We start from the raw sequence: 121,896 nt of genomic DNA on the forward strand, positions 1-121,896 counted from the left end.
GGGCTGCTTTTCTCTTTCTAGCCTGTGCAAGGTCCTTCAGTAGGAAGGGCACTTCAAAAGAGGTGGTAGGTTGCCAGAAAGGCATTTAGCTTATTTCACAACTTTGTCTAAGGCTATCCATGCCAAATTAAATATATCCCCTAATAGTTTGGACACTGACAAGCAATATACTGAAACAAATATTCTTTCAAAAAATAATTTAAAAAAAAACACTGCAATGAGGCAAGCATTATATGAAGACTGTATTAGTCAGGGTTCAGACTAAAAATGTGCCTTTTTTGTATCACTCTGTTTTCAAACTTCTATCTACCTGCCTGCCTACATCAACTGAAAAGTTGGGATGATATCCAATGGCAGCTCACAGAGCATTTCTAAGCATCTCTGGCCACCTCGTCCCTTGTCTACAGTGAAAGATGAGGGATTGTTTGGATTCATGGCTCACTTGAAAATCCAAATCATATTCACTTGCTTTAAGATCATTTCCTTGCTCTTTTATGGATTGGGGAGATCTGGGCAGGTTCCAAACAGGGAAATGGGGAGTATTAGGCAAGTTACCTATCAAGCAGCTATGAGTTTGTGGTCCCTGTGGCAGTTACTGGAGAAACATGGCAAAGTCTGTAAATGTCTTTGGCTACCAAGGTTATGCTTTTTATACAAGTTAATTGACAAATATATATAGCAAAGACACTGCATAACCCAGTTTCATAAAGATCTCACTGCACAAATATTTTATTGGCAGGTCTTTGCAGATCATGGATGAAACCCATATTCTTCTTCATCCCATGACATCAGGTTCAAATGTAACTTACTAAACAATCACAGCAATTTCCTTGATACCAAGTTAAGGAGTTGAGTTTCTGGATGGGGCATAGGGGTGTCTTTCCCTGTTTCCCACTAAGAGTACAATGTATCCCACAGTTGAATGTCAGTTGCTGACCTGTTAGTCTATTAAAAATTTCTTGATTTCTAAGGACTCACTGAATTAGAAATCACACAGAGCATTCTAAAAAATCAAAATAAGTTGAGCAGCTGTTTGCTAATAGACTAACTTATCCATCTAGAGATTGCTCTCTTCCAAATTCCCCATGATTTTGAAGTTTTCATTTATGAGGAGCTGTGCCACTGTGTTTCAGAAATTACCAACCAGTCAGCACTGATGGGTATGCATTTTTCTTGCTCACTCAGTGGCAAGGCATATATAATAAATTCTTCTCGATCCTGCAACCTCTGAGTCCAATCAGCCACGGTGCTGGGAGCCAGCCCTGTAGTCAAATCACATGTCAGCCAAAGATTGCTGCTCCCATGTAAAGAAGCAGTGGTTTCTGCGAGTCCTGGCGTGGCTAAAGGAGATAGGCAGCACTGGCTGAGAGAGGGGAAGTGTAAGGCTCAAGATGGAGTATCATGAGCCAGATACTATCAAGGAAAACTTAACAACTTTGAGTATCATAACCAGAAAAATTAACCAACTTCCAGAAGTAGAAAAAAATCTATTTGAATATGGATCAACATATATTGGACTTAATGCTGCTCTCTGTGGACTAATAGTAAACAGTCTTTTTCGATGTGTCTTAAATGTGACACAGGCTCATATAGTTGCTGGCTTACCAATGGTGGTGATCCCATTTTTGACAGCACATGTATCTTACAGAGGTTTTGTAAGTTTACCTTTAAGTACAGGTGATCTGAATTGTGAGACCTGTATTGTAACATGGGGAGGACTTGGTCTTGTTTTTGGTGGTCTGTACCCTATTTTCTTGGCTATTCCTGTGAATGGTGGCCTAGCTGCCAGATATGTCTCAGCCGTGCTACCAGAGAAAGGGAACATCTTAACCTACTGGATTAGAATTTCAAAGCCTGTCTTTAGAAAGATGTTATTTCCCATTTTGCTCCAGACTGTGTTTGCAGCGTACCTTGGATCTAGACAATATAAACTATTTGTAAAAGCCCTTCAATTACCTGAACCTGGCCTAGAAATTCACTGATTTTAAACAGAGATGTACACAAGAATAAAATGGTAAAAATAACCTGTCTAATGTTAAAAAATAAATAAATAAACAAATAAATTCTTAGAAACTTCACCTCTTTCAGTTAGAGTCAAAATAATGACAAACTCAATGATTTGCCACAATATCTACTCCTGGGTAAAAGGGAGGACCATGCTTTACAGAAAAGTAGTAGTTCAATACTTTAGCATTTCCATCAAGAACAGAACAGTAACAATGAGAAGCAAAATAAGAAACTGTTCTATGGCTGAGAAATTACTTCTAAAAATATTTTATACTATTTTAAATTTGTTCCCAATGAAAAGATAAAGCAACTGATTAATTCCCTACATATCCATTTGATAAAAACTTTTAAAAATAAATTTGTTTTATTTTTTGGCTGTAGATAAGAGTTATTAACCATCAGCATTTATGTTTTTTAAACATTACACAAGGGAACATTATTTTACAACCAGAAAACAGTTATTCATAGACGTATACATTTAGTCTCCAAAAATTCTTCTTTACCAATTTAATGTCTATCATTATTTCAACACTTTTTAAAAGTCACTTCCCACAATACTAAGAAAAACAGAAGATCATACAGAATTTCATTGCCAGTGAAAAAGGCCTTAAAGCCATTTAAAAAAAATTTATTAGCAACATCAATTACCTCCTTTTGAGAAAATAGTTAAGAAGAAAACTGACAACTTCTAACTCATGCTGTTAAAAAAGGAGTAAGGGTAACACAAACTATCAGTTAACAGTTCCAGTAACTAAAGCTTTTACATAGGCAAGTATCCTCTTGTGTAAGGAAAGAAGATGGATAAGTGAATTAACATTTTACTTCTTCACTTCTTCTAAACACAGAAATGAGTATAACTTCAGAATCAGACAAAGACCATTCTTTGCTATATAAGTCAAAGAGAGGGAAAAATACAGAGAAAGGAGGAGGAAAGACAAGGCTTAAGAGCGCCTGAAGAGAGTTTTTTTGGACCCAGGTTTATTAAGATTAGAGAAACACCATAAAGAAGTGCGAGTAAGGCAGTCAGAAGAAAATCTATGTTGAAGGCAAACTCTAATATGTATTCTAAACCAAAATTTTACATGTAACCAAAGACCAATGGATAGTCAGTTTCTAAAATGGCTCCCAGTGATCTCCACTTCCTGTTATTCATGCCCTTGTATAACGTCCTTAGAAAATATTTGAAAGAAAAATTGATAAGAATGGCAAAGTAGAAATAAACAAACCCACAATTATAGTTGGAGATTTAGGAAGAATTTTAAGAGCATCTCTGAAATTCCCACCACTTATTATACAAGTCCTGAATAATCCCTTGCTGGAATTTGTGAATATCATGGGATTTCACTCCCACAATTATGTCATATAGCAAAGGTGAAGGGATATTTTGGATGTGATTAAGGTCACTTATTGGTTAACTTTGAGCTAATTAAATGAGACATTATCCTGGGTAGGTTTGATCTAATCAAGCAGACCCTTTAAATAGGGTCTAGAGGTGAGAGATAAAAGTCAGAGACTCATTGTCCTGAGAGACCCAAAGAAGCAGGCCACCATGAGTTCTGCAGCTGCAGGGAAATGAATTTTTCCATCCACCACGTGAATGTGGAAGAGGATGCCAAGCCTCAGGTGATACCACAGCCCCAGTTGGCACCTTGATTATGGCCTTGTGAGATACTAAAAAAGAGGCCCCAGTAATCCATCCTCAAATTCCTGACCCATAGACTGCAAAATAATAAATGTGTGCATTTTAAGCCACTAAATTTTCAATACTTTGCTAAGTAGCAATAGAAAATGAATACAACCTTTTCTCAATAAGTGACAGAACATGTAAACAGAAAATCAGTAAGAAAATAAATTTGAACAATAATATCAACCAACTTGACCTAGCTGACATTTATGTAATACTCACCCTGAAAACAGCAGAATACACATACTTTTAAAGTACACACAAGGCACTTACCAATACAGACAATATTCTGGGTCATAAAACAACTCTTAATAAATTTAAAAGGATTGAAGATTTAAAAAAATATATATGTCCAATGACCATAATGGAATGGAAGCAAATTAAAAATCAATAACAGAGAAATCTTTAGAAAATACCCAAATGTTGGGAAACTAAATAACCTTCTAAAAAATGCATAGCTCAAAGGAAATTTAACACACTAATCACTAGATTAGAAAAGAAGAAAGGTTTTAAATCAATAACATGAATTTCCATCTTAAGAAACTAGAAAACAAAGAGCAATTTAATTAAAATGTTCAAACAAATCTCCTAAGTCAATTAAAAAATCAAGTCAGTGAACTGAGGGAAGATATAGCAAAAGAGATAAAAGATATAAGGAAGACACTGGATGACCATAAAGAAAAATTCATAAACTTGCAAAAACAAATGGCAGAACTTATGGAAATGAAGAGCATAATGGAGGAGATGAAAGACAAGGGAGATTGAACAGGCAGAAGAAAAAATCAGTGAATTGGAAGACGAAACATTTGAATTCATATACACAAAAGAACAGATGGTGAAAAGAATGAAAAAATATGAGCAGGGTCTTAGGGAGCTGAGTGACAACATGAGGTGCACAAATATATGTGTTATGGGTGCCCCAGAGGGAGAAGAGAGGGGAAAAGGGGGAGAAAGAATAATAGAAGAAATAATCATAGAAAATTTCACAACTCTTATGAAAGACAGAAAATTAAAGATTCAAGAAGTACAGCACACCCCAAACAGAATAGACCCCAATAGACCTATTCCAAGACACTTACTGATCAGATTGTCCAATGTCAAAGACAAAGAGAAAATTCTGAAAGCAGCAAGAGAAAAGCAATACATCACATACAAGGGAAGCTCAATAAGACTATGTACAGATTTCTCCACAGAAACCATGGAGGTGAGAAGACAGTGGTAAGATATATTTAAGATACTAAAAGAGAAGAACTGCCAACCAAGAATTCTATATCTGGCAAAATTGTCCTTCAAAAATGAGGGCGAGATTAAAATATTTTCAGACAGACACTGAGAGAGTTTGTGAATAAGAGATTGGAACTACAAGAAATACAAAATGGAGAGCTACAGGCTGAAAGGAAAAGACAGGAGAAAAAGGTTTGGAGAAGAGTATAGAAATGAAGATTATCAGGAAGGGTAAAAAGAGAGAGAGGGAAAAATAAGACATGACATATAAAATTCAAAAGACAAAATGGTAGAAAAAAGTACTGCTCTTAACAGTAATAACACTAAATGTTAATGGATTAAACTCCCCAATTAAAAGATACAGACTGGCAGAATAGATTAAAAGACAGGACCCATCTATATGCTGTCTATAAGAAACTCACTTTAGACACAAGGACAAAAATCAGCTGAAAGTGAAAGGTTGGAAAAAGATATTTCATGCAAACAGCAACCAGAAAAAAGCAGGAGTAGCTATATTAATATCAGACCAAGTAGGCTTCAAAACTAAAACAATTAAAAGAGACAAAAAAGGACACTATACATTATTAAAAGTGTCAATTCATCAAGAAAACATAACAATCATAAATATTTATGCACCCAGTCAGAGTGCCCAAAATTCATTAGGCAAACACTGAGAACACTGAAAGGAGAAGTAGATAACTCCATAATAACAGCTGGAGACTTTAATTCATCACTCTCACCAATGAGTAGAACATCTAGACAAGGATCAATAAGGAAATGGAGATGTTGAATTATATGATAAATGATCTAGACTTGACAGACATTTATAGAACACTACACCCCAGAACAGCAGGATACATGTTTTTCTCAAGTTCTCATGGAACATTCTCTAGGATACACCACATATTGGGTCACAAAGCAAGTCTCAACAAATTTTAAAATATTGATATTATAAAAAAACACTTTCTGAGATCACAATAAAATGAAGATGGAAATAAATAAAAGGCAGAAGATTGTAAAATTCACAAATATATAGAGACTAAACAACACACTCTTAGAAAACCAGTGGGTAAAGGAAGAAATTACAAGAGAAATTAGTAAATACCTCAAGGCAAATGACAATGAAAACACAACATATCAAAACTTATGGGATGCAGCAAAGGCAGTACTGAGAAGGAAATTTACTGCCCTAAATGCCTATATTAAATGAGAAGAGAGAGCAAAAATTGAGGAATTAACTCTCTACCTGGAGGAACTAGAGAAAGAACAGCAAACTAACCACAAAGCAAACAGAAGGAAAGAAATAACAAAGATTAGAGCAGAAATACATGAAACTGAGAACAGAAAAACAATAGAATCAACAAAACCAGAAGCTAGTTCTTTGAGAAAATCAACAAAATTGATGGACCCCTAGCTAGGCTAACAAAAAAACAAAGACAGAGAGAGAAAGAGAGAGAGAGAGAGAGAGAGAGAGAGAGAGAGAGAGAGAGAGAGAGAGAGAGAGAGAGGATGCAAATAAATGCAATCAGAAATGGGAAAGGCAACATAACTACTGACCCTGCAGAAATAAAGAAGATAATGAGAAGATACTATAAGCAACTATATTCTAATAAACTAGGCAACTTAAATGAAATGGACAACTTCCTAGGAAAGCATAAACAACCAATATTGACCATAGAAGAAATAGATGACTTCAACAAACCAAACATAAGTTAAGAGATTGAGTCAATCCTCAAAAAGCTACCCCAAAAGAAAAGCTCAGGACCAGATGGCTTCACATGTGAATTCTACCAAACATTCAAGAAAGAATTGATACCAATCATGCTCAAACTCTTCAAAATAATTGAAGAGGAGGGAAAGCTACCCAACTCATTCTATGAAGCCAACATCACCCTATTACCAAAATCAGACAAAGATACTACAGAAAAAGAAAATTATAGACCAATCTCTCAAATGAATATAGATGCAAAAATTCTCAACAAAATACTTGCAAATCGAATCCAGTAACACATTAAAAGAATTATACACCACAACTAAGTGCGGTTTATTCCAGGTATGCAAGGCTGGTTCAACACAAGAAAATCAATTAATGTAATACACCACATCAATAAATCAAAGCAAAAGAACCACATGATCATCTCGATCGATGCAGAAAAGGCATTTGACAAAATTCAACATCCTTTCTTGATGAAAACACTTCAAAGGCTAGGAATAGAAGGGAATTTTCTCAATATGATAAAGGCAATATATGAAAAACCCACAGCTAACATCATACTCAATGGGGAGAGACTGAAAGCTTTTCCTCTAAGATCAGGAACAAGACAGGGATGCCCACTATCACCATTGTTATTCAACATTGTGCTGGAAGTTCTAGCTAGAGCAATTAGGTAAGCAAAAGAAATAAAAGGCATTCAAATTGGAGAGGAAGAAGTAAAACTTTCACTGTTTGCAGATTACATGATTCCATATGAAGAAAATCCAGAAAAATCTGTAGCAAAGCTATAGAGCTAATCAATGAATACGGCAAAGTGGCAGGCTACAAGATCAACATGCAAAAATCTGTAGTGTTCTTATATACAAGTAATGTGCAACAAGAGGAAGAAATTTTTTAAAAATCCATTTACAATAGCAACCAAAAGAATCAAGTATTTAGGAATAAATTTAACCAAGGCCACAAAAGACCTATACAAAAAAAACTACAAGAAATTGCTAAAAGAAATCAAACAGGACCTAAAAAAAATGAAAGAACATACCATGTTCATGGATTGGAAGACTAAATATAATTAAGATGTCAACTCTACCTAAACTGAATTATAGATTCAATGCAATACCAATTAAAATCCCAACAACTTACTTTGCAGAAATAGAAAAACCAATAAACCAAATTTATTTGGAAGGACAAGGTACCCCAAATAGCCAAAAATATCTTGAGAAAGAGGAACAAAGTGGGAGGCCTCACAGTATCTGACTTTGAAGCATATTACAAAGTTACAGTGCTCAAAACAGCATGGTACTGGCATAAGGACAGAGATACTGACCAATGGAATCAAATTGAGTGTTCAGAAATAGACTCTCACATCTAGGGACAATTGATCTTTGATAAGGCAGTCAAGCCAAAGCAACTGGGACAGAGGAGCCTCCTCAATAAATGGTGTTTGGAGAACTGGATATCCAATTCCAAAAGAACGAAAGAGGACCCCTATCTCACACCTTATACAAAAATTAACTTGAAGTGGATCAAAAATCTAAACATTAGTGCTAACACCATAAGACTCTTAGAAGAAAATGTAGGGCAATATCTTAAAGATCTAGTGATAGGAGGTGGTTTCCTAGACCCTCCACCAAAAGCACAAGCAGCCAAAGAACAAATAGACAAATGGGATCTCCTCAAAGTCAAACTATTTTGTACATGAAAGGACTTTGTCAGAAAAGTTAAAAGGCAGCCTACACAATGGGAGACAATATTTGGAAACCACATATCAGATAAGGGTTTAAAATCCCGAATATATAAACTGATCCTACAACTCAACAACAGAAAGACAAACTACCCAGTTTGAAAATGGGCAAAAAACATGGACAGACACTTTTCTGAAGAGGAAATACAAATGGTTCAAAAACATACAAGAAAATGCTCAACTTCACTGGCTATTAGGGAAATGCAAATCAAAACCGCAATGAGATATCATCTCACACCTACCAGAATGGTCATTACCCAAAAAACAGAAAATTACAAGTGCTGGAGAGGATGTGGAGAAACAGGCACACTTACTCATTGTTGGTGGGGATGTAGAATGGTGCAAACACTCTGGAAGACAGTGTGGAGCTTCCTCAGGAAGCTAAGTATGGATTTACCCTATGACCCAGCTATTACATTGCTAGGTATATACTCAAAGGAATAGAAAAGTAAGACAAAACAGACATTTGTAAACTGATGTTTATTGTGGCATTATTCATGATTGCTAAGAGATGGAAGCAGCCCAAATGTCCATCAACAGACAAGTGGATAAACAAGCTGTGGTATATACACATGATGGAATATTATGCAGCTGTAAGACAGAACAAAGACATGGAACATACAGTAACGTGGATGAACCTTGAGGACATTATGTTGAGTGAAATTAGCCAGAAACAAAAGGACAAATACTGTTTGGTCTCATTAATATGAACTAACATTAATGAGCAAATTTTGAGAGTTAAAAGCTGATAACACAGGCAACCAGGAGATAGAAAGAGGATAGAGATCAGGCATTTGATGCTAAAAGACTACAGAATGTTCAAAAGGATTGATTATAGATACAGAAATGGATAGCATAATACTGTGTGATAGTAGCACAATACTGTAAGTACACTGAACAAAGATGTCTGTGAGTTAATCTGAAACAGATGGGATAGGGGAATGTATGACACCAGAGGTAAAAATAGATGATAAAGACTGGGACTATATAACTTGGCAAAAACTGGAGTGGCCAATGACTGTTGCTAAATGTACAAATATAAAAATGTTTTTACATGTGGGAGAACAAATGAAGGTCAACCATGCAGAGTGTTGGAAAAGGGATGGTATTTAGGAAAAAAACATAATCAAAACAAACTGGAGTCTATGGTCAACAGTAACATTGTGGCATGCTTCCATTGAATGTAACAAATGCAATATACCAAAGTTAAATGTGTATGAGATGGGGATATGGGGGGAGGGATATGGGATTCTTGGTGGTGCTGTTGTTTTCTGTCCATACTATTATATTGTATTGTATGACATTTTATTTTTCTTTTTATTATCTTTTTTATTATTTGCCAAAAAAAATACTTTTTCATAGTAATCAATATGTTCAAGTGCTGACTGTGGTGATAGATGTGCAACTATATGATGACACCATGAACAACTGACTGTATACTGTGGATAATTGTATGATATGTGAATATATCTCTATAAAATTATAGAAAAAATATAAATGGGGTAAAAGTGCTGGAGAAAACATGGAGAGAGGGATGTACTTATTTACTGTTAATGAGGAAGCAGAATGGTGGTTCCACAAGAAGCTAAGTATGTGGGGGCCACAGATCCTGAAACCTCATTAGGGGGTATGTACTTGGAAGATTGGAAGATCTGAGAGCAGAGACATGAATGGACATTTGCACACTGGTGTTTATGGAGGAAGTATTCATGATTTGCAGTGGGTGGAGGTGGCCTAAGGGTACACTGACTTGAGGAAGAATGGTGAACTATGGTGTATGCATACAATGGAATATTGAGAAACTATGAGAAGGAATGAAGCCTAGAGATGTGCAACGAGGTGAATGGATCCTATAGACAGCATGTTGAGTGAAGTATGCCAGAAACAAAGGCAAACTCTATAATGCCTCACCAATACGGACTAAGTACAATGTATAAACTCAGAATTGAATCTTAGAGCACAGCCTAACAAGGAAACAATTATTGTAATGGTCCCTAGATTGTAAGCTCTTACAGCAGGCAAATCTATTCATGAATTTTATTGGCTGTCTCCAAACTCTGAGATGCTGATTCCTTTGTGTATAACCTGATTGGTCTCTGGAACATTGGGTATCTGTGTGACACCTGAAATTCAGAGCTAGAATTCAGCAGATATGAATGTCAGTATTAGCACATACAGCAAATGTTAAAAAAAAATCTGAAAAAGAGCCCAGACTTCAATTACAGATATGAATGAAGCAGATCCTGTTAAGACTAGGGCAAATTGGGCCAAAGGGTAAAGGTTGAAATTGACTGTGTGTTAAAACTTGAACTTCCATGTGAGACTAAGGGGAGAGATGTTTATTTGGTGCAAGATCTATATTTTCTAAACAATATAACTTCTACAGTCAGTTTGTTCAAACACCACAATTATATGGAACTTTGAATAGGAAGTGAGATATGGTACGTTTGTATAGGTTAGAGTAAAATAGTGACACATCCCAAAGTAATTTGGACAGAGAATAAAAAAATGCATACAGGATCCCCCTGAGGAGCTGGGGGAAAATGCGAAGTGTTGGACTTCCTCACCTGGATTGTTGCTGATGTTCTCACAAATACTGAGGACTGGCAGTTTGGTATGCCAAGCTTTCTATCTTGGGGCTTGCTTTATGAAGCTCGTTACTGCAAAAGAGAGGCTAAACCTGCTTTTAATTGTGCCTAAGAGTCTCCCCCTGAGTGCCTCTTTGTTGCTGCCCTCTCTCTCTAGATAAGCCAACTGGGCAGGTGAATCCACTCTCCTCCCCACTACATGGGACCTGACTCCCAGGGGTGTAAATCTCCCTGGCAATGCAGGATATGGCTCCCAGGGATGAATCTGGACCTGGCATCGTGGGATTGAGAACATCTTCTTGACCAAAAGGGGGATGCGAAATGAAACAAAATAAAGTTTCAGTGACTGAGATTTCAAATGGAGTTGAGAGGTCACTCTGCTGGGCATTCCTATGCACTATATAGATATCACTTTTTAGGTTTTAATGTATTGGAATAGCTAGAAGTAAATACCTGAAACTATAAAACTCCAACCCAATAGCCTTGACTCTTGAAGATGACTGTATAACAATGTAGCTTACAAGGGGTGACAGTGTGATTTTGAAAACCTTGTGGATCACACTCCCTTTAACCAGTGTATGGATGGATGAGTAGAAAAATGGGGACAAAAACTAAATGAAAAATAGGGTGGGATTGGGGGGTTTTTGGGTGTTCTTTTTTACTTTTATTTTTTATTCTTATTCTGATTCTGGTGTAAGGAAAATGTTCAAAAATAGATTGGGGTGATGAATACATAGCTATATGATGGTACTATGAACAGTTGGTTGTACACCAGAGATGATTGTATGGTATGTGACTATATCTCAATAAAACTGAATTTAATAAAAAAAAAAACAGTCAATCTAACTGGTGAGGAAGAATTAACTGTTTTATTCACAGTTGACATGCACATATATGTAGAAAATCTAATGGAATCTACAGAAAAGCTACTAGAACTAATGAGTTCAGCAAAGTTGCAGGATACAAGATCAACATACCAAAAGTAATTATACCACACCACTGCAAGGTGTTAATAATAGGGTGGTATTTGGGAATCCTGTATTTTATGCATGATTTTCTGTAAACTCACAACTTCTCTAATACAAAACTAATTGTATTCTTGTATACTAGCAAAGAACAATCAGAAATTGAAATTTAAAAAGCAATAGAGTTTAAAAGAACATCAAATATGTGAAATACTTAAGTATCATTCTGAAAAAAAAGATGTGAAAAACTGATACACCAAAAACTATAATACATTGCTGAGAGAAATTAAAGAAGACCTGATTAATGGATAAATAAACATTGTTTATGAATGTAAGGACTCTATTATTAAGATGGCAATTCTGCCCAAATTACTCTAAATTCAATACAATCTCAATCAAAATTCCAGCAGTATCTATTATAACCAAAATGACTTTGACACAGGAAAAAAGTTGGAAAACTAACACTGCCTAATTTCAAGGCTTATTATAAAGTTGCAACATACAAAGTAGTGTGGTATTGATATAAAGATAAAAAAGTGACAGAGATCAATGAAACAAGATAGAGAGTCCAGAATTGGACCCATGCATATATACAACTGATTATCAAATAATGTATAACTTTTTATTCTGAAGTTTTTCAAACTTACAAGACAGGTACAAAGATAATACAAACCCCATACAGAGAACTCCAATGTACCCTTACCTGCACCCAGATCCCCAGATCTACAGTTACCATATCATTTTATCATCAATGTAGCAATCCATCTATCTATCCATTTATCTATTTATCAATCCATATTCTGAACATTGGAGTGTAGGTTGTATATATCATGCTCCTTGAACACTAAATACTGCCATGTACATTTTCTAAGAACAAGGATATTCACTTAAGTAACTAGCTTAAGTGCAGTTGTAAGTTTGTGAAATTTAACTTTGATATAAAACTTTAAGTGTAAATTCCAATTTTTTCATATTTTCCAATATGTCCTTTAGAGCCTTCTCTTCTCCCTTGTTAGATCCCATTCAGAGTCATGAATTGCCTTTAATTGTCATTGTCCCTTTAGTTGCTCTTTTTTTGTTTGTTTGTTTTTATTGTAGAAACTTATGTACAACATACTTTCCCAACTCAACCTCTCCCAAGTATACCATTCACTGTTATTAATCACATTCACTATGTTGCAGTATCCTCACCACTTTCATTACCAAAACTTACCTATCTTCTCAAACAGAAATCCTACATCCATTTTGCATTAACTTCCCATTTCCCCAGCCCATGCCCCTAGAAACCTGTATTCTAATCTCTGTCTCTGTGAATTTGCATATTTGCCAGTATTTTCTTTGAGTTACCAAACGGCTTAAATTTAACATCCTAAGTCTGTAACAGTCTCATTTGCTTTGATACCAACTTAAATTCAATAGAATATATAAACTATGTTCCTATACCTCCCCATCTGCACTTTTATGAAGTTATTATCACAAATTACAGGTTTATACATTATGAGTCCAAAACCACTGATTTACTATTACATTTTATGCTTTTTCCTTTTAGGTCCTTCAGGAAGTAAAAAGTGGAGTTACAAACCCAAAACACAGAAATACTGGCATTTATATTTACCCCTGTCATTACCCTTTCAAAGGAGATCTTTATTTTTCTCATGCAGCTTCTATCTATTGTCTATTGTCCTTTCCTTTCAACCTGCAGAATCTCTTTATCATCTCTTGTATGGCTGGTTTAGTAGTGATGAACTCCCTCAACTTTGGCTTATCTGGAAATGTCTTAATATTTCCCTCATTTTTGAAAGACAATTTTTTGGATATAGAATTCTTGGTTGGTTGTGTTATGCTTTCAGCACTTTAAATATGTCATCCCACTGCTTTCTTTCTTCTTTGGTTTCCAGTGAGAAATCAGCACTTAATCTTATTGAGTCTCCCTTACATGTGAAATATTGCTTCACTCTTGTGACTTTCAGAATTCTCTCTTTATCTTTGGCCTTTGACAGCTTGCTCATAATATGCCACAGTGTGGGTCTATTTGGGTTCTTCTTGTTTGGAGTTTATTGCATAACTTTGATGTCCATATTCGTGTCTTTCATTAAATTTGAGATGTTTTCAGTCATTATTTCTTTCAATATTCTGTCTGCCCCTTATTCTCTTTATTCTTCTGGGACTCCCACAATGTATATATTAATATGCTTGATGCAGTTCTACCCACAGGTGCCTCAGGCTCTGTTCACTTTTCTTCATTCTTTCTTCCTTCTTCTCCTAAGACTGGATGATTTCAGTTGTCTTATCTTCAAGTTCACTGATTCTTTCTTCTGCCAGCTACAATCTGTTGTTGAACCATTCTAAGGAATTTTAAATTTCTTTTACTGTGGTCTTTAGATCTGTTTGGCTCCTTTTCATAATTTTCATCTCTCTATTGATAGTTTCTTTGGGTTCATCTATCATTTTCCTGACTTTCTGTAGTCTTTGTTCATGACTCTATTTAGTTCTTCAAGCATCTTTAGAGCCATTTTTAAAAAGTCTTTGTCTGCTTCATGCCAGGTCTTGTACTTCTCATTGATAGTTTCTAATGCTTTAATCTTTTCCTTTGTCTGGGTCATTGCTTCCTGTTTCTTTGTATGTTGTATAATCTTTTGTTGAAACTTGGACACTTTGCTATTTTGATGTTATCACTGGAATTAAGATTCTGAGGTGCCTGTTCCTTAAGCTTGTATCCAGCTGCCGTTAGGACACAGAGCTTTCCTTGAATGCCAGGAGCTAACAAAAAAAAAAAGAAAGAAAGAAAAGAAAAGAAAACCCCTTTCCTGGTCTTTGTAGACTGACCTGTACCAGGGCTTATCCTGAAAGCTTATCCAGAAAATGAGTTTGGAGAATAGCTCCAGGCCAAAGTGTGGGGGTTACCTTAATCCTTTATGCACATGGGTCTTGACTTGGGCATGTGCTTGTGGCCCTAGGTATTCCCTCATTTATATGGTTCCATGTGTCTCATCTTCTCTAGGAAACAGTTTCCTCATGGTCCCAGAAACTGCACAATATGTCTTACAGCCATCAGTCTCTTGCCACAGGCATCCACTTTACTTTTCTCCCACAGAACTCTGCATGAGTATTCTGTGAGCTGCCTTTTATACAGAGGGCAATTTCTGGGATGGCAAGTCCTTTAGACCACCACCAGACATATTGGACCAGACATACATGCTCCCAGTATGTGCACAAGGGTTACTCTGCCTTCTCCAGAAGTGGGACCAGGTATCTGCACTGGGAGTGCAGCCTGGCTCTACACTGAGTCAGTGAGGGGAGAGGGAGAGGTCAGTTAGGACACCAAGAGATCCTACCATTTTTAAATAGATTTTTCATGGCTCAATGCTCACCCTATTACTGTAATCCTCTAAGTGTTCTCTCAATCTTTGAGAAAGATGTTTCTATCAGTTCTTGTTGGTTATTCAAAGCTTCTGTGGGAGGACAGAGCCCTGAAATGTCTCACTCCTCCATCTTGATCTAGGCAACTGAGTTTTGACAAAGGTGGAAAAAGGGTAGTCCTTTCAATAAATGGTCCCAGAACAATTGGATATCCATATGTAAAAACATGAACTTCAATATATACCTCACACTGTCTACAAAAATCAACTCAAAATGGATCATAGACCTAAATGCAAAACCAAAATTATGATTTTTTTAGAAGAAAGCATAGAAGAAAAACTGATGAACTTGGCTTAAGCATAGCTTTCTTAGATATGACACCAAAAGCACAATCAATAAAAGAAAAAATTGATAAACTGTATTTCATTAAAATTACAAACAGGCTCTGCAAAAGACTCTCAAGGGAATGCAAAGACAATCCACAGATTGGAAGAAAATATTTGCAATATTAAACAATTTTGTACTCAATAATAGAGTTTTGCAAAATATTTTCAATCATATATCTAGTAAAGGACTTATATATCCAGAATTTATAAAGAACTTTCAAAACTCAATAATAAAACAGACAACCCAATTTAAAAATGAGCAAAAGACTTGAACAAATATTTCACCAGAGAAGACATATGAATGGCAAATAAACACATGAAAAGACATTTGGATCATGCTTAGAGAAATGCAAATTAAAACCACAATAAAATACCACAAAACAACAATTATAATGGCCAGTTAAAAAAATTCCCACTAAGTGGTAAGCTTCGGAATGGTAGAAATGGGAAAGTTTATGTTGCATATATGTTTCCACAATTAAAAAAAAGTAACAACAACTAGAGACAATGACAATTACATGCAATACATAGCCCTGGATGGGATCTAACAAGAGAGAAGGCTCAAAAGGACATTATTTAAAATCAGAAATGGGAGGGGGACATTTCTATTGAACCCACAGAAATAATGGAGATCATAAAAGAATACTATGAGCAACTATATGCCATGAACTAGACAACTGAGATGAAATGGACAACTTTCTATAAACACATGAACAACCTATACTGAATCTAGAAGAAATAGGAGATCTCAACAATCCAATCACAAGTAAAGAAATTGAATCAGTGATCAAAAACCTCCAACAAAGAAAAGTCCAGGACCAGATGGCTTCACAGTTGAATTCTATCAAGCATTCCAAAAAGAATTAATACTAATCCTGCTCAAACTCTTCAAAAAATTGAAGAGGAGGAAATCCTACCTAACTCATTCTAGAAAGGCAACATCACTCCAATACCAAAGCCAGGCAAAGATAGTATACGAAAAGAAAGTTACAGACCAATCTCTCTAATGAATATAGATGCAAAAGTCCTAAACAAAATACTTGAAAGTCAAATACAGCAGCACATTAAAAGAATTATACACCATGATCAAGTGAGTTTTATCCCAGGTATGCAAGGATGTTTCAACACAAGAAAATCAATTAATGTAATACACCACATTAACAAATCGAAATGGAAAAGCTACACAATCATCTTGATTGATGTAGGAAAGGCATTTGACAAAATCCAACATCATTTCTTGATAAAAGCACATTGAAAGACAGGAATAGAAGGAAACTTCCTCAACAGGATAAAGGGCATATATGAAAAACCCAAACTAAATGGAGAAAGACTGAAAGCCTTCCCTCTAAGAGCTTGAACAAGACAAGGATGCCCACTGTTACCCTTGTTATTCAACATTGTGCTGGAAGTTCTAGCAATTAGATAAGAAAAAGAAATAAAACACATCCAAATTGGAAAGGCAAAAGTAAAACTTTCACTGTTTGCAGATGACATAATCCTTTATGCAGAAAATCCTGAAAAAGATACAACAAATCTACTAGAGCCAATAAACAAGTTCAGGAAAGTGGCAGGATACAAAATCAATGTGCAAAAATCCATAGTGTTTCTATACACTAGCAAGGAGCCTATGAGGAAAACTGAGGGAAAAGTTCCATTTACAATAACAAATGAAAGAATCAAATATCTGGAATAAATATAACCAAGGATGTAAAGGAACTATACACTGAAAACTACAAAAAAAATTGCTAAGAGAAATCAAGAAAGACCTAAAAAGATGGAAGGACATACCATGTTTATGAATTAGAAGACTAAATATGTTGAGATGTCAAGTCTACCTAAAATGATTTACAGATTCAATGCAATACCAATCAAAATCCCAACCACTTACTTTGTAGAAACAGAAAAAATAATAATCAAGTCTATTTGGGGGGAGGGGGTAAATTGCTCTAATAACCAAAAACATCTTGAGAAAGAAAAATGAAGTTGGAGGTCTCATACTTCCTGACTTTAAAGCATATTACAAAGCTACAGTGGTCAAAACAGCATGGTACTTGCATAAAGATACATATACTGACCAATGGAACCAAACTGAGTTCAGAAATAGACCTTCTCATCTATGGCCAATTGATTTTTTGAAAGGCAGCCAAGTCCACTCAACTGGGAAAGAAAAACCTCTTCAATAGTGGTGCTGGGAGAACTGGATATCCATATCCAAAAGAATTAAAGAGGATCCCTATCTCATACTTTATACAAAAATTAACTCAAAATGAATCAGACGCCAAAACATTAGAGCTAAGATTCTAAAACTCTTAGAAGAAAATGTAGGGAAGTATTTTGTGGTAGGAGGTGGTTTTCTAGGCCTTACACTCAAAGCACAAACAATGAAAGAAGAAATAGATAAATGGGATCTCCTCAAAAGCGAATACTTTTTTTTTAATCATTTTATTGAGATATATTCACATACCATGCAGTCATACAAAACAAATTACACTTTCGATTGTTCACAGTACCATTACATAGTTGTACATTCATCACCTAAATCAATCCCTGACACCTTCATTAGCACACACATAAAAATAAGAAGAATAATAATTAGAGTGAAAAAGAGCAACTGAAGTAAAAAAGAACACTGGGTACCTTTGTCTGTTTGTTTCCTTCCCCTATTTTTCTACTCATCCATCCATAAACTAGACAAAGTGGAGTGTGGTCCTTATGGCTTTCCCAATCCCATTGTCACCCCTCATAAGCTACATTTTTATACAATTGTCTTCGAGATTCATGGGCTCTGGGTTGTAGTTTGATAGTTTCAGGTATCCACCACCAGCTACCCCAATTCTTTAGAACCTAAAAAGGGTTGTCTAAAGTGTGCGTGAGAGTGCCCACCAGAGTGACCTCTCGGCTCCTTTTGGAATCTCTCTGCCACGGAAGCTTATTTCATTTCCTTTCACATCCCCCTTTTGGTCAAGAAGATGTTCTCCATCCCACGATGCCAGGTCTACATTCCTCCCCGGGAGTCATATTCCACGTTGCCAGGGAGATTCACTCCCCTGGGTGTCTGATCCCACGTAGGGGGGAGGGCAGTGATTTCACCTTTCAAGTTGGCTTAGCCAGAGAGAAAGGGCCACATCTGAGCAACAAAGAAGCATTCGGGAGGAGGCTCTTAGGCACAACCATAGGGAGGCCTAGCCTCTCCTTTGCAGCAACACTCTTCCCAAGGGTAAAACCTATGGTAGAGGGCTCAACCCATCAAATCACCAGTCCCCTATGTCTGTGGTCTTCTTAGCAACCATTGAGGTGGGGTAGGCGAATACCCCTGCATTCTCCAGAGGCTCCTCAAGGGGGCACTACATCTTTTTTTCCTTGATTTTCTTTTTTTTTTTTTTACTTTCCCTTCTTTTCTAAATCAACTGTATGAAAAAAAATTTAAAAAGAAAACAAACATACAACAAAAGAACATTTCAAAGAGACCATAACAAGGTACTAAGAAAAAGACAACTAACCTAAGATAACTGCTTAACTTCTAACATGTTCCTACTTTACCCCAAGAAAGTTACCTAATATAGCAACATTTCTGTGAACTTGTTCCTACTATATCCATCAGAAATTAACAGACCATAGTCATTCCTGGGCATCCCCAGAACGTTAAATAGCTTATCTGTTCTTCTTGGATTATTGTTCCCCCTTCCTTAATTGCTCTCTACTGCTGGTTCCCCTACATTCTACATTATAAACCATTTGTTTTACATTTTTCAAAGTTCACATTAGTGGTAGCATATAATATTTCTCTTTTTGTGCCTGGCTTATTTCACTCAGCATTATGTCTTCAAGGTTCATCCATGTTGTCATATGTTTCACGAGATCGTTCCTTCTTACTGCCATGTAGTATTCCATCGTGTGTATATACCACATTTTATTTATCCACTCATCTGTTGAAGGACATTTGGGTTGTTTCCATCTCTTGGCAATTGTGAATAATGCTGCTATGAACATTGGCATGCAGATATCTGTTCGTGTCACTGCTTTCCGATCTTCTGGGTATATACCGAGAAGTGCAATCGCTGGATCGAATGGTAACTCTATATCTAGTTTTCTAAGGAACTGCCAGACTGACTTCCAGAGTGGCTGAACCATTATACAGTCCCACCAACAATGAATAAGAGTTCCAATTTCTCCACATCCCCTCCAGCATTTGTAGTTTCCTGTTTGTTTAATGGCAGCCATTCTAACCGGTGTTAGATGGTATCTCATTGTGGTCTTAATTTGCATCTCTCTAATAGCTAGTGAAGCTGAACATTTTTTCATGTGTTTCTTGGCCATTTGCATTTCCTCTTCAGAGAACTGTCTTTTCATATCTTTTGCCCATTTTATAATTGGGCTGACTGTACTATTGTCATTGAGTTGTAGGATTTCTTTATATATGCAAGATATCAGTCTTTTGTCAGATACATGGTTTCCAAAAATTTTTTCCCATTGAGTTGGCTGCCTCTTTACCTTTTTGAGAAATTCCTTTGAGGTGCAGAAACTTCTAAGCTTGAGGAGTTCCCATTTATCTATTTTCTCTTTTGTTGCTTGTGCTTTGGGTGTAAAGTCTAGGAAGTGGCCGCCTAATACAAGGTCTTGAAGATGTTTTCCTACATTATCTTCTAGGAGTTTTATGGTACTTTCTTTTATATTGAGATCTTTGGTCCATTTTGAGTTAATTTTTGTGTAGGGGGTGAGGTAGGGGTCCTCTTTCATTCTTTTGGATATGGATATCCAACTCTCCCAGCCCCATTTGTTGAAAAGACCATTATGACTCAGTTCAGTGACTTTGGGGGCCTTATCAAAGATCAGTCGGCCATAGATCTGAGGGTCTATCTCCGAATTCTCAATTCGATTCCATTGATCTATATGTCTATCTTTGTGCCAGTACCATGCTGTTTTGGCAACTGTGGCTTTATAATAAGCTTCAAAGTCAGGGAGTGTAAGTACTGCCACTTCGTTTTTCTTTTTTAGAGTGTCTTTAGCAATTCGAGGCATCTTCCCTTTCCAAATAAATTTGATAACTAGCTTTTCCAAGTCTGCAAAGTCGGTTGTTGGAATTTTGATTGGGATTGCATTGAATCTGTAGATGAATTTGGGTAGAATTGACATCTTAATGACATTTAGTCTTCCTATGCATGAACATGGAATATTTTTCCATCTTTTAAGGTCCCCTTCTATTTCTTTTAGTAGAGTTATGTAGTTTTCTTTGTATAGTTCTTTTACATCTTTGGTTAAGTTGATTCCTAGGTACTTGATTTTTTTAGTTGCTATTGAAAATGGTATCTTTTTCTTGAGTGTCTCTTCAGTTTGTTCATTTCTAGCATATAGAAACATTACTGACTTATGTGCATTAACCTTGTATCCCGCTACTTTGCTAAATTTGTTTATTAGCTCTAGTAGCTGTATTGTCGATTTCTCAGGGTTTTCTAGATATAAGATCATATCATCTGCAAACAATGACAGTTTTACCTCTTCTTTTCCAATTTGGATGCCTTTTTTTTCTTTGTCTTGCCGGATTGCCCCGGCTAGCACTTCCAGCACAATGTTGAATAACAGTGGTGACAGCGGGCATCCTTGTCTTGTTCCTGATCTTAGAGGGAAGGCTTTCAGTCTCTCACCATTGAGTACTATGCTGGCTGTGGGTTTTTCATATATGCTCTTTATCATGTTGAGGAAGTTTCCTTCAATTCCTACCTTTTGAATTGTTTTTATCAAAAAGGGATGTTGGATTTTGTCAAATGCTTTTTCAGCATCTATTTAGATGATCAATTGATTTTTCCCTTTTGACTTGTTACTGTGTTGTAATACACTGATTGATTTTCTTATGTTGAACCATCCTTGCATGCCTGGAATGAACCCCACTTGGTCATGGTGTATGATTTTTTTAATGTGTCTTTGGATTCGATTTGCAAGTATTTTGTTGAGGATTTTTGCATCTATATTCATTAGGGAGATTGGCCGGTAGTTTTCCTTTTTTGTAGCATCTTTGCCTGGTTTTGGTATTAGATTGATGTTAGCTTCATAAAATGAGTTAGGTAGTGTTCCATTTTCTTCAATGTTTTGAAAGAGTTTGAGTAAGATTGGTGTCAGTTCTTTCTGGAAAGTTTGGTAGAATTCCCCTGTGAAGCCATCTGGCCCTGGGCATTTATTTGTGGGAAGATTTTTGATGACTGATTGGATCTCTTTGCTTGTGATTGGTTGGTTGAGGTCTTCTATTTCTTCTCTGGTCAGTCTAGGTTGTTCATATGTTTCCAGGAAATTGTCCATTTCTTCTACATTACCCAGTTTGTTGCCATACAGTTGTTCATAGTATCCTCTTATAATTTTTTTAATTTCTTCAGGATCTGAAGTTATATCACCTTTTTCATTCATTATTTTGTTTATATGGGTCTTCTCTCTTTTTGATTTTGTCAGTCTAGCTAGGGGCTTGTCAATCTTGTTGATCTTCTCAAAGAACCAACTTTTGGTGATATGTATCCTCTCTATTGTTTTTTTGTTCTCTATGTCATTTATTTCTGCTTTAATCTTTGTTATTTCTTTTCTTGTACTTGGTTTAGGATTGGTTTGCTGTTCATTTTCTAGCTTCTTCAGTTGATCCATTAGTTCTTTGATTTTGGCTCTTTCTTCCTTTTTAATATATGCGTTTAGTGCTATAAATTTCCCCCTTAGCACTGCTTTTGCTGCATCCCATAGGTTTTGGTATGTTGTGTTCTCACTTTCATTCGTCTCTATATATTTAGCAATTTCTCTTGCTATTTCTTCTTTAACCCACTGATTGTTTAGGAGGGTGTTGTTTAACCTCCAGGTATTTGTGAATTTTCTAAGTCTCTGATGGTTATTGACTTCTAATTGTATTCCATTGTGGTCAGAGAATGTGCTTTGAATAATTTCAATCTTTTTAAATTTATTGAGGCTTGTTTTATGTCCCAGCATATGATCTATTCTGGAGAAAGTTCCGTGAGCACTGGAAAAGTATGTGTATCCTGGTGATTTGGGATGTAATGTCCTGTATATGTCTGTTAAATCTAATTCATTTATCAGATTGTTTAGGTTTTCAATTTCCTTATTGGTCTTCTGTCTGGTTGATCTATCTATAGGAGAGAGTGATGTGTTGAAGTCTCCCACAATTATTGTGGAAACATCAATTGCTTCCTTTAGTTTTGCCAGTGTTTCTCTCATGTATTTTGTGGCACCTTGATTGGGTGCATAGACATTTACGATTGTTATTTCTTCTTGCTGTATTGCCCCTTTTATTAGTACATAGTGGCCTTCTTTATCTCTCAAAACATCCCTGCATTTGAAGTCTATTTTATCTGAGATTAATATTGCTACACCTGCTTTCTTTTGGCTGTAGCTTGCATGAAATATTTTTTTCCATCCTTTCACTTTCAGTTTCTTTGTGTCCCTGTGTCTAAGATGAGTCTCTTGTATGCAACATATTGATGGTTCATTTTTTTTTGATCCATTCTGCGAATCTATATCTTTTAATTGGGGAGTTTAATCCATTTACATTCAACGTTATAACCGTGAAGGCATTTCTTGAATCAGCCATCTTATCCTTTGGTTTATGTTTGTCATATTTTTCCCCTCTCTCTATTAATATCCTTTATTGTACCCATACCGAATCTCTTTAGTACTGAACCTTTCTCCAAGTCTCTCTGTCCTTTCTGTGTTTCTCTGTCTGTAGGGCTCCCTTTAGTATCTCCAGTAGGGCAGGTCTCTTGTTAGCAAATTCTCTCAGCATTTGTTTGTCTGTGAAAAATTTAAGCTCTCCCTCAAATTTGAAGGAGAGCTTTCGTGGATAAAGTATTCTTGGCTGGAAATTTTTCTTACTCAGAATTCTAAATATATCGTGCCACTGCCTTCTCGCCTCCATGGTGGCTGCTGAGTAGTCACTACTTAGTCTTATGCTGTTTCCTTTGTATGTGGTGAATTGCTTTTCTCTTGCTGCTTTCAGAACTTGCTCCTTCTCTTCTGTGTTTGACAGTGTGATCAGAATATGTCTTGGAGTGGGTTTATTTGGATTTATTCTATTTGGAGTTCGCTGAGCATTTATGATTTGTGTATTTATGTTGTTTAGAAGATTTGGGAAGTTATCTCCAACAATTTCTTTGAATACTCTTCCTAGACCTTTACCCTTTTCTTCCCCTTCTGGAACACCAATGAGTCTTATATTCGGACGTTTCATATTATCTATCATATCCCTGAGTTCCATTTCGATTTTTTCAATTTTTTTCCCCATTCTTTTATGCTTTCATTTTCCATTCTGTCATCTTCCAGGTCACTGATTCGTTGTTCGGCTTCCTCTAGTCTTGTACTATGAGTGTCCAGAATCTTTTTAATTTGGTCAACAGTTTCTTTAATTTCCATAAGATCATCCATTTTTTTATTTAGTCTTGCAATGTCTTCTTTATGCTCTTCTAGGGTCTTCTTGATCTCCTTTGTATCCCCTACTATGGTCTCATTGTTCATCTTTAGTTCTTTGAGTAGCTGCTCTAGGTGCTGTGTCTCTTTGGATCTTTTGATTTGGGTGCTTGGGCTTGGATTATCCATATCATCTGGTTTTTTCATATGCTTTATAATTTTCTGTTGTTTTTGGCCTCTTGGCATTTGCTGAACTTGATAGGGTTCTTTTAGGATTTGTAGACCAATTGAAGTCCTTATCTCTAATTTATCAGATCTACAGCTTCGTGGAGTACACTTTCTCTAACTAACCAGCAGATGGCGTCCACGAGCCACCTTTTCTCCACAAGCTAGTTCTCCCCTGCTTAGCCTTTTTGGTGAGTGGGGGAGTGAGTCTTGTGGGGTCCAATTGGTGTACCAAGCTTGCGTGTGTAGTTGGTGTTGCCTGCCCTGTATATAGGGCGTGTTTCTGGGCAGTCACAGAGGGGGGTTGGGTCTAACAATCAAATCTCCCTGGTGATCCTAGAGTTTTAAAGCTGCTGCAATAGTCTAATCCTTCAGTTCAGTCCTGCCACAGTTTGTCTCTGCCACTGACCCACAAGTCCTTGGTATTGGCGTATGGCTCCTGAGACTTGCAAGTGGGCCCCTCTTCCAGGCTGTGCACCCCGGGTCCTCTGTTGAGGGATGACTGTGCTATGTCACAGGTGAGTGCCGTCCCCCCAGGGCAGTTCTGGGCTGCTGGGCTGTGTAGGGAGGCTCCCAGTGTGCTGAAATGATGGCTGAATGGGGCTTTGTAAATTCACACTGCTCCACTTTCCCAACTCTGGGACAATCAGCTGAGGTTGCAGGGAAGGCTAATGTCCACACCCAGTTTTGTGGTGTGTGCCTGTTATTTGAAGCGCTTCCGTCCCACTGGGTTGTCTGGGGCAGGTCTGGGCTATGGGGCTGGTGACGGGCAGGAGTGCTTCCTGTCCACCAGGATGATGGCTGTGAGCAGACACCCCCCTTTTCTTGGGAAGTTGTGGTGTTTAGTGAATTTTCTCAGCCACTGGATTATTGCCTTTTGTCTCAGAGCTCTCCTAGTTCTGCTCTTGACTTGACGTGCCCAAATTGCAATTCTTTGAAGCTTTCTGTATTGGGCTTCTTAGAGTAATTGTTTTAGAAAAAGAATAAAGGATTAAAAAAAAGGGCCCTCCTCAGACATCTAATGGGTTATTGAAATGCTAAGAGACAAAGCAACCAGGGCCATTAAGGAAAGGTCCACAGGGCAGAGAGATCAGCTTTTCTTCGGGATTTGCATATGAGCCTCGGCGCCTGATCTCTGCCCTTTCCCTTTCTATGTTCACCAGAACTCCAAAAATCCTCCGCTTTTATTTTGGAGTTTTTCGTGTTGTTTTTTTCTATGCCTGTCTCCTCCCTGCTGGGCTGGCTGCTCTCAGATTCTCTGGTGTCTGGTCACAGTCTGTCTATGGTTGGAGTTTGGATCAGTAGAATGAGTTTCCGATAAGGGCTGCCACTGCAGTTCTCCCTTCTCCTTCCCAGAGCTAACAGCCCCTCCTCCCATGGGACTGAGCCTGGAAGGGAGGGGTGCGTGTCCCCAGGCCACAAAAACTTACAGATTTCACTGATCTCAGCAGTTCCACATTTTCATGAGTGTTGTATGAAGTATGCCCAAAGTCAGATTGCTCTGTGGTGTCCAGTCCACGAAGTTCCTGGCTTTCTACCTACTTTCCTGGAGGAGTAACTAAAACATACAGCTCACCAGTCCGCCATCTTGCCCCACCTCTCCAAAAGCGAATACTTTTGCATGTCAAAGGACTTTGTCAAGAAAGTAAAAAGGCTGCCTACTCAATGGTAGAAAGTATTCGGAAACCACATACCTGATAAGGGTTTAATATCCAGAATATATAAAGAAATCCTACAACTCAACAACAAAAAGACAAACAACCCAATTAAAAAAATGGGGAAAAGACAAGGATAGACACTTTTCCAAAGAGGAAATACAAGTGGCTAAAAAGTCTATAAAAAGATGCTCAAGTTCACTAGCTATTAGGGAAATGCAAATCAAAACCTCAATGAAATACTATTTCACATCTACCAGAATGGCCATTATCAAAATAAAACAAAACAGAAAACTTAAGTGCTGGAGAGGATGTGGAGAAATAGGTACACTTATTCACTATTGGTGGGAATGTAGAATGGTTCAGTCACTCTGGAAGACAGTTTGGTGGTTCCTAAGGAATCTAAGTATAAAATTGCCATATGATCTGGCAATCCAGTTACTAGGTATATACTTGGAAGAACTGAAAGCAGGGGTATAAATACACATTTGCACACCAATGTTTACAGCAGCAGTATTCGTGGTTGCCAATATATGGAAATAGCCCAAATGTCCATCAACTGATGAGTGGATAGACAAACTGTGGTGTAAGAAGGAATGAAGTCATGGTGCGTGCAACAATTTGGATGAACCTTGAGGGCATTATGTTGAGTGAAATAAGTGAAAAACAAAAAGAAATTACTATATGGACTCACTAATATGAACTAACAATAATGAGCAAAAACTGGGAGTTAAATTTGAGAGCACAGGTTATCAGGAGATAGAGAGTATATATTGGACAATTGATGCATAAGGAGTATAAAATGTTTAATAAGCTTGGTTGTAAATGTCCAGAAATGGATAGCAAAATACTGAGTGGGGGTAGCACAATACAGTAAGTGAAATTAACAAAGCTGAGTGTGGTATGAGTATGGTTGAAAGCGGAAGTCTAGGGTCGTGTATGTCACCAGAAGGAAAGCTAGAGGATAACTATATATAACAGTGAAATCTAAAGTGGACAATGATGGTGGTTAATTGTAGAAATATAAGAAAGTTCTTACATGAACTAGAACAAACATATGTCACTATTACAAGGTATAATTAATAGGATGGTGTGCTGGTTTTATTATATTTATGTCCCCCAGAAAAAGCCATATTCTTTAATGCAGTCTTGTGGGGGCAGACGTATTAGTGTGGATTGGGTTGGAACCTATTGGTTCAGTGTCCATGGAGATGTGACCCACCCAACTGTAGGTGATAACTCTCACTGGATAATTTCCATGGAGGCATGGCTCCACCCATTCAGCGTGGGCCTTGTTTAGTTTACTGGAGCACTATATAAGCTCAGACAGAAGGAGCTCATAGTGAGCTAGAACTGAGACATTTTGAAGACGGCCGTTGGAAGCTGATGCAGACCTTTTGGAGAACCCCATTTTGAAACTCAACCTGGGAGCAAGCAGATGCCAGCCACATGCCTTCCTAGCTAACAGAGGTTTTCCAGATGCCAATGGCCTTTCTCTAGTGAAGGTACCCTTTGTAGATGGACACTTTATGGCCTTAAGTCTGTAACTGTGTAACCAAATAAACCCCCTTTTATAAAAGCCAATCCATTTCTGGTGTTTTGCATTCTAGCAGCATTAGCAAACTAGAACAGGTGGTATATGGGAAAAATGCAATTAACACAAACTAAGGTCTATAGTTAACAGTAACACTGTAATAGTCTTTCATTAACTGTAACAAAGGCATGGATACCAAAACTAAATGTCAGTATTAGGGTATATATGGGGTATGGTATTTTTTTTTCCTGGAAGATATAAGAATGTTCTCATATTGATGTGGTGGTGAATGTATAACTATGTGATTATACCAAGAGCCATTGGTTGTACACTTAGGATGGATCATATGGTGTGTGATTAAAACTGTTTTTTTAAAAAAAGATATATAAGACACATTTTTAAAAAGTCCATTATTTGGGCACATAAAAAAATTAGAATATACACTCTGAGCTTTATATCAATGTTAAATTTCTTGAAAGTGATAACTGCACTTAAGGTGTTTACATAAGTGAATCTCCTTATTCTTAGGAAATGTATGTGGCAGTATTAAGTGTTCAAGGAGCATGATGTATACAACCTATATCCAAATATTCAGAAAACGAATTGATAAATAAGACAGATAGACAGACAGACAGATGGGGAGTAGAGGTATGTTGGAGTTCTCTGTATGGGGTTTGTATTATTTTTGTAACTGTCCTATAGTTTGAAATTATTTCAAAATTAAAAATTAAAAAAAATAATAACAACAAAAACCTGACCATACCAATTGTTGGCAAGGTTGAGAAGGAACTGTAAAAGTCTCATACACTGCTGGTAGGAATGTATATGGTTACAACCATTTGTTTGGCAGTTTCTTAAAAAAATTAAAACATATAGCTATGATATAATACAGACATTCCACTTCCTAGGTATTTACCCAGGAGAAATGAAAGTATATGTCCTTACAAAGACTTGTATACAAATGTTCCTACTTTCTTTATGTCTAGTAGCCAGGAACTGAAAATAACCCAAATGCCCATCAATAGGTGAATACAAACTGTGGCATATCCATACAATGCAATACTACCCAACAAGAAAAAGGAATCAACTATTGATACAGGCTACAGCATGGAAAAATCCCAAAATAATTATGCCAAGTGAAAGAAGCTAGGGGAAAAAAAAAAAAAGGAGAACATATGGCATGATTCCATTTATTGAAAATTGTAAAAAAAAAAATTAAGTCTATAGAGACAGAAAGCAGATTAGTAACTATCTGTGTATGAGGATGATGGGAGGGTGGGAAGGGACAGTCCATAGGTAGGATGGATTACAAAGTGGCACCAGGGAATTTGGGGGGATGATAGGTATATACCCATGTCAAATTTATCAAATTGCACACTTTAAATACTTGCAATGCATTACATGTCAATTACAACTCAATAAAGTTGTAAAAAAAAAAAAGAAAAGAAAAGAAAAATACTTTTAGATAAAAGGAAACTAAGAGTTAGTCACCAGCAGATCAGCACTACAAGAAATGCTAAGGAAGTTCTTAAAACTGAAGGAATAATCCAGAGGAACTGAACATCAGCAATGGAAACATATAGATAAATATAAAATAATAAATTTTATCTTAATTTATTTACAATACATACACTGTTTAAAACAAAAATTTTAATATTGTCTTGTGTGGGCTATACTTTATGTAGCTATAATGCATTGGCAACTAAAGTATAACGAACAGTTGAGTGAGGGTGGAATTAATGGAAGTATATCGTTGCAAATTTTCCACATTTTATGTGAAACGATACAATATTAGCTTTAAGTAGACTGTGAAAACTTTAGGATATATATATTGAAATCTTTTTAGCAAAAACTAAAACTAATGCAGAGGTTTGCTAAACAGCCAAAAGATAAATTAAAATAGAATTCTAAAAAATACTCAAATAGTAAAAAAGAGGGCAGGAAATGGAGTAACTGGAGAGGGATAGGAGCTGGAAAATATACCTACAAGAAATAGTTAATAATAATGTGCCAGTGTTAACTTCATAGTTGTAACAAATGTACCATGCTTGGGCAAGATGGTAACATTAGGGAAACTGGGTGGAGTAATTGGGAACTCTTATTATCTTTATATAATTTTTCCACAAATTTAAAATTATTTTAAAATAATGTTTATTGAAAAAAATATAAAGTACTTAAAACAAACCATGTATTTCACCAAGTTAACTGACATTTCTATAAGAATGTTCATCACCAGATAGAACTGTTTCTCATCTTATTGCCCCTCCTCCAAACAATACCACAAGAACACAGTATGACCCTATCAGAATATTGTAAAATGCTACAAAGACTGAGCAATTTATAGCTTCACAAAGTTTTTAAGTAAATGAACAACCCAATGAATACTTAATTTTTGCATTTAAATATTTTAAAATGCAACTACTATTACAGGAGGTAATAGACCTTCTATTACAGGAATACAAGCAGGATTGTTACACTATCAAATGGCTCACCTATAAACCTACATAAAGAAGCTGTATCTTAGCCTGATGGGCAGTAAAAGATGGAAGATGAATCATTGCTTGTGGAAACCAATTTATTTAGTCACTCTAAACTGCCATTATTTATTATGTGTCAGCACATGCTGCTAGTTCAATTAAATATAAAAATCTGATCTTCTCTCTTCTTCCCCACCCCCATCCTTTTTTGAAAAAGAAATGACATAAATTTAAACATTAAAAGAATATTTTTAAGTTTATTGTTTTGATTATTTTAATTGTTTTTATTAAAACAAAGGAAAAATGCAACAAAGGAAATATGATTTATCCTTCTGACTAGATAAGTTTAAATATTTAAGGAACCATTATGAAAATATAATTTGAGAGCTCTCCTTTCAGGAAAACACAGACCCCCAAATTTAAAACTAGCCACACAGAGGGTTGATTGCAATACTGTACTGAATTGTGAAGAAGCCCAAGACAGAGAACTTATGGCTAATAAAGTTTGATTTCTTGACTGTAATATAATTAAACTCTTTCACATACATTATAATTCCATAGCTGTTATTGTTACATACAATGTATACAACATTTCACCTTGACTATTTCAATTTTTTGGTATTTTGAACTAGATATTTATTAGCCCATCTAATAAAAAATTGTTTCTTTGGTTTTGAGATTATAAAATTCTCAATTTATATACTTAAAATATAAAAAACAGACTTTTAAACATAAAGTTTTATGACACCTATTTTTATTTTTTTTAAGTGGGTGGGTTGAAAATACAACAAAGAATAAAAAATAAAATTTTGTCTCAAATAGCGGCCAGTTAACGAAGAAAGCAAGCAAAGGGCAGGAAAATGGTAGAAGAGCAAAAGAAAAGAGTCAACAGTGAGGTGAAAGAGAAAAAGAAAGAATAGTAGACAAAAAAATTTACTTAAAAGATTGGTCAGGTGGGGCTGGCTCAAAGCAGACACATCAACCAAATTAAATATTTGGGTAGCTGTGTCTCTCAACTTCCTATCCAGCTGGTAGTTACATAAGCTTTAACATAAATGTCACTCTCCTACCAAGCAATCAATAATGTATTTCCTGATATCAGTCTAGCTAATAAAGGTAAATAATGTAAAACCAATTCACAATAAAATGTGACTGATGACTTTCAACATTTAAATACTTTCAGGAAGATGTGTAATTTAAGTATTCTTTAATTCCAAATCAATGCACTTAATAAAAGTTCATTTTTGGAATTCAGAAAATAACTATCAGTAAATGCCTATCCTTCACTAAAGGCTAACAAGATTTTTTAAAACTCTATTAACATTAATGAACAATTATTAACAAATAAGTGGAAACATGAAAACTTCTAAGTTCTTTACAGTTGTCACAAATTGATGTAAATATGTTCTATAACTGGGATTGTTTTCATTTACTCCAAATGGAAAGCAACAACTTCTATAAGACTAATTTTTGCCACATAGATTAAAATTTATATTAATAAATTTCTGAGAAGATTTAACAGATTAGGTGGAAAAGATGACCACCTATAGTACATTTTAAAATAGTCAACTGTATGAATATGTATTTAAAACAAAAACAACAGGGATGATTACTTGTCTTCCACAGCTTCATAACCATGAAATATTTACAGTTATGGTATTTGTTTCTTTCCCCTGTGACTACAGCAGCACTTTGATTAACTTGTGGGCAGAGAAACCTTTTTACAGGCTTCAGAATACATAAGTATTCCATTTACATATTTTAATGTTAATGGCAAGAAAGAACTACAAAACACAAAACCAAAAAAAAAATGCATTTTAACATTTAAATTTGGCTGTAAATAAGGTAAACATAATTTTTTTCTCTTTCCACATATTGCAGATTTGACATAGAAATAAACATGAAGGTTTATACAATAATGAATAAGCTATAGGACTTTATAATCAGGTTTTAATTTGCTATCTTAGTGATCTTGTTTTATATTCTCCTGTGTTTACTAATAGAAAAACCCCACAAATAAGTTATTATATAGCTGTTTAATACAGAAACAATTGGTTTATAATTATCAATGACATTGACCTGTCTTTTCAGTAAGGGACATGTTAAGGGGATAACATTTAAAATAAAACTAAGTACAAGATAACCTCAAAACCCTAATATATAGGCAGCAGAGAATAAACCACTAAAATCAGTTCTAAGACCTTCATATCAGTGCTTCTGTGGTGAAAGCAAAGGGAAGCCAATTGGGCATCCACTGGACTTCTTAATAAGTGTGGGCTAATGTGAAACAGCAGCTGAAACTTAGAGGGATTTTGCTCCTAATGATAATAGATGAAAGCAAGGGGTGATAAGGTCTGGAAATAGCTGGAGCAGTCTAGCCCCTACAGACCCCTGAATCTGACTAGCCACGGCTCCCTTCTAAGATGAGACCCAAGGTGAAGAGAAACAACTGGTTGTGGAATCAAAACTGAGCAGAAAGAAAAAATTAACAGGTCAGAAAGAGAAGTCCAGGTAAAAGTGGGGAGGGGAACAGAGCCAGGAAATCTCAAAAATTAAGCCACCATATTTTGGAATACCAGAAAACAGCAAAGGTGTTCTAGCAAGGTAGGTGCTAACCTGATGTGTTTGATAGGTTCATGTGTTAATTTGGCCAGATAATGGTACCCAGTTGTTTTGTCAAGCAAGCAGTGGCCTGTTACTGTGAGGACATTTCGTGGACTTAAATCATCAGTAAGTTGATTGCATCTATGGCTGATTACATCTAGAATCAGTTAAGGAGAGTGTGTTCAGCAATGAGAGACAGTTAATTCAATCAGTTTAAGGCTCTAAAAGAAGAAGTGATGCCTTCAGCAGTCAGAAGAGAGAGCTTCAGCCAGCCAGATTCTCCTGAGGAATTCATCGAAAACCTTCATTGGAGTTGCCAGCTTGTAGCCTGTCCTACAGAATTTGGACTTGTGCATCCCCACAGTTGTGTGACACTTGTATAAAATCACATAATATTTACAGATATCTCCTTCTGGTTCTGTTTCTCTAGAGAACCCTGACTAATACAGCCGGTTCCTCCAAAAGTCCAGGAAAATTAATTTCACATACAAATGAGAAACAAAAGTACCAATGTCAAAACTCATGTCATATTGTTATACATAAAAAAGAGAGTAAAAAGGAGCAGAATAACATCCCTGCAGACAATGAAAGCACACCAGAAAGAAAGACCAACAGAACATCAAAACTGATACCTTCTATTTTGAAATGAGCTAATTCATTAAGAAAATGATACAAGATTGTGCTGGTTTGGATGTACTATGTCCCCCCAAAAGCCATTACCTTTGATGCAATCTTTTGGGGGCCAATGTATTAGTGTTGATTGGGTTGGAAACTTCTGATTGGATGTTTCCATGGAAATACAATCCACCCAACTAGGTGATGACTTTGATTGGATAATTTCCATGGAGGTGTTGCCCCACCCATTCAGGGTAAGTCTTAATTGGATCACTGGAGTACTTAAAAAAGAGCCACACAGCCCAGATGCTAGAGCAGCTGTACGTAACATTTTGGAGAGCAACTGAGAGTGACATTTTGAAGAGAGCTGCAGCAAAGAGAGGACAAAATGCTCCAAGAGCAACATTTTGGAGCATACCATTTTGAAACAACCTAGGAGCAAGCAGATGCCAGCCTAGTACCTTCCAAGCTAACAGAGATTTTCCAGATGCCAATGGTCATCCTTCAGTGAAGGTACCATGTCATTGATGCCTTACGTTGGACAGTTTATGGCCTTAAGACTGTAACTTTATAACCAAATAACCCTTTATAAAAGCCAATCCATTTCTGCTATTTTTGCATAATGGCAGCATTAGCAAACCAGAACAAAGACATAAAAGAACAATACAAATCAGAATTAGATATGGAGCAACAATTCAGGGAAACAGCTAAGCAGTTGTATAGTCTACAATTGTGCCCTAAGAGGGGGAAAGGTAAAAAACCCCAAGCATCACAGAAACTAGGGAGGCAGATGGGAAAACTGCCAAGTGATATCCTCCTGTAAGATAGGGAGCTTCCTGAAATACAGAAAAGCAGGTAAGAAAATGGTTGTTTCACAGCTCCTCACAAAACTATCTTATAATGTTCCTGGGAGCATCACAGGACATTCCCCCAAGACTGAGGTCATCCTGCGGTTCAAGCTCTGCTACATGGCCTCTGTGGGTATGTGCAAGGTCATCAGGGCACCATGGCAGAACCATTCTCCTACAGTAATTTATGGTCAGAATATTAATTTTCAAAGGAAATATTTAGAGAATAAAAAAAACACCTTTATCTTTTTAATAAATAATTATTGGAAGAACTAGAAGAGGAAATATCTGAGAAAGTAGAAGAAAAAGATGGTAAATAGAAATAAGAATCAAAAGATTGGGCCAAGATTGTCAAAATCTGAATAAAATGAGAAATCGATTAGAAAAAAAAACAGAGGGAAGGAACTTATCTCAGAAGCAATATTAGAAAACTTCCCAGAAATGAAGAACATGAATTCCCCATGTCCATCACTGGATGAATAAAGATCCATACACATCATCAAAAAATGTCAGAGGTTACTGAGAATAAAGAAAAGATCCCAAAAGCTTCCACAAAAAAAGAAATAGGACATGCATGTGCCAGTTTGGATGTATTATGTCCCGTAAAATGCCATGTTCTTTAATGTAGTCTTGTGGGGGCAGATGTGTTAGTGTTGATTAGCTTGGAATCCTTTGATTGTTTCCATGGAGATGTGACTCAATCAACTGTGGGTGAGAACTTTGATTAGATAATTTCCATGGACATGTTACCCCACCCATTCAGGTGGGGTCTTAATTAAATCACTGGAGTCCTATAGAAGAGTTCACATACAGAAGGAGCTCAGAGCAGCTGAGAGTGACATTTTGGAGAGCAGATAAGAGAGGCATTTTGGAGACGGTCATTGAAAGCAGACTTTTGCTGACACTTTGGAGATGCTAGCCCAGTGTTTGCTCTGGAGAAGCTAAGAGAGGACAAAATGCCCCAAGAGCAAATCTTGAAGAATATGCAGGAACTGAGAGAGGAGCTGGAACACAATCCAGGATCAACAGATGCCAGCCACATGCCTCCCCAGCTAACAGAGGTTTTCTGGACACTATTGGCCTTTCTTCAGTGAAGGTATACTCATTTTGGTTCCTTAACTTGGATATTTTCATGGCCTTCAGACTGTAAATTTGTAACCAGATAAACCCCCTTTATAAAAGCCAATCCATTTCTGGCATTTTGCATAATGGCAGCATTAGCAAACCAGAACAATGCATAAGAACCAAGAATCAAAATGACAAATGACTTCTCAACAGTTCAATGGAATTTGGGGAAAACTGGTACAATGTTGTAAAATTCTGAAGAACAATCATTTCCAGCCTAGAATCAAACATTTTATATAAAGTATCAATTGAGTATATAAGGTAGAACTGAACCATGTTGAGTTACACCAATGAATCAAAACCATCATTCATGCAGTCTTTCTCAGGAAGCTATTGGAAGACGGATGCCACCAAAATGAAGGAATAAACCAAAAGGGGAAGAAAGAGAATTCAGGACACTAAGGAGAAAGTCATTTTGAAGCCAGAACCCAAGAGCGAAAGACCAGCAGATGCTGCCAGCCACATGCCTTTCCAGCTAACAGAGGTGTTCCAGACACCATCGACCTTTCTTCAGTGAAGGTATCATCTTGTTGATGCCTTAGTCTGGACACTTCTATGGCCTTAGAGCGGTAAACTTTTAACATAATAAATCCCCTTTATAAAAGCCAATCCATTTCTGGTATTTTGCATAATGGAAGCTTTAGCAAACTGGAACAGATTTTGGTACCAAAGGAGTAGGGTGCCACTGAGTTTGTAAATACCAAACATGTTGGAATGGCCTTTTAAATGGATAAGGGGAAGATTCTGGAAGAACTTTGAGGAGCTTGATAGAAAAGGCCTAGATTGCTTTGAAGAGACTGTTGGTAGAAATACAGACTCTAAAGATACTTCTGATGAGGCCTTAAATGTTGCATGCATCATTGCCAACTGGAAGAAAGGTGACCGTTGTTTTAAAGTGGCAGAGAACTTGGCAAAATTGAGTCCTGGTGTAAGATGGAAGGCAGAATTTGAAAGTGACAAGCTAGGATACTTAGGTGAAGAGATCTCTAAACTAAATGTCAAAAACAAAACCTGGCTTCTCCTTGCAGCTTATAGTAAAATGCGAGAGGAAAGGGATAAACTGAGAACTGAACTCTTAGGTATAAAGAAACCAGAAATTGATGGTCTGGAAAACTCTAGGCTTCCAGAAAGTGACAGAGGCTACCGCCCCATGTGAGGATTTCTTGAAACCTGGAACCAGCCAGCCATTTCAGTACAAGCCAGGATTGGAGATGGAATTATCCAGAAAGGGTTTGTGGAAAGTATTACTGTCTGACGGTTTTGACCCCTGCATGCTGCATGCCAAGCCAACAATTTTTTTTGCAAGATCTGCATAGACAGAACCACTGCCAGTTTGGAGTTAAAGGGACAGAAAAGGGACAAATTGAAGGAAAAATTTCTTCAGAGGAGGCAGAACCATGGAAGGTCTGAAGCCAGGATATATCAGGCAAGGAGAGCAGAGCAACCCATCAATGTGGAAAGGGTGATTTTGTCTCGGAGGCAGAGGGCGAGCCTTCCACCTCAATGCTCAAGAAGTGTTACCACCCCAGGCTTTGGAAAGGGTGGAGCACATTCCCCAGGAATTGGGGAGAGCATGGCCACCACCCCACTGGAGAGGACAGAGCCTCTGCCCTGGAGATGCAGAGTCTGATGGCAACCTGATGCTTGAGGAGGGTGGGGCCAAGAAGAAGGTGGTCTCCCCAGTGCGTGGATATGTTGGAGCACTCACCCCAGCATTTGGAGAGAAAAAGGCTGCCATGAAGGCTCTTGGAAAGGGTTGGACTCCTGCTCTCTCAAGCCCCAAGGATAAAACATAAATGACTATAAATGACTCTCAGGCTTTGAAATCTACTGGAAGTTTGCTCTGCAGGTTTTTAGAATCATTTAGGTCCCATGACCCCTGCTTTCCTTTCAGTTTCTCTCTGTGGCGATGGGACTGTTTATCCTATGACTATCCCTCCTTTGTATATTAGCAGCAAATAACTTGTTCTGAGTTTCACAGGTCCCTAGCCAGAGGAGAATGTCTTAGGACAAACTATGCCTGTAACTGATTTTGATAAGACTTTGTACTTATCTATATTGTGATGGAATGAATGTATTTTAGCATTTGGAAAGAGCTTGTCTTTCTGGGGTCCAGAGGGTGGAATGTGCCAGTTTGAAACTGATATGGACCCCAGAAGAGCCATGATCTTTTAACCGTCTTGTTGGGTGGAACATTTTTATTTGTTTCCATGGAGATGTAACTCTCCCAACTGTTGGTGTCACCTCTGATTGGGTTATTTCCATGGAGGTGTGGACCTCACCCATTCAGGGTGGGTCTTGATTTGTTCACTGGAGTACCTAAGAAAGCTCAGGAGCCAACAGAGGTACTGACACCTGGAGATGCTTGGAGATGCAGACAGAAGGACATTAAAGATGCTAAGCTAAGAGATGAAGCCCAGAGTTTGCCCCAGAGAAGTTAAGAGAGAACCCCAGATGCTTAGAGATGAACATTGTGGGATAAAGAAGCAAGGATGCACAGGAGCTGAGAGAGAGAAGACAGAAACTGAGAGACATTTTGGAGAAAGCCATTTTGAAACACAACCCAGGAGCAAAAACGACCAGCAGATGCCAGCCACGTGATTTCCCAGCTAACAGAGGTGTTCCAGATGCCACCAGCCATTCTTCAGTGAAGGTATCTTGTTGATGCCTTAGTATGGACACTTCCATGCCCTTAGAACTGTAAATTTGTAATCCCTTTATAATAAATCCCCTTTATAAAAGCCAATCCATTTCTGGTATTTTGCATAATGGCAGGATTAGCAAACCAGAACATGAGGGATTCAACAAAAAGGAGAAATTAGATTAGCAAAGGAGAGCAGGGAAGTCCACAAGGAATGTCTTCAAATAAAAATGATAGATTATGTAATGTATTTGAACCTATTAAGAAGAGATTTACACTTCGGGAGGGGAGTTTGGGTATACTTAGTTTCTGCTACATAGAAAGCTGAGCAAATGAAATAATAAGGCAATTATACTTTTAGTTCCAAAAAACTTAAAGAAAAAATTAGGCAAAAAAGGAAATATATTCATAGACACGACATGCCTCAGTTGTAAACAATATTTACATACTCAAAATAGTATAAATATTGAATGCCAACTTAACCAAAAATTGTGATGTGACTATATTTTATCAGGAGGATGAGGGAAGAAAGGTTTGTATTTACGGGAGATACAGAGGGAATAGAGCTGAATCTTCATATTCCACACACAAAAAAAAACAGTAGATAAAATCTAAAACTGAAATATCAAGAAATAATACAATAACCATGCTGTTTACAAATACAGAAATAACAGAAAAAACAGCTAAAAGATTTCAAAGTGGTTACTTCCTGGGAGCAAGACGTGGATGTGAAAAGGATAGGGAAGAAGAGTGCTATTTTTCACTATATACTTTGAATAAAAAAAGTTTTGACTTCTAAAATCATTTACTTATTATTTTAAGATAAATATAATAATAAATTAAAAAGAACCTAAGTTTATGGGTCAAAATGAATGATTCTAAGCAGTATATTTATAGGTGATACTGACAATGACGACTATAATAGAAAAAAGGGAAAAAAATAACTTTAAGATTGTTGTTCACAGCCAGCGGCAATGAGAGACGAAGATCAAATAGATTACTTCATTTTAAACAAGGGTGGGGTGAGGGAGACAGGAAATATTGAACATCAAGAGTTCCACAATTTTCCCAAATTTCAAGGTATTCTGTATTGGAGTCACAGATTGTAGATGAAAGAAATCTTATATATTGCCTAAACATTCATTTCCCTCATTTTAGTTACGTAAGTCCAAGTTTACATAGCAGGTTTGGGCAGAACCAGATTCCTCTTTTAATTCTCACATTCTTTTCACTGCATCACAAAGCATTTGTGCTGGTTTGGATATATTATGTTCCTTAAAAGCCATGTTCTTGAAAGCAATCTTGTGAGGGCAGATATTAATCTTTTGATTGACTGTTTCCATGTAGATGACTCAATCAACCGTGGGCATAAAGTTTGATTAAATTATTTCCAGGGAGATATGGACTCTGCCCATTCAGGGTGGGTCTTAATTTAATCACTGGAGTCCTATAAAAGAGCTCACAAACAGGAGGAGCTCACAGCAGCTGAGGGAGACTTTTGGAGAGACTCTTGGGAGCTGATGCTTAGAGATCTTGGAGACGTTTGGAGATGCTAGCCCCGAGTTTGCTCCAGCAAAGCTAAGAGAGACAAGTCCAGAGCCATTTTGAAACACGCCCTGGGAGCAAAGGAACAGCAGACACCAGCCACGTACCTTCCCAGCTGACAGAGGTGTTCCAGACACCATCAACCATTCTTCAGTGAAGATATCCTCTTGTTGATTCCTTAGTTTGGACACTTTTATGGCCTTAGGACTGTAAATTTGTAACCAAATAAACCCCCTTTATAAAAGCCAATCCATTTCTGGTATTTTGCATAATAGCAGCATTAGCAAAGCAGGACAGCATTTAAAAATAATTAAGTATCAAGGAAAATATATTTAAGTTCCTACTGATATATTCCCTAGCATTTTTTTTTTAAAAAAAGGAGGCTACTAAAGATAAAGCAAATGTAAACAAATCTAAAGCAGCTTTAAATTAAACCATATTGGTCTTTTATTTCTTTAAATAGATAATAGCAGGATTCTTTTTTCCTACTTTTTATGGTAGAATTGCAGTGAGCATTTTTAACACATTTAGCCTGTCATCTATATTTGGCTCAAACTGTGCCTTCACTGCTGCTTTATTTGCCTTGAAAATGGCATTTAAAAATGCATATCTTCTTGTAATTTGTATCACTCCTCAAACGATTTGGAATAGCTTACTCAAATGTTTTAATTTGCTAAAGCAAAGCTGCTGGAATGCAATGTACCAGAAATGGGTTGGCTTTTACAATGGGGATTTAAAATTAGTTTACAAATTTACAGTTCTAAGGCCATGAAAATGTCCCAATTAAGTCATCAACAGGACAATACCTCCTCTGAAGAAAGGCTCCTGGCATCTCTTCAGATAGCAAGGCACATGGCTGACAGTCCTTTGCTCCCGGGTTTCGTTGCTTTCCGCTCCCAGTTCCAGCAGCCTCTTGAGCTTCTGTGGAGCTTTTTTCTCTCAACTCTCCCAAAACGTCTCTGGGTGTTTATCTCTAATCTCCCTCTGAGTATTTCTCCCTGAGTTCTCTGGGCTTTTTCTGACTTTTTTTCCTCGTAGAGGACTCCAGTAAAGGAGTAAGACCCACCTTCAATGGGCAGGGTCACATCTCCATGGAAACAACCTAATCAAAAGGTCCAACCCACAATTAGTCTGCACCCACAGGAACAGTCTGAAAGAACATGGCGGAGGCGGGGCACGATGGCAAACTGGTGAGCTGTATGTTTTAGTTACTCCTCCAGGAAAGTAGGCAGAAAGCCAGGAACTGCGTGGACTGGACACCACAGAGCAATCTGACTTTGGGCATACTTCATACAACACTCATGAAAACGTGGAACGGCTGAGATCAGCGAAATCTGTAAGATTTTGCGGCCAGGGGACCCGCGCCCCTCCCTGCCAGGCTCAGTCCCGTGGGAGGAGGGGCTGCCAACTCCGGGAAGGAGAAGGGAGAACTGCAGTGGCAGCCCTTATCGGAAACTCATTCTACTGATCCAAACTCCAACCATAGATAGACTGAGACCAGACACCAGAGAATCTGAGAGCAGCCAGCCCAGCAGAGAGGAGACAGGCATAGAAAAAAACAACACGAAAAACTCCAAAATAAAAGCGGAGGATTTTTGGAGTTCTGGTGAACATAGAAAGGGAAAGGGCAGAGCTCACGCCCGAGCTCAGGCCCTGAGGCGCATATGCAAATCCCAAAGAAAAGCTGATCTCTCTGCCCTGTGGACCTTTCCTTAATGGCCCTGGTTGCTTTGTCTCTTAGCATTTCAATAACCCATTAGATCTCTGAGGAGGGCCCTTTTTTTTTTAATCCTTTTTTCTTTTTCTAAAACAATTACTTTAAGAAGCCCAATACAGAAAGCTTCAAAGACTTGCAATTTGGGCAGGTCAAGTCAAGAGCAGAACTAGGAGAGCTCTGAGACAAAACGCAATAATCCAGTGGCTGAGAAAATTCATTAAACACCACAACTTCCCAAGAAAAGGGGGGTGTCCGCTCACAGCCATCATCCTGGTGGACAGGAAACACTCCTGCCCATCGCCAGCCCCATAGCCCAGAACTGCCCCAGACAACCCAGTGTGACGGAAGTGCTTCAAATAACAGGCACACACAACAAAACTAGGCGTGGACATTAGCCTTCCCTGCAACCTCAGCTGGTTGTCCCAGACTTGAGAAGGTAGAGCAGTGTGAATTAACAAAGCCCCATTCAGCCATCATTTCAGCAGACTGGGAGCCTCCCTACACAGCCCAGCAGCCCAGAACTGTCCTGGGGGGATGGCACTCACCTGTGACATAGCACACACATCCCTCAACAGAGGACCCGGGGTACACGGCCTGGAAGAGGGGCCCACTTGCAAGTCTCAGGAGCCATACGCCAATACCAAGGACTTGTGGGTCAGTGGCAGAGACAAACTGTGGCAGGACAGAACTGAAGGATTAGACTATTGCAGCAGCTTTAAAACTCTAGGATCACCAGGGAGATTTGATTGTTAGAGCCACCCCACCCCCACCTGACTGCCCAGAAACACGCCCCATATACAGGGCAGGCAACACCAACTACACACGCAAGCTTGGTACACCAATTGGACCCCACAAGACTCACTCCCCCACTCACCAAAAAGGCTAAGCAGGGGAGAACTGGCTTGTGGAGAACAGGTGGCTCGTGGATGCCACCTGCTGGTTAGTTAGAGAAAGTGTACTCCACGAAGCTGTAGATCTGATAAATTAGAGATAAGGACTTCAATTGGTCTACAAATCCTAAAAGAACCCTGTCAAGTTCAGCAAATGCCACGAGGCCAAAAACAACAGAAAATTATAAAGCATATGAAAAAAACAGACGATATGGATAACCCAAGCCCAAGCACCCAAATCAAAAGATCAGAAGAGACACAGCACCTAGAGCAGCTACTCAAAGAACTAAAGATGAACAATGAGACCATAGTACGGGATACAAAGGAAATCAAGAAGACCCTAGAAGAGCATAAAGAAGACATTGCAAGACTAAATAAAAAAATGGATGATCTTATGGAAATTAAAGAAACTGTTGACCAAATTAAACAGATTCTGGACACTCATAGTACAAGACTAGAGGAAGTTGAACAACGAATCAGTGACCTGGAAGATGACAGAATGGAAAATGAAACCATAAAAGAAAGAATGGGGAAAAAAATTGAAAAAATCGAAACGGACCTCAGGGATATGATAGATAATATGAAACGTCCAAATACAAGACTCATTGGTGTCCCAGAAGGGGAAGAAAAGGGTAAAGGTCTAGGAAGAGTATTCAAAGAAATTGTTGGAGATAACTTCCCAAATCTTCTAAACAACATAAATACACAAATCATAAATGCTCAGCGAACTCCAAATAGAATAAATCCAAATAAACCCACTCCAAGACATATTCTGATCACACTGTCAAACACAGAAGAGAAGGAGCAAGTTCTGAAAGCAGCAAGAGAAAAGCAATTCACCACATACAAAGGAAACAGCATAAGACTAAGTAGTGACTACTCAGCAGCCACCATGGAGGCGAGAAGGCAGTGGCACGATATATTTAAAATTCTGAGTAAGAAAAATTTCCAGCCAAGAATACTTTATCCAGCAAAGCTCTCCTTCAAATTTGAGGGAGAGCTTAGATTTTTCACAGACAAACAAATGCTGAGAGAATTTGCTAACAAGAGACCTGCCCTACTGGAGATACTAAAAGGAGCCCTACAGACAGAGAAACAAAGAAAGGACAGAGAGACTTGGAGAAAGGTTCAGTACTAAAGAGATTCGGTATGGGTACAATAAAGGATATTAATAGACAGAGGGGAAAAATATGACAAACATAAACCAAAGAATAAGATGGCTGATTCAAGAAATGCCTTCACGGTTATAACGTTGAATGTAAATGGATTAAACTCCCCAATTAAAAGATATAGATTCACAGAGTGGATCAAAAAAAAATGAACCATCAATATGTTGCATACAAGAGACTCATCTTAGACACAGGGACACAAAGAAACTGAAAGTGAAAGGATGGAAAGAAATATTTCATGCAAGCTACAGCCAAAAGAAAGCAGGTGTAGCAATATTAATCTCAGATAAAATAGACTTCAAAGACAGGGATGTTTTGAGAGACAAAGAAGGCCACTACGTACTAATAAAAGGGGCAATTCAGCAAGAAGAAATAACAATCGTAAATGTCTATGCACCCAATCAAGGTGCCACAAAATACATGAGAGAAACACTGGCAAAACTAAAGGAAGCAATTGATGTTTCCACAATAATTGTGGGAGACTTCAACACATCACTCTCTCCTATAGATAGATCAACCAGACAGAAGACCAATAAGGAAATTGAAAACCTAAACAATCTGATAAATGAATTAGATTTAACAGACATATACAGGACATTACATCCCAAATCACCAGGATACACATACTTTTCCAGTGCTCATGGAACTTTCTCCAGAATAGATCATATGCTGGGACATAAAACAAGCCTCAATAAATTTAAAAAGATTGAAATTATTCAAAGCACATTCTCTGACCACAATGGAATACAATTAGAAGTCAATAACCATCAGAGACTTAGAAAATTCACAAATACCTGGAGGTTAAACAACACACTCCTAAACAATCAGTGGGTTAAAGAAGAAATAGCAAGAGAAATTGCTAAATATATAGAGACGAATGAAAGTGAGAACACAACATACCAAAACCTATGGGATGCAGCAAAAGCAGTGCTAAGGGGGAAATTTATAGCACTAAACGCATATATTAAAAAGGAAGAAAGAGCCAAAATCAAAGAACTAATGGATCAACTGAAGAAGCTAGAAAATGAACAGCAAACCAATCCTAAACCAAGTACAAGAAAAGAAATAACAAGGATTAAAGCAGAAATAAATGACATAGAGAACAAAAAAACAATAGAGAGGATAAATATCACCAAAAGTTGGTTCTTTGAGAAGATCAACAAGATTGACAAGCCCCTAGCTAGACTGACAAAATCAAAAAGAGAGAAGACCCATATAAACAAAATAATGAATGAAAAAGGTGACATAACTGCAGATCCTGAAGAAATTAAAAAAATTATAAGAGGATACTATGAACAACTGTATGGCAACAAACTGGATAATGTAGAGGAAATGGACAATTTCCTGGAAACATATGAACAACCTAGACTGACCAGAGAAGAAATAGAAGACCTCAACCAACCCATCACAAGCAAAGAGATCCAATCAGTCATCAAAAATCTTCCCACAAATAAATGCCCAGGGCCAGATGGCTTCACAGGGGAATTCTACCACACTTTCCAGAAAGAACTGACACCAATCTTACTCAAACTCTTTCAAAACATTGAAGAAAATGGAACACTACCTAACTCATTTTATGAAGCTAACATCAATCTAATACCAAAACCAGGCAAAGATGCTACAAAAAAGGAAAGCTACCGGCCAATCTCCCTAATGAATATAGATGCAAAAATCCTCAACAAAATACTTGCAAATCGAATCCAAAGACACATTAAAAAAATCATACACCATGACCAAGTGGGGTTCATTCCAGGCATGCAAGGATGGTTCAACATAAGAAAATCAATCAATGTATTACAACACAGTAACAAGTCAAAAGGGAAAAATCAATTGATCATCTCAATAGATGCTAAAAAAGCATTTGACAAAATCCAACATCCGTTTTTGATAAAAACACTTCAAAAGGTAGGAATTGAAGGAAACTTCCTCAACATGATAAAGAGCATATATGAAAAACCCACAGCCAGCATACTACTCAATGGTGAGAGACTGAAAGCCTTCCCTCTAAGATCAGGAACAAGACAAGGATGCCCGCTGTCACCACTGTTATTCAACATTGTGCTGGAAGTGCTAGCCGGGGCAATCCGGCAAGACAAAGAAATAAAAGGCATCGAAATTGGAAAAGAAGAAGTTAAACTGTCATTGTTTGCAGATGATATGATCTTATATCTAGCAAACCCTGAGAAATCAACGATACAGCTACTAGAGCTAATAAATTTAGCAAAGTAGCGGGATACAAGGTTAATGCACATAAGTCAGTAATGTTTCTATATGCTAGAAATGAACAAACTGAAGAGACACTCAAGAAAAAGATACCATTTTCAATAGCAACTAAAAAAATCAAGTACCTAGGAATCAACTTAACCAAAGATGTAAAAGACCTATACAAAGAAAACTACATAACTCTACTAAAAGAAATAGAAGGGGACCTTAAAAGATGGAAAAATATTCCATGTTCATGCATAGGAAGACTAAATGTCATTAAGATGTCAATTCTACCCAAATTCATCTACAGATTCAATGCAATCACAATCAAAATTCCAACAACCGACTTTGCAGACTTGGAAAAGCTAGTTATCAAATTTATTTGGAAAGGGAAGATGCCTCGAATTGCTAAAGACACTCTAAAAAAGAAAAACGAAGTGGCAGGACTTACACTCCCTGACTTTGAAGCTTATTATAAAGCCACAGTTGCCAAAACAGCATGGTACTGGCACAAAGATAGACATATAGATCAATGGAATCGAATTGAGAATTCGGAGATAGACCCTCAGATCTATGGCCGACTGATCTTTGATAAGGCTCCCAAAGTCACTGAACTGAGTCATAATGGTCTTTTCAACAAATGGGGCTGGGAGAGTTGGATATCCATATCCAAAAGAATGAAAGAGGACCCCTACCTCACCCCCTACACAAAAATTAACTCAAAATGGACCAAAGATCTCAATATAAAAGAAAGTACCATAAAACTCCTAGAAGATAATGTAGGAAAACATCTTCAAGACCTTGTATTAGGCGGCCACTTCCTAGACTTTACACCCAAAGCACAAGCAACAAAAGAGAAAATAGATAAATGGGAACTCCTCAAGCTTAGAAGTTTCTGCACCTCAAAGGAATTTCTCAAAAAGGTAAAGAGGCAGCCAACTCAATGGGAAAAAATTTTTGGAAACCATGTATCTGACAAAAGACTGATATCTTGCATATATAAAGAAATCCTACAACTCAATGACAATAGTACAGTCGGCCCAATTATAAAATGGGCAAAAGATATGAAAAGACAGTTCTCTGAAGAGGAAATACAAATGGCCAAGAAACACATGAAAAAATGTTCAGCTTCACTAGCTATTAGAGAGATGCAAATTAAGACCACAATGAGATACCATCTAACACTGGTTAGAATGGCTGCCATTAAACAAACAGGAAACTACAAATGCTGGAGGGGATGTGGAGAAATTGGAACTCTTATTCATTGTTGGTGGGACTGTATAATGGTTCAGCCACTCTGGAAGTCAGTCTGGCAGTTCCTTAGAAAACTAGATATAGAGTTACCATTCGATCCAGCGATTGCACTTCTCGGTATATACCCGGAAGATCGGAAAGCAGTGACACGAACAGATATCTGCACGCCAATGTTCATAGCAGCATTATTCACAATTGCCAAGAGATGGAAACAACCCAAATGTCCTTCAACAGATGAGTGGATAAATAAAATGTGGTATATACACACGATGGAATACTACATGGCAGTAAGAAGGAACGATCTCGTGAAACATATGACAACATGGATGAACCCTGAAGACATAATGCTGAGTGAAATAAGCCAGGCAGAAAAAGAGAAATATTATATGCTACCACTAATGTGAACTTTGAAAAATGTAAAACAAATGGTTTATAATGTAGAATGTAGGGGAACTAGCAATAGAGAGCAATTAAGGAAGGGGGAACAATAATCCAAGAAGAACAGATAAGCTATTTAACGTTCTGGGGATGCCCAGGAATGACTATGGTCTGTTAATTTCTGATGGATATAGCAGGAGCAGGTTCACAGAAATGTTGCTATATTAGGTAACTTTCTTGGGGTAAAGTAGGAACATGTTGGAAGTTAAGCAGTTATCTTAGGTTAGTTGTCTTTTTCTTACTCCCTTGTTATGGTCTCTTTGAAATGTTCTTTTATTGTATGTTTGTTTTCTTTTTAACTTTTTTTTCATACAGTTGATTTAAAAAAGAAGGGAAAGTCAAAAAAAAAAAAAAAAGAAAAACAAGGAAAAAAAAAAGATGTAGTGCCCCCTTGAGGAGCCTGTGGAGAATGCAGGGGTATTCGCCTACCCCACCTCCATGGTTGCTAACATGACCACAGACATACGGGACTGGTGGTTTGATGGGTTGAGCCCTCTACCACAGGTTTTACCCTTGGGAAGACGGTTGCTGCAAAGGAGAGGCTAGGCCTCCCTATGGTTGTGCCTAAGAGCCTCCTCCCGAATGCCTCTTTGTTGCTCAGATGTGGCCCTGTCTCTCTAGCTAAGCCAACTTAAAAGGTGAAATCACTGCCCTCCCCCCTACGTGGGATCAGACACCCAGGGGAGTGAATCTCCCTGGCAACGTGGAATATGACTCCCGGGGAGGAATGTAGACCTGGCATCGTGGGACAGAGAACATCTTCTTGACCAAAAGGGGGATGTGAAAGGAAATGAAATAAGCTTCAGTGGCAGAGAGAATCCAAAAGGAGCCGAGAGGTCACTCTGGTGGGCACTCTTATGCACACTTTAGACAACCCTGTTTAGGCTCTAAAGAATTGGGGTAGCTGGTGGTGGATACCTGAAACTATCAAACTACAACCCAGAACCCATGAATCTCGAAGACAGTTGTATAAAAATGTAGCTTATGAGGGGTGACAATGGGATTGGGAAAGCCATAAGGACCACACTCCACTTTGTCTAGTTTATGGATGGATGAGTAGAAAAATAGGGGAAGGAAACAAACAGACAAAGGTACCCAGTGTTCTTTTTTACTTCAATTGCTCTTTTTCACTCTAATTATTATTCTTGTTATTTTTGTGTGTGTGCTAATGAAGGTGTCAGGGATTGATTTGGGTGATGAATGTACCACTATGTAATGGTACTGTAAACAATCGAAAGTACGATTTGTTTTGTATGACTGCGTGGTATGTGAATATATCTCAATAAAATGAAGATTAAAAAAAAAAAAAAAAAAAGAAAGAAAGAACATGGCATTTTCTGGGATACACAACAGCTTGAAACCAGCACACTCAGATAACTAACTAAACATGCACAAGCATCTAATATTTTGCTGAAAACAGGTTTTGGCAACAAGATTTATAAGGAAAGGATATACTGGCTGATAGTTTTAAGGAAGTGATGGTGTTCAGTTAAAGTACTGAAGATGGTGTGTGTGTGTGTGTGTGTGTGTGTGACTTTCCATAATGGGACCGTTATGCTAGTAACCTGGATAGGCTTTTAGGACATACCTGAGTGTATGGATTAGTAGGAACATCTAAAAATGGACTAAGGTCTAGAGCTTGGGGCAAGTGCTCACTACGAAGGCAGAGGACCCACTATCAGTTGCCACCTATCATTCAGGGTTTGGGTCACTTTCCTAGTCAAGTACAGGGCTTGGCTTGCTTGAGGTTAAATGGAAAATAAGGTGGTCAACATTTCTCTCTTTTAATTTAGCTAATAAGTATACATTGCCTAAAAATTTTCCTTAGTTTGACAAAAGGGAAGAATTAGGCATAAAAAGTAGCAGCATCCATATCTTTATTAATTAGTCTAGTCCATGCTAAAATGTACCCTGTAGGATTCTTGGGTTTAAGATTACAAACAAGACTGAATGCTAAAGGTATTCAATAAATACTTGTGAGCTGTTGATTTAAATGGTAGCATCAAATCAATAAATGGTATTTTCCCATTACTTAGGCATTTTAAAAACAAACTTATTCCTATTCTCTAACACCATGCATTTTCAAAAAGCTCTCAAGTCTTTCAACGTGAAAAAGAAGGGCAAATAGAGTGAGAAATGCTGATTTTCCAAGGTAGGAATCTAAGTAGCCTCTAATTTGTTCAGCTCATTCTACCTCACACATATCCAGTCCAGTCAAATGTCCTCTCATCCATTCTGCACAATGAATAGAACAGACAGACAATGCTTCATAAAGGTGGTGACTTTAATCAGCTGCAGCACTCAGACCTTTTCCTACTCTTGGTATAAGTTTAATCACACAAATGCCAGCTACTGCATTTTATAATTAGTAAGCAGCAATAGCGTAATCTGCACTTTTCATTATTTTAACTTTTAATTTAAATTGGAATAAAAAAATTTACCATAATCAATGCTTTTTCGTCTTAAAGCAGTAAAAGTGAGAACTCACTATTTAAGTCATTTCCATGTTTATTGGCTTAAAAGGAGCATTTCAAATATAGGTCTCTGTGTTTCATTATAAAGGTTCAAGGAGAAAAAACCTGGAAGGATTATTTTAAAGGTATCATGAGGAAGGGAAAAAAAAATGTATTTGTAACTGCAACTCCAATGTTTAATAAATGCCTTCTATTTCCATAAGAAACTCTCTAATTAACATATAATTAAGCTAGCTAGTAAAACACAATCCCTAGAAGTTTCGTGTATGAGGAAAATTCTCATACAACATCAACTCAGCATGGCTTATAAATAAATTGCCCTATATTTATAATCAAACATAAAAACATTTCCACATTTTTACTCAAAAAGAAAGAAAAAAGAAGATGAAAAATTAATTTGTTTTACATTAAGGGTCCCTACCTAAATTTATTTTGGTGTCAAACAACTGCAACTAGTGAGGGGGGAGGGAAGCATCCCTAATAATGGCAGGATGTTTATTTATAAAAACTATACAAAATTAGATTAGTTATGACATCAACTTACCAAAGTCCCCTGAAAATTAATTTTACCTTTGGAAAAGTATCAAAAGTCTTCAGTTCCAGAATAACAGTCTTTATTATTTTTGATCCATGGAGTTATAGTACACCAGATTTTCAAGCAAAAACATCAGATGAAATGCTGTACAATAAAAGAATCTCTTTTTTCCTGATAGCTTGGAATGTAAATGAAAATACTCCTTTTTTATTGAAGAAAAAAACTTGAAGAAAGTATTCAGTACTATCAAATACCTGTTAGAGTGGTTTGTCTGCTAGAATTAAACGTGGGCAATTGGTTCTACATTGCTAAAATTGCCTTAAATTAAGTCTTTTATTCTTTTACAAAAAAAGTTTCCCTAGGTCATTTCAGATCTCTAAGCCTTATAATAAAAAAAAAAAGTTATTCAGTTTTAACTAGTAAATCCACACCCACAGAAGGCATCTTCAAGACAGTACATATTTTAAAAGTGCATATGAGCAAAACTAAAATTTTTAAATTGTTAAAATCTAGGAACAATAATTTAATATTCTACCGTAAAACATAGTAGCCTTAAGAGCAACATGCTTGGCCAATCTTTCTTAAGCCTTTAGGTTTGGTGCCAAAATATTTCAAAATGAAGGAAAAAATACTGTGACTCTTTGCTAGTGGCTTCCAAGATATTAATTTGCAGACAAAGCTAAGTACTCTACTAACAATCTATCCAACTATATTTGTCATGAATTCATCAAACAATAACACATACATATAATATAAAAGTAACAAAAAACAATCATAGGTATCTTAGGCCTAAGATGAGTTTACCTAATAAGGGTTACATGAAAAATGTCATCAGACCCAAAATAAATTTTAGATACAAAATTATAAGATGTGGCTTTGTTCAAACACATCTAAAATTCAAATTCAAATTAAATAACTAAGTTGACTTTTTTACATCACCAGCTTTCATTAGGGCTTTAATAGCTCTTGCCCTCATCTCAAGTTCTAGTAGCTCCAGCTGCTGTGCAGAAGGCTGAACATCTTCTGATGGAGGAACAGTCAGGGTGGTTGTTTTGGGTTCCTTTGGACTGGACTCTGCCAGTCCCAGAATCTCATTCACACTTTTCTCAATGTCTTTCTCCAGATCATCTACTTGATCGGCTCCACTTTGGACTGCATTTTCTGGGACTTCAGGAGCTGCTGCTTCTTCGTTGCATGGACCTTCTATGTCACTGTCATAAGCATCTGCATTTATACTTAATACATCACTATCTTCTCCTTTGCCTGTAACAAACAAAAAAAAAGGGGGGGGGGGGGAGAACCATGTAACCCAAATGCCCTGGCCAAAAATTTCCTTTCTATTTATGATCAATAGTGCTGTTTTGACCCTACCCCCTCCATGAAGTCCCAAACACATTCCATAATCCTCACCCCACCCCCTTTGTCTATGACTCAAGTTTGAAAACAGATTTAAATTTTTATATATTTTTCATTCTAATTAGGTAGAACATGCAAATGGGAAATTTATTCCATCATATGGAATTCCATGATCCATTTTCCTAATTAAGATGTCATAAGTATTATATCACAGTGAAGCTTCTGCATTACAAAATGAAAGCTGTTATTGGAAATCTTTTCAATAGATTATTGCTTATTTTTGAAGAAGTAAAATTTAATTCTAGAAGGAGTTTAAAATATTTTGTTTTATAAACTACAAAAATAGGAAGACTATCAAGGGTAAGCTGGATACCACATGCATTGCCATTATCCCAAATCTTTTCATATGCTTTTTAAAACACTTTGTTCTAAATCAATAAATTAAAGGAGAATGCCTAAGGCCATTTTCTAAGATAAAATAAGTTTTCATCAAGAGAAATTTAATTAGTAAAGTTAGGACACCATAATTTTTTAAAAATGCATTTGGTATAAAACTTCTTTAAATGAATATAAATGCAGATAATAGCTCTCAACCACGTTGGCCTTGGACATTGCTTAAATCCAGACGTCATTTTAATATGGAGTATTCACTTATACCTCCAATTTGCTTATTGTTTAAATTTTTTAATAAATTTTTAAAAGAAGTAGTGATCCCTAAAATGTTAGCTATTTTGTAGGCAGAGGGGGAACTTACTTTAAAAATTTAGATTGCCAAATGAAAAATTCTCAGAATGTCAAAGGACAAAACAATTCTACTTCATTGGTTTTCTAACACACAATTCACTGACCTTGACTGATTTTCCTAATCCTTATAGTTCAAATAACACTCTCTACTCCAAAATTAAAGTGGAAAAGAATCAAATTACTTTGTGGTCTAGAATTGTAGAAATTTTAATTATTTGAGGCCAAAGAACATTTTATATATTTCCCTAAAGCAGCAAGTATTTGAAAGAGCAAAAAGAAAAATTACAGGAAAATATATTAAAAATATATTTTGTCTGAAGAAATGCCTTATATATAAATATTACAGCTTGAGACAAAAACAAATTCAAGAAAAGAAGTACTAAATTGTTCATAGCTAGCCTCAAAAAGTTAATTTTAAATTTCTTGCAGGCTTTAACATAAATTCTAAATCTGTACCTACTGATTCTGAATGAAAATCTGAAGGCTGTGTAAAAGATTTTAAAATGTAAGTTGCTGAAAACTATAATTTGTTTTTCAGGCTACGGGTTGTTGTTGGATAATGAATCAAGAGCAAAAATATAATGGGGGGTTTGGGCAGTGAGGGGAGGTTCTGAAAGTCAGGATACCAGAGTCCTAATTCTTACTCTGCCTTCAAGTATGTGATTTGGTACAAATTCTTTAACTTCTCAGAGTTTTCCTTCTGTAAAAATGAAGGCATCTTGTCCTAAAATAGCTCTATTACAATAATTAAGACTATATAAAAAATAAATAAAATGTTAATACTTTAAACTATTTTCCCTTTTTTTTTTCCTTCTTAAGTTTAGTTATCACTTATCTTTTACTTAATACATTCTTCACCTGGATAATAATTTCAAAAGAATTTCCTATTAGCAGCAGTAGACAATGAAAGATAAGTTACAAGCGAGCAAATCATGTTCTGCTAAATTTTTTTCACTAAACTTTTTTGGCAACAGATTTTCTAGAGAAAAAATATATATTTTTTAATGTCCAGGCATTATAACTGAAGCTTACTTATCATCTTGGGTCCAGAAATTGGTGTGTAATGACATAAGTATACAATCCCTTATATGCTAAATCACAAAATCTGAAGTAGCTACACCTATATGAAATTAACTTTCTTGAATCTATATGAAGGTAAATAAAAAACAGCTAAACTTAAAGATACTGTTGTGAAATAAGTAGAGATTCTACTCTAGCGGACCTTGAAGACTTACGTGGCAAATCTTTTAGTTGGATGTCACTGTTATGTCACCACCAGCCTGCATTTTCCAACAGACTGCAGAGATATATACATCATATACACATAGATTTTTTTTTTTAACTGGAAATGTATATTTTGTTTGCTTTCTTTTTCTGGGAAGAAGGTAAGAGCTTTCAAACACTGTTCAAGCGGCTAAGAACTATTGAGCTATAGATGCTCAATTCTTAATTCGGATCATCCTTTTTAAGCCTTTTCATATAAGCTTATTTAAAAAGTAACCACACTAAAGAACTTGGCTGCCCTGAGCTTCTGATAATAAAATCCTTATTTTATAAGGCTATCAGCACCAGAGATTTCAGGATCAAAATGTTTATATAGACAATCTCAATGTTTCAAAGGAGGAAAAATATGGATGAGGATCTTAAAAAAATTTTTTTCTATAAGTTTCTCTCAAACTTTTTTAGTTGGCAAAAGAGACCTAAGCTTTCTTTGTTTTTATATCAGAAACTATATATATTCTATCACAGAAGAAATGCTACTCTATAAATTTTGTGTACTCTGTTTACACGTACAGTTATCCAAAAGCCAAACATCTGAGTCCTCCATAACAAAGTATTGCTGAATACATTCATAGATTCCGCCTCTCCATTATAACTGCATCATAGATGCTGAAGCTTTGTAGAATAATATGCCTAAAATAGTATAGCATAAGGACTTTATTTCACAAATGAGAAAACAATTTAAGTGTCTTGAACAATATGACATGACAAATTATTTGTAGCTCTAAGGTTGTATTTCAAAGTTTTTCACCATTTCTCAGTCTTCATTCTACTGAATCATTTTTTAAAGCATTATTTGCAAACATATGAATATATTTCCAAAGCTAATTCATTCTCGTCCTTGTTATTAGGAAATTGTAGGGTTTATTCTACTGGTTATGACCTTCAAAGTGGATGAGGCAAAATTTGTACTCTTTCTAAAGAAGTAACTCTACCCCAAAACGCTCATTCAAATTTCTGAGTGGTCATATTCTGTCCCTTTTCACCCGACTCTGTGTGTGTGTATGTGTATGTGTTTATTTTCAGGGGACAGTGTCTATTGAAATTATGAGAATTCAATGAACATAGGAGTATCTTCAAGTTTTTACATGGGCTTAAAAGTCTGAATAAGAGTAACAAATCAACCCAAAAGGGTTTATTATTTTAACTTCTCTGAATAAAATCTAATTAGTAGTAGAGAGGTAACAGGCAATGTTATGACTATTTTAGTAAAGCATTAGGATTATTTTTTTCACAAAGTTATGTTCAAAAATTGCTTCAAAAACAATTAGAAATAATCGTATGGCATGATGGGGTAAAAATCCCTAAAAGGGGAAATTTAAAATGTTTCTATCAACTTGTGAAGTAAAGATGAGTGTTGGGTTTTAAAAAGCACTAGTATTTAACCCCATTTAATTTTTTAAGCTTTTCTAAAGGCTTAAAGAAAAAAGGAAACAAAAAAAGTTTTAGGCATGTATAATATTCAACAAAGATGTTGAAATCCACCAAGGAAAATAAGAGACAGGTGGGTCTGAAGTAAATATAAAATAAATAAAAACGTAATTAAAATGATAAAAAATAAAAATTCAGATTAGAAACTACAAGACATAATCAAAAGTGGCTCAGGGAAGAGAGCAAGCAGAAAACTTGATCCAAGTTACTGATGTCATGTAGCAGCAAAATAACTAAAGTAATGTTAATGAAATAAGAGGATATGACATATTCCTTACATTAATTCTACTTTTTTATATATTCAGTAAGACAGACATCTCCTAAAATACTACAGGCCATGTAGGGCAGGCACTTCAGAGAAAAGCAATACAAAAGAAAAAAATGGAGCAAATAACTTATGAGAAAGATTAAAGGAATTAATTTTAAAGAGCTTGCATAGGCAACAGTTACAGGAAGACAAACTAATAGTTAAATTTTTTTTTCAAGTAAAAAGTAACAAAGAATGCAGATTTATTGAGCATTCATTTCTTATGGTTTGATTCCCTGACCAACTTAATTACCAATGCACATTCTATTACATTTCCCCTGGTTTACATATTTTCAACATTTGTCTTTTCTTTCATTTTCCTGTTACCTTCTGTGCTACCAACTTGATTCATACTCCAAACTCTGCACCCAAGTAGCAAAGATGTTTTAAAATAACAAACCAATCCATCTAGACTGTAAGTATTTAGACAGCAAAATGAATCAATCACTACTCAAATTTACCACTGACACAGACAAATATAAATGGAATAATTTATCAGAGAAATATTTGTTTATTTAACTCAAAGAGGCATAGTTATGAACATGGGATAAAACCATAAAGGCAAAATATTCAGCAAATAAATAGAACATCCCAACATCTTTTAACTGATAGGAAAAAACATACAATTAAATAGGAACCCATCACTTTAAAAATAATATGCTTCCAATATATGCCATAGGAAAACTAAAATGCAATTCCCTTATTCTTATCATCATCTATAACAAACTTCAATGCATGAGATCTGCAGGGGTTCTCTTAGCTTGGTAATGGAAAACTATTTTATGTTGTAAGTTTGCTTTGTGTTACAATAACTTTTAAATAAAATACTCAATGAAAGTAAATAAAAATACAAGAATTATTAATCATATCAAAATATTTCAAGTTATAAATTTTTTTTTAATTTCAAATGTTATATTAGTATACTTAAACCTTGATGAGATTACAATCTATTTGCTAATAATTCAACTTATCTGAAATAGTTCTAACGAACAAAATGAAGGCATATTTATTGCTATGTGAAACTGCATTCCTGTGAAATCTCTTGATGGTGACTTATTAAATTAACCTGAGACAAACCATAGAGCATGAAGTATATAAATACCTTCTGAAACCGTGTTTAAGATGGCAAACTGAGCATATACATCTACTTCACTTCCCTGCCAAGAACCCACTAAAGTGAGAAAAAATACTTCAAAATAATAGCAAAAGAACTTCAAATTAACTGAGATAAAATTAAGAAATATTAGCTTTTCCTAAACAAAATACAAAATGGAGAACCCACAAAGAAAAATACGTAAAAGATTTCACTAAATATAAAATTTAAGATGTCTGATAAAGGAAATATACCATAAATAAAATTATGACAAGGCAGAGTAAAATAAAATATTAGCAAAATACATTTTTTAAAAAGGATGAACATAAGGATAGATAGAGGTCTAGGTATCAAGAAATAACTAAAAACATAAGCAAAGGGTAAAAATGGGTCAAGCAATTCACAGACTATGAAACACAAAGGGCCAATAAATATATGAAAAAATGCTCAATCTCACTTCTAATCAGGGAAATGCAAATTAAAACAACAAGAAGATACTACTTTTTACTCACTAGTGAAAAACAGGATTTTATCTATCTGAAATAAAATAGACCGGTTAAGATGGAAAAATGACCAAGATATATTAAGTCAAAAAAGTAAATTGAAGAGTAATAATCATATTCATTATAAAAATAGCATAAGTAGGTGACATCATCCACATGGCAATGTATGACATCCCCTGGAAAAGTCTCCCTTCAGAAACAATAAAAGGACAAATCCCACTTGCTTGGAACTCTGGAGGATGATAGAGACTGGAGAAAGACTCCAAAAACTATGAATCAAAGAAAATGAAAAAAAAAAGCACATCACAAAAAAAGGTAGAAGACCTAGGACCCAGACCTGCTGTCCAGACCCCTTCCCTCATAATGTCCCAGAAAGCTTAGGAGTTGCACAGAGGCAGTACGGCTGAGGACCTCCTGCTGTGGATTCAGAACAGAGAGCCACTCACAGCAGCAAATTAGAAACCCTCACACATCCAAGCACAGGGACCCAAGACTGAAGAGATTTTGGGTGAAACACAAGCAGCTGGCAAGTGAGTGCATACAAAAGGGCCCCTAGGAAATAAGAGACTATGGTAGAACTGTTGGCAAGAAGTATACACACTCAATGCAGTCTCTAATTGCTGGACCACGTAAACAAAAAAAAACAGACCTTTTTTGAACATCAGGATACCGTAATGAGGAAGTAACTGGAGGCAGAAAAGCCTCATGGGGAATAAAAGGGGGGAAACTGAACTGTTGCAAGGCGGGATGGGTTCCAGAACTGAAAAGTATAATGAAAAGGGGGCTGGATGAGGGATGGAAATTATACAGATCATAGCAGCTGGGAAGAAAATTCTGCCCCAAACCAAACAGAAAGATCAGGATTCCTGGAGAATGAACAAAGGAAAGAAAGCTTTCTCTGGAGGTGAAACAATTGCACATAAAAGGGCAATCTTAAAAGCTGTACCACATCTCTAGGGCAAGCATCAGGTACAGAAGACCTGAAAAAATCTGAAGTTAAATACGGGCTACTCTAAATGTCCAGGATAAGTTGGCCAAGTATCAAAGAAGAGGCTTTACATAACCAATTACAATAATACCCTAGGCAAGAGGGAGAAACTGACCTTCAGAGTTAGCACATCAAAATAATTGGATACCCAGACACCAGCTAAAAATTACATGCTATACTAAGAAAAGGGAAGATATGGCTCAGTCAAGGGAACAAATGAAAACTTCAGGGGAGACACAGAATTAGAAACAACTAATCAAAGAAGTTAAAACAAATCTAAATAAATTTGTGGAGATAGGAAAATATGGATAGAAATAAACTAACGGTAGAAAAGAGCTAAAATATATTAAGGAGACAATAGGTGAGCAAAAAGAAGAATTAGAAAGTTTAAAAAGAAACCTAACAAATTATGGAGATAAAAGGCACAATAGTGGAGATTAAAAATAAACTAGAGACATAAGACAGCAGATCTGAACAGGCAGAAGAAAGAATCAGTGAACTAGAAGGGAGGACAACTGAAATTATACAGTCAGAAGAACAGATGGAGAAAACAGAATAAATTGAGCAGTGTCTCAGAGTCTTGAGGAAAGCATGAAGCATACTAACATAGGCATCATGGAAGTTCCAGAAGGAGAGAAGGGAAGAGGGGCAGAAAGAATACTTGAGAAACCAGAGTCTGAAAATTTCCCAACTCTTATGAAAGACATAAATACAGGTCCAAGAAGCACAACATACCCCAAAAAGAATAAACCCTATTAGACCCTCAGAACGTTAAATGCCAAACATAAAGAGGGAAACCTGAAATCAGCATGAGAAAAGCAATTCATCACATATAAGGGATCCTCAATAAGAGTAAGTGCCAAATGCTCAACAGAAACCATGGAGGCAAGAAAGCAGTGGTATGATATATTTAAGGTACTGAAAGAGGAAAAACTGCCAGCCCAAAATTCTTTATCCTGCAAAACTGTCCTTCAAAAATGACAGTTAATAAAATATTTACAGATAAACAGAAACTGAGTGAGTTTTTTAACAAAAGACCTACCTTTCAAGAACTGCTAAAGGGAGTTCTTCCACTTGAAAAGAAAGGACAAGAGAGAGTAGCTTGGAGCAATGTGAAGAAGTGAAGATCTTCAGTAAAGGTAACTAAATGGGTAAATGCAAAACTCAACAGTACTGTATCCTCAATATAACTCTACTCTTTAATTCCAATTAGAGTTAGAATACAAGTGAATAAGAAATAGTCTTATTGCTTGATAATGGACATGCAAAATATAAAGAGGTAGTGTGGTACAAAAACAACATAAAGAGGGGAAACTATAGGATATGGAAGCAGAGAAAATGTAAGCTGTTGAAGTTAAGTTGGCATCTTTTCAAATCAGTTGGTTGTAGACCTAGGATGTATAATACAAACTCCAGGGTAACTACAAAGAAAGCATTTTAAAAATATACAGAAACAGAAACGAGAAAGGGGTTCAGGCAGATACATCACAAAATTTCAACTATATGAAAAGAAGGCTGAAATAAAGGAAAAGAGAAACAAAAAAGATATAATACATATAAAAACCCCAGGACAAAATGACTGAAGTAAGTACTGCCTTTACAATAATAATACTTTGTGTTAATGGATTAAACTCCCCAATCAAAAGACATATATTGGGAGAATGGATAAAAAAAGCACTATTCAACTATATGTTGTTTATAAGAGACTTATCTTAGACTCAAAGACTCAAATTGGTTGAAAGTGAAAGGATAGGAAAAGATATTCCATGCAAATAGTAACAAAAAGAGAGTTGTGGTAGCTATACTCATACCGGACAAAACAGACTTTAAGTCAATAGCTGTTACAAAAGACAAAGAACACTATATATTAATAAAAGGATCAAACCACCAAGAAGAAATAACAATTTTATATATTTATGCATCTACCCATGGTACCCCAAAATACAGAAGGGCAAACACTGGCAAAATTGAAGGGAGAAATAGACACTTTTTCAACAATAGTCAGAATCTTCAATATGTCACTCTCATCAATAGACAGAACATCTAGACAGAAGATCAATAAGGAAACAGAGAACTTGAATAAAATGATAAATGAATTAGAACTAACAGACATATACAGAACATGGTACCCCAAAACAGCAGGATACACATTCTTCTCAAGTGCACATGGATCATTCTCTAGGATAGACCACAGGTTGGGTCATAAAACAAGTCTCAATAAATTTAAGAAGTTGAAATTACAAAAGAATCTTCTCCGACCAAAATGGAATGAAGGTGGAAATCAATATCAAGTAGAGAACATATTCTTAAATACAAATCAATGGGTTGAAGAAGAAATCACAAGGAAGATCATTAAATATCTTGAGACACATGAAAACACAACATATCAAAATTTATGAGATGCAGCAAAGGCAATGCTCAGAGGGAAATTCATAGCACTAAATTCTTACATTAAAAAAAAAGGAGCTATATAGCTTAATAGCTTAACCAGATAGCTTAATAGCTTAACCAAATGAGTTGGGTTTGAGACAACTACATATCTCTTAGTAGAGTCTAACAATGTAAAAGATTAGTGAGGAAATTAGGAAGGCATCAACCAGTCCTCTCGAGAAATAATAACTGTATATCTAATTGGGTTCAAGGCTAGAACAATGGGTGAAGAACAAGCACAGGGAAAGAGGAAATCAACGGAGGACTTTATTGAGCTTGAGAGACTTATCCAGGGCATGGATATTCAGTTGATGCATGTTCCCTGTCATTCGGGAATTACAGGCAATGAAGAAGCTGATAGATTAGCAAAAGAAGGAGCTAAGCAATCTGAAGACTGAAAGAAGTAATTTTAATACTTGGGAACACTTGAGTCAGTGGCTGCTTGATACTTTTACTTACTGGTATGAAAAATGAAACTATGGGAGAGAGTAAGGCAATAGACATGGCTGGCACAATTTTTAATTAAATCTCAAAGACAGCATGGCATTCTATGAAATACAGTTTGATAAAAAGTGGATAGACAGATAGATGGATAGATAGAGAGATAAAGATTTATAAAATAAATTGACCATCCGTTGAGATTTGAGGATAAAAAAAACAGAAGAGACAAAATCAAAGACCTAAATGCACACCTGGGGGAACTAGAAAAAGAATAGCAAACTAAACCCAAAGCAAGCAGAAGGAAAGAAATAACCAAGTTTAGAGCAGAGATAAATGAAATAGAGAATTAAAAACCAATAGAGAGAATCAACAAACCAAAAGTTGATTCTTTCAAAACATAAAAGAAATTGACAAACCTCTAGCTAGACTAACAGCAAAAAAACACAGGGATACAAATAATACAATCAGATATAAGAGGAGGAGAGATTACCACTGACTACATAGAAATAAAAAGTATCATAAGAGGATATTATGAGCAACTGTATGCCAATAAATTAGACAACCTAAATGAAATGGACAAATTCCTAGAAACACACAAACAACCTACACTGACTCTAGAAGAAATAGAAAATATCAACAGACCAATTACAAGCTAAGTGATTAAATCAGTCCCCAAAATCCTCCCAAAAAAGAAAAGCCCAGTTCACAGATGGCTTCACAGGTAAATTCTACCAAACATCTGAAGAAAAGTTAATACCAATCCTGTTCAACCTCTTCCAAAAAAGTGAACCTAACTCATCCTTTGAGTCCAAAATCACCCTGATACCAAAGCCAGATGAAGATACTGCAAGAAAAGAAAATTACTAACCAATTTCTTTTATGAATATAGGTGCAAAAATCCTCAATAAAATACTAGCAAATAGAGCCCAACACCACGTTAAAAGAACTGTATACTTTGAACAAGCAGAATTTATTCCTGGTTTGGAAGAATGGTTCAACATAAGAAAATCAATTAAGGTAATACACTACATTAATAAAATGAAGGGAAAACAAATCATAATCCTCTTTATAGACACAGAAAAGGCATGTGATACAAAATCCAGCACCCATCCTTGATAAAAACACTTAGAAAACTAGGAACATAGGAAAATTTCTCCAACATGGTAGAGGGCATTGTGTTGGTTTGAAGCTGTATGGATCCCAGAAAACTACATTCTTAAAGCAAATCCACTCCTGTGGGTGTGGAATCATTGTAAATAGGATCTTTTGGTGAGTAGGACTGTAACTTAAGATGTGACCCACCTCATTCAGGAGGGGTCTTAATCCTCTTCCTGGAGCCCTTAATAAGAGGATGAAATTCGGATGGAGTAAAAGAAAGCTAGAGACAGAGCAGCCAAAGGCTGAAAGCAACAAAACCTGGGCGAGAAGGGAGAGACCAGCAGATGCTGCCATGTGCCTGGCAATGTGAGAGAGGAGTCCGGGATCACTGGTTGCCAGTCTTTGGGGAGAAAGCATCACCTCCTGATGCCTTGATTTGGACATTTTCACAATCTCAAAACTGTAAGCTTGTAAGCCAATAAATCCCCATTGTTAAAAGCCAGCCCATCTGTGGTATATTACATTTTGGCAGCTTTAGCAAACTAAAACAGGTATATATGAAAAACCTACTGCTAACATCATCCTCAAGGGTGAAAGATGGAAAGCTTACCCTCTAAGAAAAAGACAAGGATGCCCACTGTCATCAGTGTTACTCAATATTGTACCGCAAGTTCTAGTCAGAGAAATTAGGCAAGAAAAAGAAATAAAACACATCCAAATTAGAAAGGAAGAAGTAAAATTTTTACTATCTGCAGAAAAATCCACAACAAAGCTACTAGACCTAATGAACACATTCAGCAAAATGATGGGGTAAAAGATCAACATGCCCAAATCAGTAATGTTTCCATACACAAATAATGAGCAATCTAAGGAAGAAATCAAGAAAAAAATCCATTTACAATAGCAACAAAAAAAATGAAATACCTAGGAATAAATCTAACCAAGGATGTAAAGGATTTGTAAACAAATCTACAAAACTTTGCTAAAAGAAATCAAAGGAAGACCTAAATAAATGGAAAGGCAGTCCATGCTCATGGACTGGAAGATTAAATATTGTTAAGATTTTAATTCTACCTAAAGCAATTTACAGATCCAACATAATCCCAATCAAAATTCTAATAACCTTTCTTGCAGAAATGGAAAAGCCAATTATTAAATTTGTTTAGAAGGGTAAGGGGCCCCAAGTAGCCAAAAATCATCTTGAAAAAGTAGAATGAAGTTGGAGGACTCACACTTCCTGACTTTAAAACTTATTACAAAGTTACAGTGGTCAAAACAGCATGGTACTGGCACAAGGATAGATATACAGACCAAAGTACTCAAACTGAGAGTTCAGAAATAGACCCTCATATCCATGGCCAGTTGTTTTTGACAAGGCTGCCAAGTACACTCAATTTGAAAAGAACAGTCTCTTCAACAAAGGGTGCTGGGAGTCCTGGATATCCACATACAAAAGAATGAAGGGGGACCCCTATCTCATACCATATACAAAAATGAACTCAAAATGGATCAAAGATCTAAATGTAAGAACCAGGACTACAAAACTCCTAGAAGAAAACATAGGGAAGCATCTTTAGGACTTTGTGTTAGAGAATGGTTTCTTAGACTTTACACCCAAAGCAGAAGCAACACAAGAAAAAATAGATAAACAGCACCTCATCAAAATTAAAACTTTTGTGCATCAAGGACCTTTATCATGAAAATGAAAAGAAACCTAGTCAATGGAAGAAAATATTTGAAAACCGTATCTCTGGTAAGGGTTTATTATCTAGAATATGTAAAGAAATACTACAACTCAACAATAAAAAGACAAATAGCCCAATTTAAAAAAGGGCAAAAGACTTGAATAGACATTTCTCCAAAGGTACACAAATAGCACATGAAAAGATGCTCAACATCATTAGCTATTAGGGAAATGCAGATCAAAACCACAATGAGATACCTTTTTGCACCCACTAGAAGGGCTACTATTAAAAAAATAAACAGATAATTACAAGTGTTGGAGAGGATATGGAGAAATAGAAACACTCATTCATTGTTGGTAGTAATGTAAAAGTGTGCAGCCACTGTGGAAGAGTTTGGCAGTTCCTTGGAAAGTCAGGTACAGAATTACCACGTGACCTGGCAATCCTATATCTAAGTATATATGCAAAAGAAATGAAAACAAGGATTTGAATAGATATATGCACAACAATGTTCAAAGCAGCATTATTCATGATTGCCAAAAAGTGGAAGCAACCCAACAATAATATTCCATTGTATATATACATACAATGGAATATTATTCAGCCATAAACAGGAATGAAGGGATACATGTGACAACATGGATGAACTTGAAGACATAACGTTGAGTGAAATAAGCCAGACATACAAGACAAATATTGTATGCTTTCACTAATATGATATCAAACAATTAGACTAAGAAAACTCAGAAAGTCAGCATCTAGAATATAGGTTAACAGGGGCAGGGGTGGGGGTAGGGAATGGAGAGTTAATGCTTCAATTATACAGTCTCTATTTGGGTTGACTGTAAAGTTTTGGTAATGGGTGATGGTTATGGTAGCACAACATTGTGAATGTAATTAACAGTAATTAATTATATATTTGTAGGGAGTTAAAAGGAGAAATTTTAGGTTGTATATATGTTACTAGAATAAGAATTAAAGATAAAACATACGATTGTACATTACAATCAGTGAACCCTATTATAAACAATGGGTTATAAGTAGTAATACAATTATAAAGATGTTCTCCATGAATTGTAAAAAAAAAATTAGCTTAATTACTGTAGATTATTAATACTGGTTAACTCTGGGGAGGATAGAAGAAAATGTATTCCCCATTTTGAACTGAATTTATGTATTTCTTCAATATTTTATAAGAATATAATATTGTAAACAGTTTAAAAAGAAAAATGAAATTACAGTGTTAGATAACAAGACAGGGTATCATTTAAAGACCAGAAATTTTGAAAATTTTCTACAAAATATAAGTAGACAATATTAAATTGACAGAAATATGAAAGCAAAGCAAACCACAGCAAAAGACACCACAGGTAAGTATATACCTTTCTTAGAGAGTCTTGTAATTAAGGAAGAGTTGGCTGTGGAGCAAACAGCAAGATAATTACAATTAAATTCATTCAGAATAGTTAAGCCAATTGAATCTCTCCTTTTTCCCTCCCCACCAAAATGCCCAAGCACTCTATTGGAAGGCCCACCCCCTCCACTTACATTAAACAGAGAAATGTGTTAGCAAAATATATCTAAACAACTGCTGAGGAAATCCAAACCAGCTACCAACAAAAGCCAACAACAATAAATGAAGGGCTAAAATGAACAAAGGAAGAGAGAAAGAAAACTCAGGGGATCAGAATATAATCCATTGGGGGTGTGGGAGAGGAACAGGGGAAGGAAGTCTACAGTCTTCTTAGAAAAGACTGAAGTGGACAGTAGACATGGCAGCCATAAAACAAACATAGGTTGCAATGAAAAATGACCAAGAACAAGAACTGTTGGAATTTAGAAATATGGTTAAAAAAAAGAAAGCATTCAATGGTTGCTAGAAAATAATGTTGAAGAAATCTCTCAAAATACAGAGCAGAAAGAGAAAGATATTTAAATATGCAATTTAAAGTTAAGAGATAAGGATGAATGATTCATGAAATCCAACATCAACCTAATGTAATTATTTTGAAATTTATTGATACCTAATAATATTTTCTGCTAGTAACATCTCCATGCTCCACAATCTGCCCATCCAAAGAAGGTGTGCTCAAATTCATTATCTACTTCAGAAAACTGTCATATTTCCTGCGGCACTGCTTTTGCTTGTTTAAATATAAATATCAGCTCAGAAAAACGAGAGTTAGGACTTGATTCCAATTTTAGTTAACGTGAACGTACATTTTATACAGCCATCATTAAGCAGCTAGTCATTATCAGTATGCAAAAAAAAAGTGACAGTATATTTCATAAGACATATAGAGATCCTACATAACAAACTAGGAAAAGTCTGATTGAAGAAGTAGGAAAAATAATGAGAACTGCTATTTTCACCTAATTCTTTCCACAAAAGAAAATATGTGAAATGGAAATAGTGGAAACCTTTGGAAAAATAACTTTGTCACCTTAGAGTTCACGATAGTGAAGGTGAAATCACAGTTGAAGGGAGTCAAAAAGCTCCTTATGTTTTTGAACTGGTCAAAGAAAAGGTATAATTTCATGGAGAAGGATAGTTTAAGAGTATAGAAAGATGCTCAAAAATAAAACTCTTTCCAAACATTAATTATCCAAATGAGGAAATATCCAAAGAAAGGTAAGCTACAGAGGAGTCTCTGTGATGACTCCACATTTTACAAAGGGCACATAATCAATGTTAACTTTAAGATGCTTATTGAACATCTAATAAGGAAGTTGGATATGCAAGTGTTGAAAAGAGGTCTGAATTGCAAATATAATAAATTGGTACACTGCCACTCTTGAAACTATATAAGATCACCACATAGGGAATGTACAGAAGAGAAAATGTTCACATAATTAAGACCTGGGGCACTTACCCTTTAGAAGTCAGGAAGAGGAGGAACATGATGCAAAGGAGAATGAGAAGGAAGAACCAGGGGAAAAAAGTGTAAGAAAGCAGTGTATCAATGATGTCAAATGCTATTGGTAAATCATGATGATAATGGAGCAATAACCAGTGGATTAGTTGATGGCAAGAATTTACTAGAAAGAAAGTGATTAGGGAGAGAGATGAAATAACTGCAGGGAGGCATGGGATCAGTATACAAATGGAGGGGCTGATCTTAGCAGCACAGAGATTGATCCATTTCAACAGGAAGGAAGGGAAATATATAGGTTCAGATAAAGAGGAACATGAAAAATTTATTTACATATCTGTTTTCCTTGGTTAGACAAGTTCTTTTTATCCCTGGTGCCTAGCAAAGAAGAGTAAGTTTGTTAGACAAAGGAATCAGCTTCAGGATTTGAAGAACTATCATTTAGAGATCTAAAACTCATCCTATAATCCAAGACACAGAAGGACCAATGAATAGAAGTTACATAAAGGCAGACAATGATTCTATATAGAGACACTTTTACCGATCAGGAACAGTCAGGAAAGACACTGAAATGATGAGGCAGAAAACAATAATGACAACATTAATGACAGAAATAATTATAAGAGCTAATATTTATTGAACACTTTACTATGTACTAGGCATGTCTCTAAAGTACTTTACATGTATTAAGTCACTTAATCCTTATACCAACAATGAAATAGGCACTCATATTTATGATTCCTATTTTATAAATAAGAAAACTAAGGAACAGAAAGTTTAAGTAACTTGCCCCAGTTCACACTGCTAGTAGGTAGCAAAAACAGAATTCAAACTCAAGTTTATTTCCAAAATCCTCATAGTTAGACATTCTATACTGCATTCCAGATCTTAAGAGAACCAGAATGACCATATATTAGAATGATGAACCTGATTCAGTCTGAATGTACCTTCTTGTAGGTCCCTTAAAGCCATATCAACAAAGATGTAGGAGACTCCAAAATAAATAACTTAAATAAATAAAAGTTTTAGTTATCTGTAAACTCAGTATGCATCAACTATATGATGTGGCAACCAAAACTGCTAATTAAATCATAGACGACATTGCAGTATATAGAAAAAGTTCCAGAATTGGTAACAAAATCTGAATTCAAGCCCTAATACTTACTAACTTTCCTTCGGTAGAAGCACTTCTACGTAAGGAGATACAATTCCTAATGAACTAGATGAAAACAGAATGATTGAAAAGTGTTGTGCTTGCTTTAGCAGCAATGTGCCAGTTTGAATGTATTCTGTCCCCCCAAACACCATTATCTTTGATGTAATATTGTATGGGCAGAGGTATCAGTGTGTTGATTAGATTGTAATTCTTTGAGTGTTTCTGTGGAGATGCGCCCCACCCAACTGTAGGTGATAACTCTCATTAGATAATTTCCATGGAGCCGTGGACCCACCCATTCAGGGTGGGCCTTGATCAGTGAAGCCACATAAATGAGCTGACAAACAGAAGGAACTCAGTGCAGCTGTGAGTGACATTTTGAACAGGAGCTACAGCCAAGAGGGACACTTTGAAGAATACACTGGAACAGAGAGGAGCTTCAGCTTACAGAGACATTTTGGAGATGGCCTTTGAAAGCAGACTTTTGCTCTGGAGAAGCTAAGAGAGGATAAACACCCCAAGAACAACTGAGAGTGACATTTTGGAGAGAAGCTGAAGCCTAGAAAGGAACATCCTGAGAGAAAGCCATTTTGAAACCAGAACTCTGGAGCAGATGCCAGCTACATGCCTTCCCAGCTAAAAGAGGTTTTCCAGACACTATTGGCCATCCTTCAGCGAAGGTACCCTACTGTTGATGCGTTACCTTGGACACTTTATGGCCTTAAGACTGTAACTGTGTAACAAAATAAACCCCCTTTATAAAAGCCAATCCATCTCTGGTGTTTTGCATTCCAGCAGCATTAGCGAACAAGCATACACTAAAATTGGGACACTACAGACAAGATTAGCATGGCCCATGTATAAGGGTGACATGTACCTCTGTGATGTGTTCCATACATATATAAATATAAATATATATATATATATATATATATAAGTATACAGTGTTTTTCTAAAGGGGACTATTATGAATTGAATCATGTTCAAGCCCTAAACCCAGGTCCTGTGCATGTGAACTCATTTGTAAATAGGATCTTTGAAGAATCAGGGTGGGCCTTAGTCCAATATGACTGGAGTCTTATAAACAGAGGAAATTTGGATGCAGAATGAATAGGAGACAGAATGAGACAAATGGTCATGTGATGGAAGCAGACTGAGTTATGGATGTGAGCAAGCCAACATCAAAACGCCACAGACTTCATAGAAAGTATGATCCTGCGCCCCTTGATTATGGACTACTAGCTCTCAAGCTATGAGACAATAAATTCCTGTTGTTTAAGCCAACCAATATGTGGTATTTTGTTACAGCAGCTCTGTCAAACTAAGACAGAAATCAAAGCATTTGATGAAGGTTTGGACTATGTAACCCCTGAAGTTCCTGCCCTAAGAGTATGTCTAGGGTCCTGTGAAATATATCACAGGATAGAATGTTTAAAATCAGTACAGTTTAAAGAATCATGGAAATAAATATTCCTTTGAAATACTGAATAAAATCCCTTGTAATTTCATTCTCAGTACAAATGCAGGGCATTATACATTCAAAGACCCTGATAGTATACCTTTTATTTAATCCAGAATGTCTCACAATTAAATCCAACAGAGGAGCCTTCAAAAGGTACAGAAACAGTATGGGCTAATCTGCTGCACGAAATATAATTTTCACCCTTTCATTCAACTACTACGTATAGAAAAAAAAACAAATTAAAAAGCGGGAAGGATTCTATTTGGTGTCATTTGCTTATAATAACTTGTGAAAAGGCTCAAAGGAATGAGGAAAGAAATCTACATTCTTAAGTAGCACTGATGGTTATACCACAACACTACTTCACCAGTTGCTGACTGGACATCATTTCTCCCGAACAAATTTTTGAAATCCTCTAAAGAACTCATTAAAGCTCATGTTCAGATGCTGCATTCAGTGAACACTTGTTTGTTAGAGCCAGTCAAGGAGATATTCAAGAACTAAGAAGAAAGGAATTAAAACACAAACATTTAAAACAAATCAGTGATATGTATGTTTCTCTATTTCCAACTCCATGCAGCCTTGTTAACGCTTTCTTTTCAGTGTCCTCCACAGCTCTCTAATACTCAGGCCTGCAGTTTATGTGTTCAAAGTAAAAAGCAGTCCAGAGTACACTCTCCAAGCTGGAGATTTCTGTAGCAGCCATGTAAACCTCCTGGCCTACAAATGCTGCTTAATTAGCTGACGATCTTCATTATCTCTTCATTTACAAAGCAAAAAAACTCTCTGATGACATTTTTCTCATCTTTTTAATTTTGAAAACTTGTATTTATTCCTTCAGCTGCAGTTGTGAAGTTCATTTCAGCAAAACTCAATTCTTTTTTTAACTGCTAATTCATTACTTTATTCTTTTCTTCCAGTGCAGTACTACTTTAGAACAATAAAAAATTAGTAGGATTTTTCTACTTATCCCTCACCTTGAGGATTCAGGAATCAGATGGTCTCATACAGTTTTATATTTTTAATGCCTTTGCTAAACGAGGCAAAATTTCTCATATCACAGTTTTTAAATGATAAATTAACAGTCTAAAAGAGTGATTTCAACTAATTTATCTACATAACCCATCAGTAAAAATATTTTTAAGCACCTGTCCCAGTATATATTTTTATTTATTTATAAATTAATATGTACTGCTACAATAATAAATATTTGATTAGAAATTTTTAAAGGGAGAGACTTAAATATATATCTTCATATTTACTTATTTATTTTAGAAGTCCTGGTATTTTTTTCCTGAAAACCCTGGGTATGTACACACACATACTTTGGTGACCACTGGTATGAAAGCCTGAAAGAAGCCCATAAAAAATATTTAATATCTATTCTTAGCTTCTGTTACATAACTAAACCGTTGGCAAGCAAACATTTTTCCCCTATTAAAGTCTATCTTTCAACTTTTTGAAGCTTGTCAACAAGATAATATTGTCAACAGATAACTATTTAGGCTATCATTCAATCTTTTTTTTTTTTTATCTTTTTTCCTGCTTTCTTACAAAAGTTAGAACTTAATTTAACTACTTCCTAAAGATTTAGTCACATTTAATTCCCTAATAGAATAAAAAAATGTAGAGATAACAGAAAACAAAATTTTGTATACTGTCACTCTCCTCCCATTAAACAACTTAAAAAAATAATCACTCCTCCCAGTGCACAGCACTATGCACTGGTCTTCATAGAATCTGACAGCTAGAAAGGACCTTCAAGAAAAAGGCCAATCATACAACTGCTTGAATCTGCTCTACAATAATGCCACCAAGTGGCTGTTTATACAACCTATGTTTGAATGCCTTCAATACAATTTCTCAGAAGGCAGCCCATTGCATTTTCTGATACTTCTAACTTATCTGAAATAAATAAACTGAACCAAAATCTGTCTAATGATAACTATCTACTGGCCCTATTTTATTCTGGGAGCCATATGAGAACAAGCCTAATCCCTCTTTCATTTGATAGCCCTTCAAATAGTTTAAAATAACTATTATAAACCTTAACTCTTTTCATCAACCTAAATATCTACACTTCTCTCAGCTATTTCTCTTACATAGTTTAAAAAAATTACTCTTGACAACTTCCAAGAATGAATGCAAACAGAAGAACTTAATTCTTGAAGTTACAAAGGAGAAAAAACTTGTAAAACTACACATATCCTCAGATGTAAACTTTAAGGCAATAATTTAAATAGGAACCAACAGTTTAATACTGCTGAATGTCTTGAGTCAATTTACTTACTTTATAAAGTCTGTAGGAAGCAAATTCATTAAGATTTGTTTGAAATTTTAAAAATATTTTCTCTGCATAATATACTTCAGACAAATAGCAGTGTTCATTTTTTTAAGCTATAGTACAAATAACCAATTTAGAAAATTAATATTAACTACCACTATTTTAAAGCAGAGCTAAGCCTTTTCAGTGATACAAGACCTGAAATTCTCTAGGAAAATAACATGGGACACAAACATATGCACACAAACAGTTATATTACAGAGCAAAATCATAACTGATCTTACACCACCACTGCCCTCTGACTGATAATTTATTATTTAGGAAACTAATCCTAACAGAAGAGTTTCTATTTTACCACAGTACCAATCAACCAACAGATTATAATATTTACATTCAAATAAAGTTTGCATAGTGAAGGTAGTTCTTTAGGTTATTAATCCAACACTTAAAGTATAGTGGAAGGTAGTTTATAATCTGATACTCATCTTTGGCACTGCCAGTTTTATAAATGATACCTCCCGTCAACAAGTTGAATGCAACCAGCACTATACAAAATAATTTCAATTTCAATTTAACAAATTCATAGTTAGTACTTCTCAATATTTTAATTTTTTGGAAGCTCAAAAAACTAGAAGTGTAATTTTAAAAAACTTATCAATATCATACACCAATAATAGGTTATATAATAAGATTTATTTTAGTCTCTAAGAGGAAAGGGAAAATTCTATGTTGCTTTATATTCCGATCTACTGAACATGGCTTACTTTCATACTAAATAAGCTTCAATGAATATTTTATATGGTCAAACCATTAAATAAAGTAACAGAAAACATATAAGAGCATCATATTTTGTTTTGATTAAGTTCACTGTGAACAAGAATAGCTGGTTATGCAAGAAAAGTTAAAGATAGTATTAAATTGATTTTGAATGTTTTGCACATTAAAAATAGACAATGTTAGTTCATTAGAAAAAAGGCAATAATCTTTATTGAGCCTTAATAGGATTTCTATTTCCTGGGGTACCACAGCTTCTTGGGCAACTTCAAGCAAGTTACTTACTATCTGGTTCAGATTTCAGCTATATTAATATTCATCTGGATTATCAGGGGCATGTTCTACATAACGAATCTTCTAGGCAGTTTGTTTATCCCTTTATACAATAAAACATCTTATACTTTAATCATTTTATAGACATTTTTCTAAAAGACTAGCTTTTTTCCTACTTTCTTAAACAAAAGAGTTGGAATTTAATTTAACCATTTCCTACAGAGTCAGTCAAATATGAGCATAAATAATTGTATTGCACAGTGGTACTGCTGTGTTTTGATCTTAACGTTTTTTCATCTCTGGCTGCTATCACTTAATGATGCCATCAGTGTGTATTCTTGAGGTTTCTCATTCCTATGTGAGAATCTGAAGCTGGTCTATACTTTCGTATGCATAAAGGCCTCCACTTTGTGACAACTGGCCACTGTGAGGTCTTTTGCTCTCCCTCTTTGCCTCCATGGCTGAAAAGCACAGCAAAATAGGCTGTTGATACTGAGAAGGGAGTTGTGAAGAGCTCTAATTCCAAGTACCTGCACTTGGGAGTAGAAACATATCTTCCCTTAGAGGGCAGCAATGGCTAATTTGTACAATATGGTTTCCATTCCTCTTCCCTCAGGAAGTGGAATCAGCCTGCCCATTTCAACTTTTTCTATATATTATATGACGCTCACTCCTCCCCAGATGATTTAAAAGCATATCTTCCACACTACTTGTTCATCTGATTCAAAGGGTAGAAACAAAGGGAATAAACAATAGCAATGTTGTCCAATTATACATGAAGGGTAAAAGTTCAGCATAAACTAAAAATAGGACTTTTGACTATATTATATGAAAATGATGTGTACATAGCAGGTATTTATGTATATAAAAATACATGTAATTGAAATTATGAATATAAGTTTATATATTAGAAGAAAAGTAAAAAGAAATTTGATCTTGCTATCTATGGGGTTAACACAATAGGACTTTTGAAAAGCACTGGGGATTCTCAAAATCATCAGAAATATCTGTAGTCCTCAGAACATATAAATTAGAACTAAAGAAAAATCTAGATTTTGTTCTCCCTACATATAAACTGAACTAATTATAATATTAATTATCCAACTTTTATTTTTCACTTGGCTAATAAGCATTAGTAATACATAGTTAAAAACAAAATTCTGGCTAAATAAACTATGCCAAATAAGGTCCTATGACTCAAGTTTTAAGAAAACCATTCTAAGCCATCAAAGATTAATTGCTTCCATAATAGGTAACACAATTCTCTTGGCTGCAATAAAGTCACACTGCTCTAAATTTTATCTAGAAAAAGGAAAAATATAAGTTGGCATTTGAATAACTAATAAAATGTACTGTACTCTCAATTTTTGCTACTAGGGATGAGAAAAACCAAAAAAGGCATTTTGAAAGATTAGCCCTTAATATTCTGGCTCTAATAAATTACAAATTATTTACTTCTGCTAACTGGTAATACCAAAAACTACTGATTTAGAGAAAACAAGAACAGAATATCTCTGCAAAGAAAAAAAAAAAAGTTACTCTATAAAATTTATCATTTCCCTCCCATACAACCTAAAACTACCCAGTTAACACATCTCCAATATCCTACAATTGAGGATATGTAATAGAGATTACTGCACTAAAACTATTCAAGATGACTTCCTGTTGGAATCTGTCACTATACATCACTGAGTAGAATCCAGAGGTTAATGGATATGCTGAATTGAAGGATGTATTCTTGACCCTTTTGATTGCAGGCAAAACAAATTATTTTCTGTTTCCCTATATGTAAAATGGGGGTGAGCTGGAACACTGTGAAGATTTATTAGTGGTAAAATACTTCTAATCTTCAGGTAAATGTCATACAAAATTAAGTTCTTGAACCATACCTTGTTTTAACTCCAATTCAGGTTGCTTGTTCTGGGATGAAGTAGAATCTACACAGATGTCTTGTCTGAGGAATAAAAATAAATACATTCATTAAAATTTTGAAACTACAGTAAATCAAATGATATCTACTGTTCAGATTCCTATTAAGTTAGACACTTGGGTAGACACAGTGAATTCTTCTAAGCCTCCAGAGTTCAACTTAGTCCACTCTGGAAACTCAGAAACATATATACAGGTGTCAGAAGCAGCAGCTATACTTGGAAAGCAGCTACACTTTCCAAGGGACAAACCTGAAAGGTATATGGAGGTAATTTCTTCCTCCCAAAACTCTGCAGGGTAGCTGATGGAAGAAATCACAACTCACAGCAGTTTCCAATAATTTTTCAAATTCAACTGTTAAATTTAATGGGTACTTCGGCATTCAAATTATTTTATATTCATCTAATTTCATACCTCAACTACTTTGATGTCTACAGTCTGTGGGAAATACATATTTTATATGCAATATACATATGTAATCAAAGTAAATGGATTAAGTGTAACATGCAAAAAAATGTTTCAATTCACCATGTTCTGCAACAAAGCTACAAACTAAATAAATGCTCCATCTTAGAGGGTGTTATGTCATCTTCATATTAATGTAACAAATAGTTTTCAGCAAAAAAATCAAGAAATTGCTAATATTCAAGTGAGAAAAGTAACAGTTTTCTTTAAAAATAGGTATTTATTACCTATGAGAATTTTCATGCACACCCTAACATTAACATACTAGAAATATTTAGGAAATTTTCCTAGTCACAACTATTCAATCAACAACAACAATTCCCTCAAATAACCAAAGGGTGTGTATGTGTGGGGGGGTGGGGGGACTTGTGATCATTTCCTTAAGAAATTTACCATATTGTTTCCATTCAATATACTGACACTTATATGTTTTATATATTTATATGTTTTGTTTACTATTAAAACTTTACTAATACAAGCAGAAACTCAAATACAGACTCTAGAATGGTTTGAATTTAGTATTACTTAAGACATCTAAGAGATTTATAATTGAAAAGCCTCAGTTTTTTATGTCTTTCTGTCTGTCATCTACTCGGATTTTATTCTTTTGCCAGAATAATTGATCAGCAGATCCCAAGGAGGATAGCAACAATACTCCTTGGTGATTCACGGACAGATTAAACGTCAATATAGTACACTAGGAGCTTTGCAAGGAATAAAGTTTAAAAAATGTGCTACCTCAAGCCTTGCAGTCAAATTAGATTTCCCTACTGGGAGCATTAATCTATTTCAAAGTAGCTTCCTTTAGAGAAAATGTTTGTTTGCTGTTACACATCCTGGAATAACATTTAATTCTTCTTTTAAACACACACACTTAGATTAATAAAAAAATTACTCCAACAAAAACATAATGTAATGTTACCATTAAAAGGCAGATGGACATATGTAATATGTAATATCTTAAGGATACAACATCACCTAGGTAATAATCTAGCTGAGAATGTATTGCCTACATCCTTAGGGAAACATCAGATAAACCCAAGATGAAAGTGAGGAATTTCAATTAAAAAAAGAGGGGAGAGGGCTGTGTTTTTTTGTTGCTGTTGTTTTTTAATATCTGTTATAAAAGACAAAGGCTGGGAAAGTGTTCAAGGTTAAAGAAGGCTAAAGAGACATAAAAGTTAAATATATTAACTGACCTGAGACTACTGAACTTGAAGGGAAAATGTTATAAAGGATATTATTTGGTCAAATGACAAACTGAAATAGACAGTAGATTAAAGTATTGTAACATAGTTAAATTCACTAAAGTTGATAACTGTATTGTGGTATATACTAGAATACCTGTATCCCTACGAAAAACACAATGCAGTATTCAGGAGTGAAGTGTTATGATGTATGCAACTTATTCTCAAATGTTTCAGAAGAAAAAAAAATATTTTATACACACATACATATACACAATATAAAGAGAGTATATGACACATTATTCTTTGGTAATAATAGGTGAACCTAGGTAAAGGGTATACAGATGTTTCTTGTACTATTCCTGCAACATTTTCATAAGTTTTAAACTATTTCTAAACACAAATTTTTTAAAAATGATAAAGCAGTAAAACTAGCCTCCCTGTAAAAGCCCCTCAAAACCCCGTCAAATAAAATTGGACCCTCCTATAAAGACTATCTGCTTTTAGCGCCCAAGTGGACTTTTGTAACATTCTATTTATTTTTTCTTAAGCTAGGTTTGGTCAGGCTGCTGAAGAAAATCACCAAACAGAATCTCAGATTGTAGGTGTAGTACACCACCTAGTGGCTGAAAATTTAAAAGCTATGTTTTTATATCCGTACTAAGGGAAGTCAAAAAAGTTCCAGAAATAGTTTGAAATTTAAAAATCTATATTACCTAATTTTTCCAAGATGTAGACTTTACAACTAAAATTATCATGTAAATTCAGAGATCTGTGACACAATTTAAAGGTGTGCATTAAACAGCATGAAAGGCAATATATTTCCCAAAAAGAAAACATCTTAAAAACAACAGCATATTTCTAATTTTATGAAAATAAAAAATTGCTAGCCCATGGAACTTAAGACAAACTAGGTGCCAGAGTTTGGAAAACTAAAGATTTATTTAAATGGTATTTAAATATTTCTATCAGACGTTTTTAAACTATGTAAGTTTTATAACAACTAGAGAGGAGAGTAGAAAGGGAAAGGAAGAAGGGAGAGGAAGGTGGGCGGGGAGCACATACCTCAGATGGTTTGGGCTAAGAATACTGCAATGATCCTTGTGCTCCTTCCCATTAAAAAAGTCTCCTTTTATTTTTTTTTAATTCTCTTCCTCCTATGCAAAGCAACTTAATTCACAAGCTTGCCTTTGAATTATAAAACAGCCCTATACCTACCCCTGCAATTTAAGTTCCCAAACCAAAATCAATCCCACTTTCTTTTCCTATCCACAAATATAGTTATTCAATTCTCAATCCTTTCTTACAACTCAATGATTTTTTTTTAAAATAAAAAAGAGTATTAAATTGGGGAGATCTGTAGAACTTAATTAATGAGAAGCACACAAGTGAACTACTAAAGGTTTAAAATACATTTCTAAGCTAAACAAAAAGTCAATTTCTTGTACAAAGGAAAAACACTACAGGGATGCCTCAACAGAAGCATACAGAAACAGGACCAAACACAGCCTGATTCTTTCCATTTTGGTACAAGTCAGCTGACAGAATCTGATAAAACGAGCATCAAAAAAGGTCTAACCCTCAATTCTCTCCACACTCCTGGGAGTAAACAATAAAGGCTGAATTAAGCCAGCCTATCTCCCTATGGGCTTTCTTCTATTAAAAATAGAAGAAACAGGTAAAGGAACCAGCTTAGTCAGAGAATTTTGAGAAAGAACAAAGTTGGAGGATGCACACTATCAGATTTCAAAACTACAAAGCTGCAATAATCAAGACACTGTGGTATGGAGAAAGGATAAACATAGAAATTAATGGAACTGAACAGAGTCCAGAAATAGACCCACACATATATGGTCTACCGAATTGTAACAAAAGTATAACAGCTATTCAATGGAGAAAGGATAGACTTTTTTTTTCCCATTTCTTTTTTAATTTTATTCATTTTATTGAGATATATTCACATACCACGCAATCATACAAAACAAATCGTACATTCGATTGTTCACAGTACCATTACATAGTTGTACATTCATTACCAAAATCAATCCCCGACACCCTCATTACCACACACACAAAAATAACCAGAATAATAATTAAAGTGAAAAAGAGCAACTAAAGTAAAAAAGAACACTGGGCGCCCTTGTCTGTTTGTTTGTTTGTTTGTTTGTTTCCTTCCACCTTTCCACTCATCCATCCACAAACCAGAGAAACAGGAGTGTGATCCCCATGGCCCCCCCAATCCCACTGTCCCCTCTTGTAAGCCACATTTTTATACAATTGTCTTCAAGATTCATGGGTTCTGGTTGTAGTTTGACAGTTTCAGGTATCCACCACCAGCTACCCCAATTCATTAGAACCTAAAAAGGGTTGTCTATATTGTACACAAGAGTGCCCACCAGAGTGACCTCTCGGCTCCTTTTGGAATCTCTCTGCCACTGAAGGAAAGGATAGACTTTTAACAGTGTTTCCCTCTGCTGCTGTCAAACAGATGTCTTTTCTTCTGTCTGTGTCAAATCTCCCTCCACCTGCTCCTTATAAGGATACACGTAACTGCATTTAGGACTCACCTGAATAATCAAGGATAATCTCCTCACCTTGAGATCCTTAACTTGAACACATTTGCAGAGTTCCTTTTTCCCACATAAATTGACATTCACAGGTTCCAGGGATTAGGATATGCATATCATTTGGGCAGCCTTACTCAGCTTATTCAGAAAAAATTTCATCTGTATTTTCACTAAAATCTAACCGAAACTAAGCATTTCTTTTAGGTATTAGCAGCATCTGTAATTCTGTCATCAAAAGAAATCATGTTTTCACATCATACTATAGCTGTTGTTGCAGATATCCAAAATATTGTTATAATAATCACTATTTTAAAATTACGGAAGTTACCAGACCTTCTGCTAGGACTTATTAATTTGTTAATAAGAAGTACATATATGACTTAAGGCAAAATATTTTAATATTATTAACCATTTCAATATTGAGTTCCCTTGTGATTCCATTTATTTCATGGATTAAAAAAATAAAATAAAACATTTTGACAGGGTCCACAGATATCAGATTTCAAAAGAGCCCAAGGCATAAAAAAAGTTTAGAAGTACTGCTTTGGAGAAAGGTTAAGGACAGGAAGAGGATGGGGTGGGTTGAAGAGGTGAAGAGAGGTTTCTTTTCCCATTTTATACCTTTGTGTAATGCTTGAGTTTTCCTACTAGTTATATACATATTACCTTTGATTTTGTTGTTGTTGTTGTTGGTGGTGGTGGTGGTGGTGCACAGGGGTCATCTTCAGCTTCACACTTTTCCTCATTGTAGTAGCCCCCCAAATATGCCCACACCCTAATTCCTGGAAACTGTGACTATGTTACCTTATATGGCAAAAAGGACTTTGAGAATGTGATTAAGTTCAGGCTCTTGAAATGGGGAGATTATACTGATGGGCTCAATGTAATCACAATGGTCCTTGTAAGAAGGACACAGAGAAGTCAGAGGCAAAGGAAATTGTCATGAAGAAAGCAGAGACAGGAGTGATGTGCTTTGAAGATGGAGAAAGAGATTACGAGCCAAGGAATTCAGGTGGCACTAAAAGCTAACAAATGCAAGGAAATGAATTCTCCCTTTAAAGTCCTAGGAAGAGCCAGTCCTGCCAACACCTTGATTTTAGCCCAGTGAAAGTGACTTTGGTCTTCTGGCATCCAGAACTATATAAGAGAATAAAAGTGTGTTGTTTTAAGGCACTAAGTTTGTGGTAATTTGTTACAGCAGCAATAGAAAACTAATACACTTGTTGATTTAACAAGTTAATTTTTAAAATTCCAGCTTTCAAGAAAATCAGGAGACAGAGGAAAAGCCTGAAGGTGAGACATTTTCAGGACAACACTAGTTTTCTGAATAAGTCAAGATCATTAATAATAAAAGAACTTTTGGGGACATCTGGGAAAATTTGAATATAAAATGGATATTACAGGATATCAGACAACTATTGCTAATATTAAGTTTTATAATGATATTATGGCTACTTGGGAAAATGTCCATATTTTCTAGAAATGCAAGCATAAGTGTTTAGAATTAAGTTAACTGTAATTTACTTTCAAATACTTGAAAAAAATAAAAGCAAATATGGGAAAGCATAACAAGTGTTAAATCTAGGCAATAAGTGTATGGGGGTTAATTATATCCTTCTCTCTACTTTTCTGCATGCTTGACATTTTTCATAACAAAAAGCAAAAACAAATAAACAAAAAACCTGATATAGTGAATGTTACTTAGCTGTCAGGCAGGTAATGTTACTTAGCTGAATTTTTTTTTTTTTAACACAGGAAAAATTTTTAAAGTTATATATATAATTTAAGCATTTTAGGTTAATGTAAAAATATGTTAATTATTATTATTAATCTTTGGATATGGAGCCATGGCCCTACCTTTTAATAGAATCCACAGAATAGGGTCCTGTCTCATCCTACTCATATAAACCACACTGATAAAATATGTAGTCCCCATTTCTAGTTTTGGCTTATTTAAAACACAATAATCTTGAGTGTAAAAACAAAACCCTCTATATTTATGCAATTTCCTAATCTTTTATCATTGCTTCTTAGAACTAACATGCCCACAACTTTTTAGCAACTCAACTTTGAGTTTTCCCAAAGCATTCTACTTAGTCAACTATTCTTCAAATATTAATACTGCATCTGTTTATATATTTAGTTAAATTATGTAATTACAATAAACTGCCTTGGAAACAAACATGTGTGACTCTTGTAAAGTAAAAAGTTCAAATGATGGGAGAAGTATACAGGCACATAAGAGGATAGCCATTAACAACTAGTTTAGCAAACCATGAACATCAGTGAATTTGTATTTTAAATAAAATGGAAAGGGCAATTAGTACAAAGAAACAGTTAAATGATTTAAGAGAAGCTTTTAAAAACAGAAATGGGGTTAAGTAGAGAAAAAGAAAAATACCTGCTTATCAACTAACCCACTGCTTGAGCAGTAGGATGAGGCAGTAAATTGACTGACAGGAAAGAGATAACAGATAAAATTAAAAATCTAGGTTTCTATATTCAAAGGGTACAGTCATTTTTTGTGCAAAGATCATATTGCTGGAGATCATATCTCTTGATTGGAGTGAAGATGATTCCATCTGGGACCTCTGAGAAATTCACTCTCTACCATTCTATGTAATTGTTCTAGAGATTCTGGGGAAGTGTCTGTCTGCTTACCATTTAAAAGTACCTGGGAAAAGAAGATCTGCTTCAAAATAATCAGGGTGAGAGAAGATGAGAAGGGAGTTATGAGGGTTTGTCATATTACTCTCTTTTATGTAAATTGAAATTTTCTATAATAAAGATTTAAACAAAAAAGGTAACTGGCACAAAACAATCCCTTAAGTTCCAGATAGTTATCTGAGTTGGAGGAATCAGGAATCAATTTCCCAAGTGTATCATCTTTAACAATACCAGGCCTCAGTCTACCTAAAGCCTATTCTATAGCCAGTCATAAAAATGGTTTAATTACATACTGTAACATTTATGGTACCCATAAATCCACTGTAAATTCCTTCAAATACTGTATTCCTTTCAAGTTTAATAGAAGTTTATGGAGTACTCTTTTATTCCCAAAAAGTTCAGTTGTATTGACACTTACTGAGTCTACAGTTTGACTGAATACCATTGCCCCCTTGAAAGTTATTTATCCAAGTACAATCAAGGAATATAAGTTACTTGAGTTAAAGCAAATCAAACTCCTAGTATCTTTGAATTCTAATGACAGCTAAGCTGAACCCAGTGGACAACTTGAAATAATAAAAAATGGCATAGGTATTGTTCCTTTATTTAAAAAAAAAAAAAAAGTGGTAAATCAGCTGTGTCAACATAGCTTAAACAGAGAGCCTTTGGTAATGCAACTGCTAATCTCTGACTTCCAATTGGGTTATGGAACAGGATGGAATACTTTTTAAATACAACTTTACTAAACTAAGAAATAAAAAACTCCATGCCAGTAACAGAGGTCTACCAGACATTACTTCTAGGGTCCTGCAACAGAAGAGTGCTCACACACACCACAACTCTAGTTGTTGCTCTCAATAAGACAATTGATCAAGCTAGAGGAATAGCCCAGTATTTCCAAGAATAAACATCCTGCTCCAAAGTTCCATCATCATTAAACCCTCTGCATTTATGTACTATGCTCTTCTTTCATTCTGTCTTCTCTTAAGTGCCTAGGCTATAAATAGTAATATACAGGAGAGGAAACAACTCTGAGACTACCTAAGAAACATAACTATCACAAAGTACTAAAATGTAGTAAATTGTAACTAGTAACCAGTACACTGTAATCAACTAGATGACCTCAACTTGCTCTTCAACTGTTATAATTCAATACCCATGTACTCCTTTTTAAACAAAATCACTCACATTTCAGATTTATGAAACAGACCACTTAAAATGGAGATTTAAAAATAATTCTTACCAATTCAATTCACTGTAAATTTCATATTTAAATATTCTAGTGAAAACAAAATAGTTCAATTATATGTATATCTAAATCTCTTAAGGCTTATTTAGGAGTATCTAATTTATTTGACCATTAAAAATTAGAATTTCTTTATAATCAATTTAAAATATGCCCATCCTCTATTAGGAAAGCAGCCAGGAACAACTGTTCCAGAACACACTCATATGGAACTTGTTTTGTAGTATAGCTTACATTGAGAACCTGGAGTTTTGAATTCCTTTATCTTCTAGAACTGCGATATTGTCTCAAAGTTACTTATGATCCATAAGGAAATATAGCTTCATTTCATTGACATCTCACTCAATATTAGTCACTAAAAGTACATTAATTTAAAATTCATAAAATGATATCTGTTAGAGCACAACTCTAAAATATTGCTAAGATTTCCCTAACATATTTGCAATTTCACCCTGTATACATAAAATCTCAATCTTGATAATTTTATTGCACTAGTCATGATTCAAATTTCATTATGAATAAATTCTTTATAGCATGATCATCTAACATTCTGGGCCAAGCTAATACCTGTTCTCATTTTTAGTGCTACTTTAGTTATAACAAAACTTCATATCCAGCCCATCTACAATTGGAGACAGCACTCTATCTAATTCTAGGCTTCCATTTTACTTTATTTACTTAAAAGTTTTGTTCTTGTTAAGCAATTTGTCTCAATCTGTAACATTTGCAAATCTTGTCACAATTCCTAACAGTTTCAAAACACTGTAATATTATGAATGCTAAAATTTTTAGACTATCTGCAATACAATATAAATCTGCTCATTTGCTTACCTAAGGTGATGATAGATGTTGTAACTTCACAATTTCTAAACCTCATTCCTAGTAACACTCTTATAATGTTAACACACATTAATTTTAAGTTTCAAACTAGCCAAAAGTCAAGAATTTTTACAACTACTGTTTTCTTCTTTTTTTTTTTTAATAGTAAAAAGAACTCTTATAAGGTAAAATAAGAGAAAGCAAATAATCTCAGCATAGAGATCAGAGAAGTCTGAGAGGAAAAAGGTGCATTTGAAAGCTGACCTTAGAATAGAAATAGAATTTAAACATATAAAGTTGGCAATGTGAGGAGATAATGTAAAACTGTAAAGATAATTTTAGAGTGTTTTTTATTGTGCATAAACATTTGTGTACTTCTTTATCTTAAAATCTTTATGGGAGAGTAGAGGATGATATTGACTGTGTTTCAAAACTTCAGCTTCTGTGTAGGACCAAAGGAAGAGATGTTATTTTAGTGCGAAATATATATTTTCTGTACCACACTAGATAATTCAACTTGTATGGTCAGTTTACTCAAACACCATAATTACTATAAAAACTGGTGAGATCTGGTTGGTTTTTACAGGTTAGCATGAAGCCCAGATACATCCCAGAATAATTTGGACAGAGAATAAAAACTATTGTAAGGCCTCCTTGAGGGACAGGAGGAAAATGTGGAAATATTAAACTTCCCCATCTGGGGAATTCCTGATATTCTCACAAGCACTGGGGACTACCAGCTTAGTAGGCCAAGCCCTTGATCCTGAGGCTTGACCTTATGAAGCTTGTTAATGCAAAGGAGAGGCTAAGCCTACTTATAATTGTGCCTAAGAGTCACCCCTAGAGAATCTCTTTTGTTGCTCAGATGTGGCCTCTCTCTCTAAGCCAACTCAGCAGGTGGATTTGCTGCCTCCCCACTATACAGGACATGGCTCCCTGGGGTGTAGGTCTCCCTGGCAATGTGGGACATGACTCCCAGGGATGAGCCTGGTCCTGGCATCAAAGGATTGAGAAAGCCTTCTGGACCAAAGGGAGAAGAGAAATGAAACAAAATAAAATTTCAATGGCTGAGAGATTTCAAATGGTGTCGAGAGGTTATTCTGGAAGTTACTTTTAATGCATTATATAGATATTCCTTTTTAGGTTTTGGATTATTAGAATAGCTAGAAAGAAATACCTTAAACTGTTGAACTGCAATCCAGTATCCCTGATTCTTGAAGATGATCATATAACTATATAGCATATATGGTCTGACTGTGTGACTGTGAAAACCTTGTGGCTCATACTCCCTTTATCCCATATATGGACAGATGACCAGAAAAATGAGGACAAAAAGTAAAAGAATAATAGGGGGGGAGGAGGGATATGGAATGTTGTGGGTATTCTATTTTACTTTTTTTCTCTTACATTTGTTTTTTTTGGGGGGGAATGAAAAAGTTCAAAAATTGATTGTGGTGATGAATGCACAACTGTGAGATTATACTGTGAACAACTAACTGTATACTTCAGATGATTACATGGTATGTGAATATATTTCAATAAAATTGCATAAAAAATCTTCATGGATTAAAAGAAGAGCAGACTTTATGAAGCTCATTACTACAAAGGAGAGGCTAAACCTCCTTATAATTGTGCCTAAGAGACCCCCCTGGGTACTTCTTTGTTGCTCAATGTGGTCCTCTCTCTCTAGCTAACCCCAACTCAGCAGGTGAACTCACTGCCCTCCCCCCTACGTGGGATGACTCCCAGGGGTGTAAATCTCCCCGGCAACGCACGATATGACTCCCGGGAATGAATCTAGACCTGGCATTGTAGGATTGAGAAATCTTCTTGAGCAAAAAGGGGATGTGAAATGAAACAAAGTTTCACTGGCTGAGAGATTTCAAATGGAGTCAAGAGGTCACTTTGGTGGACATTCTTACATACTATATAGATAACCTTTTTTAGGTTTTAATGTATTGGAATAGCTAGAAGTAAATACCTGAAACTATCAAACTCCAACACAGTAGTAGTCTTGACTCTTGAAGATGATTGTGTAACAATGTAGCTTACAAGGGGTGACAATGATAGTGAAAACCTTGTAGATCATACTCCTTTGTCCAGTGTATGGATGGATGAGTAGAAAAATGGGAACAAAAACTAAATGAAAAATAGGGTAGGATGGTGGGGGTGGGGGGGGCGGTGATTTGGGTGTTCTTTTTTACTTTTGTTTTTTATTCCTATTTTTCTGGAGTAAGGAAATGTTCAAAAATAGATTGGAGTGATGAATGCACAACTATATGATGGTACTATGAACAGCTGATTGCACACCACGGATGATTGTGTGGTACATGAATATATCTCAATAAAGTTGAATTTAATTTTAAAAAAATGAAAAAAGTAACAAAAAAAGAGCAGAGTACATACTATATACGTAAACACACACACACATATACCTCATATAGAATGCTGTCACTTTACAGCTTCTGAGAAAATTCTATTAATGTTATGTCCTTTCCGATAAAAACCGTTAAGGATCATAGACTTCCCATTGAAAGAAAACGTCAAAATTTTTCATGGATTTTTAATAACACAGATTCCTTTATCTGGAGATATAAATAATTTGAAACTATTTTTGCTTACCAAAGTTGGGATAAAATGATAAAGGTTTATGTCTCATTTGACAAGAAGCTAACAAATGGATATAATTGTTTCTAAGGCCAATCTCTGACCTTCAATCAAAGACTCTTTTTATAGACATTTTGTACATTAAATATTCAGACAAGTGTTCTGTAGCACACTGAAATATACATGCCATACAAAGAGAGCAGCTGCACTCAGCTCTAACTACTTTTTTGCCTTCCCAGGAAAAGCTGCTTGATTTGATTTTCCAAGCAACTCAGAAATTCAGATTTTGGTGTAATATGGCTGGGTTTTTAAATGTTGGAAATGATGTGTTTAAGTCACACAAAACACCTCTATGGTCCTAAGAAACCAATCTGAAACTCGTTTCTGTGTAGGCTTTAATCAAACATTTTGTATTAGTTTTCTATTGCCATGGCAACAAATTAACACAAATTTAGTGGCTTTGGACAGTGTGAACTTATCCTCTTAATAGTTCTGAAAGTCAGAAATCTGAAATGAGTTTTATAGGATTAGTCAAGGTGTCAGCAATGCTGCTTTCCTTCTAGAGGCTCCAGAGGAGAATCCATTTTCATGTTTTTTTCCCCAGTTTCTAGAGGCTGTCTGCATTACTTTGGCCCAGGGCCCTTTCTTACAACTTCAAAGCTATCACAATCTTTGCTTCTATTTTCCCATCTCCTTCTTTTGCCTTTGATCTTCTTGCCCTCCTCTTAAAAGAATCCTTGTGATTACATTGGTCCCACCTGGATAATCCAGCATAACCTTCCCATCTCAAGATTCTTAACTTAATCACATCAGCAATGTCCCTTTTAACATATTTACAGGTTCTGTGGATTAGATTAGGTGGTGGACATCTTTTTTTTTTTTTTTGGAGGGGGGTTGTTGTTGGTCATTATTCTCTCTACCACATATGTGTTTATTTTTCAGAAGAACATCTTACTACGCTTACTTCCAATTACTTGGAGGGCGCACGGTGCATTTTAATGTTAACCTACACTTCTCCTAAAATATTGGTGCCCAAAAGGATGACAAAGCACAACAAGCAGATACAACTGTATTGATAATCTTTTAGTTCTTAAACTGGATGATGGGTTCACGTGGGTTCATTTTATTATCATGGTTATAATTTAAATATTGACTAGGATATGATTTAATAGCACTCTCTGGTAATACCCAGATTTTGAGGTCAAGAGCACTGAATTATTTACACTGATATTCCTAACGCATAGCATGATGTCCAAAAAAGTAGATGCTCATTAAATATCCAGTCACAATATGAGGCTACATTTACCTATGGGAAAAGACATCATCTCTCTCTCTCCTGCCACTCTTTTTTTTTTTTTTTTTTTAAATCTTCATTTTATTGAGATATATTCACATACCATGCAGTCATACAAAACAAATCGTACTTTCGATTGTTTACAGTACCATTACATAGTGGTACATTCATCACCCAAATCAATCCCTGACACCTTCATTAGCACACACACAAAAATAACAAGAATAATAATTAGAGTGAAAAAGAGCAATTGAAGTAAAAAAGAACACTGGGTACCTTTGTATGTTTGTTTCCTTCCCCTATTTTTCTACTCATCCATCCCTAAACTAGACAAAGTGGAGTGTGGTCCTTATGGCTTTCCCAATCCCATTGTCACCCCTCATAAGCTACATTTTTATACAACTGTCTTAGAGATTCATGGGTTCTGGGTTGTAGTTTGATAGTTTCAGGTATCCACCACCAGCTACCCCAATTCTTTAGAACTTAAAAAGGGTTGTCTAAAGTGTGCATAAGAGTGCCCACCAGAGTGACCTCTCGACTCCTTTTGGAATCTCTCTGCCACTGAAGCTTATTTCATTTTCCTGCCACTCTTTTTAAATCGAGTTAGCTAATGTTTTATCTACTTCTTTCAAAGAACGGCTCTTAAATTTACTAATCTATCATTTCTGCTTTCTTAATTTATTAAATTCTGCTTTTTTCTTTATTAATATTTTGCTTTTGCTATTTGATTTTTTTTTAAATCAGAACACAATTCTAGGAATTTTAACAAGCTTAAAGATTTGTTATTACCACCACAATAAGGATTCTGAACAGGGTTCCATTATCAAAAACAAACTAAAAACTCCCTCATGCTATCCCTATATAGTCATATGCTCCCCCATTCTAATCACGTCACATAAACGGAATCATAAAATGTATGACCTTTAGGGGCTAGTACTTTCATTCAGCCTTTAAGATTCATTCAAGTTGTTGTGTGAATCAATATTTCCTTTTTAGTTTGTTTGTTTTGTTTTGTTTCCATTATTTGTTCAACACCTTTTTATTGAGAATCTAGTCTTTGATCTGGGCTCAGCAATGGGGATACCATGGAAAACAAGATAGAAACAACTACTACTCTGTCGGAGTTCAAGTCTAATGGAGAATGCAGACAATTAAATAGGCAATTAATTATATACACTAGACATATCACAAACTGAAAGTTTTTCACAAAATAGCTCGATAACATGATATATAATATACCTGAAAAGAGGTCAGAGCATGGACATACCAAGGGTTTGTCTATCCTCAGGACAGCTGAGGGTACAGGAAGCACAGTAAGCATGTTCAAGGGAGCTTGTGAGGGACCTTCTTAACACCTGACAGGTAGAGCATACCAGGCCTTCATTAACACAGCTTACAAAACATTCATCATCATAACCCATGTTGCTGGTTTGGATGTATTATGTCCCCCCAAAAGCCATGTTCTTTGATGCATTCTTGTAGGGGCAGACATATTAGTATTGATTAGGTTGGAATCCTTTGATTGAGTGTTCCCATGGAGATGTGACTCAATCAACTGTGGGAGAGACCTTTCCATGGAGGTCCCATTCAGGGTGGGTCTTAATTGTATCACTGGAGTCCTTTAAAAGTGTTCACAGACAGGAGGTGCTGCAGCCAAGACAGACACTTTGAAGAAAGCACAGGAGCTGAGAGAGGAGCTGGAACACAACCTGGGATCAGCAGACGCCAGCCACGTGCCTTCCCAGCTAACAGAGGTGTTCCGGATGTCATTGGCCTTCCTTTGGTGAAGGTATACTTGTGTTGATGCCTTCATTTGGACAATTTCATGGCCTTCAGACTATAACTTTGTAACTAAATAAACCGCCTTTATAAAAGCCAATCCATTTCTGGTATTTTGCATAATGGCAGCATTAGCAAATCGGAACACCCATTTTCACTAGACTTCAATCTATCAGGATAAACAAAGTGTCTTATATGCACAACAGAAGTTCTGAATTCTGATAAAACCTTATTTATTACTTTTTTATTTTATAGATCATGCTTTTAATGTCATGTCTAAGAATAAACCCCAAGTCATGAAGATTTTCTCCTGTTTTCTTCTACAACTGTTAGAATTTTTATATTTTACATTTAGATCTATGATCTATTTCGAGTTTGCCTTTGTATATAGTGTGAGGTTTAGAACAAGGTTCATTTCCTTGCATCTGAATGTCCAATTTTCTAATGCCATTTATTGAAAAGACTATCTTTCTCCATTTAACTGTTGTTCCACCCTGTCAAAAACCAAATGACCATATTTGTGTATGTCTATTTCCTGATTTTCTTTTCTGTTCTATTAGTCCATGTGTCTATCCCTTCACCAATACCACACAGTCTTGATAAATACGGCTTTATGGGAAGTCTAAATTGATTTAGCTATTTTAGTCACTTTGCCTTTCATCATAAACTTTATATCTCTATAAAAAAGTCTTGCTGGGATTCTGACTGGAACTGCATTACATCTATAGGTTAATTTGGGGAGAAATGAAATCTTTATGATATTGAGTCTTTCAAACATGAACATACTGTATGTCTCTTCATTTATTTAGGTCTTCTTTGATTTCTTTCATCAGAGTTTTATAGTTTTCAGCAAATAGATATTATATGTTTTTGGGGGGGGGTTATACCTAAGTATTACATTTTTGGAGGTATTGTAATGATATTGTTTTTCACTTGGTTCCAATTTCACTTTGCTAATATATGTAAATAGGATTGATTTTTGAGTGATGACCTTGTATACTGCAACCCTACTAAACTTAATTAGCTGTAGGAGATTTTTTTGAGATTCCTTGTGATTTTCTATATAGACAGTCATGCCATCTGCAAACAGGGACAGTTTTATTTTTTCCTTTCTAATATGCACGCATTTTATTTCTTTTTCTTGCCTCACTGCACCTGCTAGGACTTCCAGCACAATGCTGAATAGGAATGGGGGGAGTAGATATTCTTGCTTTGTTCCTGATCTTAGGAGGAAAATATTGAGGCTTTCACAGTTGAGCATGATGTTAGTTGTATCCTTTTGTTTTTTAAAATTTATTTTGTTCTTTATTCTTCTAATTTCTTGTACTTAGTTTACTTGTTTGAATTCTTTGTGGATTAGCAACATGAAATTGAGGGTAAAATTTTCCTCTGAGCACCACTCTAACTGCATTCCATAAATGAGATGGCCTATAATGTTCTAACGTATTTTTTGCACTATTTTTGAGACTTACGATTAAAGTTATGCTGAAATCATACCGTAAACTGTAGAACTTTATATATTTTCCTAGGATCTGCACTAACAGAGGCCATCTGTTTGCTGGCATTTATTCAACATTAGTTGTAAGACATTATATGTATTGACTCATGTAAGTAATAATTCAGTCATGAATCTATGTTGTCTTGGTGCTTTTTCCAACAGTACATCTTTAATCACCTCCCATTTCTTCTATGTTTATCTCTTCAAGTTCTCCACTTTTTATGGGTGTCAATTTGGTTAATTTGTATATTGTTAGAAAACCACCTGTTTGTTATCTTCAAGCTTGTTAAAACAACGTAGGCATACAGATTCTTATCACTCTTTTAGGCTTACATATATGACCATATTGCCTTCTTCCTTCTGAACCTCAATTATAATTGCTCTCCACTTATTTCCTTACTCAGACCCAAAAGGAGTTCATCTGTGTTACTGGTCTTTACAAAGACCAAGCTTATGGATTTATTTATCCTTAAAAATTTTTTTTCTACTTCATTAGTTTCAACTTTTACTTTTGTTATTTCATTTTTCCAACTTTCTTTTGATTTCTTTTGTTGTTATTTTTCTAAATCCTTAAGATGTAAACTAAGTTCCTAAAGCTTTTATCATATCTAAATTTTCCCTTTATACTTGGCTTTCAGATGCTGGAACTGGAAGTCTGCAAAATTCTTCTTTTTTCAGCTAGCTACCAGTTAAATTCTTCAAGCAGAAGGTTCTAGAAGAAGACTGCAAGCTAAGAGAAAAGGAGAAGGGACTTTTTCCTTCCTGTCTGCTTGTTATTTCTGTCAGCACTGCCCTTGCTATAGCCCTTTAGTCTAGTAGCAGCAATTAGTTCCAGCCTCCAATTTCTTTTGGGCACTCAGATTCAGACTTTTTCACCACCCGTTAGAGGTACCAGAATCAGCCAGGCAGTACTCTCTCCTCAGAGATCCGTGTCCCATATCCACAAGGCCTCACCTCAGAACACTTGAGATATTAGCAGCCATAGCAGAATCCCTTCCTCACAGGTCTGAGTCCCAGCTTATATGGGATGCCCTCTCTGAATTTATAGATTTTAGGCTTTCATTCCTTCCTTTTAGTCCCTCAATCCTAGGGGTGGTAGTCACTTCCTGCAGCTGTTATCTCTGTTACCTCAGTGTTTTCTTTTGCTTTTCATGCTTCTAATAACTATATGACCAATTCCCTATATTAAATTTTCTGTTTATTTAATGTGGTTTGTTCTTCTGATTGTACCATGATTGATACCTATCCTTATTTTTGGTCTGTCTTTCTGTAATAATGAAGACTTTTAAGGTTATAGATTTTCTTCCTACATCCTTTTTATGTTTCAGACATTTCAGTTTGAAGCATTATCCTTTTTATTGTACTTGTTTAAATTTCCTTTTTGATCTAAAGACTAAAGATTAATTCAGAGTTATATATCACTTTCCATTTAATTCTTTTTTTTTTTTTTCTGGTCATTTTATTATTTATTTCCAACTTTACTGTTAAATTTCCATTTATATAATTTTCTTCTTAAAGTTTTCTCTGTGGCCAAGCACATGATCCATACTTTCAAATGATTCATGGACACGAATAAAAGTTATTCATTCACTATTTAAAGGACGTAAAGTTAGTATGTCTTTGTTTAACATTTTCAGTTTTTCTGTTTGTTTGTTTTTTGCTGTATTCCTTACAAACATGAGACTTGTTTTAAATCCAATTTGATGGTCTGTTTTTTTTTAGATTTCTTCCCATGTTTACTGAAATCATTAAGTTTGATTCTCTTCCTTCTGTCTTTCATATTTACTACTTATTTTACTTTGTTGTTTCCTCCTTTTTCTTTTTCCCTGTTTTTATGGGCTTAGCAATATTTCTGTAAATTCCTTTTATAAAAAACCTTGTAGATTTGGGAGCTCTGTACATGCCACCTTCTCTTCTTGAAATTTATGTTCAGACAGACATATTTTTCTAGCATTACTTGAAACTAAGACAGCGCTATTTCCCTAAATAAGACATTTTCCTTAATGAAGAGTTTCTTTCCTCCCTCTGCTTCCTTTCCTACCCCTTCTTCTACCTTATAACTGACTCCTACCAACAATAAAAACTTTGGAATGTTTTCCTTCCTCTCACCCACATCTCTTCCAACTCCTAAATTCTGTTGATACAGTTTAACCTGTATAAAACTTTGACTATTAAAAGAACTTCCCTTGCAGTATAGCTCTTCTGTTTTAAGTCACTGTCCAAGATTTATGCTAATACATTTCAAGATAGCCTAACACTATGCTGTATAATACAGTAGTCACTAGCTAGATTTAAATGATTTAAAATTAATTAAAATCAAAAACTCAGTTCCTCAGCTATTTTAACCACATTTTAAATGTTCACCAGCCCCAGGTGGCTGGTGGCTACCATATTGAACAGTAAAGGTATAAAACATTTTCATCATTGCAGAAAGTTCTATTGGGCAGTACCAATCTGTTATTTCCATTTAGATATAAAGATATGTTATAAATGTACGTTAATACATAACAAATATAAATTTTCCTTGACTCTACATCTCCTTTCATCTTGGGGTCTCTGTTCCGATTCATTTGTTGCTGATTTGAGTCCTGTAAGAGTATTCTCTTTAATATAATCTCTGGATTCTGGCCTGTCTTCACTCCTCTCTTTCTTTCACCTGATAGATGAATAATATCTTAACAAAGTTTAAAATTCTTGGGATACAATCTCAGTTATATAAAGATGTTACTCTACCTTCGTATAGATTTTGGTGTTGCAGATGAGAAATCTAATCCTTTTTCCTTCTTAGGCTAAGTGTTCTGTCTGGAAGGCTTTAAGATTTTCTCTTATCAAGGATTTGCTTCAAAGTTTTGTGTGTTTTTTTGTTGGTTTGTTGGTTGGTTGAATTCCTGCAATCCGCCTAGAATTCAGTGAGCACTCTCAATTTGAAGACTTGGGTCTTTTTTAAAGGCAGGAAAACTTTCTTCTATTTATTTACTCATTGTCTTTCTTCCATATGGTCCATTCTCTCTTTCCAGTGTTCCTATTATTCATATGTGAATGTGATGTTTCTCTTATGATTTCCATCTTTTAATATTTTTGCTTTGTGTGCTTGTTCCTGCAAGTCATTTGAACCTCAATGGTGACCATCCCCTCTTCTAATTAATGTACAATATTTTTTAGTTAAAAGTCATGTTTTCTAGACCAATAATGTCTCTTTTTTTTATACTGGCAACTTAAAAGATAGAGTATTTTATTTTAAAACTTCTAAAATTTGAAAACAAGATGGCCTAGGTTAAATCATAGTTTTCCTAAGCTGAATGTGCTCATTTGGAGCTCAGTTTTTCCGCTTGAAATACAAAAACAACTTCCTACAACTCCTAGGTGGAAACACCACTGTTTTGATGACCTGTGATCAGATGACTGATTAATCTCAGTTGGTAACATACTTTTTTTTGGTGTAAAGGTTTTAAAAATTAGAGAACAGATGCTCTGCAAACTTACACCATCAATTTCACTCCGAATGTTTCCTGACAGGCATAGCCCATATACAGGAAGCCATCTTCATCCTTCTAGCTCTCATACACCTCTGAGATGGGCATGGAGATGCTCACCATGCTGTGTCTGTTCACCAGCAGGAAAAAGGCCTGATGGGCACTCAGCTGCAAGTGCTGCCTAATTATTTTGATTAGTTCATTCACGGTGACATGATCCGGTACAAGGAACTTGGTTTTATACAGTACAGGAAGCTGCTTTTCACCCTTGTATCTTTCTATTGTCATCAGGATTTTGGTAGGATGCTGTTCTCAAATGCATTGGACATCTTCTACACTTTGCTCCATGGTGCGGTGCTGCTTGAAGGCCTTCTCCAACGGCATAGTGGGGCGGGGGGCTGCTCGGCCATGACTCTGAAGGGCCCAGTTCTGGAGATGGTGGTGACAGAGGTGGCTCTGGCGACAGCCATTTCCCTTGTACCAATAATGTCTTTTAAATGTGGCACTTGATTCTCCATGAGAGCTCATTTTTCTCTTTATGTGTTCATCTTTCTCCTCCGGCAGATTGAATTAGCATGGCATGTGCTTTGTTTGTTTCAAGTAATCTTCTCTGTAGATATCAAGATCCTTTAGATATCTTATATATGTATGCATTTACGTATATACATATACATGAATGAATAAATGTATGTACGTATTTATGATTTAGGGTCAATTAACTGGGGCTCCTATTTAGTGGCAGAAAGGGTTCACAGTATAGAAGTAGACCACTAGTTTCTTTTTGAGACATCTGCTCTCCCAGTGTTCTCACAGGGAGAACATAGAGAACACCTGATCCGTTCAGCTCGATGTTCAGCTCTTAGGGGTGAAAGAGACTAGGCATAATCACACAGGATCTATGTTGATCTCCCCTCTTCACCCTCTGATCTCCTCTCTCCCAGGGGAGCTCATAAATCTCTGCAGGCCAGGTGTTCCTCAAGATCTACTTGTTTGCGATCATCCCCCTAGGGATGATGCTGGTCAAGAGATACCTATTGTTCTAATTTGCTAATGCTGCCGGAATGCAAAACACCAGAAATGGATTGGCTTTTATAAAGGGGGTTTATTTGGTTATACAGTTAGTCTTAAGGCCATAAAGTGTCTAAGGTAACGCATCAACAATCAGGTATCTTCACTGGAAGATGGCCAATGGCATCCAGAAAACCTCTGTTAGCTGGCATCTGCTCCAAGTTCTGATTTCAAAATGGCTTTCTCCCAGGATGTTCCTCTCTAGGCTTCAGCTCCTCAAAAATGTCACTCTTAGTTGATCTTGCAGTGTTTGTCCTCTCTTAGCTTCTCCGGTGCAAAATCTGCTTTCAAAGACCATCTCCAAAATGTCTCTGTAAGCTGAAGCTCCTCTCACAGTTCCAGTGCGTTCTTCAAAGTGTCCCTTTTGGCTGTAGCTCCTCTTTAAAATGTCACTCTCAGCTGCACTTGGGATATTTGTCCTCTCTCAGTTTCTCCAGAGCAAGAGTCTGCTTTCAATGGCCATCTTCAAACTGTGTCTCATCTGCAGCTCCTGTGCTTTCTTCAAAGTGTCCCTCTTGGCTGCAGCAGCTTGCTCCTTCTGTCTGATCTTATATAGTGCGCCAGTAATTTAATTCAGACCCACCCTGAACAGGCGGGCCAATATCTCCATAGAAATTATCCAATCAGAGTCATCACCCACAGTTGAGTGGGGCACATCTCTATGGAAACACTCAAAGAATTACAATCTAATGAACACTGATGGGTCTGCCCACACAAGATTACATCAAAGATAATGGCTTTTGGGGGACATAATACATTCAAACTGGCACACCTATCCAGCCATGATGCAAACGCCCTGTACCTGTTATTTTTGCCAGGATTCTCAGAGCTTAAATCTTTCTTGCACATAGATACCAACAACATTTGACTTAGGGAAGAAAGATTTGTTGAAGTTGGTAGTGTGAAAATTGGTTCTTCACAAGAATCACTTTGAATCTACATGCCATTTTTAATAGAATAATGAGAATCAAATGCTTTAGTTATAATTTTTTAAAATTAAATTTCTATTCTAATTGGCCATCCATAATGTAATGGCTTTTAATTGAAGAAAAGGTAGCTGTAGTGTTAGGTGTGAAAAATAAAGAATTTTGATCATGGTCCCCAAACTAGGAAAAATAAATTCAAACAAAGAAAAAACAAATGTAATCAAGCGAAAGGTCAATTCAGGATTCCCGTAAGTAGCAAAATGATCAATTTAGATAATTTCAGAAATTTTAAAAGTATTAAAAAGTGACAAACTTTGCAAATACTGAAACCAGCTGAACTAGAGTAGTATAAATATAATAAATGTATTAAAGCCAAGTATTCTGAAGAAAAGTCAATAGTAAGAATATTTAGAGATATGTACATTTTCTACTTGATGGTTAAGTATAAATTATCTGACGGCATTCTTAGGTATGATCTATGTGATAAACAACAGTCTGATGATTATGAGGCAGCCAAGCACTGTGGTGAGCTTTTCAGTGCTTCAATACAGGTGGACAATGTGATGTTCTCTACAGTTATAACATCAAATTAAACTGTCCTTTTCTGATGAAACTTACCAATAGCATTCTGACTATTAGAAATGAAAAATTACTCAAGATTTCAGGTTCATTATGTGCTACTTATTTATGCTATTGCCTCTGTAATCTTTTATTATTTGTGCTACTACCTGATGCCAATCAGTCTTTGGCAATCACCAAAGAAATAATTGCTTTAGGCAAAATTCCTCAATAAATACTAAAATTAGCATGTGAAAGTTTAATGAGCAGTGGTAGAGCAGAAAAATCTAGGAAAACTGGCATGTTTTTCTTGATTAGTCAGCCTCCCAAAGCTTTAGGCAATTTTTATCACCACAATTATCAAAGTATATATACCTATCTTATCTGTGAAATGAGGCAATTATCACCTAACATTAATAGAGATGTAGAAGTATTCAATGAGATGGTGTTCAAAGCTATTAACATAGTGCCTGGTACATAGTAAGTACTTAATAAATACTTAGTGGGTGTCACTAGTAGAACATACAAATCCCAAGTGAGAGATACATTTCATGTTGACATCCTGGTTGTCCTAAATCTGTATGCAATGGTTTACAGAAACCACATTAATAATAAAAGGAATTAACTCCATAGAGAATATTTACCAAAAAGACCAATCATTATAGGCTCTGGGTCACTATAAGTAAACAAATCAATCCTCTCACACAGAATTATTTTATATAATTAAAACACAGTAAAACAATCACATCCTTGAGGTAAGAAATCATCAAAGGAAAAAGAAGAAATTTTTAAATGAAAATGACTTACTGACTGACTAAATCAGATCCTATCTTACAGCCATCATCTGCTTCCTCTTCCATGTCAGAGTCCATACCATTGTCACCTAGAAAATGAAATAAACCATATGAAAGCTTGCTTATAAAAACACCAAAATTATTTAATCGTTACATTGAAAGTGATATAGATTAAGGAACTTTATAGTTATTGAAATATTATGTTTTAAAATTGCCTATGCTTAAAATAGAGTTCTTTCTGAATATATCTCAATAAAATTGGAAAAAAAAAAAAAAAAAGAAGTCATTTGAACAGAGTCAGAGAGAGACAAACGAGAGAAAACTAAAGCAGAGAATGCCATGGATTGCCAGCAAACCAAGAGTTAGGTAGAAAAGAAAAGGAAAAGATCCCCCCCTACATGTTTAGGGGTAAAGCCCGGCCCTGCTGACACGGTGATTTTGACTTCTAGCCTCCAGAACTATAAGACAATATATTTCTATTGTTCTAAGCCACCTAGTTTGTGGTATTTGTTACCACAGTCTCAGCAAACTAAGACAATGGCACAGTTAATTCCTATGGAGAGGATGTAGGGCATGGGGCAAGGGGCTGGACTGCAGGATTTCAGCTTAATCTGTAGAATTTTAATTTTTGGAATAATACATTCATGTATTGGTTATGGCATTTAAATAAATATAAAATGCAGAGAAAAAAAATACTTTTTCCAATGTCTTATTAGACATTTTTCATTGCCTCTTTCTAATCCATTATATAAATGTATATGTACACAAGAATGTGTGTATGTATACAGAGCATACTCATGTATATACCTATTGCCAGAGTTACAAATTCCATTAAGCCATCTAACATTTTAAAAAGAAGTTATTTCTAGAATTTATTTCCAGAAATTAAAAAAGTCTCCATTTTATTTTTTGTTCCTTCTCCTATGATGCTAATGCAAAAATCATGGCAAAGTTCAAAAAAAGCATTTAGAAGAAGATCTCATGCTTGAAAATCCAAAATTCTAGAGATGATAGTATTATTACAAAGTGGATACATAAATGCTAGCAAACTGCAAGGAATTTTAACTCTGTATCTGGGTCATCTTGGAACAGAAATAGTAAGTGATAGGTAACTTAAAGCTATGAAGAAAATAAAGCAGTGAGTAAAAATTTATTTTAAGAGAAATCTTTGCCATCTCAATAATTACTTTTTTACTATGTACAAACTTGTACTCTTAACTACATACTTGTGATGTGGAAAAAATGTACATGACCTAATCTATTCTTGAATGATATTCTGGTATGTAAACTATATTTATCAGTATAAACAGAAGTAAAAATACTCTTCAATGATTACCCAACAATGAAATTAAAGTAATAGCCACATAAGAAACAGAATAGCAAAGGGTTTATATTGAATATAGTATTTACTAAGTTACCAATAACGCAGAAATAAAAATATGTATTTTTACCTTCAAGAATCTTCAAGATTTTTTTTTCAGACAGGAGTTCTAATTGTTCCTGGCATAGTTTTTTAATTTCTTCTACTGAACAGTTCTAAAGGAAATGACATTTCAAAAATGCATTTATGTAATACAGTTCCAACAGAAACAAGAAAACTGCAATCACAAAAAAAAAAAAAATTTAATTTTAAGCCTCAAGTGGATTCACATAAATCTTTTCAGGGGATGAAATCTGAAAAACTGACAGTTCACATGTGAATATTTTACAGCAATATGGTGAGAATACATAAAGTCATGTTTATTATGAAAGAACAAACTAAAGAGTAAGTCAGGTGCCTGGTGGATTTTTAAAAGCAGTCTATTTATGTGAGAAAATTCATCTTACGGTGTAATATTTATGTCCTAGTGCTAAACTTCTTAATTATATAATCTTGGACTTAATATATATAAGCTGTATTTCCACAACTGTAAAATTAGAATACTACCATTTATTTCCCTGAATACTATTTCAGAAATAAATATATGAAAACCCTTGTGAATGTAATGAACTAAAGCTATTACCAACCATCACTGAGTATTGTTACACAGCAGTATATTATCATAAAATTTCTTAAAGCACCAGAAAAATTCATTAAACCTCTAATTTAGTTACTACTATTACCTGCGTTTAATCAAATTATTTCCATAGGGTCAATAAAATCCCTGTCTTTTTCAGTAAATTGCCCCATTTTTTCTCAGCAAAATTTTAAATACAGAAGGCTGTTTACAGTTCTCAAAATCCCTTTTTTATATCTTTTTGCATAGCTTGTTCTAGTTAAAAATATCCAATTAAAAGCTGCATTATGTAAAAATGATATTTTAGGTGTATTGTCTGATAATGTACACACTGAAGTACCTTTAACACATCAGGAAGCATCTTCTGTAACTTCTTCTCTCCTATGATACAGAAGCACTGCTGAAGCATTTCTTTTTTGTCTGATATATAGAAACTAACTGGTTTTAATGACACAGTGAGGTCCAGTCCACCTTCTTCAAGGTCACTGTGCTCTGCCAAGAATAATTCCTTTTCTAAAGATGGCAAAAGATATTTGGTTTCCTAAAATTAAAAGACATTTAAAAAAAACCATTAATTAATACTACTTAAACTATATAGAATAATTATATTATGTCATAATTAATACATTCTTCTTCATTAAACATTTCCAAATTCTTTGTTTGCACAGGTTATTTGTCTAAAACTAGGGGAAGGAAATTTAATTGTGGATAGTCACTGATTTTACTTCCCACACAGCAATTAACTCAGCAAGGTGATATAAGGGGAAGAGATAATATCAATAATCAATGCTTTCCTATAATTGTAGACTTTTGAAGAAGTAGGGTTTTCTTCCAGATGGCCATTTATCCAAGTTTTATATATGCATTGTCATTCTACTTAAATTCATATAAAGAAACGGAACAGATATCAGCAAAAATGTTATACATCACAACTATTATACAGTAAAGTAATACTACTTAAAAGAGCTTTTTAAAAACTGTTATACATAATTTAAACATATTCAAAGTAGCCAAATACTTTCAGTAATTTAATGCATTTCTATCAATTTTATCTCCTATCTACCAAATCTATCCAGTTGACCCAAATCTACTGTCACAATGCTGGTCCGTGCCCCATTATTTTTTGTCTAGATTGCCTTTACAGTCAATTAAATGGAGTACCTGCAACTAATCTGAAGTCTCTCTCTTGTATATTGTGACCAGAAATGAATTTTACAAAATGCAAATGTAATCATCCTTTCTGTTTAAAACCTTTCAGTGACTTCCACAACTCTTAGGATAATATGGCCTACCTGATGCTTTCTACTCATTCCTTGTGATCTATAGACAAAAACATCTTTGATTTATTAGAATAGTGGCCATCTCCTCCCTTCATTTCATATGGATAGGGCTATATATATATACTGTTCTCCTGCCTAAGATAGTGTTTCTTCTCCCCTTCCCTAACCACACTGTATCCCCAGGAGTAACCAATTCAGACACTTCAGATACCGATTCAAAAGTCATTTCCCCAGGAAAATCTTCCCTGACTGTATAGTTCAGGTCAGTTTTTATGTTCTCATGGAATTGTTTAAAAAGCAGTTTAAAAACTGGTCAATTTCAAAGAATAACATAATCATTAGACTGAAAAAGAAAAGGTGGTCAGCTTTTGTTCTAATCACTCACAAATTAAATTAATTTATTAATGATAGGTTCAATTAAAAACTAGAGAGGTTGGGGGGAGCCGTAACGGGTGTTAATTCCAGGTCAAATACTTGTTTTGATTCGTGATTTATTTCAAGTTTCTGATCAGCCACATAACAGGTGATATAATTAACTTTTGGTGAAAAATAAATGTGTAACTTATTTTCATTCAATAGTGAGAAACTGGATTATACAGAATGCAAACATTTTATAAAATTAAATACAATTTTTTTTAAATAAATGGGTCCTCACAGTTAATGGCTGATCCCATTTTAAACATGACAAAACTGAGGCTCAGAATAAGTATCATACCTGCGTAAGGGCATTAATTTAGCAAAGGGTAAAATCTAATCTCCTTAGAATCTAAGTCTCCTGACTCCCTGGTAAAAGTACATTGGCATAATTTTATAATATATACAAGGTACATAAAACTAGATGTATATGATCCTTAAACTCCCATTCAAGAACTTGTCTCTACCCTGTTAAAATGAGCAGATTCTATATTTAATATATTTCCTTGTATTAATGATTCTCACTTTAAATTACATTAGTACCACAGAGAGGTTTATATGTATGTACTGCAGCATACCATAATTTTTTGCTATATGATTCCTCTATTAGATTTTTACTTTTTGAGGATAATTGTCTTTTTTCTTTCTTTCTTTTTTTTTTTTGTAGCCCTATCATCTAAATATCCAGTGCCTGGCATAATAGGAAGAAGTAAAATGGCTAAAACTACAAGGCATGGCATCAAACATATCAAATTCATACTCTGGCTGGGTTGATTTAATAGTTATATCAACTCAGGCAAATTATTCACTCTCACTTTATGAAGAGCATAATAATTTAGTTCCACATTGGAGGGTTTTTGAGAGGATTACATGTACCAATGTAGATATTAGAAACATATCAAGCCCACAATTCACAGCAGACAAAAGGCAGAAACAGACCAAATGAATGGATGAATGAGTAAACAAACTGTGGCCTATCCATGTAACAGAATAGTATTCAGCAAAAAGAAATTTATTGATACATGCTACAATATGGATGAACCCCAAAAACATTACTCTAACTGAAAGATGCCAGTCATGAAAGGTCATACATGATTCCATTTATATAAATATCCAGAATAGATAAATCATAAAGACAGAAAGCAGATTAGTGGCTAGGAGGAGGGGGAAATGGGAAGCAACTGCTTATTGGGTACAGGTTCCCTTTGAGAACGATCAAAGTGTTTTGCAACTAGATACAGGTGGTGATTGTACAACACTGTGAACGTCCTAAATGCCACTGAATTGTTCAGTTTAAAATGGTTACTTCTATGGTATGTAAATCTCATCTCAATTTAAAAATAAACAAGCAGAGGGACTGTGGGAAGAGAAGGAAACTCCAGGAATCAGTCCCTCTACCAGAACAACTATCAAACAGGCAGGAACTGTCAGAATCAAGTATTTCTAAACTCAGGAGTCCAGGAGAACACTGTACAACATCCAGGGGAGAGCGGGAGGAAGAGGCTGGTAAATTATGGTAAATACCAGTAAAATGATTTCTCCAACTGCAAGGCTGCCTTCAGCCTTTGGAGTAGCTTGCTGGTGCCAGAACAGGAGATAAAATTCCACTTCCTCAAGATCAGGGTGGGCATGGGCCAATTGATGATTATAGCTCTGGATTATGTATTTGGGATAGCTGGGAGCATAATTCTGGAGGTGGCCACTGTTCCAACCCACCCAGGACAAAGGAGGTATTAGAGGCTTAAAGACAGTAAGCTTCCTCAGAACTGTGGAGAACAGTTGAAGGGCTGCATTTACTGGGCAAGGGAAGAAAGCACAGCTTTGGGGAGCCACGGAAGAAGCTCCTGGACCCATCCCATTCCCTCTCTCATCCTCTACAGGGCAGCTGGCAGCTGGCCAGCACTCTTTTATGTGTCCCTGGCCTTGTTCCAGCCTGGAAAGACTGACTTGGGAAACTCCTTTCCAGTGTCCTCCACTCCCAGAATTCCTCAGGCAAAAGCAGCTTAAGACAAGAAAGCAGTGTAAGAAATAACTGAGATAGATGGCCTGTAGCAAAGGCTTACCTGCTTTTAAGTTAATGGAACACCTGGGGAAAGGAGATGGTCTATCTCCTGGGAAGTAGAGGGGGCATTCAAACTGCTGTAAACAGGCTAACTCCTAAGGCCATTAGCAAGCACAAGAACAGGCACAAGACACAAGACCAGAAAAGACAGTAAAGCCCCAGGACTTTGCAGTTGCCTTGAGTGGACCTTCCTGATAGGAGGGCTTATACTCAAAAAAGTCTCTGTCATATCATCAGCTGGTAACAAACTCAAGAAACAGACATCTCAAGGAATAAATCCCAGAGTTAATATTTTAAAATATTAAAATGGACAGTGTGCAAAAAAAGATTACAAGACAACCAACCAAATAGCTAATGATGGCCTATCCAAAGGAAAAAGATAAAAAAATCCATAAAACACCAACCTAGAAGATCAGACTGGATATAGAGGACAAAGACTTTTTAAAAATGATCTTCAATATATTCAAGGAAGTGAAAGAAAATACTGAAAAAGCACTAAAGGATATCAGGAAAACAACAAATGAACAATACGAGAACCTCAATTAAGAAATGGAAGTAGCAGACTGGAGCTGAAGGAGTTCATACAGCTAGAAACTACCCTATAAGCAATGCTAATAGGAGTTCTTCAGACTGAAAGGAAATGATACCAGACAGTAGTTCAAAATGGCATAAGGTTATAAAGATCACCAGTAAAGGTAACCATCTGGGTAATTATAAATGCCATTACTAACGTATAGTATTTTTACTCCCTTTAGGTAATACAATGCAAATGCATTACAAATGATAAATTTATAGTTTTTGATATGCAATGTACAAAGGTATGATCTATAATGTACAAAAAAGGGGAGATGGGGGAACAGGAACAATATATGTGTATGCTATTAAAGTCAAGCTGGTATCAAATCAAATATGATTGTTATGTAGTTAGGATGTTAAATTTTAATCCCACAGTAACCAAAAGGAAAATATACGAAAAATATATTCAGATAGAAATGAGAAGGGACTCAATATGGTACAATATAAAAAAAAATCAAATAAAATGAAAGCAGGAATTAATGGAAGAATTGAGGAGCAAAAAAAAGGTATAAGACTTAAAAGACTAAATAGCATAATGACAGAAGAAAGTCTTGCATTATCAGTAGTAATTCTGAGTGTAAATTGATTAAACATTCTAGTCAAAAGGCAGAGAATGGCAAAACGGATAAAAAAAATTTTGACCCAACCATATACTGCCTATAAGAGACTCAAATTCAAAGACTTAAGTAGGTTGAAAGTGAAATGATGGAAAAAATACATACCATGCAAGTAGTAACCAAAAGAGAGGTGGGGTACCTATACTAGTAACAGATAAAACAGGCTTTAAGTAAAACTCAGTTACAAGGGAATGAGGGAAAAAGTTGGTATCATATACTCACAAAGGGGTCAATTAAATAAGATGCAACAAGAGTCCCAAAATATATGAAGCAAATACTGACAGATTTGAAGGGAAAGCTGACAGTTATACATTAGTAGTAGGAGACCTTAATACACCACTTTCAGTAATAGATAGAACATTTGGACAGAAGATCAAAAAGGAAATACAAGACTTGAACAGTACCTTAAACCAACTAGACCTAACAGACATATATAGAACACTTCACCCAACAATAACAGAATACACATTCTTCTCAAGTGCAGTTAATAATTCTCCAGGATTGACCATATGTCAGGTCACAAAACAACAAGTCTCAATAAATTAAAAAATATTGAAATCACACAATATATAGTCTATGACCACAACAGAATAAAGCTAGAAATCAATAACAGAAGGAGAAATTGAAAACTCAAATTTGTGGAAATTAAACAACACACTCCTTAACAACCAACAGGTTAAAGAAGAAATCAGAAGGGAAATATCTTGAGGTGAATGAAAATGAAAATAAAACATTCCAAAACCTATGGGATGCAGTGAAGGCAGTGTGTGAGAGGGAAATTAATAGCTCTAAAAACTCACATTAAAAAAGAAGAAAGATTTCAAATCAGAGATCTAACCTCAAAACTGGAAGAACTAGGAAAAAAAGAGCAAGTTAAACCCAAAGGGAGCAAAAGGAAGGAAATAAAAATTAGAGAGAAGACAAATGAAACAGAAAACAAAACAACAACAAAAAAACAATGGAGAGAATCAACAAAACGAAAAGTTGGTTCTTTGTGAAGATCAATAAAAATTGACAAATATTTAGTTCAACTGATGAAGGAAAAAAAGAGAGAAGCCACAAATGACTAAAATCAGAAGGGGGCAATACTAGCTACTAGAAGAGGATACTATGAATGACTTTATGTTTACAAATTAGATAACCTAGACGAAATAGGCAAATTCCTAGAAACACAAAAACTACCACCTATGTTGACAAAAAAGAAACAGAAGTTCTCAACAAACCAGTAACTAGTAAAGAAACTGAATCAGTAATCAAAACCTTCCAACAAAGAAAAGTCCAGGCCAAGATGGCTTCATAGGATAATTTTACTAAACATTCCAAGAAGACTTAATACCAATCCTGCTTAAACTCTTCCAAAAAATTGTAAAGGAGGAACACTCCTTAATTCATCCTATGAGGCTAACATCACCCTCAATCAAAGCCAGACAAAGATTTCACAAGAAAAGAAAATTACAGACCAATTTCTTTTATGAATCCAACAGCACATTAAAAGAACTATGGTCATGATCAAGTGGGATATTCCACATTAACAGAACAAAGGTGGGAAAAAAAAAACATATGATCATCTCAATTGACACAGAAAAGGCATTTGACAAAATCCAGCAACCCTTCTTGATAAAAACAGTTAGAAAACTAGGAATAGAAAGAAACTTCCTCAACATAATAAAGGGCATAAGTGAAAAACCTACACTTAGCATCATACTTTATGGTAAAAGACTGAGAACTTTCTCTCTAAGATCAGGAACAAAACACCAATGCCCACTGTTGCCAGTCTTATTCAACATTGTACTGTAAGTTCTAGCCAGAGCATTACAAAAAAAGAGAAAAAAAAAAAAACATACAAGTTAGGAAGAAGTAAAACTTTCCCTGTTTGCAAGAGACATGATCCTACATATAGAAAATTCCAAAAAGTCTACAATAAAGTTTCTAGAGCTTTAGGAATGAATTCAGCAAAATGGTGGGGTAAGAGATCAACATGCATAACTCAGGAGTGTTTCTATACAGTACCAATGAACAACTGGAAGAATAAATAAAGAAAAATTCCATTTACAATAGCAACCAAATAATCAAATATCTAGAAATAAATCTAACAAAGGATGTAAAGAACCTCTACATGGAAAACTACCAAATACTGCTAAAAGAAATCAAAGACCTATATAAACAGAAGGACATTTTGTGTTCATGGATTGGAAGACTACCCAAATCAATTTACAGATTCAATGTAATCCCAATCAAAATCCCAATGACCTTGTTTGCAGAAATAGAAAAGCCAATCATCAAATTTATACAGAAGGGTAAGGGACCCTGAATAGCTAAAGCCATCTTGAAAAAGAAGAATGAAGTTGGAGGACTCACATTATCCCAATCTTAAAACTTATTACAAAGGCAGAGTAATTAAAACAGCAATGTACTGGCACAAGGACAGAAATATAGACAAATGGAAACGAACTGAGAGCTCAGAAATCAACCCTCACGTTTATGGTCAACTGATTTTTGACAAGCAGGCAAAGACCACTCAATTGGGAAAGAAAAGACTTTTCAATAAACGGTGCTGGGAAAACTGGATGTCCATTTGGAAAAGAAGATGGACCCCTAAACCTTACACCATTTATAAAAATCAACTCAAAATGGACTAAAGACCTAAATTTAAGGGCCAGAACTATAAAACTCCTAGAAGAAAATGAAAGGATGCATTTTCCGGACCTTGTGTTAGGCAATGGTTTCTTAGGCTTTATACTCAAAGCACAAGCAACCAAAGAAAAAATCTAAAAATGTGACCTCATCAAAATTAAAAACTTTTGGGCCCCAAAGGACTTTATCATGAAAGAAAAATGACAACCTACAAGTAGGGAGAAAATATTTGGAACCACATATCCAGTAAGGGTTTAAAAAAACCCTTCAACTCAACAACAAAGACAAATCAATCAAAAATGGGAAAAAGACTTGAACAGACAATTTTTCTAAGAAGATATACAGGTCAAAAAGCACATGAAAAGACACTCAACATCATTAGCCATGAGGGAAATGTAAATCAAAACCTCAAAGGGATACCATCTCACACCCACTAGAATGGTTACTATTAAAACAAAACAAAACAAAAATTTACAAGCACTGGAGAGGATTTGGAGAAATCCCAAACACTTATTCATTGCTGGTGGGAATGCATCTGCTGTGGAAGACAGTTAGGTGGTTCCTCAGAATGTTAAGTACAGAATTACCATAAGACCCAGCAATCTCACTTCCAGGTATATATGCAAAAGAAATGAAAGCAGGGACTTAAATAGATACTTGCACAGAAATATTCAAAGTGGCATTATTCACAATTGCAAAAGATGGAAGCAACCCAAGTGTCTATGGACCAATGAATGGATACAAAATGTGATATATATACACAATGAAATATTATTTAGCTGCAACAAGAAATGAAATTCTAATACATGTGACAACATGGATGAACCATGAAGACATCATGTTGACTGAAATATGCCAGACACAAAAGGACAAATATTGTATGATCTCACTGATATGAAATCATTAGAATAAGCAAACGCATAGAGTCAGCACCTAGAACATAGGTTAGAGGCTGGGGGGAAGAGCGGGGGGTTGGAATAGGGAGTTAAGACTTAAGTATAGAGTTCCTATTTGGAGTGACGGAAATGGATTGGTAATGGATGGTGTTGATGGCCTTGTATACTTCCACAACTGCAATTTTAAAATGTCAGGTTAAAAAGTATTAGAAGAAAAAAATAAAAATAAAAATAAATAAAAAGTATTAGAAGAAAATACCAAATAGTATTACAACCTTGGAGTAGGCAAGACCTTTCTAACCAACACATAATATCCAGAAGACAAAGGAAAATAATATTAGGTCTGATTCAAAGATATCAAAAGCTTCAGTACCCTGAGTTAAAAGTTATAACATTTGCAATACACCTTACACAAAGGATTAAAATCAAGAATTTATGAAAACAACCAAACAGAAAAATGGACAGACGATATGTACAGGTAACTTATATAAGAAGGAATCAAATGATAAGTAAAACTTTGAAAATGTTCACACTGATTTATATTAATCAGGGAAACATAAATAACAACAAATGCAATATTAATTTCACCCATTAGGCTGACAAATTTTTTAAAAATGGACACCGAATATTGGTGAAGATTTGAGGACACAGGTATTCTCATCTGATGTCTGGATTACAAACCGACGAAGCATTTTTTTTAAAGAATTTGGTAATACCTACCAATTTTTTTTTTAAATGCAAACTCTTTGACTTGGCAATCTCACTTCTGAGACTATCCTAAAGCAATTCTTGCACAAGATCTATGCATGAGGCTATTAATTTTCATATTGTCGGCAGCAGCAAAAAAAACAGGAAAAAAAACTAAATATCCACCAATAAACATACAATGAAATACCATGGGGAGGCGGGGCAAGAAGGCGGACTGGTGAGCTGTATGTTTTAGTTACTCCTCCAGGAAAGTAGGTAGAAAGCCAGGAACTGCGTGGACTGGACACCACAGAGCAATCTGACTTTGGGCATACTTCATACAACACTCATGAAAACGTGGAACTGCTGAGATCAACGAAATCTGTAAGTTTTTGTGGCCAGGGGACCCGCGCCCCTCCCTGCCAGGCTCAGTCCCGTGGGAGGAGGCGCTGTCAGCTCCGGGAAGGAGAAGGGAGAACTGCAGTGGCAGCCCTTATCGGAAACTCATTCTACTGATCCAAACTCCAACCATAGATAGACTGTGACCAGACACCAGAGAATCTGAGAGCAGCCAGCCCAGCAGAGAGGAGACAGACATAGAAAAAAAACAACACGAAAAACTCCAAAATAAAAGTGGAGGATTTTTGGAGTTCTGGTGAACATAGAAAGGGGAAGGGCAGAGCTCAGGCCCTGAGGCGCATATGCAAATCCCGAAGAAAAGCTGATCTCTCTGCCCTGTGGACCTTTCCTTAATGGCCCTGGTTGCTTTGTCTCTTAGCATTTCAATAACCCATTAGATCTCTGAGGAGGGCCCTTTTTTTTTTTTTTTAATCCTTTTTTCTTTTTCTAAAACAATTACTCTAAGAAGCCCAACACAGAAACCTTCAAAGACTTGCAATCTGGGCACGTCAAGTCAAGAGCAGAACTAAGAGAGCTCTGAGACAAAAGGAAATAATCCAATGGCTGAGACAATTCACTAAACACCACAACTTCCCAAGAAAAGGGGGGTGTCCGCTCACAGCCACGATCCTGGTGGACAGGAAACACTCCTGCCCGTCACCAGCCCCATAGCCCAGAGCTGCCCCACACAACCCAGTGTGACGGAAGTGCTTCAAATAACAGGCACACACCACAAAACTGGGCGTGGACATTAGCCTTCCCTGCAACCTCAGCTGATTGTCCCAGAGTTGGGAAGGTGGAGCAGTGTGAATTAACAAAGCCCCATTCAGCCATCATTTCAGCAGACTGGGAGCCTCCCTACACAGCCCAGCAGCCCAGAACTGCCCTGGGGGGACGGCACTCACCTGTGACATAGCACAGTCATCCCTCAACAGAGGAACCGGGGTGCACAGCCTGGAAGAGGGGCCCACTTGCAAGTCTCAGGAGCCATACACCAATACCAAGGACTTGTGGGTCAGTGGCAGAGACAAACTGTGGCAGGACTGAACTGAAGGATTAGACTATTGCAGCAGCTTTAAAACTCTAGGATCACCAGGGAGATTTGATTGTTAGGGCCACCCCCCCTCCCTGACTGCCCAGAAACACGCCCCATATACAGGGCAGGCAACACCAACTACACACGCAAGCTTGGTACACCAACTGGACCCCACAAGACTCACTCCCCCACTCACCAAAAAGGCTAAGCAGGGGAGAACTGGCTTGTGGAGAACAGGTGGCTCGTGGACGCCACCTGCTGGTTAGTTAGAGAAAGTGTACTCCACGAAGCTGTAGATCTGATAAATTAGAGATAAGGACTCCAATTGGTCTACAAATCCTAAAAGAACACTATCAAGTTCAGCAAATGCCACGAGGCCAAAAACAATAGAAAATTATAAAGCATATGAAAAAACCAGACGATATGGATAACCCAAGCCCAAGCACCCAAATCAAAAGACCAGAAGAGACACAGCACCTAGAGCAGCTACTCAAAGAACTAAAGATGAACAATGAGACCATAGTACGGAATACAAAGGAAATCAAGAAGACCTTAGAAGAGCATAAAGAAGACATTGCAAGACTAAATAAAAAAATGGATGATCTTATGGAAATTAAAGAAACTGTTGACCAAATTAAAAAGATTCTGGACACTAATAGTACAAGACTAGAGGAAGTTGAACAACGAATCAGTGACCTGGAAGATGACAGAATGGAAAATGAAAGCATAAAAGAAAGAATGGGAAAAAAATTGAAAAAATCGAAATGGACCTCAGGGATATGATAGATAATATGAAACGTCCAAATATAAGACTCATTGGTGTCCCAGAAGGGGAAGAAAAGGGTAAAGGTCTAGGAAGAGTATTCAAAGAAATTGTTGGGGAAAACTTCCCAAATCTTCTAAACAACATAAATACACAAATCATAAATGCTCAGCGAACTCCAACTAGAATAAATCCAAATAAACCCACTCCGAGACATATACTGATCACACTGTCAAACACAGAAGAGAAGGAGCAAGTTCTGAAAGCAGCAAGAGAAAAGCAATTCACCACATACAAAGGAAACAGCATAAGACTAAGTACTGACTACTCAGCAGCCACCATGCAGGCAAGAAGGCAGTGGCACGATATATTTAAAATTCTGAGTGAGAAAAATTTCCAGCCAAGAATACTTTATCCAGCAAAGCTCTCCTTCAAATTTGAGGGAGAGCTTAAATTTTTCACAGACAAACAAATGCTGAGAGAATTTGCTAACAAGAGACCTGCCCTACTGGAGATACTAAAGAGAGCCCTACAGACAGAGAAACAAAGAAAGGACAGAGAGACTTGGAGAAAGGTTCACTGCTAAAGAGATTCGGTATGGGTACAATAAAGGATATTAATAGACAGAGGGGAAAAATATGACAAACATAAACCAAAGGATAAGATGGCTGATTCAAGAAATGCCTTCACAGTTATAACGTTGAATGTAAATGGATTAAACTCCCCAATTAAAAGATATAGATTCGCAGAATGGATCAAAAAAAATGAACCATCAATATGTTGCATACAAGAGACTCATCTTAGACACAGGAACACAAAGAAACTGAAAGTGAAAGGATGGAAAAAAATATTTCATGCAAGCTACAGCCAAAAGAAAGCAAGTGTAGCAATATTAATCTCAGATAAAATAGACTTCAAATGCAGGGATGTTTTGAGAGACAAAGAAGGCCACTACATACTAATAAAAGGGGCAATTCAGCAAGAAGAAATAACAATCGTAAATGTCTATGCAACCAATCAAGGTGCCACAAAATACATGAGAGAAACGCTGGCAAAACTAAAGGAGGCAATTGATGTTTCCACAATAATTGTGGGAGACTTCAACACATCACTCTCTCCTATAGATAGATCAACCAGACAGAAGACCAATAAGGAAATTGAAAACCTAAACAATCTGATAAATGAATTAGATTTAACAGACATATACAGGACATTACATCCCAAATCACCAGGATACACATACTTTTCTAGTGCTCATGGAACTTTCTCCAGAATAGATCATATGCTGGGACATAAAACAAGCCTCAATAAATTTAAAAAGATTCAAATTATTCAAAGCACATTCTCTGACCACAATGGAATACAATTAGAAGTCAATAACCATCAGAGACTTAGAAAATTCACAAATACCTGGAGGTTAAACAACACACTCCTAAACAATCAGTGGGTTAAAGAAGAAATAGCAAGAGAAATTGCTAAATATATAGAGACGAATGAAAATGAGAACACAACATACCAAAACCTATGGGATGCAGCAAAAGCAGTGCTAAGGGGGAAATTTATAGCACTAAACGCATATAGTAAAAAGGAAGAAAGAGCCAAAATCAAAGAACTAATGGATCAACTGAAGAAGCTAGAAAATGAACAGCAAACCAATCCTAAACCAAGTAGAAGAAAAGAAATAACAAGGATTAAAGCAGAAATAAATGACATAGAGAACAAAAAAACAATAGAGAGGATAAATATCACCAAAAGTTGGTTCTTTGAGAAGATCAACAAGATTGACAAGCCCCTAGCTAGACTGACAAAATCAAAAAGAGAGAAGACCCATATAAACAAAATAATGAATGAAAAAGGTGACATAACTGCAGATCCTGAAGAAATTAAAAAAATTATAAGAGGATATTATGAACAACTGTATGGCAACAAACTGGATAATGTAGAAGAAATGGACAATTTCCTGGAAACATATGAACAACCTAGACTGACCAGAGAAGAAATAGACCTCAACCAACCCATCACAAGCAAAGAGATCCAATCAGTCATCAAAAATCTTCCCACAAATAAATGCCCAGGGCCAGATGGCTTCACAGGGGAATTCTACCAAACTTTCCAGAAAGAACTGACACCAATCAAACTCTTTCAAAACATTGAAGAAAATGGAACACTACCTAACTCATTTTATGAAGCTAACATCAATCCAATACCAAAACGAGGCAAAGATGCTACAAAAAAGGAAAACTACCGGCCAATCTCCCTAATGAATATAGATGCAAAAATCCTCAACAAAATACTTGCAAATCGAATCCAAAGACACATTATAAAAATCATACACCATGACCAAGTGGGGTTCATTCCAGGCATGCAAGGATGGTTCAACATAAGAAAATCAATCAATGTATTACAACACATTAACAAGTCAAAAGGGAAAAATCAATTGATCATCTCAATAGATGCTGAAAAAGCATTTGACAAAATCCAACATCCCTTTTTGATAAAAACACTTCAAAAGGTAGGAATTGAAGGAAACTTCCTCAACATGATAAAGAGCATATATGAAAAACCCACAGCCAGCATAGTACTCAATGGTGAGAGACTGAAAGCCTTCCCTCTAAGATCAGGAACAAGACAAGGATGCCCGCTGTCACCACTGTTATTCAACATTGTGCTGGAAGTGCTAGCCAGGGCAATCCGGCAAGACAAAGAAATAAAAGGCATCCAAATTGGAAAAGAAGAAGTAAAACTGTCATTGTTTGCAGATGATATGATCTTATATCTAGAAAACCCTGAGAAATCGACGATACAGCTACTAGAGCTAATAAACAAATTTAGCAAAGTAGCGGGATACAAGATTAATGCACATAAGTCAGTAATGTTTCTATATGCTAGAAAGGAACAAACTGAAGAGACACTCAAGAAAAAGATACCATTTTCAATAGCAACTAAAAAAATCAAGCACCTAGGAATAAACTTAACCAAAGATGTAAAAGACCTATACAAAGAAAACTACATAACTCTACTAAAAGAAATAGAAGGGGACCTTAAAAGATGGAAAAATATTCCATGTTCATGGATAGGAAGACTAAATGTCATTAAGATGTCAATTCTACCCAAACTCATCTACAGATTCAATGCAATCCCAATAAAAATTCCAACAACCTACTTTGCAGACTTGGAAAAGCTAGTTATCAAATTTATTTGGAAAGGGAAGATGCCTCAAATTGCTAAAGACACTCTAAAAAAGAAAAACGAAGTGGAAGGACTTACACTCCCTGACTTATTATAAAGCCACAGTTGCCAAAACAGCATGGTACTGGCACAAAGATAGACATATAGATCAATGGAATCGAATTGAGAATTCAGAGATAGACCCTCAGATCTATGGCTGACTGATCTTTGATAAGGCCCCCAAAGTCACTGAACTGAGTCAGAATGGTCTATTCAACAAATGGGGCTGGAAGAGTTGGATATCCATATCCAAAAGAATGAAAGAGGACCCCTACCTCACCCCCTACACAAAAATTAACTCAAAATGGACCAAAGGTCTCAATATAAAAGAAAGTACCATAAAACTCCTAGAAGATAATGTAGGAAAACATCTTCAAGACCTTGTATTAGGCGTCCACTTCCTAGACTTTACACCCAAAGCACAAGCAACAAAAGAGAAAATAGATAAATGGGAACTCCTCAAGCTTAGAAGTTTCTGCACCGCAAAGGAATTTCTCAAAAAGGTAAAGAGGCAGCCAACTCAATGGGAAAAAATTTTTGGAAACCATGTATCTGACAAAAAACTGATATCTTGCATATATAAAGAAATCCTACAACTCAATGACAATAGTACAGACAGCCCAATTATAAAATGGGCAAAAGATATGAAAAGACAGTTCTCTGAAGAGGAAATACAAATGGCCAAGAAACACATGAAAAAATGTTCAGCTTCACTAGCTATTAGAGAGATGCAAATTAAGACCACAATGAGATACCATCTAACACCAGTTAGAATGGCTGCCATTAAACAAACAGGAAACTACAAATGCTGGAGGGGATGTGGAGAAATTGGAACTCTTATTCACTGTTGGTGGGACTGTATAATGGTTCAGCGACTCTGGAAGTCAGTCTGGCAGTTCCTTAGAAAACTAGATATAGAGTTACCATTCGATCCAGCGATTGCACTTCTCGGTATATACCCGGAAGGTCGGAAAGCAGTGACACGAACAGATATCTGCACGCCAATGTTCATAGCAGCATTATTCACAATTGCCAAGAGATGGAAACAACCCAAATGTCCTTCAACAGATGAGTGGATAAATAAAATGTGGTATATACACACGATGGAATACTACGCGGCAGTAAGAAGGAACGATCTCGTGAAACATATGACAACATGGATGAACCTTGAAGACATAATGCTGAGCGAAATAAGCCAGGCACAAAAAGAGAAATATTATATGCTGCCACTAATGTGAACTTTGAAAAATGTAAAACAAATGGTTTATAATGTAGAATGTAGGGGAACTAGCAGTAGAGAGCAATTAAGGAAGGGGGAACAATAATCCAAGAACAGATAAGCTATTTAACGTTCTGGGGATGCCCAGGAATGACTATGGTCTGTTAAATTCTGATGGATATAGTAGGAACAAGTTCACAGAAATGTTGCTATATTATGTAACTTTCTTGGGGTAAAGTAGGAACATGTTGGAAGTTAAGCAGTTATCTTAGGTTAGTTGTCTTTTTCTTACTCCCTTGTTATGGTCTCTTTGAAATGTTCTTTTATTGTATGTTTGTTTTCTTTTTAACTTTTTTTTCATACAGTTGATTTAAAAAAGAAGGGAAAGTTCAAAAAAAAAAAAGAAAAACAAGGAAAAAAAAGATGTAGTGCCCCCTTGAGGAGCCTGTGGAGAATGCAGGGGTATTCGCCTACCCCACCTCGATGATTGCTAACATGACCACAGACATAGAGTTCTGGTGGTTTGATGGGTTGAGCCCTCTACCATAGGTTTTACCCTTGGGAAGATGGTTGCTGCAAAGGAGAGGCTAGGCCTCCCTATGGTTGTGCCTAAGAGCCTCCTCCCGAATGCCTCTTTGTTGCTCAGATGTGGCCCTCTCTCTCTGGCTAAGCCAACTTGAAAGGTGAAATCACTGCCCTCCCCCCTACGTGGGATCAGACACCCAGGGGAGTGAATCTCCCTGGCAACCTGGCATATGACTCCCGGGGAGGAATGCAGACCCGGCATCGTGGGACGGAGAACATCTTCTTGACCAAAAGGGGGATGTGAAGGGAAATGAAATAAGCTTCAGTGGCAGAGAGATTCCAAAAGGAGCCGAGAGGTCACTCTGGTGGGCACTCTTACGCACACTTTAGACAACCCTTTTTAGGTTCTAAAGAATTGGGGTAGCTGGTGGTGGATACCTGAAACTATCAAACTACAACCCAGAACCCATGAATCTCAAAGACAGTTGTATAAAAATGTAGCTTATGAGGGGTGACAATGGGATTGGGAAAGCCGTAAGGACCACACTCCACTTTGTCTAGTTTAGGGATGGATGAGTAGAAAAATAGGGGAAGGAAACAAACAGACAAAGGTACCCAGTGTTCTTTTTTACTTCAATTGCTCTTTTTCACTCTAATTATTATTCTTGTTATTTTTGTGTGTGTGCTAATGAAGGTGTCAGGGATTGATTCAGGTGATGAATGTACAACTATGTAATGGTACTGTAAACAATTGAAAGTACGATTTGTTTTGTATGACTGCGTGGTGTGTGAATATATCTCAATAAAATGAAGATAAAAAAAAAAAGAAATACCATGAAGTCAGTAAAAAAAAATTAAAAACACGGTACTCATTTTGGAAGATCCCCATCCCAACAATAAAGTACTATTATCCAATTTAAGTGAGTGGTAAGGGTGTCAAAATAAACCATATATACATGAATTTAAATACAAGTATCTCCACAGTGGTTTTTGAAAAGGGGCTGTGTATCAAAAGATTGATCGGGAGGTATGAAGAAGACTTCCATGCTTTTTTCTTTATTCTATATTGTATAGATTTTGTTCAAGAATGTATTCAAGCATTTGTTTCATAATAAACAGTGAACAGATAATTTTAATAAAATTGTGTTATCCTGGCAGCTTGATGGAGCACAAAGAATACGACTTTTACAGAATCAGATATCTGGATTCAAATCTAGGCACTACTGATCAACTCTGTGATCATGGATAGATTTCTTTGGGACTCAGTTTTCTTATCCATAACGTGGAATTAATCATCTACCTAAAAAGTGAACTAAATCGTCTGGCTTCCAAGAGCATTGAAGGCTAGCTCCGGACCCATACTTTTCAGGAGACTTAAGAGATTAGAAAGGTAGAAGGGGACAAAAGTAAAAGTTAGCTGATCAGCAAATCTAGAAACTTTTGAAGTTCAAGAAAAGGGAGAATGGGGTTCACCGGGAGCATGAACCTCAAACAACGGCTGAAAGCTTGGGATCGCAACGCTAACAGTGAGCTACGCTCGTCGCCCCATCCCGCCGCCACGTTCCGCTCGTCGCCCGCCTCCTTCCAAACAAGCAGCAGCCTCGGGAAGCCGAGAGGGGAGGGAACGCACCTGCTGCAGGGACCCGGAGACGCTGGAAGACGAGTCGGTGCTCCTTCGCTTCCGGCGCTCGCTGCGCTCCACGCTGTTCCCGCCCCAGCAGCTACCGCCGCTTCCACCGCCAGTGACACTTCCACTGAAGCTGGTGTTCCCACAGCAGTTGACGCTCCCGCAGCCGCTAGTACTCCCGCAGCCGCTGGTGCTTCCACTGCCGCTGCTGGCGAGGACAGGAACCAGATCCGGGACCGCGAGCAACACCGCAGCCTCCTGACTGCTTCGTTTGCGCCGCTTCTCCCGAGAAGACTTCTTTCCCGTCATGATCCTCCCGCTACAACCATCCGGCCTGAGTCGGCGGTCTCTGGAGTAACCAAAGCCCGGCTACCGTAGCGTCAGACGGCGAGCGCTGGCGTCGCAGCTTGATGCGTCATGTCCGGTCCCGTCGCGGAACACCCTGAGGCGCTTCTCCAGGCGGAATTGGGACCAATCTCGAAGCCTCTGTAAACCGCTGAGGCAGGCGTAATCTTGAAAGCTGGTTGGCTGCGTTTTCCTTTACTAGTATTTGTTGATGTTGATGTTGCTCTCTCTCTTATAGATAGTGCTTTACAGGCTTTACCAATATAAAAATTTATTTACAGTAAGATACACATGTAGTTCCTAATTCACCATTTTCATTGTCTTCCTGTTTTTGTGACGTTATAACAATAAAGATAATTCAAGAAAAAATTTCATCTCTAACAAAGACTGGGCAATTTTGTTTTTAATTGCACAGGAATAGGGTCTTATGCTTCCTTATTCTGCACCCTCATCCCTGCCCGCCCCACTTACTACTGATTTCTAGGCATGATTCCCCGTTCTTTCTTTTTTTTATGTAATTTTATTCACATACCATACAGTCGTCCAACGTGTACAATCCGTTGTTCACAGTATCATCACATAGTTGTGCATTCATCACCACAATAGTTTTTTGGAACATTATCATTACTCAAAAAAATAAGAATAAAAACATAAGTAAAAATGAACACCCAAAACATCTCCTACTCCTTTTCCCCCCTATTGTTCATTTACTTTTTATCCCCCCTTTTTTCCTACTCATTTGTCCACACAATGGATAAAGGGAGTGGGAGACACAAGGTATTCACAATCACACAGTCAGTAGAAGCTATATAGTTTTATGATTATCTTCAAGGATCAAGGATACTGGATTGCAGTTCAACAGTTTCAGGTATTTCCTTCTAGCTATTGGAGTACACTAAAAACTAAAAAGAGATATCTATGTAATGTATAAGAATAACCTCCAGAATGACATCTTGACTCCATTTGAGATCTGTCAGCCACTTAAACTTTAATTTCTCTTCCTGCTTTTGGTCAGGAAGGTTTTCTCAATCCCATGATGCTGGGTCCAGGATTATCCCTGGGAGTCATGTCCCACATAGCAGGGAGGACAATGCATTTACCAGCAGAGTTGGCTAAGAGAGCGAAGCCACCTCTAAGCAACAAAAGAGGATCTCTGGGGGTGACCTAGGCACAAGTGTAAGTAGGCTTAGCTTCTCCTTTGCAGTAACAAACTTCATAAGGACAAGCCCCAAGATGGAGGGCTTGGTCTACTACAAGGGTACTGGAGTAAGGGAGAATATCAGCAATTCCCCAAGTGGGGAAGTTTAATGTTTCCACATTTTTCTCAAGGCCCTCCAGGAGGCTTTGCAAATACTTTTTATTCTCTGCCCAAATTACTCTGGGATGTATCGGGGCTTCATGCTAACCTGTACAAAGCAACCAGATCCCACCCCCTATTCAAAGTTCCATATAATTGTGGTGTTTGAATAAACTGACCATACAAGTTAAATTAAATAGCATGCTACAGAAAGTACAGATTTTGCACCAAATTAATATCTCTTCCTTTGGTCTCACAAAAACGTTGAGGTTTTAATACACAGTCAATATCATCCTTTTCCCTTTAGTCTGGTTTACCCTAATTCTATCAAGTCCATTTTGTTCGTATCTCCAATGGAACTCTGATCTCTCTTTCAGCATTTTTAGCATTTGTTTTATGGGGTAATGTTGACATTCATAGCTGCCAAACTCTGGTACTGAGTCTCAGGTGTCACACAGATACCCAAAGTTACAGGGACTAACCAGCTCAGCATCTCAGAATTTAGAGATAACCATTACAACTCATGAATAGATATGACTGCTGAAAGTGCTTACAATCTAGGAAGCTTTAACATAAGCCTTCCCCTGATAATCTATGTTCTCAAATTCAATTCTCAGAGTTTGTACATTATACTTAGTCCATATTAGTGAGGTGTTACAATGTTTGTCCTTTCGATTCCGTCTTATTTCACTTGACATACTGTCCTCAAGGTGCATTCACCCAGGTGCATAACTCATGACTTCATTTCTTCTTTCTGCTGCTCTGTATTCCATTGTATGTGTACACCATAGTTCACCATTCCGTTTGTCATTCGGCATACCCTTAGGCCACCTTCCTCCATTGCGAAACATGAATATGGCTGCAATAAACACCAGTGTGCAATGTCCATTCATGTCCCTGCTCTCAGTTCTTCTAAGTATCTACCCAATAATGCGGTTGCAGGACCATATGGCAAACCCAGCATTAGCTTCCTGTGGAATCACCACACTGCCCTCTAGCTGGGCTGCACCGTTCTACTTCTTTACCAGCAGGGAATAGGTACATTCTTCTCTCCACATTTTCTCCAGCACTTGTATCCCTCTGTTTATTTTATACAGTTTTATTCACACACCATACAATCCACCTTAAGTAAACAATGATTCCCAGTATAATCACATAATTATGCATTCACCAACACAATCTATATGAGGACATTTCCATATCTTCCCCAAAGAAAGAGGAAAGGGAGAGAAAAAAAATGAAGTATAAAAATACAAAAGATAGAAGAAAAATAAAAATAAAATAAAATGAAAAGTTCAGACAACATCACCACCACCAAGAATCCCGTATCACTGCTCTATCTCACCCTCTTATAGACATTTAGCTTTGGTATATTGCCTTTCTTACAATTAATGAAAGTATCTTACAATGTTACCATTAACTATAGACTCTAGTTTGCACTGATTGTATTTTTTCCCCTACCATCCAATTTTCAACACCTTGCAAGGCTGACATTCATTTGTTTTCCCTCATTTAAAAACATTCTTACATTTGTACATTTAATCATCATCATTGATCACTCCAGGTTTCACTACGTTATACAATCCTAGTCTTTATCTTCTATCTTTCTGTCTGGTGTCATACCTGCCCTTAGCCTTCCTCTTTCATCCATACTGATGCACATCTTTGTTTACAGTACTTGGAATATTATGTTACCATCATACACTATTATGCTGTCCATTCCATTTCTGGATCTATACAATCAAACCTGTTGAACTTTCTGTACAACTTCAGCATCAAATGCCCAAGCTCTAATCTCTATCACCTAACAACCTGTGTTCTCAACTCTCAAACTTCATTCATCAATGGTAGTCCATATTAGTGAGACTATACAGTATCCATCCTTTTGTTTCTGGGTAATTTCACTCAACATAATGTCTACTGTTTACCATTTTGTCTTTTGGATTTTATATGTCATATTTTATTTTTATTTTCCCCCTTTTTCTTTTTACCCTTACTGATAATCTTCATTTCTATACTCTTCTCCAAACCTCTCTCTCCTGTCTTTTCCTATCTGCCTGTATTACTCCCTTTAGTATTTCTTGTAGAGAAGGTATCTTTTACACAAACTCTCTCAGAAGCTGTTTGTCTGAAAATATTTTAAACTCTCCCTCATTTTTGAAGGACAGTTGTGCCGGATATAGAATTTTGGGTTGGCAGTTTTTCTCTTTCAGTATCTTAAATATATCACACCACTTCCTTTTCACCTCCATGGTTTCTTCTGAGAAATCTGCATATAGTCTTATCAAGCTTCTTTTGTATGTAATGGATCACTTTTCTCTTGCTGCTTTCATAATTCTCTCTTTGTCTTTGACATTTGATAATCTGATTATGAAGTGTCTTTGAGTCAGTTTACTTGGATCTATTCTGTTTGGGGTATGCTGCACTTCTCAGATCTGTAATTTTATGTCTTTCATAACAGATGGGAAATTTTCAGTGATTTTTTTCCTCCATTATTCTTTCTGCCCACTTTCCCTTCTTTTCTCCTTATGGGACACCCGTGACACAAATATTCATCTGATTCATATTGTCATTCAGTTCCCTGAGACCCTGCTCATATTTTTCCATTCTTTTCTCTATCTGTTTTTTGTATGTAGGATATCAGATGTATTGTCCTCCAGTTCATGAATCCTTTCTACTCTTTCCTCAAATCTCCTGTTGTTTGTCTCCATTGTGTTTTTCATCTCTTCTATTGTGACTTTCATTCCCATAAGTTCTTCCAATTGTTTTTTTTCAAACTTCTAAGTTCCTCCTTATGTTTGTCCAATGTTTTCTTGATATGCTTCATCTCTTTTGCCATATATCTTCCCTCTACTCATTGATTTGATTTTTGAATTGATTTAGGAGATTTGTTTGATTAATAATTAGTTGTTTCAATTCCTGTATCTCAGTTGAATGCAAGTTTGTTCCTTTGACTGGGCCATATCTTTGTTTTTCCTAATGTCACTCATAATTTTTTGTTGTCTAGGCATCTGGTTTCCTTGATTACCCCAATCAGATTTTTCTGGACCAGATGGGTCCAGGTCTCAGGAGGAGGTTGTGTTCAGTATCAGGTTTCCCTGAGGGTGAGACCCATCAGATTGTCAGACTTTCCTGTGAGGCCTCTAGACTCTGTGCTTTTCCTATCCAGTCCTGCAGGTGATGCTTGTCAGCCCACAGCTCCCCACTGGTGTAAAGAGGTATGGTCCCTT

The 121,896-nt window shown here is 36.1% G+C and overlaps 2 protein-coding genes, 1 non-coding gene and 1 pseudogene across 3 annotated transcripts; 2 read left to right on the forward strand and 2 right to left on the reverse strand.

Moving 5' to 3' along the window:
• Positions 1–1,391: 1,391 nt before the first annotated feature.
• Positions 1,392–1,982, forward strand: LOC119505300 (transmembrane protein 126A-like). The gene has a single exon (XM_037797979.1). The coding sequence runs from the start codon at positions 1,392–1,394 to the stop codon at positions 1,980–1,982; it is 591 nt and encodes a 196-aa protein (XP_037653907.1).
• A 48,088-nt stretch (positions 1,983–50,070) lies between these two features.
• CAAP1 (caspase activity and apoptosis inhibitor 1) lies at positions 50,071–117,408 on the reverse strand. The gene is made up of 6 exons (XM_037797978.1): positions 117,028–117,408; positions 99,402–99,602; positions 98,516–98,600; positions 97,078–97,153; positions 74,077–74,141; positions 50,071–51,271 (listed from the first exon to the last, which is right to left on the reverse strand). The coding sequence occupies exons 1-6, from the start codon at positions 117,331–117,333 to the stop codon at positions 50,925–50,927; spliced, it is 1,080 nt and encodes a 359-aa protein (XP_037653906.1). The 5' UTR covers positions 117,334–117,408; the 3' UTR covers positions 50,071–50,924.
• Positions 68,192–68,295, forward strand: LOC119505846. Its single transcript, XR_005210881.1, has one exon. It is a non-coding gene; the product is annotated as a U6 spliceosomal RNA (small nuclear RNA).
• LOC119505301 lies at positions 93,131–94,730 on the reverse strand (annotated as a pseudogene).
• Positions 117,409–121,896: the final 4,488 nt, after the last annotated feature.

Source organism: Choloepus didactylus, chromosome 10, assembly GCF_015220235.1.
Source record: "Choloepus didactylus isolate mChoDid1 chromosome 10, mChoDid1.pri, whole genome shotgun sequence".
NCBI classification, from domain to species: Eukaryota; Metazoa; Chordata; class Mammalia; order Pilosa; family Megalonychidae; genus Choloepus; species Choloepus didactylus.

Coding starts and splice junctions, on each gene's coding strand:
- LOC119505300 (XM_037797979.1), top strand. CDS start 1,392: ATGGAGTATCATGAGCCAGATACTATCAAGGAAAACTTAACAACTTTG.
- CAAP1 (XM_037797978.1), bottom strand. CDS start 117,333: ATGACGGGAAAGAAGTCTTCTCGGGAGAAGCGGCGCAAACGAAGCAGT. Junction 99,603..117,027: donor TCTCCGGGTCCCTGCAGCAG/GTGCGTTCCCTC, acceptor TTTTAATTTTAG/GAAACCAAATATCTTTTGCC. Junction 97,154..98,515: donor AATCTTGAAGATTCTTGAAG/GTAAAAATACAT, acceptor TTCATTTTCTAG/GTGACAATGGTATGGACTCT.